General features: G+C 41.3%; 4 protein-coding genes and 1 long non-coding RNA gene across 13 annotated transcripts in view; 2 read left to right on the forward strand and 3 right to left on the reverse strand.

Moving 5' to 3' along the window:
• LOC115134603 (pituitary homeobox 1-like) overlaps positions 1–1,209 on the forward strand; it is a 15,528-nt gene extending 14,319 nt beyond the window's left edge. Inside the window, exon 4 of the mRNA XM_029668762.2 lies at positions 1–1,209. This exon is cut by the window's left edge and continues 997 nt beyond it. The gene's annotated coding sequence lies outside the window, so the exon portion shown is untranslated.
• Positions 1,210–40,051: 38,842 nt separating this feature from the next.
• Positions 40,052–50,119, reverse strand: LOC115134604 (guided entry of tail-anchored proteins factor CAMLG-like). The gene is made up of 4 exons (XM_029668763.2): positions 49,811–50,119; positions 43,913–44,376; positions 43,691–43,756; positions 40,052–41,449 (listed from the first exon to the last, which is right to left on the reverse strand). The coding sequence occupies exons 1-4, from the start codon at positions 49,971–49,973 to the stop codon at positions 41,249–41,251; spliced, it is 894 nt and encodes a 297-aa protein (XP_029524623.2). The 5' UTR covers positions 49,974–50,119; the 3' UTR covers positions 40,052–41,248.
• Positions 50,120–57,240: 7,121 nt separating this feature from the next.
• LOC115134605 (G protein pathway suppressor 2-like) lies at positions 57,241–72,932 on the reverse strand. 8 transcript variants are annotated; one of them, XM_029668767.2, is made up of 13 exons: positions 72,724–72,932; positions 71,038–71,155; positions 70,695–70,804; positions 70,489–70,601; positions 70,119–70,198; positions 69,896–69,975; positions 69,427–69,604; positions 69,047–69,130; positions 68,772–68,848; positions 68,459–68,554; positions 68,098–68,181; positions 64,019–64,089; positions 57,241–57,590 (listed from the first exon to the last, which is right to left on the reverse strand). In XM_029668767.2, the coding sequence occupies exons 1-12, from the start codon at positions 72,727–72,729 to the stop codon at positions 64,060–64,062; spliced, it is 1,056 nt and encodes a 351-aa protein (XP_029524627.1). In that variant the 5' UTR covers positions 72,730–72,932; the 3' UTR covers positions 57,241–57,590; positions 64,019–64,059. The 8 variants fall into 8 exon arrangements, with proteins under 8 accessions (XP_029524627.1, XP_029524625.1, XP_029524624.1 ...); XM_029668765.2 differs by lacking the exon at positions 64,019–64,089 and having other exon boundaries at positions 69,896–69,972; positions 72,724–72,931; XM_029668764.2 differs by lacking the exon at positions 64,019–64,089 and having other exon boundaries at positions 72,724–72,931.
• Positions 72,933–82,712: 9,780 nt separating this feature from the next.
• LOC115134606 (CTD nuclear envelope phosphatase 1A-like) lies at positions 82,713–91,217 on the reverse strand. Of its 2 annotated transcripts, XM_029668772.2 has the most exons (9): positions 90,457–91,217; positions 88,477–88,543; positions 87,410–87,528; positions 87,160–87,231; positions 86,550–86,666; positions 85,865–85,976; positions 84,452–84,560; positions 83,613–83,697; positions 82,713–83,496 (listed from the first exon to the last, which is right to left on the reverse strand). In XM_029668772.2, the coding sequence occupies exons 1-8, from the start codon at positions 90,559–90,561 to the stop codon at positions 83,640–83,642; spliced, it is 759 nt and encodes a 252-aa protein (XP_029524632.1). In that variant the 5' UTR covers positions 90,562–91,217; the 3' UTR covers positions 82,713–83,496; positions 83,613–83,639. The 2 variants fall into 2 exon arrangements, with proteins under 2 accessions (XP_029524632.1, XP_029524633.1); XM_029668773.2 differs by lacking the exon at positions 84,452–84,560 and having other exon boundaries at positions 90,457–91,209.
• A 15,045-nt stretch (positions 91,218–106,262) lies between these two features.
• LOC115134814 (uncharacterized) lies at positions 106,263–110,433 on the forward strand. The gene is made up of 6 exons (XR_003864388.2): positions 106,263–106,413; positions 106,492–106,628; positions 106,916–107,245; positions 107,420–107,599; positions 107,702–107,829; positions 107,913–110,433. It is a non-coding gene; the product is annotated as an uncharacterized LOC115134814 (long non-coding RNA).
• The last annotated feature ends 5,259 nt before the right edge of the window (positions 110,434–115,692 follow it).

Consider the following 115,692-nt stretch of genomic DNA (forward strand, 5'->3'; position numbering starts at 1 on the left):
CTGCACTCTTGGTCTTGGATTAGAAACAGTTTGGTAAATTTGGATTAGAAACCAAGAAGTGCAACACATATAACTAGACATATCCGGACTCTGTAGAATAACAATTTTATTGTACATAGCTCAGACTTTTATGTTGCTCATGTGTTTTACCGTTTATGCAGGGGGTGCCACTGGCCCACCCAATTGTGTCCTGTTTCTGTAGCATGACTTTACCTTTACATGCTCTGTCTGGAGTATTTTCGTTTTATTTGTTTGCTAAAAATAGAATTTCTGCATTTTTAATTTGGGTGCAAAGTGTTTTGTACGAGTTGATAGTAATGTAAGATAAAGCAAAATCCATTATACTGTATTCAAAAGGTGATTGAAAAGTAACTTCATGTGTTTATGGTAATATGTTTGAATAAACTACAGCAGAAAGAAGTGCACTTCAGATATTAAACGAGGGAAAAGGTATACATGACGAAACATAATATGTTCCACGTTTATGGAATAAAAGATAGGAGTGCAAAGTAAACAGCCTATAATTCATTATTTCAGGGATGACAACTCAAACCAATTTTCACCTGCACACATTTAAACCCCCCTAGAGCACCGCTTCCCAAACCTGACCATGTAAAAAAATGTTTTTTTTATATAATTACAAATGATAGGGCTATGAAACTTTTTTAATTAGGGCTATGAAAGTCTTTTACAAATCAGTCTGACAGGACCTTTGACAGTATTTCAATCTGAAGTATGGTGGTTTGAAGTGACTGACATATGAATCAGAAAGGTATTGGCAATCATTTTGTATGATATTCTGTGTAGAAAATAACATCCCCTCTGGGCACAGACATCAGTTCAACGTCTAGTTTTTGATTTACATTTGGTTGAGTTGTCAACTAACGTGAAATCAACGTGAAATTAACGAAACATTTCACCATGTCATTGAATTTATGCTAAAGGTTGGGTAAAACAAATACGTAATTCCCTTAGTTGATGGCTTTTTGAAAATCCAATCAGTTTTTCCAGGTTGATTGTACATCATTACATATATTTTTTGGTTGAAATGACGTGGAAACAATGCTGATTCAACCCGTTTTTGCCTAGTGGTCATCTTTAACCAGGTATCCATGCAAAGTAGGCTACATGTCAGATAATAAAATGTCACAGCATATTTTATCGGTAAACTTTCCATATGTTGACAAAACTAAATAAACCTACCTTTAACATCGACCTTTTTGTGTAGTTAAAGTGATTTATGTGAGAAATTGCGGTGGTAAGCCTTTATGCGGAAATATTGATATAATAACCATCATATCAAAGTAGACTTGGAGTCAGGAGATGATGTGTAATGTGATTCTCCCACTATGACTCGGGAAAGCATGCAGTTTATTAGACTACATATGAAATAAATGATGATACATTTCACAGGATGGTGAAAGTGCACGGTGATGAGCTTGTGGCACTTTTCCAATAAATATTGAGGTTTTTATTTTGGTGACATGATGGTAGATGGTTGCGTGTTTGTCATGTACAAATAATCTCACTCTTTTGTCCATAATAATCTCATAATGTGCTATAATATATTTGCGCAATGTATCGGCGAGCGTGCACATTCGCTATAAAACTAATTTGATATTATTTATAAAACAACCAGTAGAGTTGAAAATGCAATGGAAACCCATTTCAATTGTATTTTTTATTCGGTACATTTGAATTTAACCGCAAATGTTATTTATGTGTCCACAAATTCAGCACACACAGCCTTTTATCCACAACAAGTCGTTTTGATAGAAACACATCTCTAGTGAATAAATGCGCATATTGTTTCCATATAAAATGAACCCAAATATGTATATTTTCATTTAAAATTATATTTATCCATGAAATAAATAACAACAGCACATCCAATAATGTTATTGTAGACTAGGCTACTCCCATATCATTTAAACAGAGTAATTAATAGAAGGCGACTTTACCGTTAGGCTACTAACACAGTAAAAGAAGAACCGTTATCGACACGAGGCTAAGTATTAAATGTTTTCAAACAAACCAAATAGCCAATGCGTATCACACAGTAAATGTTCCCAAATAATATCACAATCATAAACTAGCCATACTTACGATTCCTCCACAATGACTTCCATCCAGCTCATCATAATAAGAAAACGGTCTGGACCAGATCATCTCCTTCATCCTCACTGCTCTTCAATGTGGCGTCTAACCCATGTGTCGTGGTAAACCATTTAGTTTCCATATTTCTTTATGCACAAATCGAACAAATAAACAATATTTCTGCCTCACGGACGCAGTGGCGTTCTAGCTTGTATGGCTCCCTGGGTGAACCCCCCTTCAGCCCCCCCCCCCCCCATAACATTTAAAACTATATAAATATAAAATATATATATATATACAACAACAAATATCAAAAAGAAGTAACAAAGACAAATAGAACCAAATTTGTGTTGATTTGGCACTCCAGCATCAATAAATTACCCATCCCCCAACACTGTCAACCAAGAGTCAAGACTAAACCAATTCACCTTGGTGGTGTGCAGACTGGTTTTATATTATTCTTAACGATTTCGCACAAACCAGAAAAAAAATAAACAATATGTCGGTGAAATATATATTCACAGTATTATGAATGAATTGTGGTTTATTTAGTAGCATTTTGTAGTGTGACTGATTTTACTAATTGCATTAGTACTGTACAAAGAGGTGCGCTATTTGATAGATTCCCCCGCTCCCCCTACCTCGGGCTTCCAGTGGGGAGACCTGAGGTCAACCTACTCCCGCCCCCCTCCCCATCTCGTACTTCTGAGTGGGAGACCTTCCCAGGCAGTAGCCCGCCTAGCTCACAAACTAGAATCAGGGAGCCCACTCCGACAAGGTTGATTAACCCACAGTCCCACGCGATGATATGATATCATTGACGTTACGTGCAAATGAGCGATAGAAAACCGATCGCGCTAATGTCACCATTCCAAATGTTTTTGTGCGGGCGCCTTGTGCCACCCTGGGCGGCTGCCCATGTCGCCAGGAAAGCCAATACACCATACAACACAACATCAAACAATACATTTATTGCACTTTAACAGTGACAAACGGTGCTCACAAACTGACAGCAGAGTCCCAACAGCAGTCACAACACCTTACCACTGCTACTAGCGGAGCCTTGTCTGGCAGCGAAACAGTTAATTCAGCCTAACTTCTGTCTTTAAAAAAACATAGCTGACATGGCTGACTTGCCTAAACACATGTGGTTTCTTCTGACAAGTGAGATGTACAAACTATAGCATAAGGGGACAGCTAGCGAGGTCAGATGTAGTCAATATAACTATTTGTTCAGCACTTTTGAAATGTAAAGCGACAGAATTCAGAACCAAAAGAAGAGATAATCCGTGCTTTGGTATACAAATGAGCAGTGGCGATTTTGGCATGTTCTTACAGTATTCTCCTTGTATACCAAGTCAGAACTGTAGGATAAACCGTAGAACAAATAAAGTGGGTATATGAGAAGACAATGAAAACTCTTACAATATTCAATTATTGCATTTCTCTAAAACAAGCAATAGGCTACATGTGCACCACCAAGTCAGAACAGTAGGCTAAATTAGGAGGGGGAAATGGACCAAATTATTAGGGTGAGGCGCATGGGCCACTAACAGCTTACTACACAACATACACTTAGTATTGCTTTCTTAGCTATAGTATACATATCTCCCTGGCATATTACATCATTTATGCAGTAGCATACAATACATTTATGGACTCAACTTGTTGTGCTGTGCTCACTTGAACAAGAAGGTGGCGCGGTAGTCCTTCATGGGCAAATTTTATCACCAAACTTTGCCGTCAAAGTCTGGCATTCTCTGGATTTATGGTGCTTTCAAGACAACTGGGAACGCGGAAATAAACAAGGTTGAATCATGAGGACATCAGTGATCTTCAGGTCATAGCTCCAGAAAGAGGCCCGAGTTCGTGACTTGCAATTCCGAGTTGGATGACCATTCATAACGTATTTTCCCAGTCCGAGCTCATTATTTTCTAAGTTCCCAGTGATCCTGAACTCACCGAAGTCTGACATTTCCCAGTTCTGAGTTATCAGTTGTTTTGAGCGTGGCAGAAGTCATGCTGGATGGAGAGCAAGGCCAACGTCGAATGTTTATCCTTTTAAGTGTAGAAAATACACCCTTATACCCAGAATTGAACCACACACTCCATTGAATAGCAGGCTAGTGATTGCTTTGCAATACCTGCAGTTAGTCACTGATTCCTTCCAAACCACTCATTGCTGAATTTACGATTTCCAACATGTTGTGTAATGTTTGTGTCCAATGGTCGATGAGCGCCGATATGTTTTGTCTATAATATCTCTTCATTATTTTGCTTCATGTGACAAGGGTTGAAAATGATTTGCCAGTGGATTGTCAACTTGATTCATGATGATGACCGATAGCTTCTTAGCTAAAATTTTGAAAGTATGATGTTGACATAATCAGTCCAATCAAAGCTACTGTAGATTTTTTTACATTGATTTATTTTTAATTTCACCTTTATTTAACCATTTAGGCTAGTTGAGAACAAGTTCTCATTTACAACTGCGACCTGGTCCAAGATAATGCAAAGTAGTGTGACAAAAACAACAACGCAGAGTTACACATAAACAAACATAGAGTCAATAACACAATAGAAAAATCTATGTACAGTGTGTGCAAAGATTGAGATTCTCATCACAAAATTGTCCAAGTTCAACTTTTCCCCTGATGCCTTGAGATGGATGAAATCATACTTTGAAGGCAGAACTCAGTGTGTCAGAGTGAGCAATGAGCTGTCGCCCACTCGTAGCTATGTTGTGGGCGTGCCCCAAGGGTCAATACTGGGGCCCCTCCTATTCAGCCTGTACATTAATGATCTGCCTTCTGTCTGTACTGGGTCTGAAGTTTACATTTACATTTAAGTCATTTAGCAGACGCTCTTATCCAGAGCGACTTACAAATTGGTGCATTCACCTTAAGACATCCAGTGGAACAGCCACTTTACAATAGTGCATCTAAATCTTTTAAGGGGGGGGTGAGAAGGATTACTTTATCCTATCCTAGGTATTCCTGAAAGAGGTGGGGTTTCAGGTGTCTCCGGAAGGTGGTGATTGACTCCGCTGTCCTGGCGTCGTGAGGGAGTTTGTTCCACCATTGGGGGGCCAGAGCAGCGAACAGTTTTGACTGGGCTGCGCGGGAACTGTACTTCCTCAGTGGTAGGGAGGCGAGCAGGCTAGAGGTGGATGAACGCAGTGCCCTTGTTTGGGTGTAGGGCCTGATCAGAGCCTGGAGGTACTGAGGTGCCGTTCCTCTCACAGCTCCGTAGGCAAGCACCATGGTCTTGTAGCGGATGCGAGCTTCAACTGGAAGCCAGTGGAGAGAGCGGAGGAGCGGGGTGACGTGAGAGAACTTGGGAAGGTTGAACACCAGACGGGCTGCGGCGTTCTGGATGAGTTGTAGGGGTTTAATGGCACAGGCAGGAGCCCAGCCAACAGCGAGTTGCAGTAATCCAGACGGGAGATGACAAGTGCCTGGATTAGGACCTGCGCCGTTTTTTCCTGTGTGAGGCAGGGTCTTACTCTGCGGATGTTGTAGAGCATGAACCTACAAGAACGGGCCACCGCCTTGATGTTAGTTGAGAACGACAGGGTGTTGTCCAGGATCACGCCAAGGTTCTTAGCGCTCTGGGAGGAGGACACAATGGAGTTGTCAACCGTGATGGCGAGATCATGGAACGGGCAGTCCTTCCCCGGGAGGAAGAGCAGCTCCGTCTTGCCGAGGTTCAGCTTGAGGTGGTGATCCGTCATCCACACTGATATGTCTGCCAGACATGCAGAGATGCGATTCGCCACCTGGTCATCAGAAGGGGGAAAGGAGAAGATTAATTGTGTGTCGTCTGCATAGCAATGATAGGAGAGACCATGTGAGGTTATGACAGAGCCAAGTGACTTGGTGTATAGCGAGAATAGGAGAGGGCCTAGAACAGAGCCCTGGGGAACGCCAGTGGTGAGAGCGTGGTGAGGAGACAGATTCTCGCCACGCCACCTGGTAGGAGCGACCTGTCAGGTAGGACGCAATCCAAGCGTGGGCCGCGCCGGGAGATGCCCAACTCGGAGAGGGTGGAGAGGAGGATCTGATGGTTCACAGTATCGAAGGCAGCCGATAGGTCTAGAAGGATGAGAGCAGAGGAGAGAGAGTTAGCTTTAGCAGTGCGGAGGGCCTCCGTGATACAGAGAAGAGCAGTCTCAGTTGAATGACTAGTCTTGAAACCTGACTGATTTGGATCAAGAAGGTCATTCTGAGAGAGATAGCGGGAGAGCTGGCCAAGGACGGCACGTTCAAGAGTTTTGGAGAGAAAAGAAAGAAGGGATACTGGTCTGTAGTTGTTGACATCGGAGGGATCGAGTGTAGGTTTTTTCAGAAGGGGTGCAACTCTCGCTCTCTTGAAGACAGAAGGGACGTAGCCAGCGGTCAGGGATGAGTTGATGAGCGAGGTGAGGTAAGGGAGAAAGTCTCCGGAAATGGTCTGGAGAAGAGAGGAGGGAATAGGGTCAAGCGGGCAGGTTGTTGGGCGGCCGGCCGTCACAAGACGCGAGATTTCATCTGGAGAGAGAGGGGAGAAAGAGGTCAGAGCACAGGGTAGGGCAGTGTGAGCAGAACCAGCGGTGTCGTTTGACTTAGCAAACGAGGATCGGATGTCGTCGACCTTCTTTTCAAAATGGTTGACGAAGTCATCTGCAGAGAGGGAGGAGGGGGGAGGGGGAGGAGGATTCAGGAGGGAGGAGAAGGTGGCAAAGAGCTTCCTAGGGTTAGAGGCAGATGCTTGGACTTTAGAGTGGTAGAAAGTGGCTTTAGCAGCAGAGACAGAAGAGGAAAATGTAGAGAGGAGGGAGTGAAAGGATGCCAGGTCCGCAGGGAGGCGAGTTTTCCTCCATTTCCGCTCGGCTGCCCGGAGCCCTGTTCTGTGAGCTCGCAATGAGTCGTCGAGCCACGGAGCAGGAGGGGAGGACCGAGCCGGCCTGGAGGATAGGGGACATAGAGAATCAAGGGATGCAGAAAGGGAGGAGAGGAGGGTTGAGGAGGCAGAATCAGGAGATAGGTTGGAGAAGGTTTGAGCAGAGGGAAGAGATGATAGGATGGAAGAGGAGAGATAGCGGGGGAGAGAGAGCGAAGATTGGGACGGCGCGATACCATCCGAGTAGGGGCAGTGTGGGAAGTGTTGGATGAGAGCAAGAGGGAAAAGGATACAAGGTAGTGGTCGGAGACTTGGAGGGGAGTTGCAGTGAGGTTAGTGGAAGAACAGCATCTAGTAAAGATGAGGTCGAGCGTATTGCCTGCCTTGTGAGTAGAGGGGGAAGGTGAGAGGGTGAGGTCAAAAGAGGAGAGGAGTGGAAAGAAGGAGGCAGAGAGGAATGAGTCGAAGGTAGACGTGGGGAGGTTAAAGTCGCCCAGAACTGTGAGAGGTGAGCCGTCCTCAGGAAAGGAGCTTATCAAGGCATCAAGCTCATTGATGAACTCTCCGAGGGAACCTGGAGGGCGATAAATGATAAGGATGTTAAGCTTGAAAGGGCTGGTAACTGTGACAGCATGGAATTCAAAGGAGGCGATAGACAGATGGGTAAGGGGAGAAAGAGAGAAAGTTCAAATGTATGCAGATGATACAGTGATATATGTGCATGCAAAGAGCAAACAACAAGCTGCACAAGAACTCACTACTGTAATGGTCCAGGTTACAAAGTGGCTCAGTGACTCGTGTTTGCATCTCAATGTGAAAAAAACTGTTTGCATGTTCTTCACAAAGAGGGCAACAGATGCTACTGAGCCAGATGTCTATGTGTCAGGTTAGAAGCTCCATGTGGTATCCGATTTTAAGTACCTTGGCATCATACTTGATTCCAACCTCTCTTTTAAAAAGCATGTGAAAAAGGTAATTCAAATAACCAAATTCAACCTAGCTAATTTCCGATTTATACGAAATTGTTTGACTACAGAGGTAGCAAAACTGTACATCAAATCTATGATACTCCCCCACTTAACATACTGCTTGACTAGTTGGGCCCAAGCTTGCTGTACAACATTAAAACCTATTCAGTCTGTCTACAAACAGGCTCTTAAAGTGCTTGATAGGAAGCCCAATAGCCATCATCATTGTCACATCCTTAGAAAGCATGAGCTCTTGAGTTGGGAAAATCTTGTGCAATACACCAACGCATGTCTTGTATTCAAGATCCTTAATGGCCTGGCTCCCCCTCCACTCAATATTTTTGTTAAACAGAAAACCCAGACATATGGCAGCAGATCCACAAGGTCTGCCATGAGAGGTGACTGTATAGTTCCCCTAAGGAAAAGCACCTTTAGTACATCTGCATTCTCTGTGAGAGCTTCCCATGTCTGGAATACACTGCCATCAGACACACATAACTGCACCACATATCACACTTTCACAAAATGCTTGAAGACATGGCTCAAGGTCAATCAGATTTGTGAACATGGTCCCTAACTATGTGTTGCCGCTCTCCATGTTGTCTGTTGTCTGTAGCTTGTGAGGTGTGGAAACACTTTGTTGCTTTTATGAATTTTGTCTTGCTGCTTTTTGTTCTATGTTGCTCTGTCTGTATGCTACGTCTTGCTTGTCCTATGTTGCTCTGTCTGTATGCTATGTCTTGCTTGTCCTATGTTGCTATGTCTTGCTTGTTCTATGTTGCTATTGTCTATATTGTAATTGTTTTTAATAACCTGCCCAGGGACTGCGGTTGAAAATTAGCCGGCTGGCTAAAACCGGCACTTTTACTGAAACGTTGATTAATGTGCACTGTCCCTGTAAAAATAAAATAAACTCAAACTCAAACTCAATGTAGAAGAGTAGGGAGATAAGGCAATAAATAGGCCATAGAGGTGAAATAATTACAATTTAGCATTAACACTGGAGTGATAGATGTGCAGATGATGTGCAAGTAGAGATACTGGGGTGCAAAAGAGAAAGAGGATAAATAACAATATGGGGATGAGGTAGTTGGGTGTGCTATTTACAGATTGGCTGTGTACAGGTACAGTGATCGGTAAGCTGCTCTGACAGCTGATGCTTAAAGTTAGAGAGGGAGATATAAGACGCCAGCTTCAGTGATTTTTGCTATTTGTTCCAGTCATTGGCAACAGGAAGGAAAAGCGGCCAAAGAAAGTGTTGGCGTTGGGGGTGACCAGTGAAATATACCTGCTGGAGCGCATGCTACATTAGGGTGTTGCTATGGTGACCAGTGAGCTGAGATAAGGCAGGGCTTTAGCTAGCAAAGACTTATAGATGACCTGGAGCCAGTGGGTTTGGCGACAAATTATGTAGCGAGGATCAGCCAACGAGAGCATACAGGTTGCTGTGGTGGGTAGTATATGGGGCTTTGGTGACAGTACACAATGCAATGCAGGTTCACCTTTCGACAATGCAAAAACACTTCAAAAGTTTGGGGTCACTTAGAAATGTTCTTGTTTTTTGAAAGAAAAGCAATTTTTTTGTCCATTAAAATTAAATAAAATTGATCAGAAATGCAGTGTAGACATTGTTAATGTTGTAAATGACTATTGTAGGTGGAAACGGCTGATTTAAAAAAAATGGAATATCTACGCAGGCGTACAGAGGCCCGTTATCAGCAACCATCACTCCTGTGTTCCAATGGCATGTTGTGTTAGCTAATCCAAGTTCATAATTTCAAAAGGCTAATTGATCATTGGAAAACCCTTTTGAAATGATGTTAGCGCAGCTGAAAACTGTTGTTCTGATGAAAGAAGCAATAAAACTGGCCTTCTTCAGACTAGTTGAGTATCTGGAGCATCAGCATTTGTGGGTTCAATTACAGGCTCAAAATGGCCAGAAACAAATAACTTTCTTCTGAAACTCGTAAATCTATTCTTGTTCTGAGAAATTAAGGATATTCCTTGCGTGAAGAAACTGAAGATCTGGTACAACGCTGTGTACTACTCCCTTCACAGAACAGCGCAAACGGTTTCTAACTAGAATAGAAAGAGGAGTGGGAGCACAACTGAGCAAGAGGACGAGTACATTACAGTGTCTAGTTTGAATAACAGAAGCCTCACAAGTCCTCAACTGGCAGCTTCATTAAATAGTGCCTGCAAAACACCAGTATCAACATCAACAGTGAAGAGGCAACTCCGGGATGCTGGCCTTTCTAAATGGAAATAACATAAGCCAATCATGTTTACCTGTAGAATGGAATAGGTTATAAGACCTCTATGATACATTTCACTTTGTTAGTTCTACTACCTCAACATTGCCCATTTTAAACAGGGAGCCAGTAGCTAACAAAATGGCTAGCCACTCGCTGAAAATAAACACTTTTCCTAATATCATGACTTATATCAACATCCTTAGCTTGCCCATTCACTAAATATACTCTTAAATAACTAAATATACTGTTAAAAAAACCAATAGCTTATGGATGCTGAGCACTAATGCTAGCTTATTAGCTTATTAGCATCAGCTAACCCTTAGTCTCCCTCAGCATATCTACATATCTACTGAAGCTAGTTAGCTACCACCAACCCTGCACAAACCTGTGGCTAACGTTTGGCCAACTCTGCTCCTGCTGCTGCTGCACTTTCACTTTCTGGATGCTTTTTTTAGTCTCTCTTTCAGAAGAAGTTCAGAATATCTATATTTGCTCTGTGCAATGCTGCACACTCTGACCGAGTGACAGGCGTTTTGCTGAGTAGTGACTTGACATCTAACCGGTGCTGTAGTAGTGGGGTCAAGGGACGTGAGCGGTCCACTGCATAGTGATCCTCGGTTATATAAACATTTTGGGGCTTAGGCCCCAGAAGCCGAGGCCTAATGATGCCACATATTGTTTAGACAAAAGCAATGTCCCCCCAAAAAACATTGCAATAGAAATGGCAGCCATAGTGGCAGCTAAAGATCGACAACATTTGTATTCGTTCGGCAGGGGTGGACTTTTCTTTTGGGGCAGTTTCTATGGATACTCACAGATGCAGAGGAGCACATGAGCCACCACAGGGAGCAAGGGACAGACAGAGATGGATCAGCTATGGATATTACTGGAGAAAGTTACTGTATTTCTAATTTTGGGTTGAGCAATCAGGCCCGGCCGGGGAGAGTAGGGCTTGGACGTCACCGGCATTGCTTTTCTGGTTGTCTGAATGCAAGTTTCACAATCCAATTATCTTAGATCTAGGCTACAGGAGTGCAAGTTTCACCATCCAATTATCTCAGATCTAGGCTACAGGAGTGCAAGTTTCTGGTGGCATGTCTTGTGGGGTATAATCGATTTCCATGATGTGTCGTTGCTCAATATATGTAATCAGTATCCTATAATGATTTTTATCATCAGCGCTGTTTGCCGCGTTGGCAACACATTTACCTTTAGATTAGAGGACCCGAGTTCCAATCGCAGACAGTATCATGATTCATTAAATCTCATTCTAACCAATAATGGGGGGTGCTCATTATAAATACATTGTGATTTAGTTTCGGTATCAAACTAACTTTTCTTATGATTTGGTTTGCAGAGCACACAGGCTGGCAGCTTATCGCCAGTTCAGCCTGTGGGCACAAGGGAGAATTAGACGAGGTGTACATCGTCTCATCCTTGCGTGTGTCGTCTTTTCCCTAAAGCGCGCATAGCCAGAAGCAAAGGCATTGAATAAAAGTGTGAATAAAACCAGTTAATTTCTTTAAATCTAGCCTAGCCTAAGACATAGACCTAATGCCTGCGCCTTATGTAAAAAATTGTTTTAGTTAGCTTGTCCACTATAACAACAGGTTCAAGCGCAACCAGATTAACTTGCTTTGAAGATAAAACTACTTTCAACGCCCACTAATCCTGCGTGCCTGTTGCTAGAGTAGTGACTTCAACTAGCTTTGGCTGCCATCTATTGGAAAGGAATGGTAACTACACTGGGCAGCTAGTTGGCAGAGTCAAAGTCGACTTTAATAATACATGCCATTTAGCAGACGTCTTTATCCAATGTGAACTGCGTACATGGTAGTGGAAACAGATCACAGAAACAGGATTATAGTTTTGATACCATGGATGGTCAGTCCTTGCATCTATAGCTCTGTCTATGCATTTGAGAGTGGTTACATTTCTCCAGCACCATCCCTCAGCTTTTTTACCAAAAGAGGAACAGGGAGTCACTGTGTTATTGTTTCTGCTGCTGATTGGCACTTTAAGAAGTTAAGATGCAGATTAAATACACACCAGAATATGTTAGATAGATACTATAAAATGTCCCATCACTCAGACAGTTAGTGAATACACAGCATCCAGCACAGCAAACAATCAATCAATCAAATATATTTTACAAAAGCCTTTTTTACATCAAAATTAATAATAACCACAGTGGTTATAGAGGGTGCAACAGTTCAACACCTCAGTGGCAAATGTCAAAGTGATTGATAGTATATCTTGGCTAGGACTGTGATGATTGTGATTCTGAGCTCTCAGGTTCATACCACGAGTTCTGATCTTCACTGATCTCACCCTCTGTCACCTCCATCTGTGGCGTATAAGGGCAGGACTCGGTTACATACTGATGGTCGTGAGCTCAATCGAGCTGAGCCCGAGCTCTTTAGTGATGGTCCCGGTGGACCTCTTCTCCACCACAGCACAGGAACACTCTGGAACCAAGGGGGTCAGTTTGGCATGCGGTACTAACCGTTCTTCCCTGTTGGTAGAAAACAATTAAGGCATCTATTAGACTATAGTTATATTCAAGAATCACTGCATATACTTGAAATAAACAATAGCCTTAGAAATAACATGGATTTGCATGTACCTCCTCTGCCTCCTGCACAGTCTCCTCCAGGATGAAAACCTTTTCAGGGATGAAGATCCTGAAAACAAACAAACGTTTTGTTAAGACAACTGAGCCCAAATATATCAGTTGGTATTAACAAGCTACCTGTTGTAGGCTTTGTCAACACACACAGCAAATGTTCAGAAAACATTAAATACGTCAACTTCAGTCTAGCTAAATGAGGTGGAGCTAACAAAACATTACAAAAGCAAATCTATCAACAAAATATATTGCAGTACTTGACTATCTGAGGTGGAAGCTAGCTACAGTAACTAACGTTACCTAATAACAGGGGTAATGTACACCAACCCCATTTCGTACAAATGTGCACAACCGCGACATTCAAACTAGACTGCAAAGAAACGAATGGGACTGTAGCGACTGTGTTGACATCCAACTCTGGGGTGTGAACTACGTTTCTGTTCAAGCATTGATTGACATGGTAATGGCTCTATAGTATTGGAGAAAAGTTGAAAGAACTGACCCCTCCGACGATGTACGTTACATCGTGACGTGTCATGGCGTAACGTACAGCATGCGTAAGGCAACTATTTCTGTCTTACAGCCTCTCTCCACCAGGTGTAGCACTTCTCTCACCATTTAAAAACAAGTAAGGGACAGGGTAAGGGGGGTGATACCTAGTCATTTTATGCATCATCACTGCAAGCGATCATGACTCTCAAAAGCCGCTGTTTACTTCTGAAAATCACTTTAGCACCGCCCTAAAAACCCGATTCAAATTCGACACAAAACTTCAAATAGGTATGTAATGACACATTACATAAACTCTTTGTAGTGTTTTATTTACATTTTAGAGGCGGTAAGGTGATAAGTTGGACAGATCGAGTGAAAAAAGCCATTTCCCCACACAACATCTCTCACTATCACGCAATAGGTTTAGCTTCCCCACCCGCCATTTTTAAAAAGACCCGACGGAGCTCATTGCCTTCTTGAATCATGCAGAAACGGGTGGGAAATGTCTCATCATTGATTTTGTTGGAAAGGGAAGAAATTGTGCTTTACATTGGTATTGATATTACAGTTGATCTGGAAGTATTACGTTTTTGGGGTGCTAAAATAAGGTCAATTGTACAGAGCAGCGTGATGTACGAAAGTGAGTTAGTTCACCTTACACAGATAAACTGTGTTGCAATTGTAGTTGCAGTTGAGTTGCTTGCTAATGTTATTTGCTGGAGGGTGTTACACAAAACACTTCAGACGCAATTAGCTAGTTACCTTCAACTTGTCCAGTGTCTAACGCTAGACTAGTCAACAACAGTCATGACTGGTTAACGTTACCTCAGGTTCCATTGCATGACTCGCATCATCTCCTCCGTTCAGTCGCTTCTGCTTGACTCCAAAGTCAGCAATGTTGGTCAGTCAGTAACCCCTACACCATAACCCTCGAAATGTCAAATTGAGGCGCAAGCAGAGGGCTTCAACATAGGCCTATGAATCCTTTCCATTTGGAAACTCCTGGTTGCCGCATGGAAAGTGCCCTTCATCACGAAGTCTGCCTCTGCAAAATGGTGTCTGCAGATCCTGCTAGCTTGAGCTGGCACGTCCTTAAAAAATTGGAGGTCCTTGGGCAGCCGATGGTAGTTTACCAAGGGATGTTTTGGAGCCAATTCATAAAGCCTGGCACAATACAGTTCGTGTTTGAATTAAATTACTACTTGCTGTTTCCATCTTCGTTGACCTCACTCTCTGCGATTCACTCTCCGCGCGAAAACTCAATACCACAGACAATTTGCTGATTCCCGCCAGTGACACACTGGCATCAGTCATTACTATGGCAACTTAAAATGGTGCTGACAATAGCTAAAATAAACCTTATCGGGGATCAAAATACTAAATATAGAAATGTTTTTACGTTAAATGCACATGTTTAGTATTAGTGGATTGAATACATCTCTTTGCTTAGATTTACTTCCTAAAGTGTTTCCTACCCCTTTAAGGAGTGTGAAACTGAGAAGATAACCCTGTATAAACAAGCAGTAACTGACCTAGGGTTAGGTGTTCAGGAGTCTTATGGCTTGGGGGTAGAAGCTGTTTAGAAGCCTCTTGGACCTAGACTTGGCACTCTGGTATCGCTTGCCATGCGGTAGCAGAGAGAACAGTCTATGACTAGGGTGGCTGGAGTCTTTGACAATTTTTAGGGCTTTCCTCTGACACTGCCTGGTACAGACGTCCTGGATGGCAGGAAGCTTGGCCCCAGTGATGTACTGGGCCATTCGCACTACACTCTGCAGTGCCTTGTGGCCTTGTGGTCAGAGGCCTTGCAGTTGCCATGCCAGGCAGTGATGGGGCAGCTGTAGAACCTTTTGAGGATCTGAGGACCCATGCCGAATCTCTTCAGTCTCCTGAGGGGTAATAGGTTTTGTCGTGCCTTTTCACGACTGTCTTGCTGTGTTTGGACCATGTTAGCTTGTTGGTGATGTGGACACCAAGGAACTTGAAGCTCTCAAAATGCTCCACTGCAGCCTTGCCGTTGATGAGAATGGGGGCGTGCTCGGTCCTCTTTTTCCTGTAGTCCACAATCATCTCCTTTGTCTTGATCACATTGAGAGAGAGGTTGTTGTCCTGGCACTACACGGCCAGGTCTCTGACCTCCTCCCTATAGGCTGTCTCGTCGTTGTCGGTGATCAGGCCTACCGCTGTTGTGTCATCAGCAAACTTAATGATGGTGTTGGAGTTGTGCCTGGCCGTGCAGTCATGAGTGAACAGGGAGTACAGGAGCGGACTGAGCAGGCACTCCTGAGGGCCCATGTGTTGAGGATAAGCGTGGCGGATGCGTTGTTACATACCCTTACCACCTGGGGGAGACCCGTCAGGAAGTCAATGATCCTGTTGCAGAGTGAGGTGTTTAGTCCCAGGGTCCTTAGCTTATTGATGAGCTTTGAGGGCACTATGGTGTTGAACGCTGAGCTTTAGTCAAAGAATAGAATTCTCACATAGGTGTTCCTTTTGTCCATATGGGAAAGGTCAGTGTAGAGCGCAATAGAGATTGCATCATCTGTTGATTTTTTTGTGGCGGTATGCAAATTGGGATGAATCTACGATTTCTGGGATAATGGTGTTGATGTGAGCTATGACCAGCGAAGCACTTCGAAGCACTTCATGGCTACAGACGTGAGTGCTATGGGTCGGTAGTCATTTAGGCAGGTTACAACAGTGTTCCTGGGCACAGGCGCTATGGTAGTCTACTTAAAACATGTTGGTATGACAGACTCGGACAGAGAGAGGTTGAAAATGTTAGTGAAGACACTTGCCAGTTGGTCAGTGCATACTCACAGCACAAGTTCTGGTAATCCGTCTTGCCCTGCGGCCTTGTGAATGTTGACCTGCTTAAAGGTCTTATTCACATCGGCTGCGGAGAGCGTGATCACACAGTCTTCCAGAATAGTTGGTGCTCTCTTGCATGTTTCAGTGTTATTCACCTTGAAGCGAGCATAGAAGTAGTTTAGATCGTCTTAGCCTCGTGTCACTGGGCAACTCTCGGCTGTGCTGCCCTTTGTAGTCTGTAATGGTTAGGGCTAGCCCTGAGTACTGCCCCTTCTGGAGGAATTGGGTACCCATATAAAACATGACAAATTTTTGTCAAAAGTTGCTAATATATGCATATAAAAAATATTATCGAATAGAAAACACTCTAAAGCTTCTAAAACCGTTTAAATTTTGTCTCTATGTAAAGCAGAAGTGTCAGGGCATGCATTCTCCCAAAGTCTCTCTTGTAATGGAAAAAGTTGGCACCACTTTGATGTCATCGTATACGCACTTACCAAGCACTTACAACCCTGGGAAGAGTCTGTATGTGTTCAGCGAGAAGCCTGCTTTCAATGAGGCATGTCACTGTGAGAATCGCACGCTCAGGAGACGTTCAAGGTCTCGGTCACGCCAAAAAAAAGTGTACCCTATGCGCGCTCTGCAGTTTTTCTCTCTTTTCCTCAGGATCGATTAAACAACTTGTGTGTGTCTGTTCGCCCTCACGATTGCTGTATACCTTTATAACATGTTAAAGCTTAATTATGAACATAGTTTGACAAGTTTACTCGACATATAATATATACTTTCGACGTTTTGGTGCGCATCCACTTGAAATTTGCCTACATTTCGACCGAAATGTGGCTAGTTTGAGACCGAAAGACACAGACTTGAAAACTGAACGCTAATTTGGTGAGTATAATCCCTTCCAGGTCTTCTGATGGAAGAACAGCAAAGGTAAGGGAATATTTATGTGTTAATTTTGGGTTTCTGTCGACTCCAAGATAGGGGAGTCATTATGCTAATATGGGAGCGCCGACTCCCTATTATAGCCTAGTGAACGCAAAATGTAACGTTAAAAATAACACAGCGATTGCATTTAGAAGAAGTGTATCTTGCTATACATATGTAAAACATGCATATTTAGTCAAAGTTTATGATGTGTATTCCTTGTTAGCTGACGTTATCTGCCGGAGCTATTTCATTTCTCCTGACATTGCAGTAGCATTTTTTGAACGATGCGTAATTGTAAACAAGAGATTTATGGATATATATAGCATATTATTGAAAAAAAAATTAATGTACTGTGTAACATGTTATATTACTGTCATCTGATGAAGATTTCAAAAGGTTAGTGAAATGATTTTTCTTTTAATCCTGCGTTTGTTGATTGCATATTTTTTCCTACTTGGCTATGCTAATGAGGTATGTCTGCAGTGGTGGTTGGACATAAATATGTGCTATGTTTTCGCCGTAAAACATTTTAGAAATCTGACTTGCTGGGTAGATAAACAACTTGTTTATCTTTCATTTGAGCTATTTTTCTTGTTAATGTGTGGAGGTTAAATATTTTTAGGATTATTTCTTGCGTTCCATGCGGCACCTTCCAGCTGAACGTGGGGGGGAAAGTTCCCAGTTGGGTCTCAAGATCCCTGTAAGGTTAAAAACCCTGTCAAATCCGACGAGCGTCAAAGCCATTGTAGTACAATTCGCTCAGTACAGATGTTGCCTGTAATCCATGGCTTCTGGTTGGGGTATGTATGTACGGTCACTGTGGGTACGACGTCATTGATGCACTTATTGATGAAGCCAATGACTGATACTCCTCAATGCCATATTCCAGTCTGTGCTAGCAAAACAGTCCTGTAGCGTAGCATCTGCTTCATCTGACCACTTCTTTATTGATCTAGTCACTGGTGCTTCCTGCTTTAATCTTTGCTTGTAAGCAGGAATCAGGAGGATAGAATTATGGTCAGATTCGCCTAATGGAGGGCGAGAGAGAGATGTGTATGTGTCGCTGAGTGTGGAGTAAAGGTGGTCCAGAGTTTTTCCCCCTCTAGTTACACATTTAACATGCTGATCGAAATTCTGATTGAAATTTGGTCAAATGGATTTAAGTTTCCCTGCATTAACAAGAGATTTGTGGAGTGGTTGAAAAACAAGTTTGACTCCAACCTAAGTTTATGTAAACTTCCGACTTCAACTGTAATGGTTTATTTCAGAAATTCTGATATAGATCAAGATGTAGTATTTTTAATTCAACTGCTAAGATGGCGCCGGAGAAGAATGCAGACGTTTTACCTGGTACCCCCAACCGATTGTGTTTTTTGGTTCGTTTATTTGCGTTGTTTGTAACTTATTTTTAAACTTATTTTGTCATAATGTTGCTGCTACCGTCTCTTATGACTGAAAATAACTTCTGGATATCAGGACTGCAATTACTCACCACGGACTGGCAGGCCGACACGAACGACATACTGCTTTCTCGGGAATAGGCCCAGATCCCTGTGATTTGAGGGAAGAGAAAGCGGAGAAAAGGGGGGCAGGCTACCTTTTGAAAATTCATAGGCGATCGAATAACCCCCCACTACCTTCCATTCTGCTAGCAAATGTGCAATCTTTGGACAATAAAATAGATTACCTAAGGTAAATATTAAACTACCAATGGGACATTCAAAACTGTAATCTTATGCTTCACGGAGACGTGGCTGAACAACAACACTATCAACATACAGCTGGCTTGTTATACGCTGTACTGGCAGGATAGAACAGTGGCGTCTGGTAAGACAAGGGGCGGCAGACAATGTATTTTTGTAAATAACAGCTGGTGTACAATATCTAAGGAAATCTCAAGCTATTGCTCGCCTGAGGTAGAGTATCTCATGATAAACTGTAGACCACACTACCTACCTAAAGAGTTTCCATCTGTATTTTTCATAGCTGTTGACATACCACCACAATCAGAGGCTGGAAGTAAGGCAGCATTGAATGAGCTGTATTTCGCCATAAGCAAACAAGAAAGTGTTCATCCAGAGGCGGCACTCCTAGTAGCCGGGGACTTTAAAACTTTTTGGGGATAGGGGGCAGCATTTTCACTTTTGGATGAATAGCGTGCCCAGAGTGAACTGCCTCCTACTCTGTCCCGGATGCTAATATATGCATTATTAGTATTGGATAGAAAACACTCTGAAGTTTCTAAAACGGTTTGAATGATGTCTGTGAGTATAACAGAACTCATATGGCAGGCGAAAACCTGAGAAAAATACAACCAGGAAGTGGGTCTTCTGAGGTTTGTAGTTTTTTTAAAGCTTGGCCTACCGAATACACATTGAGATATGGATAAAGTTGCACTTCCTACGGCTTCCACTAGATGTCAACCGTCTTTAGAAACTGGTTTGAGGATTCTACTATAAAGGAGGGGCTCATGAGAGCTCTTTGAGTCAGTGGTCTGGCAGAGTGCATTGGTCTCATGACGCGCGCTCCGGACAGAGTTACCTCTCGTTCCAGTGCTTTTCTTCTGACATAGGATCCTAAAGATTGATTGCATACCTCGTTTGACATGTTTCTAAAGGACTGTAACAGAACTTTGTGAGTTTTTGTCTGGACGAAGTTCCTGCGCCTCATGAAGATGGATTACTGGGCTGAACACGCTAACAACAAGTGGCTATTTGGACATAAATCATGGACTTTATGGAACTTTATGGAACAAATCAGTCATTTATTGTCGAACTGGGATTCCTGGGAGTGCCCTCCGATGAAGATCATCAAAGGTAAGTGAATATTTATGGTGTTATTTCCAGCTTCTGTTGACTCCAAAATGGCGGATATTCCTCTGGCTGTTTTGGGGTCTGAGCGCCGTTCTCAGATTATGCTTTTTCCGTAAAGTTTTTTTGAAATCTGACACAGCGGTTGCATTAAGGAGAAGTCTATCTTTAATTCTGTGAATAACAGTTGTATCTTTTATCAATGTTTATTATGAGTATTTCTGCAAAATCACCGGATGTTTTGGAATCAAAACATTACTGCACGTAACGCGCCAATGTAAACTGAGATTTTTGGATATAAATATGAACATTATCGAACAAAACATACATGTATTGTGTAACATGATGTCCTATGAGTGTCATCTGATGAAGATCATCAAAGGTTAGTGATTAATTTTATCTATATTTTTGCTTTTTTGTGACTCTTACCTTCGGCTGGAAAAATGGCTGTGTGTTTTTATGACTTGGCTCTGACCTAACATAATCATATCTTGTGCTTTAGCTATAAAGTATTTTTCAAATCGGACATGATGGGTAGATTCACCTCTTGCTTCTACTTGGGACGCTTGCGTCCCAACTAGAGCTCTGGAAATGCAAATGCGCTACGCTAAATGCTAATAGTATTAGTTAAAACTCAAAAGTTCATTAAAATACACATGCAGGGTATCAAATTAAAGCTACACTCGTTGTGAATCCAGGCAACAAGTCAGATTTTTAAAATGCTTTTCGGCGACAGCATGAGAAGCTATTATCTGATAGCATGCACCAATACACTACAACACAAAAGCACGCCTGCCCTAGAAAGGTTAACCTCTTCAGTCGACCCTCTACTTTTTTGAACATTTTGTTAAAAATCGCGCAACATTTCAGCGCCCTGCTACTCATGCCAGGAATATAGTACGTTCATATGGTTAGAATGTGTGTATAGGAAACCCTCGGACGTTTTTAAAACTGGTTAAATCACGACTGTGGCTATTACATAACGTGCGTTACATCGGAAAGCGCAGGAAAACCTGATCACAGAAAATGGAAATAAATATCCTTGCGCCACTTCCAGCAATTGTTAACAGTGAGCCGAATTAGATAAGACCGAGCATTCAACTCCCACAGCATCCCCATGTAGTCGAGTATCTTGTGAATTTAATCATCTTTAATTCTTGGTTGAACCGAAAGAGGGGCACCGCTTACCTCCGGTCTCCGCCCAGATCATTCCGGAAGAGCTCTCTCCTGAAATCGCGCAACATTTCAGCGCCCTGCTAATTTTTTCCAAGACGACAGCTAATGATATATACATCGCCTACGGATGATTTTTATCGCTTATTAACGTTTACTAATACCTAAAGTAGCATTACAAACGTATTTCGAAGTGTTTTGTGAAAGTTTATCGTCTACTTTTTGAATTTTAAAAAATGACGTTACGTTGTGAAATCGCTGTTTTTTCGTTTATCACACAGTCTACATATAACGATATCTTGGCTTTATATGGCCCGATTTAATCGAAATAAAGACCCAATAGTGTTTATGGGACATCTAGGAGTGCCAACAAAGAAGATGGTGAAAGGTAATGACTGTTTTCTATTTTATTGTGCGGTTTGTGTAACGCCGAAATGCTAATTATTTTGTTTACGTCCCCTGCTGTGCTTTTCTGTTGTAGTGTATTGGTGCATGCTATCAGATAATAGCTTCTCATGCTGTCGCCGAAAAGCATTTTAAAAATCTGACTTGTTGCCTGGATTCACAACGAGTGTAGCTTTAATTTGATACCCTGCATGTGTATTTTAATGAACTTTTGAGTTTTAACTAATACTATTAGCATTTAGCGTAGCGCATTTGCATTTCCAGAGCTCTAGTTGGGACGCAAGCGTCCCAGGTAGAGGTAAGAGGTTAACAAACTATAGATTTGGCAAGTCAGTTAGGACATCTACTTTGTGCATGACACAAGTAATTTTTCCAACAATTGTTTACAGAAAGGCTATCACAATTCCAGTGGGTCAGAAGTTTACATACACTAAGTTGACTGTGCATTTTAACAGCTTGGAAAATTCCCAGAAATTATGTCATGGCTTTAGAAGCTTCTGATAGGATAATTTACATAATTTGAGTCAATTGGAGGTGTACCTGTGGATGTATTTCAAGGCCTACCTTCAAACTCAGTGCCTATTTGCTTGACATCATGGGAAAATCAAAATAAATCAGACCTCAGAAAGAAAATTGTAGACCTCCACAAGTCTGATTCATCCTTGGGAGCAATTTACAAACGCCTGAAGGTACCACGTTCATCTCTACAAACAATAGTACGCAAGTATAAACACCATGGGACCATGCAGCCGCCATACCGCTCGGGAAGGAGACGCATTCTGTCTCCTAGAGATGAACGTACTTTGGTGCGAAAAGTGCAAATCATTCCCAGAACAACAGCAAAGGACCTTGTGAAGATGCTGGAGGAAACAGGTACAAAAGTATCTATATCCACAGTAAAACGAGTCCTATATCGACATCACCTGAAAGGCCGCTCAGCAAGGAAGAAGCCACTGCTCCAAAACCGCCATAAAAAAGCCAGACTACGGTTTGCAACTGCACATGGGGTCAAAGATGGTACTTTTTGGAGAAATGTCCTCTGGTCTGATCAAATTGATTTATATAGCCCTTCGTACATCAGCTGATGTCTCAATGTGCTGTACAGAAACCCAGCCTAAAACCCCAAACCTCAAGCAATGCAGGTGTAGAAGCACGGTGGCTAGGAAAAACTCCCTAGAAAGGCCAGAACATAGGAAGAAACCTAGAGAGGAACCAGGCTATGAGGGGTGGCCAGTCCACTTTTGGCTGTGGCGGGTGGAGATTATAACAGAACATGGCCAAGATGTTCAAAAATGACCAGCATGGTCAAGTAATATTAATCACAGTAGTTGTCGAGGGTGGAGCAAGTCAACACCTCAGGAGTAAATGTCAGTTGGCTTTTCATAGCTGGTCATTAAGAGTATCTCTACCACTCCTGCTGTCCCTAGAGAGTTGAAAACAGCAGGTCTGGGACAGGTAGCACGTCTGGGTTACAGGTCAGGATTCCATAGCCACAGGCAGAACAGTTGAAACTGGAGCAGCAGCACGGCCAGGTGGACTGGGGACAGCAAGTAGTCATCATGCCAGGTAGTCCTGAGGCATGGTCCTGGGGCTCAGGTCCTCAGAGAGAAAGAGAGAATTAGAGAGAGCATACTGAAATTCACACAGGACACCGGATAAGACAGTTGAAGTACTCCAGATATAACAAACTGACCCTAGCCCCCAGACACATAAACTACTGCAGCATAAATACTGGAGGCTGAGACAGGAGGGGTCAGGAGACACTGTGGCCCCATCCGATGATACCCCCGGACAGGGCCAAACAGGAAGGATATAATATAACCCTACCCATTTTGCCAAAGCAGAGCCCCCACACCACTAGAGGGAGATCTTCAACCAACATCTTACCATCCTGAGACAAGGCCGAGTATAGCCCACAAAGATCTTTTGCAATGTTACGTAGATGGAAAAAAGCTGTCCTTGAAACAATCTTTATATGTTCGTCAAAAGAGAGATCAGGGTCCAGAGTAACGGCGAGGTCCTTCAAAGTTTTATTTGAGACGACTGTACAACCATCAAGATTAATTGTCAGATTCAACAGAAGATCTCTTTGTTTCTTGGGACCTAGAACAAGCATCTCTGTTTTGTCCGAGTTTAAAAGTAGAACGTTTGCAGCCATCCACTTCCTTATGTCTGAAACACAGGCTTCTAGCGGAGGCAATTTTGGGCCTTCACCATGTTTCATTGAAATGTACAGCTGTGTGTCATCCGCATAGCAGTGAAAGTTAACATTATGTTTTCGAATGACATCCCCAAGAGGTAAAATATATAGTGAAAACAATAGTGGTCCTAAAACGGAACCTTGAGGAACACCGAAATGTACAGTTGATTTGTCATAGGACAAACCATCCACAGAGACAAACTGATATCTTTCCGACAGATAAGATCTAAACCAGGCCAGAACTTGTCCGTGTAGACCAATTTGGGTTTCCAATCTCTCCAAAAGAATGTGGTGATCGATGGTATCAAAAGCAGCACTAAGGTCTAGGAGCACGAGGACAGATGCAGAGCCTCGGGTCTGATGCCATTGAAAGGTAATTTACCACCTTCACAAGTGCAGTCTCAGTGCTATGATGGGGTCTAATACATTGTTTGTCTTCAGGAAGGCAGTGAGTTGCTGCGCAACAGCTTTTTCTACAATTTTTGAGAGGAATGGAAGATTCGATATAGGCTGATAGTTTTTTATATTTTCTTGGTCAAGGTTTGGCTTTTTCAAGAGAGGCTTTATTACTGCCAATTTTAGTGAGTTTGGTACACATCCGGTGGATAGAGAGCCGTTTATTATGTTCAACATAGGAGGGCCAAGCACAGGAAGCAGCTCTTTCAGTAGTTTAGTTGGAATAGGGTCCAGTATGCAGCTTGAAGGTTTAGAGGCCATGATTATTTTCATCATTGTGTCAAGAGATATAGAACTAAAACACTTGAGTGTCTCTCTTGATCCTAGGTCCTGGCAGACTCAGGACAACTGAGCTTTGAAGGAATACACAGATTTAAAGAGGAGTCCGTAATTTGCTTTCTAATGATCATGATCATTTCCTCAAAGAAGTTCATGAATTTATTACTGCTGAAGTGAAAGCCATCCTCAGTTGAGGAATGCTGATGAAACAATGACACTTAATATAATGTTTACATACCCTACATTACTCATCTCATATGTATATGTATATACTGTACTCTATATCATCTACTGCATTTTGCCATTTTTATGTAATACGTCTCACTAGCCACTTTAAACTATGCCACTTTATGTTTATATACCCTCATCTCATATGTATATACTGTACTCTATACCATCTACTGCATCTTGTCTATGCTGTTCTGTACCATCACTCATTCATATATCTTTATGTACATATTCTTTATCCCTTTACACTTGTGTGTATAAGGTAGTAGTTGTGGAATTGTTAGGTTAGATTACTCGTTGGTTATTACTGCATTGTCGGAACTAGAGGCACAAGCATTTCTCTACACTCACATTAACATCTGCTAACCATGTGTATGTGACAAATAAAATTTGATTTGATTTGAAACAAAAATAGAACTGTTTGGCCACATTGACCATCGTTATGTTTGGATGAAAAAAGGGGATTCTTGCAAGCCGAAGAACAACATCCCAACCGTCAAGAATGGGGGGTGGCAGCATCATGTTGTAAAGGTGCTTTGCTGCAGGAGGGACTGGTGCAATTCACAAAATAGATGGCTTCATGAGGCACGAAAAGTATGTGGATATATTGAAGCAACATCTCAAGACATCAGTCAGGAAGTTAAAGCTTGGTCGCAAATGAGTCTTCCAAATGGGCAATGACCCCAAGCATACTTCCAAAGTTGTGGCAAAATGGCTTAAGGACAACAAAGTCAAGGTATTGGAGTGGCCATCACAAAGTCCTGACCTCAATCCCATAGAACATTTGTGGGCAGAACTGAAAAAGCATGTGCGAGCAAGGAGGCCTACAAACCTGACTCAGTTACACCAGCTCTGACAGGAGGAATGGGCCAAAATTCACGCAACTTATTGTGGGAAGCTTGTGGAAGGCTACCTGAAACGTTTGACCAAAGTTCAACAATTTAAAGGCAATGCTACCAAATAAAAATGTAGTGTATGTACACTTCTGACCCACTGGGAATGTGATGAAAGAAACAAAAGCTGAAAAAAAACATTCTCTCTAATATTATTCTGACATTTCACATTTTTAAAATGAAAAAGTGGTGATTCTAACTGGCCTAAGACAGGGAATTTTTATTTTACTAGGATTAAATGTCAGGAATTGTGAACAACTGAGTTTAAATGTATTTGGCTAAGGTGTATGTAAACTTCCGACTTCAACTGTACATCAAAACCAGTACATTGTACACCCAGTCCCGTTTCTTTGTAACAAAGTTCTGTATGTCAATTAAAACATTCTGCTATAAATAAGGAAATGATACTGTAAATACAGGTAAAAAAAAAAAAATGCAAAATGGTCTCCTTCTACATTCCACAGAAATTACAGTTATATTCAATATTCAGATTGAATCTTTCCAAAATATGTTTCACAGGATAAATTCTATGTAACATTTTAAATGAAACGCCCGTTACCTCGTTACTGATACAATATTTATTAGCAATTGTCCGTGCCTTCCCCCATTGTAAATCACCATAGATATTTGACCAAAAAAACCATCACCATAAATATTCGACCATCTTGCTGATTGAAATGTAGTATCACAAACAATATTCCTAATCTGTTTATTACTACATGTATCTTTGAGGATGTTAATATATTTTAATCTAAATCTATGTTACTTACATCAACCACAGAATAAAAAATGTAAATACACCCCCCTTGGAATCGCATCAAAAACAATTGCATATTCTTTCTGTGTTATTGGAATTCTTAACTTAACAATAAATTCCCCATATGAGAGTAGATATACATCTTCATTCAGTAACTGACCAACCAAAATAATTATATTCTCAAACCAGTTACGAAAAAAAGACACTTTTTAAAAATCGTATATCTTTGTTGTTCCATAGAAATGATCTGTGAGGGGAAAATTCCTGTTTATGGAATTTGGCCAATTTTACTAGGATTTTATCAAAATCAAAATTGCACAGAAGCAGAAATTCTAAGCCACCAACAGAGTCAAATAAATAATTAGGGAAAAGACATTCCAAATACTGTTCTGGTTCTTATCATACTTCAGAACCCAATTTATTTTAAAAGTATTATTTAGAGTATTGAAATCTAAAACATTAAGACCTCCTTGTTCTTGGGTATTACTGAGAACATCTTTCCGCAGATAGTGAGGCTTATTCCTCCAAATAAAATGATAAAGAATCTTATCTAAGTGATGATGATACATAAACCGATCTGGATAACCCTTCAGCTTTGGACAATAAAACCCGACCGTATAATGAAATATCTCTCAGTAACCAGAGGTTCAATTTCGTCTTTGTTTTCTCAATAAGGGGGTTAAAGTTGAATTCACTCCTTTGTTTTTCGTCCTTGCATATACCAATTCCAAGATAAGTTACCTTCTCTTTAATTGGGATACCATATACTTCCTATAAAACACAGACCTGAAACTAAGGAAAGGTCTTCAATACAGGAAGCTGCTTTAGAAACCTCATTCCTGTCACTCAACAAATATGGTGGTATCATCAGCCAGTTGACATAGTTTAAATTCCTTGCCAAGTGCTGAAACACCTTGAAAATTCCCTTTTTTGAAATGATGAGCCATAATGTGAGTAACCAATAAAAAATAAAAATGGACTAATTGGGCAGCCCTGGCTAATGCCACGCCCAATATCAAATCTTTGGGATGTCCCATGAGCTAATTTCACAGAGCTAGTACAACCACTATATAAAGTTTGGACCGCTTTCAAAGAAAGTCACCAAACCCAAAAACTGTATTGCTTTGAATATAAACTCATGTTCTACAGTGTCAAAAGCTTTATAAAAATCAAGAAACATAAGAATATATATATATCTAAGATCAACCTGATGTCATTACTAATGTGTCGACCATGCACAAAACCAGATTGTTCTTGATCAATTATATGATGTAATCCTTGTTTCAAACTCTATTCAACAGGCTAATGGGCCTCCAGTTGTCTATATAAAGACTATCCTTATTAGGTATGGGAATCAAAGTAATTACACCTTGCTTTAAGGAAGTGGTAACTACCCTTTTTCTATTGATTCTTGGAACATAGCAAGAATGAAAGGAATCAAATGATCATTGAATTTTTTATAGAACTCGCGTATTAAACCATCATTTCCAGGGGACCTATTGTCCTTAAGGCTTTTAATACAATATTTGATCTCAATTTCGGATAACTCATCACAAAAATCCTGTAATCATTATCTATCTTCTTAGCAATGTTTACTACATTGTCTAAGAAAGGATCCATATTGGAAGTTGCATTTGCAGTAATTCCTGATTAGTTCGATCAGTTTTTTGTTGTTGTATAATCCATTATTCCATTTATGATGTCATATTCTTTCTCTCTCTTGGCACAAGAAATGTCTTTCCCCATTGAAATAGACAAAAGCCTTCTATCAAATTTCATTAGCTCCCAGTAACTTCCAGACGTATTCATAACACAGGCACGATTCCAATATTTATCAATAATTCCTGCTACTTCCTTCTTAAATACTTAATTCTCCAGTAAAAGTAACCTTAACTAACTTTTTTGTTGACAAATCATGCATATTTATCTTTATTGAAATCCCTTTGTGGTCTGTTAAAAATCGATGGTTCAATTGAGACTGTATCAAACTTGTCAGCCAAATCTTCAGATATCAGCCAGCAATCAATATGGGATTGTATAGATACATCTTTAGTACTCGATGTAAAAATAATCTTATCTGGGTTCTTATGTCTCCAAATGTCCAGAACACCTAACCTTAGACATATATTCCTTATCTCACAAACATAATTACTATCCTTAGGAGGCCATCTATCTAGATAATTATGTAATACTGTATTAAATCTCCACCCCATATTACTTTGGCCAATGGAAAATTAAGACATAATTTTACTTATTTTCCCCTCAATGTCTCTAAATAAAATACAGTTACTTGACTTGTTATCGGCAGCATAAGTATTCACAACAATTCATTGATTGTGGTTGACATCTACCAGTAGTATAATCCATCTCCCTGTATTATCTGCTTCATGACTCAATATATGACCCTTAAAGTTGCCTTTTAAAATAGCGACACCTGCTGACCGATTAGTACCAAATATCATTCCCCCATTGACACTCCCAAAACGCTGTATCTGTGGAACAGGCATGAGTTTCTTGAATTAAATAAAAGTCGGCACTCTTACCCTTCCAATACAAAAATAAAGATTTCCTTCTCAAAATATTACAGATTCCCCTGGCATTTATAGAAAAAACAGAAATTGACATTTACTATCACAGTGACTATATGAAGAATATTACATTTGTATACGTTCACATGAACCGAGTTCTCACAAAATGAAAGTGTCTTACTAGTTGCAAATAAAAACAGTCCTTTGCGCCACGCAGGTGGTAGACCTAAAGTATATTTTTCTACAATTGAAAATAACATTGCGCCATTGATTGGTAAAATGCATAGCCATCGACATTAAGTGTCATTGCGAATTTCCCTGCCATAAGAAACTTTAAAATAAAAAATAAATAAAGTTTGGCTCACACAAATAATGCTCTTTCCTCAAGAAATAAAATGTTTTAACAGTTGCAAATAAAAATCAGTCCAGCACCACTCACTTGGTAAATCCAGTAGTCATCAACCTAGGCGTCAGCGCAAATGTCTCTTCCATTAACAAAAGCCTTGACTCCCTCAAGTATGCACTTCTCCCCCTCCTTCTTTGCTCTCTCAATCATTTGCACAGATGATTCAGAGCTTCTTTATCAAATGCTGTCATGTCCTCCTTGAACCTCTCAGTTCTTTAAATAGTCATTTTTCTTTGCACTTTTCCATGTCAGATTCCTCTCTGTCCTGGAGATGAATCTCATGATCACTGGTCGAGGTGGCTGGTTGTTCTCCCCATCTCTCAGCCTACCCAGGTGGTGCACTACATCCAGAGAACCTGCAACAACATTCCGCTCCTCCTCCGGGACTATTGCCCTGCAAATGTCGTTCACTCTTGCTTTGATGTTCTCGTCAGATCTTTCCATAAATTCGAAGATTCCATCTCTGACAATACCGGTCATTCTCATTTACCTTTGACTCCATTTCAGTGAGTTTCTTCTCCTGCTTTGCAACCTGAATGTTCAATGTTGCGTTCTGCTTCAGAGTTTTTACTTCCTCAGCAATGAAATCAATCTCTTTCTTCAGGTTAACGATACTGATAGCGTTCTTTTTCAACAAAACCATGATGTCATCTGCGCTCTCTTTGATTTTGGCCGTGAGGATGCGGACAATGTTGTCCTGTAGCTGGCTCAGTGATGGTTCACTTCTCAGCTTCTTTGGATGTTGCTCCTTGGTTGGGGTATTCGGGTATGAATCACATTCACACCCTTTTTTACACTGCGAGCATATGAGTGAGTTTCAGTAATGCCTCTTTTCTCCTTGGAAGTTTCAATATCCATTAACTCAGCAACAGTTTGGTCATGTCCTGACTCCATGCTGCTATGAAGATGTTAGCTAGCTAATTTGAGCTAAACACGCTGAAACTTTTCGATAGCTAGTTTGGAAATCATCCACAAAAATATTTAAATGACTAATCAATTACAAAATTATTCAAATAGATTGTATGGCTTGATATCATCTTGTTGTTAAATTTTTTTTTAAACTGCAGCCTTAAATTATAAACATTTGTGAGAAAACCCTAAAATTGTTCCACAGCTAGAAATGTTATGTCCTCTCATGCCGCCATCTTGAGCGCCCCCCTTGAGATTGCTAAATTAACTTGTTACCCGGGGAAATATTAAGCGTTATTACATACAGCCGGGAAGAACTATTGGATATAAGAGCAACGTCAACGTACCAACATTCCGACCAGGAATATGACTGTCCCGAAGCAGATGCTCTCTTCGGACCTCCACCCAGGACAATGGATCTAATCCCAGCAGCTGACCGGGGTAACAACCTCAGGAGGATGAAGACATTTGGCTCGTCACCCAAAGTCCTGACAAACTTTTACAGATGCACGATCGAGAGCATCCTGTCAGGCTGTATCACCGCCTGGTATGGCAACTGCACCGCCCTCAACCGCAAGGCTCTCCAGAGGGTGGTGCGGTCTGCACAACACATCACCGGGGGCAAACAATCTGCCCTTCAGGACATCCACAGCACCCGATGTCAAAAAAGGCCAAACAGATCATCAAGGAGAACAAACACCGAGCCACTGCCTGTTCACCCCGCTATCATCCAGAAGGCGAGGTCAGGACAGGTGCATCAAAGCTGGGACCGAGAGATTGAGAAACAGCTTCTATCTCAAGGCCATCAGACTGCTAAACAGCAATCACTAACTCTATTGCCTACATTGAGACCCAATCACTGGACACTTTAATAAATGGATCACTAGAAACTTTAAACAATGGCACTTTAAATAATGCCACTTTAATAATGTTTATATATCTTACATTACTCATATCACATGTATATACTGTATTTTATACCACCTACTGCACCTTGCCTATGCCGCTCGGCCATCGCTCATCCATATACTTATATGTACATATTCTCATTCACCCCTTTAGATTTGTGTGTATTAGTTTTGTTGGGGATTGTTAGATAAGTCGCTCTGGATAAGAGCGTCTGCTAAATGACTTAAATGTAAATGTAAATGACTTGTTAGATATTACTGCACTGTCGGAACTAGAAGCACAAGCATTTCACTACACCCGCATTAACATCTGCTAAACATGTGTATGTGATCAATAACATTTTATTTTATTTGTCGACCCACATTGTTGACGTAGCTGAAAACGGAGCAGGGAGGGGGATATGAGTGTGTGTGGGTGTGTTAGCTTACCAAATGCTGTAGATCAATGACTCTCAACACAGTTACATGCTTAGTTCCACACTGAAGGAGAGAACGCATCAGTCACAAAAGATGAGTGTTTTTCCAAAGGTAGAAAGTAATATTAGCAAATTGTTTTGGTGAATTTGTGATTCTAAATGTTTGAATCGATTTTATGAACAATGCTACATTTGGATTGGTTTGGGGTCTGCAGACCTATGCAGTCTATTTTACACATTATACTTTTGGATTGATGTGTATTGTCGTTGTTGCATCCCTAAGGACATAGGAAGTCCATACCTCCTGAACATTGTTGACTACAACCTACCTGTCACTCACAGGCTGCAGATTAGTTCTGGTTAGCACAGGGTGGGAAATGTTTAGATAACAGGTGAAATAGCAGCAGGCCTATTTAATCATCTCTATTATTGCCAAGGAGAGTTGAGAAAAAAGCAGACTGACTGCAAACTCAAATTGGTGCCAAGGGTTCAAGTTTCAGGAATATGCCAATTACTTAAATTGATTATGACATGATTTCCTTGATAACCAACTTGATCAAGTTCGCCAATTGTGTTACATCACGTGAGGGAGAAAAAGTAGGTCTCCAAATTGGTTACAACACACTAAAGGCTAAACGCAATTTCCTCTCCTGAGTAATTCTGTTTCGTCCGGTCTGTCTCAAATGGTACCCTATTCCCTATAGTCCACTACTTTTGGCCAGGGCCCATAGGGTTCTGGTCAAATGTAGTGCACTATGTAGGGAATCTGGTGCCATTTGGGGGATACATCATGTCAGAAGGTGGATATAGCTGCAGCCAATAAATAATGGCATTTCAGTTGATTTTAATTAGCTGAGGAGGAAGTATTTATGGGCTTAATTGAGATTGCAGTGGGCAATTGCTCTGAAATAGCTGTTCCTGTTTTTTTTCACAGTGGGCTCCGGGGCGGAGCGGGGAATTTCACTCTTCTTTTTAGATAATTAGAATAACCATAATCACTCCCTGGATGCCTAGACTCTAATTTGAGTGCACACATTCCACCAGAAATATGGTGAGAGAAAGAGGGAGAGAGTGTGTGTGTGCTTGCGTGTCAGGTGGCAGCACACTTATTATAATACCTCTATGAGATAACCTCATTTCCTTTCTGCATAAATGCAGCTCAGCCAATCAGGCAGTCTACACAGACAGAACATTTCTGCCAAAATTGAATCATGAATAAATGTGTTTGCGTACCTAGGCCAGACCCTTTTGTGATGTGAAATGACACATTCATGACTAGCTGAGTTCATGTCGCATACACAGTTTGCCTAATTTGAAGAAAAAAAAAGAAAATACTCAGGAAGACTTTCTTAATCCCTGTCTGAGGAATGATTTAACCGCTAGTAAGGTTTTAGAGACACAGCTGTAGAGTCTATCTTGTAGCTATCATCATCTTAATTACTATCATTGTATGTGAAAGTTCTCCGTCCCTTACTTTAAAACAAAACTTTAAAGATGCCTTTAAACAATGCAAATAAACCTACCAACAGAAGAGGCAGGAGTTGGTCCTAGGGAGAGAGTCTGACCCCCTTGTCCTACATTCAGGCTAATGTCAGCCAACAGATGATTGGTTACAGTCATCATCAGTGACTGTCTGTGATATAAGCCACCTTGTCTTCTTTAATGACCAATTGGGTTGACTTGACAGCAATTATGTAGGCAAAAACTAAGACAGATATGGAAACAGACTACTGACATTAACTTACCATACAACTGGTTAAAAGTTTTGCGGAGGAAGTCCCGCTCTTCTTCCAAAGCCTCCATCTTGATCTTCATCTTCAGCATCGACATGTTCATCTGTTCAGTTGCACGGTCAGAGGGACTTGATACAGACACTGCAATTCAAACAAAGGGCATTCGTCATAACATTCTAAGATATTCTACAGAACAATTGTTTAAAGATGTCATTAAACAATGCAAACACACTGACCAACAGATGAGGCAGGACCTGGTTGTCCTAGGGAGGGAGTCTGACTACCTTGTCCTAAAGGGAGAAACAAAAAGAACCTTGGGGCTGTCAGCCAACAGATGATTGGTTTACAGCAAGGATTCCCAACCACTAGGCCGTGGACCGGCCTGCCCTTTTAATAGTTTAAAGCCTGGCTAATGCACAGATCTGTGATACACAAACAGGTCAGCTAAACACTCTTTCCTCCGCAATGTTCAAAACACAAGCAATCAAGATGGATTTAGGGCCTGCTTAGTAAACACATGTAAAACATGGGTCAGCCATTTGTCTGTATGGGTAGATCTGTGTTCACTGACCCATAGTCAGTCATGTCTAAACGCAACAGCCCTACTTTTAAATGTATTTATTTTAATTTTAAGCCCTGCATGCTTACTACCTGTGTCGTTGGTTTAGTATGAATGGGTCTGACGGGGTTAAACCAACTTCAAATATACAGGGTAAAACCATGGTTCTTGGTGTGAAAGGGGTACCAGTATATAATCTCTGATCAATTCATTGTTGCAGCACTTCTGAGCTGAAAAATGAACTGAAGCATACTTACAAAGGTTCTACCTACTAGCTAGCGCTTTGCAGTGTCAATATTATAGACTCGTCACATAAACAATATCAAAGAGCCAACAGAGTCTGGTTGAGAGAATGCCAAGAGCGTGCAAAGCTGTCATCAAGGCAGAAATATATTTTGATTTGTTTTAAGCTTTTTTGGTTACTAAATGATTTTGGCTACCGAGTGGCGCAGCGGTCTAAGGCACTGCATCTCAGTGCTAGAGACGTCACTACAGACACCCTGGTTCGAATCCAGGCTGTATCACAACCGGCTGTGATTGGGAGTCCCATAGGGTGGCGAACAATTTGACCCAGCATCGCCCGGGATTGGCCGGTGTAGGCCATCATTGTAAATAAGAATTTGTTCTTTACGAACTTGCCTAGTTAAATAAAGGTTAAATATAAAGATATATATTTTTTAATCCATTTGTTATTTCATAGTTTTGATGTCATAACTATTATTCTACAATGTAGAAAAAGTGAAAATAAAGAAAAATCCTGGAATGAGTAGGTGTGTCCAAACTTTTGACTGGTACTGTAGCTGTTATTGTCAGAGGTTTGGACTCGCTTTAATATTGGTATTTTAACTAATTTACCACTTGGTGATGTCACAGTCAGGCCAAAACTCCATCCTACCAAAACAGGCTGAAATATCAGGAAGTCTTTTCAAACAGCTCTTACACTAAAAAGGGCATTATCATAATTTTCACAATTTCACAGTATTATTCCAACTTCAGTGCCTTGCACATGTATTCAGACCCCTTGAATTTCTTTCAATTGCATTGTGTTACAAAGTGGTAATAAAATTTATTCAATTGTCATTGCCAACAATGACTGGCTAGCTTCACATAGGTGTGACCTCTGTCATTGCCAACAAAGGGTATAAAACAAAGTATTGAGATAAACTTTTGTTATTGACCAAATACTTATTTTCCACCATACTTTGCAAATACATTAATTAAAAATCCTACAATGTGATTTTCTGGATTTTTTTTCTCATTTTGTCTGTCATAGTTGAAGTGTACCTATGATGAAAATTACAGGCCTCTCTCATCTTTTTAAGTGGGAGAACTTGCACAATTGGTGGCTGACAATACTTTTTTGCCCCACTGTATATCAGCACTCCTATATCAGATTATTTGAGAGGTCTGTACCACCTACCACTTGTGGGACAAACTACTTGTATTGTATTTGTATTTATTATGCCAAAACAGCAGCTACTCGTTCTGAGGTACAGAAAAATAAAGGCAGTTTATACCATTTTAAAAATATTACAATATATTCACAGATTTCACAACACACTGTGTGCCCTCAGCCCCCTACTCCAACACTACCACATATCTACAGTACTAAATCCATGTGTATGTATAGTGTGTATGTTAACGTGTGTGTGTGTGAATAAATGTGTCAATGTTTGTGTTGCTTCACAGGGCACCCTCATAGATATCATCCTAACCAACTTGCCCTTTAAATACACCTCTGCTGTCTTCAACCAAGATCTCAGCGATCACTGCCTCATTGCCTGCATCCGTAATGGGTCAGCGGTCAAACAACCTCCACTCATCACTGTCAAACGCTCCCTGAAACACTTCAGCGAGCAAGCCTTTCTAATATACCTGGCCGGGGTATCCTGGAAGGATATTGATCTCATCCCGTCAGTAGAGGATGCCTGGTTATTCTTTAAAAATGCCTTCCTAACCATTTTAAATAAGCATGCCCCATTCAAGAAATTTAAAACCAGGGACAGATATAGCCCTTAGTTCTCCCCAGACCTGACTGCCCTTAACCAACAGAAAAACATCCTATGGCGTTCCGCATTAGCATCGAACAGCCCCCGTGATATGCAGCTTTTCAGGGAAGCTAGAAACTAATATACAGAGGCAGTTAGAAAAGCCAAGGCTAGCTTTTTCAAGCAGAAATTTGCTTCCTGCAACACTAACTCAAAAAAGGTCTGGGACACTGTAAAGTCCATGGAGAATAAGAACACCTCCTCCCAGCTGCCCACTGCACTGAAGATAGGAAACACTGTCACCACTGATAAATCCACTATAATTGAGAATTTCAATAAGCATTTTTCTACGGCTGGCCATGCTTTCCAGCTGGCTACCCCTACCCCGGTCAAGCAGCACTGCACCCCCCACAGCAATTCGCCCAAGCCTTCCCCATTTCTCCTTCTCCCAAATCCAGTCAGCTGATGTTCTGAAAGAGCTGCAAAATCTGGACCCCGACAAATCAGAAGGGCTAGACAATTTGGACCGTTTCTTTCTAAAATGATCTGCCGAAATTTTTGCCACCCCTATTACTAGTCTATTCAACCTCTCTTTCGTGTCATCTGAGATTCCCAAAGATTGGAAAGCAGCTGCGGTTATTATCTTCAAAGGGGGGGTCACTCTTGACCCAAACTGCTACAGACCTATATTTATCCTACCCTGCCTTTCTAAGATCTTCGAAAGCGAAGTCAACAAACAGATTACCGACCATTTCGAATCTCACCATACCCTCTCTGCTATGCAATCTGGTTTCAGAGCTGGTCATGGGTGCACCTCAGCCATGCTCAAGGTCCTAAACGATATCTCAACCGCCATCGATAAGAAACATTACTGTGCAGCCGTATTCATTGATCTGGCCAAGGCTTTTGACTCTGTCAATCACCACATCCTCATCGGCAGACTCGACAGCCTTGGTTTCTCAAATGATTGCCTGCCTGGTTCACCAACTACTTCTCTGATAGAGTTCAGTGTGTCAAATCGGAGGGTCTGTTGTCCGGACCTCTGGCAGTCTCTATGGGGGTGCCACAGGGTTCAATTCTTGGACCTACTCTCTTCTCTGTATACATCAATGATGTCGCTCTTGCTGCTGGTGAGTCTCTGATCCACCTCTATGCAGACGACACCATTCTGTATACTTCTGGCCCTTCTTTGGACACTGTGTTAACCCTCCAGGCAAGCTTCAATGCCATACAACTCTCCTTCCGTGGTCTCCAATTGCTCTTAAATACAAGTAAAACTAAATGCATGCTCTTCAACCGATCGCTGCCTGCACCTGCCCGCCTGTCCACCTGCCCGCCTGGACGGCTCTGACAACTACAAATACCTAGGTGTCTGGTTAGACTGTAAGCTCTCCTTCCAGACCCACATCAAACATCTCCAATCCAAAGTTAAATCTAGAATTGGCTACCTATTTCGCAAAAATGCATCCTTCACTCATGCTGCCAAACATACCCTTGTAAAACTGACCATCCTACCAATCCTCGACTTCGGCGATGTAATTTACAAAATAGCCTCCAATACCGTACTATACAAACTGGATGCAGTCTATCACAGTGCCATCCGTTTTGTCACCGAAGCCCCTTATACCACCCACCACTGCGACCTGTATGCTCTAGTCGGCTGGCCCTCGCTACATATTCGTCGCCAGACCCACTGGCTCCAGGTCATCTATAAGTCTATGCTAGGTAAAGCTCTGCCTTACCTCAGCTCACTGGTCACGATAACAACACCCACCCGTAGCACGTGCTCCAGCAGGTATATCTCACTGATCATCCCCAAAGCCAACACCTCCATTGGCCGCCTTTCCTTCCAGTTTTCTGCTGCCAATGACTGGAACGAATTGCAAAAATCGCTGAAGCTGGAGACTTATATTTCCCTGGCTAACTTTAAACATCAGCTATTTGAGCAGCTAACCGATCGCTGCAGCTGTACATAGCCCATCTGTAAATAGCCCACCCAATCTAACAACCTAATCCCCATATTGTTCTTATTTACTTTTCTGCTCTTTTGCACACCAGTATTTCTACTTGCACATCACCATCTATCACTCCAGTGTTCATTTGCTAAATTGTAACTACTTCGCTACTACGGCCTATTTATTGCCTTACCTCAATGCCATTTGCACACACGGTACATAGACTTTCTTTATTCCCTGTTGTGTTATTGACTGTATGCTTGTTTATTCCATGTGTAACTGTGTTGTTTGTGTCGCACTGCTTTGCTTTATCTTGGCCAGGTCGCAGTTGTAAATGAGAACTTGTTCTCAACTAGCCTACCTGGTTAAATAAAGGTGAAATAAAAACAAAATAAATAAATGCATGCCGCAGGCATATCTGTGTCAGATGGTTACAGCGTCTGCTATACAGATATAGACATAGAGGCTAATTCATACATTTTCAATAAGTATATTTTGTATAAAGAGATGCATTATGTTGGTAGATTATAGGAGTAACTTCTGGTAGGCCTGAAACAAACTTCTTCACCTCAAGTTCAACTGATGGAGTGAGTTGGAGTGCCGGGATGCAATGCCTTCATATCATAGGCCTGCAGTTGCTAAAGCTTAATAATAGACACCATACCAAACCTTCACAAACTATTCTAAACTTTATTAGGGTAATATCAAAAGTAAGTCAAGCAATTGTTTATAAGGAAAATAAGAGCAAAATAAAAAAGAGCAAATGTAAACCAGGGGGAAAAAACCACACTTACTCTCCCGTGCCCAATAAAAAAAACACACCCAATCCTCCACAAAGCAAAAAACATTGTTTTGGACCACCTCCACCCGGTAAATATCGATCTGTCCCTTAGACAGTGCTAGCTACGCAACTAGAGATCCTGATTTGAGTCCAGGCTCTGTCGCAGCCGGCCGCAACCGGGGGACCCATGGGGCGGCGCAAAATGGGTTAGGGGGAGGGTTTGGCCGGCAGGGATGTTCTTGTCCCATCGCGCTCTTTAGCGACTCCTGTGGAGGGCCGGGCACAATGCACACCGACATGGTCGCCTGGCGTATGGTGTTTCCTCTGACACATTGGTGCGGCTGGGTTAAGCGGGCGTTGTGTCAAGAAGCAGTGCGGCGTGGCTGCGTTTCGGAGGACGCATGGCTCTTGACCTTCGCCTCTCCCAAGTCCGTACGGGAGTTGCAGTGATGAGACAAGACTGTAAATACCAATTGGATACTATGAAATTGGGGATAAAAAAAGGATTCCAAAAAATAATTAAATGCAATGAATAAAATTAAATGCAGTGATTGCCGAAATGATTCAGCAATCAGGATTTGAAAAACACAGTTTCCATCGTAATTTGTCACAATAAAGGAAGTTCTACATATGAAAAATCCACCCGTCTAACAGATAAAAACTTGATATTTTGAAAATGTCTCCTATATTTGCTGTTTCAATACACGTCGCAATTTGTTGTTGTTGCATCATTGCTTTTGTCAAATAAACCTGGGTCAAGGGAAACCTGCCTACTGATATCAACCCAAATGAACAAGGTCACATACAGTGCCTTGCGAAAGTATTCGGCCCCCTTGAACTTTGCGACCGTTTGCCACATTTCAGGCTTCAAACATAAAGATATAAAACTGTATTTTTTTGTGAAGAATCAACAACAAGTGGGACACAATCATGAAGTGGAACGACATTTATTGGATATTTCAAAAAAATTTAACAAATCAACTGAAAAATTGGGCGTGCAAAATTATTCAGCCCCCTTAAGTTAATACTTTGTAGCGCCATCTTTTGCTGCGATTACAGCTGTAAGTCGCTTGGGGTATGTCTCTTATCAGTTTTGCACATCGAGAGACTGACATTTTTTCCCATTCCTCCTTGCAAAACAGCTCGAGCTCAGTGAGGTTGGATGGAGAGCATTTGTGAACAGCAGTTTTCAGTTCTTTCCACAGATTCTCGATTGGATTCAGGTCTGGACTTTGACTTGGCCATTCTAACACCTGGATATGTTTATTTTTGAACCATTCCATTGTAGATTTTGCTTTATGTTTTGGATCATTGTCTTGTTGGAAGACAAATCTCCGTCCCAGTCTCAGGTCTTTTGCAGACTCCATCAGGTTTTCTTCCAGAATGGTCCTGTATTTGGCTCCATCCATCTTCCCATCAATTTTAACCATCTTCCCTTTATGTTTGAAGCCTGAAATGTGGCAAAAGGTCGCAAAGTTCAAGGGGGCGAATACTTTCGCAAGGCACTGCATGTACACTTAGCCTACATCTCAGGTCGAATGAAGCAGCACCATTGAGATAGGAGTTTGATGACTGACTGATCTAAAATCAACCAGAGACAATTGTGAAATGCTCCAAGGTTTTATTGGTTTAATACAGCATATTAATTCCAGTATGTTATTACCAGAAGCAACATTAGCTTCTCTATATCTTTGTGTTGATATCGATTTCAATATTTCACATGAAATAAATTATGAATACAGCATTTACACAAAAAAATATAAATTACAAAACATTATGTAAAGCAAGCAAGTAAAATAAATGTAAATCTGACAAACAAGATATCACACCAATGAAGTTATAGAAAACCTGTCTCAAACTGAATACATTCATTTGGGTGCAATGAGGGATTAACAGATGTAACATGCCACAGAGAGTTTGAGTGAGGCTGGGATAGCAATACATGACATTTCCACAATTAGAGTTATCCAGCACAGATATACAAGCTTATAAGATCCCACTGCTCCCACATTGAATAGCAGTGACAACACACACCTTCCAAAAAGACACTCCTAAGCCATCCTTTTAATTTTTAAATTGAACCTTTATTTAACTAGGCAAGTCAGTTAAGAACAAATTCTTATTTAGAATGACGACCTACCCCGGCTAAACCCTAACCCGGACGACGCTGGGCCAATTGTGCGCCGCCCTTTGAGACTCCCAATCACAATCACGGCCGGTTGTGATACAGCCCAGGATCGAACCAGGGTTTGTAGTGACGCCTCGAACACTGAGATGCAGTGCCTTAGACTGCTGAGCCACTCGGGAGCCCTATCCTTTTCCTAGCCCAGATTAAAAAGGTAAATGTAATAAGAGTTTAGACTCTAAGCATATACAAGGGTGAAAAAAAAATCATAGGCAATATTCAGAAAACCCTGAATGACAAATGCATCTCCTGTCATCCAAATGAGATAAATCAATTCACCAGAAACAAAACAAAAATGGCAAAGTAACTGGACCCCTTATATAAACATTGTAGAAAGCTAAATAAAAGGGAACTTAAAGCAGCTCCTATCGACAAGATGTCGTAGAGGGTCAGAACCCAAATGAATGTTATGTTACCTTGTTCAACCTGTTATTTCGGTCTTCTTCCCTTATCTACCTGCGGACATTGCACCTCGACCCTCTCTCCCCTATGGGATCTACTGACTCAGGAAGGGAAATGGTATGGAGAAGGAGGTAGGGTAAAGGATCAGTATCAGGGGTCAGCATAATGTCCACCTCTGTGACACCGCCATAGCACAGGGACTTCCTGTCCATCAAGGAGTCTCAGCCTCCTCTGGACCAACCAACAGCAGGATCTCGTGACTGAGGATGAATGTAAAGAAGTAGATACAGAGGTCAGCGAAGACGTCGCCCATCTTCTTGTAGGTGTCCATGGAGCGGTTGATGACCTCAGCAGGGATACCAGACAACAGGAGCGCGGCAGTCAGCACTGTAGTTTGCATCTTCTTCTCAACCTGGTGGATGACGGAAAGTTTTTACACGTGTATGTATGCACAATACACAGGTTATGACCATATATGCCTGACCCATTTGGTATACACTATATATACAAAAGTATGTAAAAACCCCTTTCAAAATTAGTGAATTCTGCTATTTCAGCACACCCGTTGCTGACAGGTGTATAAATCGAGCACACAGCAATAGAATCTCCAAAGACAAACATTGGCAGTAGAATGGCCTTACTGAGGAGCTCAGTGACTTTCTATGTGGCACCGCCATAGGATGCCACCTTTCCAACAAGGCAGTTCGTCAAATTTCATCCCTACTATTGCTGCCCCGGTTAACTATAAGTGCTGTTATTGTGAAGTGGAAACGTCTAGGAGCAACAACGGCTCAGCCGCGAAGTGGTGGACCACAAGCTCACAGAAAGGAACTGCCGAGTGCTGAAGCTCGTAAAAATGTCTATCCTGGGTTGCAAAACTCACTACTGAGTTCCAAACTGCCTCTGGAAGCAACGTCAGCACACTAACTGTTCGTTGGGAGCGTCATGAGATGTGTTTCCATGGCCGAGCAGCCTACAAGCCTAAAATCACCATGCGCAATGCCAAGTATCGGCTGAAGTGGTGTAAAGCTTGCTGCCATTGGATTGATGAATCATGTTTCACCATCTGGCAGTCCAACGGATGAATCTGGGTTTGGCGGAGAACGCTACCTGCCCCAATGCATAGTAACAACTGTAAAGTTTGGTGGAGGAATAATGGTTTGGGGCTGTTTTTCATGGTTCGGACTAGGGAAGGCCTTTTCCTGTTTCAGCATGACAATGCCCCCATGCACGAAGCGAGGTCCACTGTCAAGATCAGTGTGGAAGAACTTGAACGGCCTGCACAGAGGTACGGGATGAATTTGGATGCCGATTGTGAGCCAGGCCTAATCGCCCAACATTAGTGCCGACCTCACTAATGCTCATGGCTGAATGGAAGCAAGTCCTTGCAGCAATGTCCCAACTAGAGGTTGACCGATTAATAGGCATGGCCGAGTATTAGGGACGATTTCAAGTTTTCATAACAAATCGGTATTCAGCATTTTTGGACGCCATTTATGGCCGACTACCTGTTATGCGAGTGCAGCAAGGAGCCAAGGTAAGTTGCTAGCTAGCATTAAACTTATCTTATAAAAAGACAATGAATCTTAACATAATCACTAGTTAACTACACATGGTTGATGATATTACTAGGCTAACTAGCTTGTCCTGTGTTGCATATAATCAATGCAGTGCCTGTTAATTTATCGAATCACAGCCTACTTCGCCAAACGGTGATGATTTAACAAAAGCGCATTCGCGTCAGGGTATATGCAGCAGTTTGGGCTGCCTAGCTCGTTGCGAACTGTATGAAGGCCATTTCTTCCTAACAAAGACCGTCATTCATTTGCAAGAATTTTACATAATTATGACATAACATTGAAGGTTGTGCAATGTAACAGCAATATTTAGACTTAGGGTTGCTACCCGTTCGATAAAATATGAAACGGTTCCGTATTTCACTGAAAGAATAAACGTTTTGTTTTCGAAATGATAGTTTCCGTATTTGACCATATTAATGACCTAAGGCTCATATTTCTGTGTGTTTATTATATTACAATTAAGTCTATGATGTGATATTTGATAGAGCAGTCTGACTGAGCGATGGTAGGCAGCAGCAGGCTCGTAAGCATTCATTCAAACAGCACTTTCCTGCATTTGCCAGCAGCTCTTCGCAATGCCTGAAGCACAGCGCTGTTTATGACTTCAAGCCTACCAACTCCCAAGATTAGGCTGGCAATCATATAGTGCCTATAAGAACATCCAAAAGTCAAAGGTATATGAAATAGGTCTGGGAGGAGATCCCTCAGGAGACCATCCGCCACCTCATCAGGAGCATGCCCAGGCGTTGTAGGGAGGTCATACAGGCACGTGGAGGCCACACACACTACTGAGCCTCATTTGGACTTAAGGACATTACATCATTTAACAAAGTTGGATCAGCCTGTAGTGTGGTTTTCCACTTTAATTTTGACTCCAAATCCAGACCTCCATGGGTTGATAAATTTGATTTCCATTGATCATTTTTGTGTGATTTTGTTGTCAGCACATTCAACTATGTAAAGAAAAAAGTATTTAAGAATATTTCATTCAGATCTAGGATGTGTTATTTTAGTATTCCCTTTATTTTTTTGAGCAGTGTATTAATGCCAAAAGATGAAGCGGTATCTCTTACCTTTGGAAAATATTTGTACAACCCCATGTATGCCAGTTCGAGGGTGAGGAATGGTGCGAATATGGACTGCAAAAGGGAAGAGTAGCCTAGTTAATGAACTGCTTCAACAAATCCTTACTCTCATATTACCATAGATAATGCATAATCTAAAACAGAGTAAGTCAGTGGTATTAAACTAAAAGCTCTCAAGGGAAGAGACAACACTTTTCTGATCAGACTCACCAGATACTTGCAGACAAAAACCCTGACAAAGATAGCAAGGAGGACACTGCCAACCAGCCTGAAGAGCCTGAAGGAGTCCAACTCATCTGGGTCAGAGCTAGCTACCTCCTGGGCTTGTTTCTCATTGGCCAGTTGGCCTCTGAGCTTCATGGCATCATCAAAGCGGGACAGGTACTTCTGCAACCCTCTGCGTGGGGATCCGGAGTGGCTGGGCTCATCAGCTGCTAGCTGGGCCTCTCCGCGTGGCCTCTGACGGACGCCCGGTGTCACATCCTTGTCCACACCGCCACCCAGCACCTCGCTGGTGTCTGGCAGGGGATATCCTGGGAGATCACTGTGGGGGTGGCTGCTGCCTACTGCCTCTGGGAGGAATGGAGACAGTCTGGGGGAGGGGTATGTTGACCACGAGTCGCTCCTGTCCAAGTCCAGATGGAACATGGGTGCCGTAACACTTCTGGATGATCCTGTTGGGACAAGGTCGGGATTGACATGACATTGTCAGTGTAACGGATTAGGCTAAGTTGATTTATATGTGATATCCATATATAGAATCTCTATGGTCATATATTGAATGCAAATCGGTAAGCTAGTTAGATAATACAGAAGAGCGCTGAATTGTCACGACTACAGCACATTTCACACTGATGTTTATTTTCTAGCGCACTGCATCATGGATGAATAGCAGTGTGTGGGTAAAATCAACGGGGAAGCCAAGCCAGGAAAAAAGCCTTAATACAACCTGGTTTGTGATAATTGCTCTAGAACAATAAGAAGAAAGTGGCAGAGAGCAACAGAGAGAAACACTGCCATATAAAAAGGCAGTAACTGCTCATAGCGTGGAATTGAGAAAAATTACTTTTATTTACCTTGGTTTCATAGTAACCTTGTGCAGTTCCTGCTAACATGACCCCCATTTTCTCCAAAACACAAGAGGCAGGAAACTTGTCCACATAATTAAGCATTTATTTAATGTAGCAAAAATGAGTTAATGTAATTTTTGACCAAATGAGCAGTTACTGCCTTTTTGCTTGGTAGGGCAGAACATGTTTCTGGCGAAGTCCACAAAACATATTGCATGTAACAAACAGTTACATGACCTACAGCATGGTCAAGCAAGCTTGGAGTTTTTGTTGTCCTAGGTTATCTGGCTAAAATGCTTGCTTGCTAGCCTAACTTCTTTTCATGGACAACGATGAGCCAGGCGAGCTAGTTAACATTAGCCTACTAAACCTAGCTACATATTGAACTTCCATCCTCTCAGGCCAAGGGCACAACAATGTATGAATTTATGGTTTGATCAGAATCTCCGTTATAACCATTGGCCAGTATGGAGAACTAAGTAAAACCCCAAGTCCAAATCTACATACATGGCTAATTTAGGAAAAATACAATAAAAGCTAGCTACCCACTGGAGGACAATAACACAACGAGATGCAACAATTCAAGTTCTGTCAATGAGGTTTGGCTTCTGATGTGATGTGATTGGTGTGAATCCAAATCCAATCTGGCTTCCCTTGACACGTGTTTTTGGTGCACCAGGAACATTCACAGTTGAGCTCATTGATTGGCTATTATTTTATAAATTATTTTTATAAATGCAATAAATTCCACAAATTAACAAGGCACACCTGTTAATTGAAATGCATTCCAAGTGACTACCTTATGAAGCTGGTTGAGAGAATGCCAAGAGTGTGCAAAGCTGTCATCAAGGCAAAGCGTGGCTACTTTGAAGAATCTCAAATATAAAATATATTTGGATTTGTTTCACACTTTTTTGGTTACTACATGATTCCATGTGTTATTTCATAGTTTTGATGTCTTCACTATTGTTCTACAATGTAGAAAATAGTACAAATAAAGAAAAACCCTTGAATGAGTAGGTGTGTCCAAACTTTTGACTGGTACTGTTCTGAGACGAGAGAGGTGCCGTTTCGTTCACTCGGATGCTTTCTCTGGTGAGATACATTCAGCCTCTTGTGAATTGAGAGACAAAAATATCAATAATTTAGTATATTTTTTTCTTAGTACATTGGGGGAAGCCTGGCTTCCCTTGGAATCCATGAATACATGCCACTGGTTCATAGTAGCTAGCAGACTGTAGAAGGGTAATGTGAATTTTTGACCAACCTTCTCAATGAGAAGATTTGAAATTGTCAAGATGGCAGCGTAAACATTGTTTGATTACTTCATGGAGCAAAACATTTTAATTTAATAACAGAGCATTTTCTAAATTCAAACGAATCCCCTGCAACTAAACATGGAAGTTTAGAAGATATTAGGCAGATTTCCATTGACCTACATTTAATTCTAAATGCCTACTGCTTGCAAAACCTATTTAAAAAAAACATCTAATAATGTTTCTATACAGGACAAGGATTGTCCTGATTTTCAAGAATGGCTGCTGAATTGCTTCGCCTTTTATGGCTGGCAAGTTTCACCATCCAATTATTTCAGATCTACAGGAGTGCAAGTTTCACCATATGACAGTTGTGGCAGCTACATCATGGCACAGACCGTGGCGATACTTTGGAACATGATCATTATTAGAATATGGCAAATATTGAAAGAGAATTGTGCCAAGGAGATGGCTGCCATTTTACGTTCCTGTAACCAATTGTAATATTGTGTATGTTTTTTTTGCAACTTATTTCGTACATAATGTTTCTGTCACTGTGATGAGCGATTACTCATCCCGTACTGGAGGGATACTTTTTCTTCAACGAGTTGGACGGGAAGGATTTACTTCAGATGCCCGACAAGGCCCTCATCCCTGTCATTCGCAGCAGAAAGAGATGGAGGTATCGAGAACGAAGGTCCGGGTGCCTTGTAAGGATCTGTTGCCAAAAGAGGGTAATCTACCTTTACCATCGGCCTTATTAGCCAACGTACAATCAATCGATAATAAAATAGCCAAACTACAATCACGTATATCCTACCAACGGGACATTAAAAACTGTAATATCTTATGTTTCACCGAGTAGTGGCTGAACGACGACACAAAAAACATACAGGGTTTTAAGCTTTTCGGCAGGATAGAACAGCAGCCTCTGGTAAGACAAGGGTTGGCGGTCTATGTATATTTGTAAACAACAGCTGGTGCACGAAATCTAAGGAAGTCTCGAGGTTTTGCTCGCCTGAGGTAAAGTATCTCATGACAAGCTGTAGACCACACTATTTATCAAGAGAGTTCTGTATTTTTTGTGGTTGTCTAAATACCACCACAAACCGGTGCTGGCACTAAGACTGCACTCAATGAGCTGTATACGGCCATAAGCAAACAGGAAAACACTTAGCCTGTGACGGCGCTCCTAGTGGCCGGGGACTTTAATGCAGGGAAACTCTAAATCCGTTTCACCTCATTTCTACCAGCATGTTAAATGTGCAACCAGAGGGAAAAATAAAACTCTAGACCTCACCCTCTTCTATACCAGGCGGTGTCAGATGAAGGCCCTAAGACTCCAGCCACCCTAGACGTGGACTGTCCCCAAGCCATACGACTCTTGAACAGCTTACCGGAACAGGTTACCCAGACCACTCTTTAATGCTGCTGCTACTCTGTTAATTATCTATGCATAGTCACTTGAATAACTTTACCGACATGTACATATTACCTCAATTGCCTGGACTAACCGGTGCCTCCACACTTTGACTCTGTTCCCGGTACCCCCTGTATATTGCTATTGTTATTTTACTGCTGCTGTTTAATTATGTTACTTTTATTTGGTATATTTTTACTTAACAATTTTTCTTAACTTCTTAAAGTATTGTGGGTTAAGGGCTTGTAAGCATTTCACTGTAAGGTCTACACCTGTTGTATTCGGCGCAAATAAAATATGATTTATTAGTCAGTTACTGCATTCTATCCATGCTGGCTTTGGCAGGCTACCAGAGACATGAAACAGATGTGGGAGGGTTGTCGTCAATTTACCTATATTGGTAATGGAAGCACTTCAACCACTACATTTTTATTAGACAACATATTACAAAAAAAAATGTAAAGGTGTGACTTCATTACGTCCAGGTGTTTTTATAGACACAAGATAGGGTGCATATCCATTTTAACTATCTATTTTCTATGCAAACTTTATAAATGGTCCAACTCAATGAGTTATTAAAACATTTAAATGCACCCCCCTCCCCAATGTAAAAAATATTTTCACACAAGCCTCTCCTTGTATTGTAAAATAAATTACATTAATTTCAATTAACAATACCTGCTGTATTGACCCTGTGTTAATAAACATGCCACTCCAGCATGCTTTTGTGACACAGTCGAAGGCACGCAGGGCTACAGGCAAGAAGGTGGAGGTTTCGCCCACCAACACAGACAAGTTCACTCTCCTGTTTCATTACACTACAATCAGAGCTGGCTGCAGACAATGATCAGCTTGGAGGAAATCCGATCTCGACAAACAGAAAACACATCCCTCCCTACCTTGTAGGCTTGCCCAGTATCGAAGGCTTGGTTTGACAATCTCCGAATGTCATTAAACGTTTGGTGTTTTGTCTCTTTCCATTCATCAATTGGCCACTGCACAGTTCAGATTGCTTTTATTTGTCAGTTTAAAAAAATACATATATTCACAAAAAAAATTCAAGTGACCGGGATTGAAGTTCAATACGGGATTGCACAATAAAAATCAGGGGACTAATTTGTGGTCCCCATTTTTTACGTAAATATATATACAATTACATAGATACAGACACATTGCAGACATAGACAAAAAAATGCCCAACCTCCAGATGAGTATGAGGGGGGGTTCAAGTACAATTCTTACAAGCTTGTTTGGCTGGTAGCTTATTCTTTAAATGTTTGGGGCTGCTGGTGAACCATGATGTGCAGACATAAGCAACGTGACACTGGCCTATAGGCTTAGGTGTCGATTGTATGATATGAATAGTTTAATACATATACTGCCTATGTAAAAGGAAGGGAAGCTTAGGCTTAACCCCAGATATATAGAGATATGTAAAGGAATAGAAGTTTAGGCTTAACCCCAGAGATAGAGATATGTAAAGGAATAGAAGTTTAGGCTTAACCCCAGAGATAGAGATATGTAAAGGAATAGAAGTTTAGGCTTAACCCCAGATATATAGAGATATGTAAAGGAATAGAAGTTTAGGCTTAACCCCAGAGATAGAGATATGTAAAGGAATAGAAGTTTAGGCTTAACCCCAGATATATAGAGATATGTAAAGGAATAGAAGTTTAGGCTTAACCCCAGATATATAGAGATATGTAAAGGAATAGAAGTTTAGGCTTAACCCCAGATATATAGAGATATGTAAAGGAATAGAAGTTTAGGCTTAACCCCAGAGATAGAGATATGTAAAGGAAGAGAAAGGGAAACAGAAAAGGAAGGGAAGTTTAGGCCTAACCCCAGAGATATAGAGATATGTAAAGGAATAGAAGTTTAGGCTTAACCCCAGATATATAGAGATATGTAAAGGAATAGAAGTTTAGGCTTAACCCCAGAGATAGAGATATGTAAAGGAAGAGAAAGGGAAACAGAAAAGGAAGAGAAGTTTAGGCCTAACCCCAGAGATATAGAGGTATGCTGGTGGCATGCTACGACACTCACAGTAAATTTCGATCTGTCCCTTAGGTTTCTGGCTTTCAAGGGGGTTTTCTAAGCCACTGTGCTTCTGCATTGCTTGTTCTTTTGGGTTTTAGGATGTGTTACTGTATAAGCACTTTGTGACAACTACCAATGTAAAAAAAGGCTTTATAAAAAAACGTGATTGATTGATCTAAAAACGCCTATCAGCCAGCTGGAAAAGAGTAACGATCTGACTGTCCATTGAAGCTAGCTGCAAGCTAATATAAGCCATCAAGCTAAACAATTCGCTGGTCTCATCAGCGAGTAAACCATTGACCACCACTTAGGTTTTCCTTACCGTCGTTTTCAGTTTCAGCTTTGGTGAAACCCACAATTCTGTTCATTCTGTCTTCAGAATTCATGAGCAATTTTCGTCTCCGAATTTCTGCTCTTCTTTGCGCAGAAGAAAGACAGGTTTTCTCTTCTGGTGTATTTAGACTAGTGTCATCTGGACACTGCATGGTTTCAGAAATATTACGATTATTTCATATACAAGACACAATATTCTGATCGTGTAGACAAATTCTTAGATTATTGCATTTTACTGCAGCCGGATACAACAGAATGGGGCCTGCCTGTATATTGTCTGTGTAGCGCGCACGTTGATGATCTCATCATCTACGTAAAGCCAAAAGGTTCAAATCGTTTTACACGTCTTAACATTTGTAATGATCTTTTTTTTTCACTTGCTTTTTTTCAAGTGTCAAAAGTCATTTTTACACCTGTTCTTTACACCTGTCCAGTGCGTATTTACAGGTGATTAAAACGCTTTTTATAGTCATTTTTACATATATTCATTACACCTGTCCAGTGTGTATTTACAGGTGATTAAAACGCTTTTTATAGTCATTTTTACATATATTCATTACACCTGTCCAGTGTGTATTTACAGGTGATTAGAACGCTCCTTATGGTCATTTTTACATATATTCATCACACCTGTCCAGTGTGTATTTACAGGTGATTAGAATGCTTGTTATAGTCATGTTTATATACTGTATATTCATTACACCTGTCCAGTGTGTATTTAAAGGTGATTAGAACGCTCCTTATGGTCATTTTTTACATATATTCATTACACCTGTCCAGTGTGTATTTAAAGGTGATTAGAACGCTCCTTATGGTCATTTTTACATATATTCATTACACCTGTCATGACACCTGGAGATGGGGGCTTAAACCCTGAAACCCTGAAGGGGTGGGGGCAACCCCCCCAGAGCTGACCAAGGCCACCAGGGGACCCCACTACATCCAGCCAGCTCCCTGTGGGGGGGGGCTAAATTCGACCGGGGGGCAGCCCCCATCTATGGCAACCGGGGGCTCCAACACATAAACCCAGCTCCCTTCCCCAGGGAGGTTACCTGACCCCTGCCAGTGCCCATTGGGGGCAACACTACATCCAGCCTGCTCCCTGCCCCAGGGGTATCGCGGGAGAGGGTCAGAGAGAGCAGAGGCCGACCCAGGGAGCTGGGCCGGAGATGGGCCACACCCATGACCAACAGGGGGCACCACTACATCCACCTAGCTCCCTGCACTAGTGAGATCGGAAGAGAAGGCCAGAGAGGGGGGCCAACACCTGGAGAGTGGGGCCAACACCAGGAGAGTGGGGCCGAACCCCACCCACGACCACCAGGGGGCACCAATACATCCACCCAGCTACAGAGAGAAATAGTAATGGCGTCTTTTTGTAGGGACTAACTCCACCATGGTTCGATAGCCTGGTGTAATGAATGCCGTTTTTGTAGGGTTTTTTGATTATGGCCAAAAACTACTTATTTGGTAAATACAGGCTTAGGAAATGTTATACATTTTGTTCTATGAGATCATCTTCATCAGTTAATTTTAAGCATTTATGTATTGAAAAAAGCACATAAAGGTCATGTTAAATGACTGATCTTATATCATGGAAGAAAACGTAAAAGATCTCCTAAGGCCATCTTAACCTCGTCTCAAGGCCGTCTTAACCTTTCTTTCTGCCTTTTTTTGTCATATGTCATATTTCCACCATTATTACATTTACATTTGAGTAATTTATCAGCTGCCTTGGTAATATTTTGCTAAATACATATAACTCACATCTCTGGGCCATCTTTTAGCATTTTCCTCATAGTGACACATGTTTTTTGCCTTTGTTGGTCTAATTACACCAATTTCTATTCCTTTATGGCATTGAAAAATATATTCAGTTCCTCCACAATAAAATAAATTGTGGCCAACTTGAAAATAGGCTGCTGTGACATTTTTTACACTAAATCTATAATGACTCTATTAAACGTTTCCAATGGGTATCCTTGTGGTGTAGTTATCATCTAAAGTACCATGTGATTATAAAGCACATCCTTATACTGACTGTTTTGTCTCTATATACCCATAAAATGCATACAGGTATGACCCCCCTCCCCTCCATGTCATTAACATTTCAATTATTTCATACCTTATTTTATGTTGTATTATCAAGTTAACATATTAATTGCCTTATTTTGGTACCGGTACTCCTTGTATATGCCTCGTTATTGATTTTATTGTGTTACTTTTTGTTTTTTATTGAGCAAATATTTGTATTTGTTTTTAACTTTGCCTTGGTGGGAAATGAGCTCGTAAGTAAGCATTTCACAGTAAAGTCTACACCTGTCATACTCTGTGTATTTGACCAATAATCTTTCATTTTGCAACGATTGTTCCCTGATATTACAAAATTACATTTCATTCCCTCTATCCTCTTGACCCAAACAACCAATGCCAGTGACCACATTCAGATATGTCACGTGCACAGGGTCTCAGAGGTGTAGTTGCAGGGTACAGTGAAATACTTCAGCACTGAGCTTCAACAGTGCATCTGAGTGAAACAATAAAACATTGAATAATAATCATTTAGCTACCTCCCATAAGTGGTTATCATACCAGAATATGACCCTCATAATGATTTTCACCAAGGTCCATGTATAAAACTTTGCAACCCCAAAGTGGACCAATAACTCAAACTAATTTGAGATGTTTACAGTGACTCAAATTAAGAAGAAAATGTTTAACCATGTTTGTCCTTGTCCTGCATTGTGTAGTCCATATTTCGCTTTAAGTGTGTTTTATATGCATTTTCTGCTGTTAATTCAGAATCCATTCCGTTTCTGTATAATGTGAGCAATACAATCAAAGTCTATTGCTATTGATATCGTAAAAGTGTCCTAGTGGTTAGCTGCCTAATTGAATGACTGACTGACTTAATAGACTCCCGGTGATGACAACAATACAATTCTAGTGCTCCATTCCAAGATTATAGTTTATCGTTTTTAATTAGCTATCCATCATTTCTCATTGTCTGAAGATTCAAGCTGCACGTGTGAAAACACATTTTAATGACACTTTCTATCCACCAGATGGGGTTGTTTGTGAAAAAAGTACCTACTTTTCCAAAAACCCCATCTGTTAGATAAATCAATTAAAGCAATTGTCACGACTTTCCAAACCACAAATGCTGGATTAAAATATGTATTCAAAAAAGGAATTTATAAACTGTGAAGGAGGCAGCGGAAGAAGGACCAGGGTTGCACAACATTTGAGAGAAATAAGCTTTTTGTGCGTATGGAAAATGTCTGGGATCTTTTATTTCAGCTCATGAAACATGAGACCAACACTTTTACATGTTGTATTTATATTTTTGTTCAGTGTATATACATCCATGTGAAAACGTGCTACCAACTGAGACGTCATCGCTCAAGTTGATAATCCAACGTTTTGCGAATAGCTGGCTAGCAAATATCTAATGTAATCTTAAAGCTCCCTCTGCACTGTTTCTTTTGTCACTGATAGGCTGTACATTTACCTGCTTATTCCCTGACATTGTCCAAGTTCTGATTTCTCATCATTCTCCCTTCCTCCTCTGATGTATTCCACATTTCCCACTTCCTCACCAGACAGTAGCAACAAACTATTCAAAATGGTGCTAATTTCATTCATCAACAACTTTTTTTAAAGGGTAGACATTTACAGTATATATTTACAGATCATAGTCTAGCCCAAAACTAATGAGACCGTTTCAGCATGTAAAAGGTAACAGTAAAAAAAACAAATATAATTTTAGCAAACAGTGAAAAAGACAACATAAAATAACAAGAGTTGTGACGGAATAGATATGTAATAAGCATTTCAAAACAATACATTATACTATAGACCTGCTAAATTACTCACATCTAGCATAAAAAAAACATTTGAAACATAATTAACTAAAATAGTTCAGTATTTATTTCAAAATATGTAACAATTGTTTTTGAAGCAACTACTGTATGACTTGGTGAAGGTGTGGTAGAAAGGAGCTGTCTGTTGTACTCCCCCTCCTTCATCCTTGGTGCTCGTTCAACATAGCATTTTGGAGATGCCTGTGAACATCAACAGTCAAACATGTCACTCTGAACAGCACCATCTTTCTAACAAGGATTTAGATCAGTTGACAATTCAAAAAAATTCAGTCTAGTCCATGTTGATAATCGGTACAACATGAGACAGACCGCAAGATGTGACTTGTTGTAACACACAGACTTCTAGTTTTTTCAAATATTTCCAACTCACTACAAGTACGGTACTACGCTGGGAAACATATAGGCAACACTAAGAAGTTCTGTGATTCTTCTCCTATATGGCATAACTAAAACCTGCTGGCAAACAGTAAGCCTTTTGTGTGCCCATTGTGGGAAGATAAGGGTGTGCATACCTTGCAAGTCATGTATAATGATAAGGGGCTAATACCTTTCGAAGGACCTCAAACAAATGTATTCACTTCCAGGCATTTCATGGTTCCTTTACCTACAGTTAAGACCTTTGATAAAAGCTTATGGTGTACCATGGGATGCCCCGTTAACATCCCACAAAATGCTTACATGGATAGACCCTTCATTAACATCTAAAATTGTCTCTGCCACTTATGATTGGCTGCTGTCTGTTAAATGCTCTCCATTGGGTGCCAGTCTAGTATGGAACTGTGAAATGCAGGGATTGGGGCACGACCTAAACTGGGATACCATTTGGGGAAATGTATTTGTTTAAAAACCCAGCACACCAGCTCATACATTATATATATTATAAGCTAATACATAGAAGTTATGCAACCCCATTTAGACGTTTTAAGATGAAGCTGATTCCAACTCCAAGATGTGATAGATGCCATATGTGTCACGTTCTGACCTTAGTTATTTTATTATGTCTTTGTTTTAGTATGATCAGGGCGTGAGTTGGGTGGGTTGTCCATGTTAGTTTTTCTATGATTTGCTATTTCTGTGTTTGGCCTGGTATGGTTCTCAATCAGAGGCAGCTGTCAATCGTTGTCCCTGATTGAGAACCATATTTAGGTAGCATCAAGGCGGTGGCCCGTTCCTGTAGGTTCATGCTCTACAACATCCGCAGAGTACGACCCTGCCTCACACAGGAAGCGGCGCAGGTCCTAATCCAGGCACTTGTCATCTCCCGTCTGGATTACTGCAACTCGCTGTTGGCTGGGCTCCCTGCCTGTGCCATTAAACCCCTACAACTCATCCAGAATGCCGCAGCCCGTCTGGTGTTCAACCTTCCCAAGTTCTCTCACGTCACCCCGCTCCTCCGCTCTCTCCACTGGCTTCCAGTTGAAGCTCGCATCCGCTACAAGACCATGGTGCTTGCCTACGGAGCTGTGAGGGGAACGGCACCTCAGTACCTCCAGGCTCTGATCAGGCCCTACACCCAAACAAGGGCACTGCGTTCATCCACCTCTGGCCTGCTCGCCTCCCTACCACTGAGGAAGTACAGTTCCCGCTCAGCCCAGTCAAAACTGTTCGCTGCTCTGGCCCCCCAATGGTGGAACAAACTCCCTCACGACGCCAGGACAGCGGAGTCAATCACCACATTCCGGAGACACCTGAAACCCCACCTCTTTAAGGAATACCTAGGATAGGATAAAGTAATCCTTCTCACCCCCCCCCCTTAAAAGACCTAGATGCACTATTGTAAAGTGGCTGTTCCACTGGATGTCTTAAGGTGAAAGCACCAATTTGTAAGTCGCTCTGGATAAGAGCGTCTGCTAAATGACTTAAATGTTAAATGTAGCCTGTTTTCTATTGTGTTGCGTGGGTGATTGTTTTTAGTCTTTGTGTGTCTGCACCAGAAATAACTGTTTCGGTTGTTTCTTTCTTGTTTTGTTATTCAGTGTTCAGTTTTGATTATTATTAAAAATCATGAACACTTACCATGCTGCACCTTGGTCCTCACCTTCTTCCACCGACGACAGCCGTTACAATATGAATGCAGTTGGAGTACTAATGCACATGTTTTGGGAATGTCCTGTGGTGTCCCAGTTCTGGTAACATGTTTTTGGAATGTCCTGTGGTGTCCCAGTTCTGGTAACATGTTTTGGGAATGTCCTGTGGTGTTCCAGTTCTGGTAACATGTTTTGGGAATGTCCTGTGGTGTCACAGTTCTGGTAACATGTTTTGGGAATATTTCACCGGTCACCTGTTCCTTCCAGTTCTTTGCTGCCAATGACTGGAACTAACTACAAAAATCACTGAAGCTGGAGACTCATATCTCCCTCACTAACTTTAAGCACCAGCTGTCAGAGCAGGTCACAGATCACTGCACCTGTACATAGCCCATCTGTAAATAGCCCATCCAACTACCTCATCCCCATACTGTTATTTATTTTGCTCCTTTGCACTCCATTATCTCTACTTGCATATTCATCTCTGCACATCTATCACTCGTGTTTAATTACTATACTGTAATTATTTCACCACTATGGCCTATTTATTGCCTTATACCTCCCTCATCCTACCTAATTTACACACACTGTATATAGACTTGTTGTATTATTGTATGTTTGTTTATTCCATGTGTAACTCTGTGTTGTTGTGTGTCGCAGTGCTTTGCTTTATCTTGGCCTGGTCGCAGTTGTAAATGAGAACTTGTTCTCAACTAGCCTACCTGGTTAAATAAAGGGGAAATAAAAATAAATACAAGTAGGCTTGGGTGGTATACCGTATACCGGGGTATTTGGAAAAAGCCATGGGATTGTTTTTCAATACTGTTGAAAATATCTTTGAAGTTTTTCATTATTATGAAGCTTATCATAGGTCCCATAAACGTGTCAGAGTGTTTGTTTACAAGCACACAACGAGAGACCGGATTCTTGAGTCACTCACTGTTGTGCAGTATGTGTCAGGTGATCTAATTACAGTATGGAATTCACAACTAAATGTTTGCCAGCTAGATATAACAATTAAGTTGACTGTCTAAAATGTGCATTTGGTTTGCTAATTTAGTAGCGTGGCACAAACTGACTAGCATTTTTGATTTACTGGTATAGTTTAGGTCAGAAACTGAACAACATTTTTGCAATGCGCTCGTTAGCATTTAGTTCGCATTCACTTCCCTCCCACAGGTATCTTGTCACATGTTCCCTTGTAACACATCATACGCTTCTGCATTAAAAAAGTAAAATTTAAATAAAAGCCATTCCATGTTTAGTTTTCAAGTACAATTTAATAAAATTCAGTTGTAAACTTTTTTAATTCAAAAAGTTTAGAAAATTATGGCTTCCACAAATATGTTTATGTGAATGGAAGAGGAATGTTCTTCCTTGCAAATTATCATTTTCTCCATGGACCTTGAGAAGGGTTTACATTTGAATCATTTAAAATTAGTTACATAAGATTAAAATAAGAGTATTTTAAGAGGCTTTTATTATCAGTAAAAAAGTGAGGAGCAACAGAGCTTTTAAGATTGGTTTAATTTGGTAATACATCAACAATGTAAACAGCACCATTGTTCTGAATATACAAATTCTCTCATGTGTTGTCATGATTGATTCTACTGAAATACTGATACAGGGGGAAAAAACATGCTTATATGTACTGACAGTACAGTCTTTTGGCAGAAGAATCTACATTGATGTACTATGTCAGCAGTTGAAGACAAACTGTGTGGAGAATGATGCCCTTCAGTAATTGCTGGTGGTGGGTGTGGCTAGTTTACTTGTTGTGGTAGAACCTCTGTCCTGATTGGCTGTGGGAGAGGTAGGCATGCCGAGGGGTAGGTTGAGGAGAGCTCTGAAACGTTGTCTGTAAAATTGAAACAAAAGAGCATGAACAGATAATTTGGAAACATCATACTATATAAGTAGAATCTAGTTTTCTAAGTATCACTTCCAACTAAACATGAGAATATATAATATGAGTATATACTTGAGTCAGTCAAATCAAAACTAGGGTGCCTCTAGCCCAGGGTTATTCAATTACTGCAGGGGGTCCATGAAAATATATAAAATAAGTGGAAAAATATGTTGTTTATTTCAATATTTTAATGAATATCGCTAGCAACAGTTGACTAAACCAATTTTGATTTACATACCATAGAGTGGAAAAGGGGAATATCTTCATTTTAATTTCTCAACTCCTAATATTGAACTAATTACAGTAATTGGAGCTAATTACATTCACTGGAGCTAATTACACTCCCTGGAGTATCTGACATAGGCTTTGAAAAAGCACCCGCGAGTACCAGTCGTGGCAAGTGACACTGGCTACTGGCAAGCTTTCTTGACTTGGACATTCATTTTTGCAAAACCATTGTTAACCTTTGTTTAACCAGCTGCTATTGGCAAACATGTTTGGAGTAGGGCTGGCACAATTATCGTATAATAGTCATCATAATCGCTTATTTGAGAAGGGGGGATTAAACTTTATATTCAAGTAGCTATAGTTTATGCAATATCAGTTTTGACATGAAGTGGGTAAAGTAATACTTAAACGAGCAGAATGGCAGTTTGGAGTGGAAGCTTCATTTCCAGAAGATCTAAGCGGTCAAAACCATCTGTTTTTAAGACAGGGGTGTGAATGCTGTGTTCGATTCAATAGGTATGTCGTAGTTCGTTGTGGGCGAAATTACAAGATTATGTTATAATACTGTTATTGCATCCAATGGTTGTTTTATGGAGTAGAATAGGGATTTTAGAACACTCCTCTGTGCGTGGTCTTCCAAGTTGGGCCTCTGGGGGCTTAATGCGGACAGTGGATTTACCATGCCTTCGGTGATAAAGCCTAAAAAACGCATTCCATAGCATGAGTTGGTGTTTGTGTGCCGGGCGGTACCAGGGTGGAGGTGGCTCGGGTATGGATATGCCATTTGCGGGCAACCAAAAGTCCAGATCCATGGTACTGGGTTTGATGACCGTAGGACTGGTGAGGTTAATGTATTGAACGAAGAACTAGAGTGCAGATGATGCCTTGCGAGGGCATCTGGCTTGGTGAAGTTCAAATTATAACATGTAATGTTTTGATTAAATGTTTTGATAAATGAGGTAAACAGGTATGCCCTAGGGTTACTATTGTTAGAGGCTATTGTGAGTGTTTTGTTTTGGAAACACTAATTAGGCAATATTTTGATAATGGTATGGGTTTCCCTGTTCACATAGGGATTGAAATCTAAAAAAACAGCGCTAACCGGTTTTCCTTGTCCGTCTCATTCACCTCTATCATTTATTTGTGTTCTGTGAATGTGATAGGAGAGTGTGTGAGGGTAGAAATAAGTGTTAATCTTACATTTGGATAATAAGATATAGAAATCTGCTAAATAAGATGATTGAAATTTGGATAATAAGTCTTGATATAACGTTATCTTGGGGTTCCGTCCATCACTGCCCATCATAGAATATCAAGAGTGGTATTGAGAGAGGGATGTCATTTTAGATAGTTGCAGCAAGTCTATAGTTTCTGGGAGGCTAGACTTTGCCATGATTTCTGGGAAGCTAGAGAACCATCTAGGATTCCATGACCGGGCAGGGCATTGTCCGGGAAACTTTTTTTTTTCCACTGGGAGAATGTTTGCTGAGCCAATGGATTGGTTGATGTGAGTACCTAAGAATTTCTAACGTTCCATATTGATTCTGTGAAGATGTGAAAATATGACAAATGGTATGCGTGCATAATGGATTACTAGAGATTTGATGAAGTAACGATGGAACTAAACGATAATAATATACTAACTTGCGCACCCAGACGTAGACGTAGGTCAGGGTTGGGAAAATAATAGATTTTTCTGAGATGGTCCCTTTTATGGATCATTTGATGAAGATGAGGTTTAAGCATTATTAAACTGTCTACAAAGTCAGGGCAATTGTCTCAGAAACTGGATTGGAGTGTGTCCACTTTTGGTTAACTCACCCTAACGATGTTGCTATGAAACGCTTATGGGATTGTCTCAGTCCAGGTACTACATTTAAAATAAAACTGCCCATATTGCCTGAAAATGTGTTTATTTTTTTTGTAGTCTAAGAGGAGTTAATTATCGTATAAACCCTTTTCACATAGAGTTAGAGCGAATTAATGTGGAAAATCAACGTAACTTACAACGTAGCACAAAGCCTAACTTAGGGTTTTCCGTCAAACTAATTATCATTACAGATCGAATGTGATGTAATGAAGTAATTTAAAAACGTCGCATGAGAAAATGTAATCCACTTTTATTACAAGGCGCAAGATCTGGTTTTACATCTGTGTCAGATGTCGATTTCATTTGTTTGACTGCTATGATGGTAAATAAATCCCTTTTGCGCATGTGAAAATCTCTGCGGAGAAACACTTGGAGGACCTTTCATGCCATTTCTGGTAATTGTCTTTATTGTGTGCCAAGATGTTAACTTCTTCGGGCTAGGGGGCAGTACTCGGAAGTGGAATGAGGTGCCTAAAGTAAACTGCCTGTTACTAAGGCCCAGAAGCTAGGATATGCATATAATTGGTAGTATTGGATAGAAAACGCTCTAACGTTTCCAAAACTGTTAAAAATAATGTCTGTGAGTATAACAGAACTGATATGGCAGGTGAAAACCCGAGGACAATCCATCCAGAAATTTGTTTTTTTCAGCTCACCCCTGATTACTATGGTTGTCAATGGGAATATAAAAGGAAGACCTCCCAGATTGCAGTTCCTAGGGCTTCCACTAAATGTCAACCGTCTTTAGAAAGAGTTTCAGGCTTGTTTTTTGAAAATTGAGCTAGAATTTGTAGTTTTAGAAAGCAGATCCCATTTTGGCTGTAGTGTTTGTAGGGCATTCCGGTGAGTGAGCGTACTTCGCTATTTATCTCCGGTAATGGTCTCCAGGATTCTCCATCTTAAATTTTATAGTTTATTTACATATTAGGGTACCTGAGGATTGATTAGAATTTATATGTTTGGAAGACGTTAATTGGTAACTTACAGGATTCATTTGTATGCATTTTGAACAAGGGAAACCGGTGGATTACTGAGTCAAGCGCGCCAATGACTTTTTTGGGATATAAAGGACGTTATAGAACAAAAGGATGAAGATCTTCAAAGGTAAGTGATTTATTTTATCGCTATTTCTGCCTCTGCTTGGTTGGAAATGTATGTAATGATTTTGTGTGCGGGGCGCTGTCCTTAGATAATCGCATGGTGTGCTTTCGCCGTAAAGCCTTTTTGAAATCTGACAAAGCGGCTGGATTAACAAGAAGTTAAACTTTAAAATTAAAATGATGTATGGTACTTGTATTTTTATGAATGTTTAATATTACAATTTTTGTCATTTGAATTTCGCGCTCTGAAATTTCACCGGATGTTGTCGAGGTGAGAAGCTAGCGTCCCAATGATCCGTAAGAAGTTAAGACTACTTTAATTGGATTATTTGCAGGATTTACTTCATCATTTCAATAGCATTAGGCTTACAATCCTGACTCAGTTACACCAGCTCTGTCAGGAGGAATGGGCCAAAATTCACCCAACTTATTGTGGGAAGCTTGTGGAAGGCTACCCAAAATGCTTGACCCAAGTTAACCTCTTATGCAAGGGGGCAGTATTTTCACGTCCGGATGAAAAGTGTGCCCAACGTAAACTGCCTGTTACTCAGGCCCAGAAGCTAGAATGTGCATATAATTAGGAGATTTCGATAGAAAACAATAAAGTTTCCAAAACTGTTAAAATAATCTCTGAGTATAACAGAACTCATATGGCAGGCAAAAACCTGAGAAAAATCCAACCAAGAAGTGGGAAATCAGAGGTTTGTAGTTTTTCAAGTGATTACCTATCCAATATCCAGTGTAAATAGGGTCAGATTGCAATTACTAAGGCTTCCAGTAGATGTCAACAGTCTTTAGAAAGTTGTTTCAGGCTTCTATTGTGAAAGGGGAGTGAATAAGAGCTGTTTCAACAATTGGTCAGGCTGAAAGACTTTAGTTTAGTCTTGCACGCGGCCGTGAGCGCGAGCTCCGTTCCCTTTCCTTTCTAATGACAACGGAATTGTCCGGTTGGAATATTATTGAAGATTCATGATAAAAACATCCTAAAGATTGATTAAATACATCGTTTGAGATGTTTCTACGAACTTTAATGGAACTTTTTTGACTTTTCGGCTGGACTTAGTGCCCACGCTTTGTGCATTTGGATTAGTGAACTAAACGCGCGAACAAAAAGGAGGTATTTGGACATAAATGATGGACTTTATTGAAAGAAAAAAAACATTTGTGGAACTGGGATTGCTGGGAGTGCATTCCAATGAAGATCAAAGGTAAGTGAATATTTATAACGCTATTTCTGACTTTTGTTGACTCCACAACTTGGCGGGTATCTGCATGGCTTGTTTTGGTGGCTGAGCGCTGTACTCAGATTATCGCATGGTGTGCTTTCGCCGTAAATCTTTTTTGAAATCTGACAGTGGTTGCATTAACTTCATATGGCTGCAGGGGCAGTATTGAGTAGCTTGGATGAAAAGGTGCCCATTGTAAATGGCCAGCTCCTCAGTCGCAGTTGCTAATATATGCATATTATCATTAGTATTGGATAGAAAACACTAAAGTTTCCAAAACTGTCAAAATATTGTCTGTGAGTATAACAGAACTGATATTGCAGGCGAAACCCTGAGGAAAATCAAAACAGAAAGTGGCTTCTATTTTGAAAACTCCATGTTCCATAGCCTCCCTTTGCTGGATTTAAAGGGATATGGACCAGATTCATTTTCCTATCGCTTCCTCAAGGTGTCAACAGTCTTCATACATAGTTTCAGGCTTTTATTTTGAAAAATGAGCCAGAACGATAACATCGTGTCAATTGGTCACATGAGTTTTGCTCGCGCAACAGAGTTTGGATAGGTATTGCTTTTCCCTCTCCTACTGTGAAAGACATTTGCAGTTGATATATTATCGATTATATATTTTAAAAACAACCTGAGGATTGATTATAAAAAAACGTTTTACATGATTCTGTGGATTTTATGGAAACTATTTGGAATTTTCGTCTGCGTTGTCGTGACCGCTCTTTCCTGTGGATTTCTGAACATAACGCGTCAAACAAACAGAGGTATTTTGGATATAAAAATAATCTTTATGGAACAAAAGGAACATTTGTTGTGTAACTGGGAGTCTCGTGAGTGAAAACATCCGAAGATCATCGAAGGTAAACTTGATTGCTTTTCTGATTTTCGTGACCAAGCTTCCTGATGCTAAGTGTACTTAATGTTTTGTTGTGCGATCGATAAACTTACACAAACGCTTGGATTGCTTTCGCTGTAAAGCATAATATCAAAATCTGACTCGACAGGTGGATTAACAAAAGGCTAAGCTGTACTATATTTGTAGTAATAATTATTGAATGTAGCGCTATGCTATTTAGCGGTTGTTGATTACACTTATCCCGATAGGGGGAATGCAGCCATAACAAGTTAAGGAGAAGTTTCTCTATTCCCATGTAGAACACTTGTATCTTTCATCAAAGTTTATGATGAGTATTTCTGTAAATTGACGTGGCTCTCTGCAAATTCACCAGATGTTTTGGAGGCAAAACATTACTGAACATAATGCGAGATTTTTGGATATAAATATGAACTTTACCGAACAAAACATATATATATTGTGTAACATGAAGTCCTATGAGTGCCATCTGATGAAGATCATCAAAGGTTAGTGATTAATTTTCTCTATTTCTGCTTTTTGTGACTCCTCTCTTTGGCTGGAAAATTTAGTTTTTTTGTGACTAGGAGCTGACCTAACATAATGGTATGCTTTCGCCGTAAAGCCTTTCTGAAATCGGGCACAGTGGTTGGATTAACAAGAAGTTTATCTTTAAAATGGTGTATAAGACTTGCATGTTTCAGGAATTTTAATTATGAGATTTCTGTTGTTTGAATTTGGCGCACTGCAATTTCACTGGTTGTTGTCAAAAGTAGTAACAAATGTAAAGGCAATGCTACCAAATACTAATTGAGTGAATGTATGTAAACTTCTGACCCAATGGGAATGTGATGAAAGAAATAAGCTGAAATAAATCATTCACTCTACTATTATTCTGACATTTCACATTCTTAAAATAAAGTGGTGATCCTAACTGACCTAAAACAGGGAATTGTTACTAGGATTAAATGTCAGGAATTGTTCAAATCTGAGTTTAAATGCATTTGACTATGGTGTATGTAAACGTCCGACTTCAACTGTATATGAAGGAGTGTATTGTCGTGTTGTTTGTTCTGTTTTGATACAAATCTCACCAGATTGGGTCTGCTGGATTGTTGGGATTTCTCCCGATGGGTTAGAGGTCTAACTTCCCGATCCTGTGGCTCTGCGATGAGGGGAGCATAAGCCAATTTGAAAAAATGGTTTCAACAGAATGTGTTATTCTCTGACAAGTTTTTAGAAATGTGTATTAAGAATAATTGGTGAAAGTAATAGTTTGTCATAATAATCAATGCTTGTCTGGATTTCCTGAATCAGAAATTAACTGAACTAAACTGTTGTTCTGATCTGTCCTCTCTTGATGCATGGCAGGGATCATTTGGCAGAGAACGGTGTGAACCCCCTCTAACTGGCTGAAGAAGAGCGACAAAGGTGTTCAATACGGCCCTGTCTACACCATTTCTACCGAGAGACCTGAGTCCGAGCCAGCAACCGGTGGACAGCATCCAATCGAAGCTATCAACTGTTTTTTTTCTCTCATGCCTTCTCTCGGGAGTGTGACAGGAGTCCACATGAAGTGAGTATGGGGAGAGATCTGTTCCGAAGCTTATCTTATGTTGCTGGTATACTGGTTGACAAATGGACAAGACATAATGGGTGGTGAAGGTGGTGGCGGCCCAGGTGAGATATTGAAATTGGGACATTATCATGGGCCATCCACTTTGAACTGTAAAGCTATCTGAAGAATGTGAAGAGATGCCGGAGGGAGGGGGGGGTTGGTCAACAGTGCCCATAATTGATTGACTTGTCTTAAAAGTTGTTTATTTTGGGGAATCAGGTTGATTAAGGTCAACACACTGCCAAATGTATAGTCATTTCGATTAACAATGCATTAAGATACTGATCTGTAATAATAATCATGATAACTTAATACTAGAATTATAGGGTAATTATACTGCATGTTAATATATGTACATTCTGCCAATGTTGATGTGTGTTAAATTGAGGGTTAAGTTTGAGTGATGTCAAATGTCAATCAATGAGCAATCTCATTCTAAAAATGGGTCGGATAATTGGGTTTTGATTACGATTTGGAAACTGAATGATTTTTAAAACTGACTGAGTTTAGCATGTTAATAACTATGAGTGAAGAAATGTATGTATTATGGATTGATTGTTGTTGTTGTTGTTGTTGTGTACTAGCATGCCCAGATCCTGAGACTGAACGTGTCCCTAATCTATTTGATCTATAGGTATTGCCTTATAAATAGTGGAATCATGTTGCTTGTCCTGGGTCATGTTCATTAGGCACCAACGCAATACATTTTACTTAAACCAGGATTCACTACCTGGATTTGTCCAACAAAATATGCTTATTTTAGTTTCTGGGATGGAAATAGTTATTTCCACTATGCTGACCAAGGTAAGTATGCTCAGTATCAACATGAAAAATGTACTCTGATTTAGATTGCTGATCATTTCTTAACAATATTAATGTTTATATAATTCCCAATGAAGGATCATTTTATGTCAAGGTTAAAAGGCTCAACGAATCAATTTACAATAGTAGTATTTTTTGTATTTATTTTATTTGACCTTTATTTAACTAGACAAGTCAGTTAAGAACAAATTCTTATTTTCAATGACGGCCTAGGAACAGTGGGTTAACTGCCTTGGTCAGGAGCAGTATACTAGCGCAAGGAGGTGTTTTTCTACACGTTTTGAGTTAAAGGTTGTTTGATGACCTATTTGTTTTCTACATGTGAATTAATGTTTTAAAAGCTTGTAATTTACTTTTAGGTTGAGAAATTACAAGATTATGTTATAATACTGTTATTGCATCAAATGGTTGTTTTATGGAGTAGAATAGGGATTTTAGAACACTCATCTGTGCGTGGTCTTCTGAGTTGGGCCTCTGGGGGATTAATGCTGACAGTGGATTTACCATGCCTTTGGTGATAAAAGCCCAAAACCGCATTCCATAACATGAGTTGGTGTTTGTGTGCCAGGAGGTACCAGGGTGAGGATGGCTCGGGTATGGATAATGATGAGGGGAACCTTCTTTTGGGGGCCAGACCCTGGTTTCCACACACTGAAAACGGTCTTTACAGCAGATACTGTCTGCTGTGAATTATTAGTATCTTTCATACAAATCCTAACCTTGTGACCCATTCCATGCATCTGCTGTTTGTCATGAACATTCAGAAGGATGTACTTTGCTATAAAATGCTGTGGCTCAAATCCGCTCGTTGGGCTCTCAACGAATCATCTAGGGTAGTTCGTTGACCAGCTTCATTATTTCAATAACGAATCGATGTTAAGAAGTTTTGAATAAAGTAATATCCTGATTGGTGATTGTGATCGTCTCTTCTCATTATTGATTATTATTTCCACGACAAGTTGTATTCATTAGGTATGTCTTTCAAAGATGCAATACAATTTAAACATTTTGTTTTACCAAAATGTCAATAGCGGTGTTCGAATACTCATACTAACCGCACTAACCATACTAATTATGACGTGACTTGAGTATAAGGTATGCTTATTGGTCATAGTATAGATATAGTTAGTAGGCCAAAAGTTCTAGGATGTCGTACTACATTTGCCAAAATATGAAGTACACACGCAGAAGACACTATTTCCGTACTTTCAGGCCCATAATGCAATTCTTCAGGAAATGGGCATGGCTTCACATCGTTTCCAGATTTGAAGAAAACATGCAGTCGAAGTACAACCACAGAGGATACAAATTCATTGCTTTAACTAATTATGACAAATGTTAAGAAACTGTGGAGCAATGTAATAAAGTAATGACTTTTCAAATAAGTTACCTTACACGTTATGTTGGCTGACAATTTGTTAGCTAAGCTGTCCATACAAACAACCTAGCATATCATTACAGTAGTATGTACTGGTATGTTCTTAGCGAGCTTCCTAACGTTAGTTGGCTACATCAAACTTGCCAGTATATTAACCATAGACTAACTAACCAACGTTTACTGACTTCATTATTCCTGTCATTCTTAGCTTAATAAATGGTATAGTGGTTGCGCGTGTCGTTGCGCGTTCACAATGGACATCCGGGTGCTTTCGTAAATTCGCTCTGGCCATCTACTCCAATTTCAGAGCACTCTCATCTGAGTGTACTAGACAGTGCAGAATAATGAATTTACGAACGCTCAACACCCCTTGAATATGGCCGGTGTCAGTAAACGTCGACAAAAAAGCACAATTAAATTGTTGACAGCAGCACAGTCACAGCCACAAACGCTCTGGATAACATGAAAACTGCCTAACCAACTCTGCTAGGGCGAGTGAAATTTTCAGAATGGTCTCACTTGTGTCTGGAAGTAGCTAGCCAACGTTAGCTTGGGTGCTTGACTGCCTTTGTAAGGTCAGAACAGTCAAATCAACCCGACTCCTCAGCCCGAGCGAACCGCTCTGAATTTACAAAAGGAGAACATTCTGAATTTACGAGCGCACTCTGGAACTCCAGATTGAATTTAAGAACACACCAGAAGTCGTAAAATGTCTAACTAGTCATTTGTTATGCTAACTAGCAACAGCATCAACTTCCAGGTAGACATGCAAAGAGCTAGTACGCTCAACTGAAAGCATACTGTTCGTTTACAGTATACTAAAATGAACTAATAGTACATAGTATGTAGTATATACTCATTAAGTATGTAGTATACAGTATGTTAGTATGGGTATTCGAACACAGCTAGCATCTGTGGTCATTTGCATGACAATCGTTACACTAAATTGCATAATCGTCCCAGCCCTAGCTTGGAGTTAACTTTCTAACTAATAGGCTATATTAGAGATCACACTTCTCCAATTATAATGTGGGGAGGTCAAAATAATGAAAAGCTATCGACCAAATCTATTCATTTTAACATGTTGATTACATGTCCTTGCCATTATTCACAAGACAAGCAATGGGTCACCGGTTTGCCTGGGCAAGAAAAGATTGAAGGCCCCTGCTTTAGTCTAAAATAGTGATGAATACGCTAAACCATGTCACTACACAACTGGTGTTGATTTTCATGACGTATTCATTGTATTTCGTCGAGGCCATTATCATTGGCCATTTGATCTATCCGGCAGCACCAAGGCTGTATATAAGGGGTTGTGCTGCTCAGATGTGGGTGATGTCTGATAGGATACTCACTGGGTGAGCCTGCTGTGGAGGTGTTCCATGGGTAAAGCTTCCCGGAGAGGCTGGACGGGGGGGATGGGCATACGGTAAGCCAGACTATTCACAAAGAACAGGAGGCGCAGGAAAAGATGAGGTTATGAATTTAACAAAGCTGACCGACTTCGTAACCCTGTGGTGTGTTTCATACCATAGAAGGAAGAGAGCAATGCATAAAGCAGGGTTGTGTTCATTAGGCACAAAACTGAAAAAAGTGGAGTGTAATGGAGAAGTACTAACTGAATGCTTCCAATAAGAAAGACTTGTTTTGGTTTTTCCTTGCAAAACGTTTTGCTGCGTGCCCTAACGAACATGACCCAGGGTAGGTGGGCTTTACCTTGGCAGCGGGGATCTGCACTGCGAGGGAGGGGGTAGGCAGCAGGCCTGCAGCACAGGCATGAAGTGTCTGAGAGTGCATGGGCCGTAGAGTACTCTGAAGCCACCACAAAAACACAGCAGAAAAAGATTAAGGGCCAGTTACGTGCAAGATAACCACAGATGACCCGCTCACAAACTGAAATACAGTACACTGCTTGTGATCAACCTCTTAAATGCATTGTTTAAACACTATGGTTTATAACACTGTTATATAACCATATCATCCCGTGTCATGCCATTTTGCCAGTCGATATGGGGCCCAATGAACTTACAGAGTCAGTGAAACCAGATTGTTGATTAGCATGTTCAAGCTGCTTCTGTAGAGGGATCCCAGCACTGGGGATTAATCCTGGGGACAAAAAAGATAAAATGGTGAACGGAGAAAAAATTGAGTGAAGCATGAGAGTAGTAAGTGAGTAGTAAAGTCAGCACACCCATCCCAGTGTCATTACGCATAAACCTTATATGAAATATGCCACAATCCCAAGTGTGAGGCCTACAACAACCTATAGACATTATTAGACACAGACACACAGGTGTAAGGTACCTGGCTGAGAGGTAAAGTGGCTGTGTACAGCGTAGCCCTGCTGCTGGTGAGGCAGGTACTGCATGGCCTGGAATGCTGAGGCACCTGGACGGGGACGGCATTAAGGAGCGGTTTATGAGTGAAGCACGCAAACAAACAGCATACACAATAAACTTCTCATTCTCATAATGACCACAACATGGTCACCTTGAAAAACAACACAAACCCGACTGCTCCCATATCTGTTTGTCAAACATGTGTGGCTTTAACAATGACCATAGGAATTGGCAAACCAGAACAAAAAGATCTGGGACCAAGCTACCAGATACACATTATATTAGGCTTTCAATGTCACATAGACAACACGTCTCTCAAATAACAATTAAACTGAAAGTGGTTACCTCTGAGCTGCGAGCTGCTGGCGTAGCTGACAGGGACATGCTGGCTGGTGGCGAAGGGAGAGGAGTGCTGTGCCTGGGTGAGCTGGCCGTAGGGGCCATGGGCTGCCTGGCTGGCTGAATACTGCCCATGCTCGGAGCCCACGGAGCTCATCCCTGGCTGGCTCTGGTAGTGACGCCCCTGTCAAGTAACATACAGGACACGTTTTCACACACATTCAATGTACTATAAGTCGCCTTGGATAAAAGGGTCTACTAAATTCCATATACTATTAGTAGATTACATTCAGGCCAGACCTAAATTAAGTATAGAACACTTTATAAAATCAGGGCATATTGGGTCCCCATTAGTCAGTCCTCAAGCCACTGAAGTCCTAATTATAATCAACAGGAACAAGTGCCTGCTACATACACGGAGGGGCTTGAGGCCAAATACTGGAAACCCTAGTATTTATGAAATCTGCTCACTCACAGGAAGGACAGGGGACTGGAAGAGCTGTTTACTGCGTTCTCCAAGCAGAGCAGCAGAGCGGCCATGACTCACTTGACCTGCTGATCATTGATATAGAGAGGAGGGTAACATGGAGAGAAAGATACACAGAGGGAGAGAGGGAGGCTGGTAATGTGCATAGTACAACTAACAGTATGTGTGTATAGACAATTACGCTTGTATTATATCAATCAGTGTGAATTACCTTGCATGCTGAGCAGATGTTGTCCTGAGTGGATAGCCATGCTGGGCTGGTACGTAGCAGATGTCAGGGTTGTCATGTCACTACAAGAAAACATTGGGGAAAGAAAGTAAGATCTTGTCCATAGTCACAATGTGTGAGTATAGTAACAATGTTAATGCTAGTTTATCAGCAAATAGGACTGACTTTCATATCAAACGCCAATAACATACGTAGGTTGCTGGGGAATGTGTTAGCCTGGTGGTGCCAGATCTGTATGTGCTGTATATATGTGCTTTCAACAACAACCATAGATGTTTGCAAAACAGCCCCTGCAGATCTGGGACCACCAGGCTAGGGATAAGTGATTTTTCAAGACCTCCAGAGCCTTTACCTCTGTTCTTTCCTCCGTCTCTTCTCCTCCTCATGGAGCACTTTCTTCAACTGGAGGAAGAGCTGGTGTTTCTCTTCTTGTAGCCCCTGTAGCTTCTCCCCCATCTTCATGATCTAAGGGAGAGAAAGAGGGACAAAAATAAAGAGGAGTTAAGTAAGAGGAACCCCGAAAGAGAGAGTGAGGCACTAAAGAGCTCAATAACTCACCTGCTCTTTCGTCTCATCTAAAGACATTCTCTCTTCCACCTCTTTCTTTCTCTTCCTTTCCTCCTCCTCCTTCTGCTTCTGCTCCATCATTTTGTCTACTTCTTCCTCCTCTGTGACACAATGTTGGGTGAGAGGGTTACAGAACAGGAAAGGGGGATACCTAGTCAGTTGTACAACAATGCATTCAACTGAAATGTGGATTCTGCATTTAACCCAACCCCTCTGAATACGGGGAACAGTGGGTTAACTGCCTTGCTCAGGAGCTGATATCAGCGTGTTACCTGCAACTTTGTTGGAGTTTGCAAACTACCAGTGTCATTGGGTAGAGAGGGTTCTTTCTTACCTTGTCTCTTGCGGTCTCGCTCTCGCATGATGTGTTTGTGCAGGGCGCGTGCCATGGAATTGGACAGTTTGGGCCTCTCGAGTAGAGCAGGCATGATGGTAGGAATTGGTGGGGCCAGCTAAGAACAGACAGATTGACACAGGATGAAAGTGAGCACAATAATCACCACTGACAAATTGTATGTTTACATCCATTTACCTACCACAGTCCGTCATTAATCAAACAACAATACAATGCTCAATCAGGCTGTTATGATAAAGTCCCTAATAATTAGATCACAACAGCAGAAATGGAGCGAGAGTTTAGGACTACAAGGTTCTATCTGGAAAATTGATTGGGATAACTGGCTTTAACGTTCCGACCCATCTTTGGTTTCAACAGTTTATGCAATTTTTTATACTGTATTAATTTGACCTTAACATTAATTAGGGGTATTTAGAGTACTATATAGGTTGAACATTGAACAGAACAAGGCATGTCAATAACTCAATTTAGACAAAAATGCTGATATAACTATAAAGTCCCGAACTCTCGAAACTTTAACCTACATTATAATAATATATTCAGTTAGCTAGCCATGTCCAGAGCCAGCTAAAATATGTCTGACTAGATTCAACTGTCAGTAGCTACACTTTGAAAAAGCGGTGATATGTGAACACTTCCATGCAGCAGTTACACAGTAGTATAAATAATAGTGCTGAGAATTTGAGACCAACCTTCACGTGACGATACGTCAATTCCCAACTTGGAAGACAACACTTCTTCTAGATTCTAATATCTTCTATATTTCAATGTCTAGTAACAGGGGGTTTGTTTGAATTTAGAAAGTGCTTGGTTATTATATTAAATAATTGTTTTGCTCCATTAAGTAATCCAACAATGCATACGCCACCATCTTGTCTATTTAAAATCATCTGTCATCGATTGAGACAGGTGGGTGTCCCACCCCAAAGTGCTGCATGTCATGACACTAACCTGTCTCGATCAACGATCAGATTTGGCATAGAAAATATGGCTGTGTACACATTGTTGGATTACGAAATGGAGCAACATATTTAATAATAGAGTATTTTCTCAATTCAAACGAACTCCCTGCAACTAGACATGGAAGTCTAGAAGACCTGTTGCGTCTTCCAAGTCAGGAATTTAAGCAGCTGAGAAACGCTCAACTGTGTTCTCTTATATCGACGCAGAGTTGAGAATTGATGACTGGACGTGTTTATTAAAAGTATTAATTTCATCACCCCACGGAAGGACTGCAGTTGTACCGGACAAACGGGAAACTCTTAGGCCTACCTGTACCGCTATCAAAAAATCATAATCACATCCTCGATCTACCCTATTTAAGTCTAATAATGACCAATTATAACGTTAGTCAATAATACATTCGTCTAAATTGTATCGCTAGTTAGCTGCCACTGGCTAACAACTCGTTAGAAATATTACGTGTTAGCTAGCTTGTATTACTTACAAGCTGGCTATGTTACCCTGTAGGTAATCTCACACTGGCAGTTTAGCATTAACTAGCTATATTGATTTGAAAAGTCAGTGATCTGTCTACTTTTAAATAACATACGCAAAGGCTGACTATAGTGAGCTAGCTAGCTAAACACATTTGCAAAGCAAATCCCGATTTAGCATCAATAATTCAACGACAGTTTAGCTAGCTAGCTAAACTGCACATACTCGCATATCTAGCAGTCTTGCAATACAATTGCGTGGAATCCTCTCAAAACGCACTTTTTCCTTGTCAGAAAATATGTCTTTGTTAGGCTGGTTTGCAGGTAAAATGTTAAAAAGCCCAATGTTGACACAAGTTGGGTGTATTCACTAGGAACCCAAACTGAACAAAACGGAAGAGGTCTTCTTCTATGGTGTTGTAGCGGTCCGCAAACACACGTTAAAGGTGCATGACCCCTTCTTCTTCTTCTTTGAGGTTTTAACGGCGGTTGGCATCCAAATTGTTGCATGACCGCCACCTACTAGACTGGAGTACCTTTATACTTTGCTATAAAAAATAAAAATAAACAAATACCCTATCATCTCTAACACCACTCTCACAAAAAAATAGAATAAATAAATACAGTTAAAATTGCACCACATTACTCTACTATTTTAATATATTTAGTCCTACCACATGCCAACAACTTGAAAGGATGGGACATCACCACAAAAGCTCGTACAGGACAACTTTATATATCCTAACATCACTTTGTCTGGCAAAGGCTCGACATCAAAACTCACCCTGCCACCCTGTCTGCGTCGCACCAAACAACGAGCATCACAAACACTGCGGGAATCTTTTACATTTACTGCTACCCCAGTTATCTCTCCTTTCAATGGCGCCCTATTTCTTGAGAGTGAAACAATTCACATTTCTTGCCCCCATTAGTTTATTGCGGAGCGCATTCTCCCTCTGACCAGCAGAAACACAAACAATTATCACAAGTCCACTTCTGGTTACCCTCAATGATTCCACAGCACTCAACTCTGTTTTTACCCACCCTGAAACCACAAATGGATCAGTCAAAAGGCAAGGGTCCACTTTTTCCTAAAACTTTACTCCTACTGTCAGACTCATCTTTATCCTGACCCTCGGTACAAGTCTCCACCACACCTAGAACCTCTGATAATTCACCCTCATTCACTTCCTCTTCAGCTCACTCTGCTTACACTTTCTACCATTCTTCAAACCAGCTCTATTTTTCCCGCCATTTTTACCCAACTCAAGCTCACCCTCTTCCTCCCTCTCTCTCTTAGACCTCCTCTGCCTCTCTTTTCCCCCTCCATTCCTCCTCCGTATTCCAAGTAAACGTCTCCTTATGATAATACTGTACTTCTCCTGACATACATCTTGTTCTTGCTTTCTCAAGGGACGCCATTTAAACGGCTGTCACAGTCTCCGTACAATCAGCACGAACACCTCGGGATGTAGCACTCAACAGTTCATCCCACATATAATGCAGCTGCTTCGTCTTGATGTTCTTCTTTATCAAAAAGCTACCTAGACGCTTTTCAATTTCAAACAAACGCTCTCTCCGTCTTTCTTCTCCAATGTGCTCCTTCAACGTCCAAAACACTCCTGACTTGGTGTATGACGCCAACTACTGTATGGGGTGAAAACTGTAACTTTAACGCAGAAAAAAAACATGCTCATATTATCCCCATCAAAATGAAGAAAAAACACTGTCAGTTTCAAATTTCTTATCAGAACCCTACACAGGCTCTGGGGCCTGAGACGGGGGGAGCATCTCCCGACAGTATTCCCTGTAATGTTTCAGACGTGAAGTCCTGAAGATCCAATAACCTTTTGGCCACTTTCACAATTCAGTTTCTCCAATGTTTTTATTAGTTTGTCCTTGTACAATTAATCACCTGTGTAATAAACGCAACAAAATCCACCTTCTTCACCATTAGTATTTCAGGATATTTTATCTGATGAACGATATCAATAGGCTGCTGGTCATCCACTGCCAGAGATTCATCATCTCTACTCTCTCCAACAATTTTCACTGCCTCCACATAGGAAACCTGCTCGACAGCCCTGGGTCCTCGCTACTTTGACCTCCTACACCCTGACAGGGCATTTAGGGAATTCTGGAACATGATTCCCATCACAGTTGAAGCATCCTCAGACTCTTCAACACCGAGGTCTCCCAAATCAACATCCTTACTCATGAATTGTACCAACCAGAAACTGCTATTTGTTTCCAGATTTCGCTTTTTTAGCTCCATTTTTCTTCATTACCGTCGTCCAGTCATTCTTACCAACTTCATTCGCACTAAACACAATCAAACATTGCATATGAATATTAAATATCACAATACCATAAAGCTCACAAAACCATAAAGCCCGCCAATATGGAGCCACCATGGAGGGACCTTCCTGAGATTATCCAATAGAAACTCTAGTTTTCTGTTTGGGAGTAAACGGCTTCCGTTATAAAACGTTTTGCAACTGTTGGCTGTGGTCGTCCTCTAATGAATACACCCCTGATACTGTTGGGTGTGAGGTTGGCGAGCTTATGAATGTTGCCAAATTTAACAAAAAAATCAGAGCAAATTTAACAATTCCAGAGCCAGAAATCAGCATGTTGTAATCCTTTGTAGCTAAGCCAGATATACTTTTGAGGAGATCGTATTAACGTCCATTGTGTACATTGCCCGTGCGTTAACAAGTTAACAATGGGCTATGCAGTGCATTCTCTGTAGAATCCCACAAGAAGTGAATGGGAGTCAATTGGGCGCTAGCTCAAAAACCCAGCATGAATTACATTAAACAAAACTCAACATGACAAATATTTTCAGATAATATAGATAATTAACTTGTTCTTAATATCGTACAGCTTTTAAATTGTGTCATTACAAAATAGGCATGTTTCTCAACTCATACCCAGGGGTGTAGTGCTGTTGGAGTGTGGAAGAACAGCGCTCCCTCACCCTTTTCAATTTGAGAATGCACAGAGCTGGTAAAACTATTTCTGGGAAAGGTATTATCAAAACTTTGAAATAAATGCTATTTAATTACCACAAAAATTCCATGAAAAACAATAGAATGACAGGCCAAATAAATATCTACATTTGCAATCTAGAGATAGTTAAATGGTTGCTTGTTTCCTGTCTTCTCTCTGGCTGTGGTGAGAATTATGAACTATAGGCTATGTGTGTGCACTGCGTAAACCCGTCGGAGGCTTGATCACTTTGGCCAATCAGAACGTGGAAAAAAGAAATCCTAATTCACTGTGTGTCTGCCTGGATGTTCATAAAACTCCACGGACCCTCTTGTACAGTGGAACCCAGAACTTGGAGCCTCTCTGAAAGTCGCTGTAGCCATGCTTGTTTAGTTTAGTTTAGTTTATTAATTCGACCATTTTAATAAATAAGCACACAAAACTTAAAAGCCATACATGCACATGAATAAAATCATGCAATACTGTGTTCGATCTTGTCTAGCCATCTTGTCTCAAGAGGACCACAATGGAAATAAGTCCCGGACTTTATTGTGTGCCCAAAAGCTGACGCTGGTCCAGGAGAACTCGGACGAAAACTTCAAAAAGATATCTTTGTCACGAACCGGCTCAAAGCCCGTAACAAAGGGAGACAACGTGGAGATAAGGAGTAGCAAAACATATATTTATTAACTAAATAACTAAGTAAAATATACAATGGTGTGTGTAATCAGTAATCAGTAGTGTAAGTGAGTGTTTTGCATGCATGAATGTGATAAAGCAGGGTGTTGAAAGGTGCCAAAGCAAACAAACAAAAGGCCACCAAGAACCACAACACAATCTACAAAGGTGTCTGCATGGAGAGAGTCTTCCTCCATGAATGTGGAAGAGGTCTATTTATCCTGGGAGTCACCTGGCCCAGGTGTTTCCCATGTAGCTGACGACCCTCTGCACTCCGCCCACCGGCATCCTAATAAGGAAACAAGAACAAAGACAGACTACGGCAGACAAGAGTGGGAGGGTCGTCACATCTTCCAGGTCGAATAAACTAAGTAGAGAATCAATCTTCAGGATGTTATTTTCATATATATCCAATAACGTTCCAACCGGATCATACGTTTTCATCTGCAGCCAAATGGAACGACGGTGACATCAACAGACAAATGCGCCACAAGGAAATTGCATTCTGCCAAGACAGTGACTATTTCCCCTCCCATTCGGTCAAAGCTCACACCAGAAGCTCCATTCCACGTTCTACTGAATGAGGACATCTAGTGGAAGGCGTAGGAAGTGCTACCAGATCCATATCTTATTTGGAAGTGAATAGGCGATGACTTGAAATTAGACATGTATTCAGAATTTCACTTCCTGTTTGGAAGATTGCCTGCCCTATGAGTTCTGTTATACTCACAGACACAATTCAAACAGAAACTTCAGAGTGTTTTCTATCCAATAGTAATAATAATATGCATAAATTAGTAATCTAGGACAGAGTAGGATGCAGTTCACTATGGGCACGCAATTCATCCAAAGTGAAAATACTGCCCCCTATCCCCAACAAGTTAAGACTGAAAATAGTCTGTTCATTACCGGAGATAAATAACGAAATGCGCGCTGTCATCCACGCGCGCCACTAGAGTCAAAATGAGAGCCACCTAGAAAAACTACAAATTCTAGCTATTTAAAAAAAAAACAAGCCTGAAACACTTTCGAAAGCCTGTTGACATCTAGTGGAAGCCCTAGGAGCTGCAATTAGGGAGGTATTCCTTTTTCCATAGACAGGCATTTTAAATGGTGGTCATCGGGTTTTCGCCTACCATATCAGTGCTGTTATACTCACAGACATTATGTTAACCGTTTTGGAAACTTCAGAGTGGTTTCTATCCAATACTACCAATTATATGCATATCCTAGCTTCTGGGCCTGAGTAACAGGCAGTTTACTTTGAACACGTCAGTCATCCGAATTTCCAAACACTGCCCCCGGCCCTCAAGAAGCTAACTGACCTAAGACAGGGAATTGTTACTAGGATTAAATGTCAGGAATTGTGAAAAAACGAGTTTGGCGAAGGTGTATGCAAACGTCCTACTTCAACTGTATCTCCCTGGCATATTACATAATATATGTAGCAGCATAGAAGACATTTTGGAATCACCCTGTTGTGCTGCGCTCCATTGAACAGGAAAGTGGCGTGGCGGTCCTTGTGGGCAAATTTTGTCATTTGGCATTTATGGTGCTTTCAAGACAACTGGGAACATGGTTGAATCATGAAGTCAGTGATTTTCTAGTCGGAGCTCTAGAAAGAGGCCCTAGTTCCCGACTTGGAATCCCTAGTTGTATGACCGTTCAAAACGTATTTTCCTAGTCGGAGCTAGTTTTTTTCAGAGTTCGCCGTTGTCTTGAATGCGTCAGAAGTCATGCTGTATTGACAACATGGCCAATGTATTCAACCTTTTCTTGCCCATGGTGTTGAATGTTTATCCTTTTAAGCTTGGAAAAGCAACCCTTAAACACAAACTTGGACCACACACCCACTCCATTGAATAGCAGGCCAAACCACTCATTGTTGAATTTGCGATTTCCAAATTGTTGTGTAATGTTTATGTCCAATGGCCGATGAGCACTGATACATTTTATCTTTAATGTATTGTCATATGACAAGGATTGAAAAGGATTTGCCAGTAGATTATCGACTTGATGCATGATGATGACTGCTTGTCTAGCTTGCTAGCTAAGATTTTGAAAGTATGATGTTGACATGATCAGTCCAATAAAAGCTACTGTAAATATAATGTGATTTGACATCATTTTATCTGTGGCCAATGACTGTAAGCCTTCTTGGATGTAACTCTATGGCAGCACCCAAAGGGCTTGAATTTTCGAGCTCTACCCATATATTTTGCGGTGATGTACAGTGGTGCCCCTATGAGTGACACGACACTGAGCCAATCACAGCACAGCTAGAGAACATTACCAACCCCTAGACCATGTTTGTATTCTGCATTATTAACTGTTTTTTTTCCTTTTTGTTTACATTGTTTGCAAACTGATATGTGACACGTATTAATGCCAAAATATCATGCAAAACAGGCAACCCCCCCCCCCCCCCACAGGTGCTCCAGATTTCCTCAAACATGATATGTGTACCTCTCGTGCTGGCTGCGCTGTGATCGTTGCTGGTGGTGTGGATGTAAATACCTAGATTGATGTATAATGTTTTGTAGGGATTCTGTGTGATGTGAAGATATGAAAGGAGAGAGTACTATTACCAAATATGCTGTATGAATAGTAGAGATTTGATCAAGTGACAATGGAAAGAAATATTTAATAATATACAACTTGTATACCCACACCACATAGTAAGTGGTGTAGAAAGTATTCTGAGAAATGTTCAGTCCCTTCATGGATCATTTGATAAAAGATAGTGTTAACGCATTGTATGAAAATGAATGAAAATCTAAATGGTCTGGGAAATAAAGTCTCAGACAAAGATTGGCACATATACACTTTTGGTAAAAGTACAGGACCTGACTTACCCCAAACCAATAACACCATAAATGCTTATGGGATTTCCTTCACCCCACCACATTTTGAAACAAAACCCATGCCCTGTTAATTAAATAGAACCAATGAATGTTGAACATGTAGAGACTTGTTAACTAAACTTAAAGATGGTGGTGGCTTAGGTGAGAGATAAAAAAAAACATTATCACTTTAACATAAGTATTCAGACCCTTTACTCAGTACTTTTTTGAAGCACCTTTGGCAGAAATTACAGCCTCGAGCTTGGCACACCTGTATTTGGAGAGTTTATCCCATTCTTCACTGCAGAACCTTTCGAGTTCTGTCAGCTTAGATGGGGAGCGTTGCTGCACAGCTATTTTCAGGTCCCTTCAGTGATGTTCGATCAGGTTCAAGTCTGGGCTCCGACTCAAGGACATTCAGAGACTTGTCCCGAAGCCACTCCTGGATTGTATTGGCTATGTGCTTAGGGTTGTTGTCCTGTTGGAAGGTGAACCGTCACCCCAGTCTGAGATCCTAAGCACTGGAGTTTTCATCAAGGATCTCTCTGTACTTTGCTCCATTCATCTTTGCCTCAATCCTGACTAGTCTCCCTGCCACTGAAAAACATCTCCAAAGCAGGATGCTGCCACCACCATGCTTCATCGTAGGAATGGTGCTAGGTTTCCTCCAGATGTGACGCTTGGCATTCAGGCCAAAGAGTTCAATTTTGGTTTCATCTGACCAGAGAATCTTGTTTCTCATGGTCTGAGAGTCTGGCCACTCCACCATAAAGGCCCGATTGGTGGAGTCCTGCAGAGATTGTGGTCCTTCTGGAAGATCCTCCCATCTCCACAGAGTAACTTTGGAGCTCTTTCAGAGTGACCATCGGGTTCTTGGTCACCTCCCTGACCAATGCCCTTCTCCCCAGATCTAGGAAGAGCCTTGGTGGTTCCAAACGTCTTCCATTTAAGAATGATAGAGGCCACTGTGTTCTTGGGGACCTTCAATACTGCAGAAATGTTTTGGTACCCTTCCTCAGATCCGTTCCTCAACACAATCCTGTCTCGGAGCTCTACGGACAATTCCTTCGACCACATAGCTTGGTTTTTGCTCAGACATGCACAGTCAAATGCGGGACCTTATATAGACAGGTGTTTGCCTTTCCAAATCATGTCCAATATTTGGAAAGGCACACACCTGAAACATCTCAAGAATGATCAATGATCAATGGAAGAATGATCAATGGAAACAGGATGCAGCTGAGCTCAATTTCGAGTCTCAATCAGTAATTTTTTCTTTATCTAAAAACTTGATTTCTCTTTGTCATTATGGGGTATTGTGTGTAGATTGCTGAATTATAATTTATTTAATCCATTTTAGAATAAGTGTAGAAAAGGCCCATGGAGTTGGTGGAATACTCCTTTAATTCATTGCCATTTACTCAGCTGGGCCAGGGGCGCTTTAATTAGGTCAGGTGGAAATGTCCGACAGATCTCAACTCCATAAAAGGAGGAAATTGCCATCGCCTCTCTTCCTTAACTCCATCTCACCCAGAAGTTCTGTGCGTCCATGAATCCACGTAAGTCCACCGACTCTGTTACCTTTCTGAATTATCTGTGGCGATCGGGAGAGTGGGCCATTCAGTTACTGTTAATAGTTATCACCGCAGAGCGCGGCTTGGAGCGCAAGTTTCAAACATATTGTGTAATGCGAATTGTCAATGATCACGGCCCTACAGATCCTCATAGGCCAATTACACAATCGATATGGTTCATGTGTATTGAAATTAATTATATGTACACATGAAGAGAATTGGAAGCGTGAAAGGAGAAACGTCATTGTTTGCTAACTGATTTGACTTTGATCATGGGGATTATAGATTGTATAACCATTCACTGTTTGTATTCTCATGATTTATGATAAATAGTTATGAGCCTAAATGACTCACGGATGATTACTATTGACTTCTTCATGAACTGGACTGTTGAATTCCCTAAATTATGTTAATAATGAATGATATGATTTGATCTTTGATTATGAATTTGATTGTATACATGTTATTTGTTTCCTTTGTGATGCAGCACAGACTACTCAGTAAATATACCACTTTATGGTTAAAAGAATTCCTGCCTCAGTCTCATCCATTTCTCTGTCACCTGACACGTGACCACCTGTTCACCTTCACTGTCAGTCATCCTACCTGTCCAGCTACCCACACCGATTCCAATAATCTTTCAATGGTCCTTCGAGCCGGATGATGACTGAACCAAAGACAGGTGAAAAGGAAATGGAGGCGGAGAGGGAAGAATTGTCTCCACTGGAAGGAAGAAGAGAGGAGGAGAGAGCAGCTGAGGGAAAGGCCTTGGAACAAAGGAAATATCCAGGAGCTAAGCCTAAAGCAACAAAGGCTTCATCCTCAACTACCAGAAGAACCAGGCAAGCACCTGGTTATCTTAAGGATTATGTGGTCGAGGTTCCGACATCAAAGGGCAAGCCCACCAGAGCTCAAAGAGTTGATGGATCAACTATATGTTTCAGCCATCAACCATCCCCTCTGAGCCAAGGACCGGAAACTGCTTTGGAGCAGGAAAGTGGTCTACGTGAAGAACCTATGGAGGAGGTAACTCCCACTGCACAGGTCGACCAGCTTCCAGAGGCAGGCTCCGCTCACCCCTTAACTAATGGGAAATCGTCGAAGCACTCTAGACGGAGTGGGAGTTCGACCAGTGGATACCCCTTTGGAAGTGGCCATGGCAGCCGCCATTCACTAGCCCTCACTAACATAACAAAATGTGGAAAAAGTCAAAGGGTCTGAATTCTTTCCGACAGCACTGTATGTGTAACTGTATGAAGCGAGGGTCTTAAGTAAAAAATTATACTGCAATGGTTTTATAGGTAAAAGCTATAGAAACAATGTGAGTCTACAGATCCCTTGTGTGTATTTTAGATTGTTGCAAATAAATTCATAATCCTACAATGTGATTTTCTGGATTTTTTTCCCCTCATTTTGTCTATCATAGTTGAAGTGTACCTATGATGAAAATTACAGGTCTCATCTTTTTAAGTGGGAGAACTTGCACAATTGGTGGCTGACTAAATACTTTTTTGGCCCACTGTATATTGTAATAACCTGCCCCTGGGACTGCGGTTGAAAATTAGCCGGCTGGCTAAAACCGGCACTTTTACTGGAACGTTGATTAATGTGCACTGTCCCTGTAAAATAAAAATACAACTCAAGTAAAAAAACAAGTTTCCTCAATTATAAACAGTTTGTGGACAGTGTGGGAACTGACCAATGGCGGCTCCAAATGGGCGTTGTTATCGAGAAACGCCCCAATTAACAGTCTGCAATTACACCTTATTGCAATATCATGGTCAATATCAGTTTTTGGCAAGTTCACAGGACTAAATGAGAAGGGGTCCCTTTTGAGGAAACACCCCCTGGACATTTGCCCCATTCAAACCCTTCTGTCCTGCTCCAAGGTTGGATGAAAGACATGTACGTCAGAAAATATATTTCCACTGACAGGAAGTCTATCAATTCAATAATTAATAAATGCAGAATAATCACAAGTCAAACACAGCTGTATGTGACAGCCAATTTTGTTTTTAAAATATTGCTCAGAAATGTATGTTTCAGAGATTCACCATGGAATGCAGCGAACAAAGATCACAAAATATAAGCAGTAACACTACAATCATGAATTAAGGTCAGTAAAATAGTATGTTGCCAAGCAATTTATTGGACACTGATCGATTTGATGTCTGACCGACAGAAACCCACCAAAGGCCTTAGCTTACATTTTTCAATGGGCCAGGATGTTGGAGTTACATTGAAGGAAATGGGATAATGTGTACATGGTACATGGTTTAAAGAGAACGGGAGTAAATCAGGCTTGAAAAAGTCCAAGGAAGAAAACATGCTCATGAATAGAAAGATTGATGAAAATAAAACTTAACTTTGCTCTGTGGATGGAGAAGAAGGGTCAAAATCTTACATCTGTATTAACTACACAACATTCAAGTCATTTTTCTGAAATAAGGACTGGTTTCTTCATCGTCTCATAATCAGTATTTCCATAGTCAATAGGTTTAAAAGATTTCATATTTCATCAACAACAAAAAAGTGACTAATGCAAGCATACTCTCACATGTTTACACAAACACACTCAACATGCACTCCCAGAATCCAAGGACTTTAAGGCAAGAGTTTCCATTCAGGAAAAATACAAATAAAAAGTTTGCCCTCTCCACTTTGTTTTCCTTCCTTATACATAGCTCCCTCCTTGGTATTTGTGGCCCCCAGTCTTTGTCCTCACCCTTCTTAAAAAGGCTCACACACACCACAGAGCGGGGGAGATGTGAGCTGAGCAGGGGGGGGCAACCAGCAGAGAAGGCATTCTAAAAAGAGGAAGTGGAGCTGCTGAGGCTGGAGCCGATGGCGAATCACCATAGCCGATGCTGATGGAGGTTTCGACTGAGGACGGACCGGACATCTGAGGTGAACCTGAGATTGAGATGAAGAGGGAAGAGAAACTGGAGAATTACTATGGAAAACAACAGACTAATGAGTTATCACTAGTCTTGGCCGCTCATCACAGGTGTAATATCTTTGAGACATACCTCAGGGCATCTAGCATGGGTAGCAGGTTAAGAAGAGCCGTGTCGCTTGGGTCGCTGAACCACGATTTGATGGGTATTGCGTTGTCTGTGAGGTGAACACACAGATGTTTGACAAGAGGATAAGGAGACAGGACAGATTCATGATGACAGAAGAAAAGCCCCTTTTGAAACTTAGTTTGGAATAATAGTGTGGTAGATAGGAATATATCTAAAGTGTATTTGGCTGTGTGAGTTGTAGCACAGAGCCTTGTATTCACACACCTTGACTTTTTACACATTGTTATGTTACAAAGTGGGATGTCAACTTATGTCAAAGTGAAAGAAAAATTCTAGGATTTAAAAAAAACATTTATTAAAAATAAAACACAAATATACAACACATATACAAAGGTATGTGGACACCCCTTCAAATTAGTGGATTTGGCTATTTCAGACATCCGTTTCTGACAGTTCTATAAAATCGAGCACACAGCCATACAATCTCCATAGACAAACATTGGCAGTAGAATGGCCTTACTGAAGAACTCAGTGCCTTTCAACTGGGCACCATGATGGATTCCAACAAGTCAGTTCATCAAATGTCAGCCCTTCTAGAGCTGCCCCGGTCAACTGTAAGTGGTAGGCAACACAAGCTCACAGAACAGGACTATTGAGTGCAGAAGCGTGTAGCGTGTAAAAATCGTCTGTCCTCGGTTGCAACACTCACTACAGAGTTCCAAACTGCTTCTGGAAGCAACGTCAGCACAATAACTGTTCATCAGGAGCTTCATGAAATGGGTTTCCATGGCCGAGCAGCCACACACAAGCCTAAGATCACCATGTGCAATGCCAAGTGTCACCTGGACTGGTGTAAAGCTCGTCGCCATTGGACTCTGGAGAAGTGGAAACACGTTCTCTGGAGTGATGAATCACGCTTCACCATCTGGCAGTCCGACAGGAGAACGCTACCTGCCAAGATACATAGTGCCAACTGTAAAGTTTGGTGGAGGAATAATGGTCTGGGGCTGTTTTTCATGGTTCGGGCTAGGCCCCTTACTTCCAGTGAAGGGAAATCTTAACGACACCACATACAATGATATTCTAGATGATTCTGTGCTTCCAACTTTGAGGCAACAGTTTGGGGAAACCCTTTCCTGTTTCAGCATGACAACATCTCTGTGCACAAAGCGAGGTCCATACAGAAATGGTTTGTCGAGATCGGTGTGGAAGAACTTGACTGGCCTGCACAGCGACCTGACCTCAATCATATCGAACACCTTTTTTGGGGATGAATTGGAATGCTGACTGAGAGCCAGACCTAATCACCCAAAATCACTTTTGGCAGCAATTACAGCTGTGATTGTTTTGGGGTAAGTTTCTAAGAGCTTTGCATACCTGGATTGTACAATATTTGCACATGATTATTTGTTAAATTCTTCAAGCTCTGTCAAGTTGGTTGTTAATCATTGCTAGACAGCCATTTTCAAGTCTTGCCATAGATTTTCAAGACGATTTAAGTCAAAACTGTAATTAGACCACTAAGGAACTTTGGATTTCGTCTTTTTGATCCATCTTCACTTTTCCCCGATCACAGCCATTAAACTCGGTTTTAAAATCACCATTGGTCTCATGGTGAAATCCCTGAGCGATTTCCTTCCTCTCTGTCAACTGAGTTAAGAAGGACGCCTGTATCTTTGTAGTGACTGGGTGTATTGATACACCATCCAAAGCGCAATTGATCACTTCACCATGCTCAAAGGGATATTTAATATTTTTTTAGTTTCACCCATCTACCAATAGGTGCCATTCTTTGTGAGGCATTGGAAACCCTCCCTGATCTTTGTGGTTGAATCTGTGCTTGAAATGTACTTCTTGACTGAGGGACCTTACAGATAATTGTATGTGTGGGATACCGAGTTGAGGTAGTCATTCAAAAATAATGTTAAACACTATTATTATACACAGAGTCCATGCAACTTGTTAATCAAATGTTTACTCCTGAACTTATTTAGGCTTGCCATAACAAATGGGTTGAATACTTACTGCCTCAAGACATTTCAGCTTTTCATTTGTTATTCATGTGTAAACATTAAAAAAAAACACAATTCCACTTTGAGATTAAGTGGTACTTTGTCTAGATCATTGACACAAAATCAAAATGTAATCTATTTCAAATTCAGGCTGTAACAACAATGTGGGAAAGGTCAAGGGGTTTGAATACTTTCTGAAGGCACTGTACATGTAGTAAATAGAACATCATAGCAGTTGCTTACCAGGGTGGCTGCGGTAGGCCCCAGGCGAGTTGTCCAGGATGACTACACTAGATAGATCGTTGTGCACCACAGAAAGATCTTTAATATAACTACCCAGATCCAATGTACAGTGCTAGACAGAGAAAAGAGGAATAAACGAGAGTTGTATATGTTGCAAATGAGTGACAAGTCTAACTGTACATCCTTTCTAGAGAGAACCTCTAAATCAGGTGTGTCAAACAAATGTTGAAATGTTGCCCCGCGGACCACATTCGGTCTTCATAGTCCTCTATCCATTGCTTTTGACATTTTCGATGCTGCCTGACTGATGACTGTTATCAAGCTGGACAGAGTGAAGAGACTATAAATGTAGGTCCAATATCATTTCTACAGTTTCGATTTGGTTTTTAGTCATTTCAATGTTGATTGACTGAGTTTTTTAATATCAAACCACCCGCAGGTCGGATTGAATGGGCTTGCCGGCCGGATCCGGCGCGGGCCGTATATTTGACATCCCTGCTCTAAATAATGACAAATAGACATTCAGGGCCAGTTCCCTGGACACAGAATTAAAAGTGAATTGAAAGTGCTTAGTCTAGGACTAAGCTTAACCTGTGTCCAGGAAACCAGCCTTTAGAGTAGAAGACTGAGCAGGGTGCATAACTGTACAGAGATGAAGTGAACCTGTGTCAGTAGGTTTGTTTACCTGTCTGTAGTATCTTCGTTTCAGGATGTCCCTGTCCTTGTCTAGCTTGTCAGACACAGCTGAGCCATAGATTTCCATACTGGCCGTGAAAACCACCAGCTCATACCACTGACTTACCTAAGAGAGAAACAAACAGGCACACAAACAAACAGGCAAGAGAGAACCACCAGACAAATGTGTTCAAAATAAGTACAAGTGATTAATCAATTGCAAATTAATGAACTGTAGTCTACAACCCCAGTTGATAATTGATGCTAGCTCAATGCACTTTTCACACATTTATCCTCATCCCCAAGAGCTACGGTAGAGAGAATAAACAACACAAGACTTAGAATTTCCTTAGCCTCTTGAAAAGCTACAAACACATGGAACTAATTTACATAGACAATTAATCCTCAATTAAAAATATATATATATATATATATATATATTAACTAGGCAAGTTGGTTAAGAACAAATTCTTATTTACAATGACGGCCTACACTGGCCAAACCCAGACGACGCTGGGCCAATTGTGCGTCGCCCTTTGAGACTCCCAATCACGGTCGATTGTGATACAGCATATAAGAATAATTATTTGGATATTGACACAAAAGGCACTATCACTCACCACTTCTAAGAAGAAGTCCACATGCGGTCTTTTATGTACAAAAAACCTGACAGGATGTTTGTCGATTACCACCTTCACAAGAGAGAGAAATAAATAAATAATGAGGGAGAAAGAGAATAAGAGCAGGAAAGGTTAGGAAACATATTCCTGGAGTTAATGAGTCAATGATGAGTATTAGTCAGTCTGGTGTGTGTGTGTTGACAAGGTGATGTTAATAAATCAGTCAGACAGTAAACGTATAGGCCATTACCTTTAGAGTGAAGTCTGGGGGAGTGCCTGGTCTCACTGTGGGTCTCATCACCCCGTCATGGTGGGAGTGAATTAGGGTCTCATCAAGGTCCAGCACCAGAATCTTCCTCTTAACGGCATCTGATGAGCAAGAGCGCAATCACATTCAACACCAGAGAGAAAAACTAAACAAGTAACCTCAAATGTATCAGTTTCTGCCTAAGCCATAAATCCCTGGTTTCATAGCCTGGTCCCAGATCTGTTTCTTCCCTCACACCAACTCTTACTGTCAATGTCATGACAATCACGATAGCGACATTAACAGTTGGCAAGACAGCACAAAAAGATCTGGGACAAGGCTAAGAACCTTTGACCTTCTTATGAGACATAATTAGTTTGTGTTTGCCATGGCACCATGAAGTAGACTAGGCAGAGAGCTCCTCTAAAGATGTTTTATATTTTATTGTTTGTGTTTTCTTTATTTGATCTTATATTGGATTTTGTTAGCCTAATAAGTTTTGATTATTTATATACCGATTCAACGGTGTTATGACACCGGCAAGAGTTCGTTTTGCCCAGAGGCTAACTAGCTTTCATTTGATTTGAAACTGGAGATAGCATAGGCTTGGACATCACAGAGGCTTGTTGTAGTGGATCTCTCACTCCAAGGAGGACTATCCCAATAATTGGCACCCTATCTAGAGGATGCCGGCTTCACACAGGTGGGTGCAACATGTTGTTTGAGGAGTATCTACCCACTGAGTCTGCAGAGAAGCTGGGGATTGCAAGGGCTGGCCTGATGATCCGGACCTTTCTTACTTACTTTTTTCATCCAAACTACATTAAAAAATATTTGTATTTCAACTTTATATAACTAGGCAAGTCGGTTAAGAACAAATTCATATTTACAATGACGGCCTACCCCGGACGACGCTGAGCCAATTGTGTGCCGCCCTATGGAACTCCCAGTCACAGCCGGATGTGACTTTTGTTTTTAAGCATCTTTGAGATGATCTGTATAATGAAAAGCTCTATATAAAATAAATATATTATTATTATAGCATTGTTGAAAATAAACAGGATACTTACTGAGTCGGTTTATGAACACAGGCGACAGAGGTAATGTGTCATAACGCACTGTTTGGTACTGGATTACCTGCACAGGAAGAGATGAGCAACTGTCAAAATTGAGAACCTGAAGAATGACAAAGTCCAAAAAGTTGTTCTTAATAAACACAATAAGGTTAGGCCATTTGTTAGATACATTGTAGAGCAATAGCAGTGTGCCGGAGTTGTCAAATATAGATTTTCTTTACTATGCACCTGGAATTACATAAGACTTCAATGGGTTCCAGACATATGTGAAATTACGTTCCAATGACACCAACACAGTTTGGCACTGCTCTATTTCTTTCAAATACTCCTCCAACATAGATACATACAGTGGTTCTCCTCCAGGAATCACACTTCAATTTGCCCTCTGCACCAGGGCTATATTTAACACACATACGCAAGCACACATGTACACACATCCTCAGCTGTCCAGGACTGTCAAACAGACGCAACAGGGTAGTTTCAAGGCAGGCAGCCTTGTGAGACCTTTGTGCACACACACACACAGATAGAGTATGATACTTTCGCTTTTACTATAGAGCTGATAAAAACAAAAAACCTGCTCAGTCACCACGCTTTATTGACAGAATGTCCATAAATGCTGTGTGAATACGGTGTGAAGTCAGTAGTATGCAAGCTATTGCCTTCTCCTTTTCCTACTACAGTGGATTGGTTCGGTTCTGCAGCAAAAAGTTGTTATAGGACCAGCTGAACAATGGAGTGAGTGGCTAATAGGGCTTACCACACTGATTATAGTTGGCTGGATGAAGAAAATACCCCACTTAGTCAAGTGGTTACATAAAACAGGGAAAGGTCATCCAAATGGGTTGTTTGTCTGAAGAGCCATTATCCCATCTGAACAGATGAGAAGCTCTAGGTTACACTACAGAGAGTCGACAGAGAGGGGTTGTTTGTCTGAAGAGCCATTATCCCATCTGAACAGATGGGAAGCTCTAGGTTACACTACAGAGAGTCGACAGAGAGGGGTTGTTTGTCTGAAGAGCCATTATCCCATCTGAACAGATGGGAAGCTCTAGGTTACACTACAGAGAGTCAACAGAGAGGGGTTGATTGTCTGAAGAGCCATTATCCCATCTGAACAGATGGGAAGCTCTAGGTTACACTACAGTGAGTCAACAGAGAGTAAATATACAACCATCTATCCAGCAAGGATTTCTACTAGGATTTTTTTATTTTATCTTTATTTAACTAGGCAAGTCAGTTAAGAACAAATTCTTATTTTCAATGACGGCCTAGGAACAGTGGGTTAAGTGCTTGTTCAGGGGCAGAACGACAGATTTGCACCATGTCAGCTCGGGGGTTTGAACTTGCAACCTTCCGGTTACTAGTCCAACGCTCTAACCACTAGGCTACCCTGCCACCCCCGAACCTGCAATACACTGTCAGCTAAACTGGTAATACAATATTTGAAGAAAAATGATAATCATATTTTATGAGAGAACTTGGTTTAGGTCTTGTAAAAGACAGCACTTGTACTTTTTTGTAAAAAGTGTAGTCAGACTCAGATGTTTTGGTTTAGCCACTGCTCTTCCCTTTCTTATTTTCAAGTATGAAGAAATGGTACTATTTCAGTGTGTATAGAGTTCCCAGCTCTGCTTAGTTACACCTGAAACATCTAATCCGTATCCAAAGTCCCGAGTCCAATCATCACCATGTTCATACAGTGTCATAAACACTGTCCACAACACTGTCCATGACAGGCGATAGAGGACAGCTTCTTCCTGTGCAATACATTCTCTCATATATATATGTATATGTGTGTGTGTGTGTGTGAGCTTCAGATGGACCGTCTCAAGAGCATTGGCAAGTCCAAATGGGCCAAGTGTGTGCTATTAGTTTATCCAACTATCATTATCCGAGTGATATTGATTAGGGAAATCCCATAGTAAGAGGCCAATGTATTACATATTACATAAACATTTCTAAAATACTCACCGTCCTTAAATGTTTCCTGAGTATGTACAGAATAAAACCCCATATTCTAGACGTCACTCCGAGGAAAGTGCGAATGCCAAGTAAACACTGACGGGTCTTCAGCATTTCGACAGTCACTCAAACAGTATTCTCGGCACAAATAGCGGTACAGCCCGAGAGACTCCGGTTGAGTCGGGTCCCCAGCCTCTTCCCTCCAGAACCTGCAGCTGCAGGTCAAGTAGACACCGGCCAATAGCAATCGTGTGCTCAGTTCAAATCCTACTTTCGCCACACTCGATTGAAAATGAATGAAGAAAAAAACCTTTTAAAAAGTAGCTAAACCGTCATTAAAAATGAAAGCGATGAATCCAGGCGAGTAGCAACTAGCATTCGCTGGTTCTCGGTCGCTAGTTTAGCTAGCCCTGGTAGGCTAGAAAAGTGTATAAAAGGAAACGTCCTTATAAAATACCAACGATACAATTCTAACTTTGCTTAGTTAGGTTGACAAATTGAAGTTGGTTGACGAAATATGCCAAAGTCCCAACTAGACGCCGTCAACACATACTTCAAACAAATCCGGAACTGGACAGCACGCCGCCATAACTACGTGGTTTCGACTAGGCGGTATACATGCCACGTTTACGTACTATTCAGAACTAGGAAACTAGAAAATGCCAACTTGCTAACTGAGTGAATGCGGCACGTGTATAACTATAAACTATTATCAAGTCGGACATTTCAGAGTTCCCTAGTTCCGACCAGAAAATGAATGCAGCAACAGTTACGACCGGAAGTGACCTTTTCGTAGCCGGTTGAGAGAAGCTCGTGAGGCATTTAAGCCCTGAACATTGCCTGACAGGCAGCCATGTATCCCAGGCTGCGTACAGCCCCAAGACCGGAGTCAATCGCATGCAACGAACAACGAGCCATATTCAAACAGAGACAGAAAGCTGAAGCCCAGGGGATGGATCGAAATGTACACAATGTGTACCTGGAGGAAAATGGGGTGGGTCATACTTTTTCAATTTCAGTTTAAGGGAGTTTTTACTTTTTATTAATCTAGTCCAGGGGAGGGTCATGCAGTTTGTAATTTATGAAACGTCAATATTTCTTAGTGTTTTAGAATTAGTTCTCATCTCTGATTCTCTGCTGGGCACACAATATCAAGTACAATTATAGGCTATTAATTAAGTGTGGTCTCAATCTAATGATCCATAGCCTAAAGTCTACAAAGCGCATGCTTAGTGAAGCAGAGAATAAACTTTTATATATATATATATATATATATATATATATATATATATATATTTTTAACTAGCTGCTGGGATGGTGTTAATTAAACTAGGCTGCATTAAACACTGCAATGGATATTCCAACCCTGAACCCCGGCCTGCTCTGCTCTTGCTGATCAAAATCTTAGATTTTTGATTAGGCCATAGTCTAATCTTGTGCATGGCCTAGCCTATAATCTATGTTGTGTTCAGTTTGAAAAGGAGAGTGTGAAGATGAGGAGGAGGACAGGCGGTCAAGTTTGATAACTTGCATCTACTATAATTGATTTGATTACAAACAATATGTTTCTTGCCCATGATGTCAGCTTATTTATCAGAGTTATTGACCTCAGAATAAGCCAGATTCGACTGATTTACATTGTGGTGCTGAAATTTGAAGCAGTAGCACAATCAATCGGAAATGGACAGCTCATGGTGCTGAAAGTATGCAAATTTGAGTAGGCATAATTAATTTAAACTGTATTCAATTTAATGAGACTTTACTAACAACAAGAGGGCTTTGTGTTGGAGCCTATTTCTTCCTATTTAAGAAATAAGAACTAGGCATACCTGGTTGACAGATGAAATTGGGCTATAGGCTGCTATATTCATAGATATGTCAGCCAATTCCTCCATCCACCATACACTCTTTAAATAGCCTACCGCCGTGTCAGTGAAGGGCTGTTAAGTTAAAACCAAGACTCGAATTGAGTAGGTATGAGAGGGTATGCCATAAGTCTAATTTTTATTAAAGAAAGTAGCAAAAAGCACAGGCCTACCCCTTGTTAGCTTAAGATTTAGAAGAAAATAAAACATATCTGATTATATAATGTGATCTATAACAGTGCTTTGGTCTGCAATGCTTTATGCTAGAAACAAGCTGTAAAATCCTCTAAAGGTTCTACAGCTGCACCATCGAGAGCACCCTGGCTGGTTGCATCACTGCGTGGTGTGGCAACTGCTCGGCCTCTGACCACAAGGCACTACAGAGGGTAGTGCGTACGGCCCAGTACATCACTGGGGCCAAGCTTCCTGCCATCCAGGACCTCTATACCAGGTGGTGTCAGAGGAAGGCCCTAAAAATTGTCAAAGATTCCAGCCACCCTAGTAATAGACGGTTCTCTCTGCTACCGCATGGCAAGCAGTACCAGAGCGCCAAGTCTAGGTTCAAGAGGCTTCTAAACAGATTCTACCCCCAAGCCATAAGACTCCTGAACATCTAATCAAATGGTTACCCAGACTATTTGCATTAAACCCCTCCCCCCTTTTACGCTGCTGCTACTCTCTGTTATCTATGCATATTCACTTTAATAACTGGCAGCTTCATTAAATAGTACCTGGGAAACACCAGTCTCAAGGTCAACAGTGAAGAGGCGACTCTGGGATGCTGGACTTGTGAGGCGTCTGTTTCTCAAACTAGACACTGTAATGTACTTGTTCTCTTGCTCACTTGTGCACTGGGGCCTCTCACTCCTCTTTCTATTCTGGTTAGAGCCAGTTTGCGCTGTTCTGTGAAGGGAGTAATACACAGCGTTGTACGAGATCTTCAGTTTCTTGGCAATTTCTCGCATGGAATAGCCTTCATTTCTCAGAACAAGAATAGACTGACGAGTTTCAGAAGAAAGGTCTTTGTTTCTAGCCATTTTGAGCCTGTAACCGAACCCATAAATGCTGATGCTCCAGACACTCAACTAGTCTAAAGAAGGCCAGTTGTATTGCTTCTTTAGTCAGAACAACAGTTTTAACATAATTGCAAAAGGGTTTTCTAATAATCAATTGGCCTTTTAAAATTATAAACTTGGATTAGCTAACACATTGTGCCATTGGAACACAGGAGAGATGGTTGCTGATAAAGGGCCTCTGTATGCCTAAGTAGATATTCCATAAAAAATCTGTCGCTTCCAGCTACAATAATCATTTACAACATGAACAATGTCTACACTGTATTTCTGACCAATTTGATGTTATTTTAATGGACAAAAGAAATAGACATTTCCATGTTTTTGAAAGAAAAGCTAAGTGACCACAAACCTTTGAACGGTAATGTGCATATTACCTCAATTACCTCGACTAACCGGTGCCCCCCCGCACATTGACTCTGTACCGGTACCCCCTGAATATAGCCTCGCTATTGTTATTTTACTGCTGCTCTTTAATTATTTGTTACTTTTATGTCTTATTATTGTTTTGGGATATTATTTTTTTTTCACTACATTGTTGGTTAAGGGCTTGTAAGGATTTCACTGTAAGGTCTACAACTGTTGTATTCGGCACATGTGACTAATAATATTTGATTTGATTTTTAAAAATACAGTGGGTAAGATGTGACTCTGACGTATATGAGGAGATCATTGTTTTGTTTCTTTGACATTCAGATGCTGAACTACAACCTGCTGTAGCCGAGAGGACAAAACATTTACTTTGTTTGGGAAGTAATCTAATTCTTTCACTACCAATTTATTAAGCTAGTCACTTTCTGTAGAATAAAATATGTTTAAACCCAGACAGCTTTTAGGGAAACACTTGTGGCCTTCTTTCGTTGGAGTAAGCCATGGAAGAAGAGTAGCCAGCAGTTAAAGCTTATATTTTTCTGAATCAGTAGGCCTACTCTGTTTGGTGTAGAAAGGTAGGCCTAGCTTCTTAAAGTACCATGCTCAGATTTCTAATGATGGCTCAGATTTCATTATTAGTAAAAATGGACAGTTTTGTTAGAAACAAAACACACTAATTTGGCATAAGAAAATATAAGAAAATGAACACAGGCCTATTTTTCTGTCCATTCTTAGCCTGTAATTTGTCATATTCTTTAATAAAAAGTAGACCTCTCATAACCCCTCAATTCGAGTGTTGGTTGTAATTTAACAGCCCTTCACTGACACGGCAGTAGGCTATTTAAAGAGTGGATGGAGGTGACATAGAATTGCATGAAATGTTTATAAAGGGCTTTTTTGTTCTTCTCAGACCTGCAAATACAATGATCGATTCATGCAATGCTTTTACTATATATGAGATCTTTCTACCCCTAAACTTGTCCATGGTGGTCTGCAACCCCACAACCTTCTGGCCCGCAACCCTGTGCGCTATCAAAATTCCTGCGTTGCCATGTAATACTTAGAGGATGAAGAACAGTTTCTAAAAATGGTCTGTCCAAGAAGTGAGGGTATAGATTAGAACTATAGACATGTTCTCTGCTATCCACTTTACATTTGAATGAATATTTTGGGTATAGGTAAAGGTTGCTTGTTTTTTTAAGCGTTCAGGGAGGGTTTAGGTAAATATATTTTGCTGAAGTGAGGGCCATCCATTTTCATTTCAGAGAGGTCTGATTTTCTCCATGTAAGACTTATTACATTCACTCTCTGAAGGAAAAAAATATATATATAGCTAGCATCTTTTAAAATTAAGGCAACTTAGCTAGCTAGTCTTGTGGGCTATATTGTGAGCTAACTAGCAAACTGGCTAGTTATTTATGCTGGTTGTTAGCTTGCAAAACTAATATTTATATAATTCTAACACTTAATGTTTTGTGGATAATATTTACATTTACAGAGCTCCATTCCTGACAGGCTGAATAGATTAGCTTTCAGATTCAATAGAAGCCTCAGAGGCTGATAAGGCAGTATGCTGCCTTGTAGGCTATTTAATGTGCAAAGCTCCTTGCAGGCATATTAGCCAGCAAAGTGCCTTATAGGCTGATGCATATGATCCAGTGGGTGAGCTCTATTCCAAACGGTTTATTGTCACACACTAAATAGGTACAGTGAAATATATTGTTTTAGAGGGTCAGCCAGAGTAGTACGGTGCCCCTCAAACAAATTAGAGTTGAAGGAGAATTTCACAATGGCTCTGCCACTTAGATAATCATATCTAATGTTAACAACATTACGTTTTAGTCATAAATAAATAAAAACTCCCCAGCGATCTCAAACGGGTCGTCTTTTAATTTCACTGTTAGAATCCGAAAGTTCCTACTTCCAGTCTATTTGTCTGCTCATAGTTTAGGCAAGTCACTTGGCTCCATAACCTCACATCTCTCGCTATGCAGGCGACACACAATTAACACCCAAGTGCATGTCTGGCAGACATATCCTAGACGGATCACCACCTCAACCACAAACTCCTGCATTCATAGCAAATGTACAGGGAAAGTACTCAGACTCCTTGACTTTTTTCACATTTTGTTACATTACAGCCTTATTCTAAAATCAATTTAAAAAAAAAATGTCCCTCATCAATCTACATACAATAACCAAAAATGACAAAGCGAAAACAGGTTTTTAGAAATGTTTGCAAATGTATTTAAAAAGAAAAACAGAAATACCTAAGTATTCTATGAGACACGAAATAAAACTCAGGTGCATCGGGTTTCCGTTCATCATCTTTGAGATGTTTCGACAACTTGATTGATTCTTCTAGAGAAGTTCTGAGGTCACAGACTTGCTTGCTACTAGCTACTTGGTGTGTTGTTCATTCAGTTTTTATAACTAGCCCAAGGTTTTGGAAAGCCCCATCTACCTAGGGGGCGGAATCTACTGTATATATATTTTTTTACAATACGAAACATACACATACAAATGACAGTATACAAACACACACAAACATCAACAACATTAGCCTGCCCAGACTCACCTGCTCACACCCCCATCTCCAGCACCTGCATCACTCTCTGCCACATGGCCTCAAACTGCATCATTTTGGTTCTCTCCGTCACCCACACTCTTTCAACATTTAGATAATAAAGCATTTGACCTTTCCATTGTGTTAACAATGGAGCATTGGTTGATTTCCAGTATTTAAGTATACATTTTTTCAGGATCATTGATGATCATTGATGAGAACCCATCTGGTATCTAACTGCACCCTCAATGGCCATGTCTTGAAATATGCAGACAGTCAAATTATTAGTAGATGTACATTGTAATACTTCTGACAGTCAACTTTATAACTCTGCCCATAACTTTTGGACTTCATAGCATTCCCAGAAGACATGGATTATTGCGTCATTGTTAGTTTTACATTTAAGACATGACTCTACCGTTATGCTATAGATTTAGGGAATTTTGTATAATACAGTTGAAGTCGGAAGTTTACATACACTTAGGTTGGAGTCATTAAAACTCGTTTTTCAACCACTCTACAAATTTCTTGTTAACAAACTATAGTTTTGGCAAGTTGGTTAGGACATCTACTTTGTGCATGGCACAAGTCATTTTTCCAACAATTGTTTACAGACAGATTATTTCACTTATAATTCACTGTATCACAATTCCAGTGGGTCAGAAGTTTACATACACTTTGCACATTGCATACAACTGCACATGGGGACAAAGATTGTACTTTTTGGAGAAATGTCCTCTGGTCTGATGAAACAAAAATAGAACTGTTTGGCCATAATGAAAATCGTTATGTTTGGAGGAAAAAGGGGGAAGCTTCCATGCCGAAAAACCCCATCCTAACCGTGAAGCACGAGGGTGGCAGCATCATGTTGTGGGGGTGTTTTGCTGCAGGAGGGACTGGTGCACTTCACAAAATAGATGGCATCATGAGGTAGGAAAATGATGTGGATATATTGAAGCAACATAAAGCTTGGTCGCAAATGGGTTCAAGCTTGGTCGCAAATGGGTCTTCCAAATGGACAATGACCCCAAGCATACTTCCAAAGTTGTGGCAAAACAGCTTAAAGATCACAAACTCAAGGTATTGGAGTGGCCATTACAAAGCCCTGATCTCAATCCTATAGAAAATATGTGGGCAGAACTGAAAAAGCTTGTGCGAGCAAGGAGGCCTACAAACCTGACTCAGTTACACCAGCTCTGTCAGGAGGAATGGGCCAAAATTCACCCAACCTATTGTGGGAGGTTACCCGAAACGTTTGATCCAAGTTAAACAATTTAAAGGCAATGCTACCAAATACTAATTGAGTGTATGTAAACTTCTGACCCACAGGGAATGTGATGAAAAAAATAAAAGCTGAAATAAATCATTCAACTCTTATTCTGACATTTCACATTCAAATAAAATAAAGTGGTGATCCTAACTGACCTAAGACAGGGAATTTACTCTGATTAAATTTCAGGAATTGTGAAAAACTGAGTTGAAATGTATTTGGCTAAGGTGTATCTAAACTTCCAACTTGAACTGAATATTCTGTACATTAGTTTATAATGGATTAAGCATACATTTTTGTTAACGGTAATGTCATTAGTTATGTTCCAACATTCCCTCCATCTTGTGCCGATATCAGTTCTTTTTATGTCTTGGTTACAGCAGCTCATTTTCTTTCTAAGAGATTGTCAGTTGGATAGGCTCACTGCAAGGTTTTGTATATCTTACCTATCATATGAATATAATTTTCAGACTCAAATAGGATTCCCTTAAGATTGCTATCATGTTCAAAAGATTTCAAAATACAATTTTGTGATATGAAACTCTTAACTTGCAAGGGTTTGAAAATAGCTACATTGGTCAGTCCAAAATGGTTTTTTAATTCTGTCAATGGAGATTTTTCTTTCTTTCTTATTACCAAGTCATTTAGAGTTTCTATGTCTTTAGTTTTCCATGTGGACCAATTTATCGGTGAATTCTAAAAAGCTTTCCATAGGGTTGTGTTTTTTGGGAGTGATATTGATTCTTGTAGAATATGTTTAATTTTCTTCCATATTGTTATACTGTTCTTAAAACTATGAAGTTGTTCATGTTCTTAACTTTATCATTTAAACATGTGAACAAGATTCTGGGTATGAGTATGCACCCATTGTTCTTCTTAAGTGCATTTAACTGTACGGTAACTTCGGAAAGTATTCAGACCCCTTTACTTTTTCCACATTGTTACGTTATAGCCTTACTCTAAAATATATATAAAAACATCTCAGCAATCTACAAACAATACCTCATAATGACAAAGGGAAAAAAACGTTTTTTCACATTTATTTTTGTAAATGTATTAAATATAAACAGAAATACCTTTTTTACATAAGTATTCAGGCCCATTGCTATGAGGCTTACAATTGAACTCCGGTGCATCCTGTTTTCATTCATCATCGTTAAAATGTTTCTACAACTTGATTGGAGTCCATCTGTGGTAAATTCAATTGATTGGACATGATTTGGAATGGCACACTCCTGTCTATATAAGCAAAAGCCAAGCCATGAGGTCGAAGAGATTGTCAGTAGAGCTCAGAGACAGGATTGTGTCATGGCACAGATCTGGGGAAGGGAACCAAAAACATTTCTGCAGCATTGAAGGTCCCCAAGAACACAGTGGCCTCCATCATTCTTAAGTGGAGGAAGTTTGGAACCACCAAGGGTCTTCCTAGAGCTTGCCACCCGGCCAAACTGATCAATCAGGGGAGAAGGGCCTTGATCAGGGAAGCAAGAACCTGATGGTCACTCTGAAAGAGCTCTAGAGTTCCTCTGTGGTGATGGGAGAAACTTCCAGAAGGACAACCATCTCTGCAGCACTCCACCAATCAGGCATTTATGGTAGAGGGGCCAGGTGGAAGCCACTCCTCAGTAAAAGGCACATGACAGCCTGCTTGGAGTTTGCCAACAGGCACCTAAAGACTCTCAGACCATGAGAAACAAGATTCACTGATCTAATGAAACCAAGATTGAACTCTTTGGCTTGATTGCCAAGCATCACATCTGGAGGAAACCTGGTGGCATCATCATGCTGTGGGGATGTTTTTCAGCGGCAGGGACTGGGAGACTAGTCAGGATCGAGGCAAAGATGAGCAGAGCAAAGTTTAGATAGATCCTTGATGAAAACCTGCACCAGAGTGCTCAGGACCTCAGACAGGGATGAAGGTTCACATTCCAACAGGACAACGACCCTAAAAATTCAGCCAAGACAATGCAGGAGTGGTTTTGGGACAGTCTCTGAAGGTCCTTGAGTGGCCCAGCCAAAGTCCGGACTTGAACCCGATCGAACATCTCTGGAGAGACGTGAAAATAGCTGTGCAGCAATGATCCCCATCCAACATGCCAGTTCTTCAAAGGATCTGCAGAGAACAATGGGAGAAACTCCCTATATACAGGTGTGCCAAGCTTACAGCGTCATATCCAAGAAGACTTGATGCTGTAATCGCTGCCAAAGTCTTTCAACAAAGTACTGAGTAAATGGCGACAGAGAGGATGGCTGACGCTTTACGTGCTCCTAACCAACTGTTACTTAGTTTGTTTTTTTAACGTTGTTTATAACTTATTTTTTTTGCCATCCGTTCTATTGGCAAACATGCAATCATTGTAAAATAAAAATTGGTGTCCTACGAGCAAGATTAAACTACCAACGGGACATTGAAAACTGTAATATCTTATGTTTCACCCATCTGGCGGGTTTTACACTGTATTGGCAGGATAGAACTGCAGCCTATGGTAAGACGGGTGGTGGTCTATGTGTATTTGTAAACAACAGCTGGTGCATGATATCTAAGGAAGTCGAGGTTTTGCTCACCTGAGGTAGAGTATCTCATGATAAGCTGTAGAGCACACTATCTACCTAAAGAGTTTCTGTATTTTTAGTAGCTGTCTACATACCACCACAGACCGATGCTGGCACTAAGACTGCACTCAATGAGCTTTATACTGCCATAAGCAAACAGGAAACCGCTAATCCAGAGGCGGTGCTCCTAGTGGCCAGGGACTTTAACGCAGGGAACTTAAATCCATTTTACCACATTTCCACCAGCATGTTAAATGTGCAACCATTCAGGTGACCAGTCAGTGATTCTCATCCTCGACCATGAGATGGTAGGGTTATGGCGTTGAAGCCAAGGTAGGCCGAGGATGATCTTCTGAACTGGTGCACTGGTGATGGAGAAGGGGATGTTTTCCTGGTGATTGGGCTCCACGGTGAGGGTGAGTGGTTGAGTCAGGTTCCAGATAATTATGGCCAATAGACAAGACCTTGAACCGGAAAAGGGGAGAGCAGGTTGATGGTAATGTTGAGAGAGGAGGCAAGGGTCTGATCCATAAAGTTCCCTGCGGCGCCGGAATCCACTAAAGCTGTAGACACAGGGCATGAGGGACAGTCAGCCACAGTGATGGGTACTAAAAAGAGTCTAACAGGAAGAGCAGTAGCTGGAATACTCCCTCCTGGCCCAGGGGATGGAACATCACGTGACGGTCCCTCTGCCCTAGTGGATCCCGGATTCTGAAGTACTGGACACCACTGGAGCTGGTGCCCTAATTGCCGCGTCGTTCCGCCGCGGGAAGGCGTGTGACCTCTACCTCCATGGGTTCAGGCTCTGATCCTGAACACTCGCCGAAGGAGGGAGAGAAGCAATGGAGATGCTGGGGCATTGAGTTTTCAATATTGGTCAGGTATATCAGGAGATCATTTTTAAATAAGTTCATTTTATATTCATGTTTACCAATACGAGTTACGTTACGTTTGGGTCCTGTCTATATTTTCCTACAAGCGGTTCAATTGCAAATGGGTGGAAAGTTGAAAGATTCAAAAGTTTTGAAGGGTAGCCCAGTGGTTAGAGCGTTGGGCTGGTAACCAAAAGGTTGCAAGTTCGAATCCCCGAGCAGACAAGGTACAAATATGTCGTTCTGTCTTTGAACTAGGCCGTCATTGAAAGTAAGAATTTGTTCTTAACTGACTTGCCTAGTTAAATAAAGGTAAAATAAAAAATCAACAGCCATTATTGATAAATCTTGTTTTTTAGCGTATTGTATTAAAACTCAATCTCCCCCAGTGTTTCAATAAATACCTTGGTTACCTCATCCCAGTTCCTTGTCTGAGTCTGCACTTGGGTTCACCTGTTTCGCTCCGTGTAACACATGACAGGGTTTTTCTTTATTTTTACTATTTTCTACAATGTAGACATCAAAACTATGAAATAATACACATGGAATCATGTAGTAACCCAAAAAGTGTTATTTTGCTGATATTATTTAGCTATTTTAATTTAAATACTTGACACTTTCAGTGTAACATAAAAAGCAACAGTTTTGATTGTGTGCAGCTAATGTTAGAGTTACTTGCGTTTCACTTTTTGCACGTCTTTGCTAGACGCAGTTAGTCTGTTCCACGTGGTGGTTCCACGCGTGTGTCATTTCAGCACCAAGCTTTTTTTTTAGCCTCACGCTAGTTTATTCTCTTTATTTCAGCTGCTTACTATATATTGAGGACTAATCTGATTAAGGTGAGTTGTTTATTTAGCCAAATTATAACTACATTTTTGACTTTAGGGTGATGCTTACAGATACATATTGTGACCATTGCATCGGCAGCTAGCTAGTCTAGCTAACTTCGTTTCCCACTCACGTTATCACCAGTTGATTTTGGCGGGCTTGTAAGACTGCTCCTCGAACATGACAATATAATATAGTGACTAGCTGGAATTACGAGTGTATTTTACTGGCCTAATTAGGCTGTCCATATTTCAGGACAGTGAATATGAATTGAATCGTCTGTTTGCTGTAGTTTGGGACCTGCTTCAAGTAATATCAGTTGTGGTCATGAATAGTATGTTGTGGTCATGATCCAATATTTTCAGAATATACATTGAAATGAGCTTTGCTAAGTAAAGGGTTATTGGTGAAAATGTTTGTAGTCGTCCTGATATAATGTTGTGATTGAAATACAAATGTAATGCCTTTTCATCCATTTTGGTCTTATTTCGGACCATTAACTGCTTTCAGACCTAGTCATGCTGATCAGGGTGAAATTCAATGGTGAACAAAAATGTCAAGATCATTGACCTGACACTTGAAAACCTTTTGATTGGAGGTAAACTTTTCATTTGTGATTGGAAATAAATGTATTGTGGTCATACATTTACAAGTCAGTATGATTACTCTTACCATTACGATTGTAATTGTAGGTTGTTTTAATGTTTGTCATTTGAGATCCCACTTACTAGTTTATCAGAGGCCAAGCTATATGATGGGTCCAGAACTGAAGTTGATGGGGATGTTTGAGGAGGTAGTGAAATGGCCAGATCTTGGTGTTCTCAAGCTCACACTGAACAACGATGCTAAAGGTATGTCTTGGTTACTTGTGGCATCACTTTCAATATAACCATACACGTGACATGCCTGTATTGTCATCTTTGTGTATTTCAGAATCTTCCCTGATGAGACATGTCTCTGCCAGTTCTGTGATGGGTGGTTCAGACCATTGCATCGGAATCCTACCGCAAGCTCTGAACCTTTTCCCCGGATCATCGCAGCTAGCTAGCTGTAATCCGAGTGGCTACTCCCGGTCCCAAAGCAAGCACCAGTTAGCCTGGAGCTAGACCCATCTCCCGGCTAGCCAAAGAGGTACACCAGCCAATTCTTGAGCTACAATACCTCTTTTGCCAATTGGCCTTGACCATTTACTGCCGACCCGGAGCCCCTCTGATCCATCACGACTGGTCTGCCGACGTAACCGTCTGAGGGGTTTCAACAGGCTCTTCCATTGCGATGTCGCCGGAGGCCCATCTGCTTGCCCCGGCCCGTTTGCTGTCTGAATCGCCGTGTCTCCAGCTCGCCTAGCGTATTAGCGACTACTCAATCAGGTCTATTGCCACTCATTGGACCCTATGATCACTCGGCTACACATGCTGCTCCCCAATGTCAATATGCCTTGTCTATTGCTTTTCTGGTTAGTGATTTTTTTTTCTTATTTCACTGTAGAGCCCCCAGCCCTGCCCAATATGCCTTAGATAGGCCTTTTGTTCCACCCTCCACACATGCGGTGACCTCACCTGGCTTAACTGGTGCCTCTAGAGACATAACCCCTCTCATCATCAATCAATGCCTAGGTTTACCTCCACTTTACTCACATGCTACCATAACCTTGTCTATACATTATGCCTTGAATCTATTCTTCCACGCCCAGAAATCTGCTCCTTTTACTCTCTGTTCCGAATGCACTAGACGACCAGTTCTTATAGCCTTTAGCTGTACCCTTATCCTACTCCTCCTCTGTTCCACTGGTGATGTAGAGGTTAACCCAGGCTCTGCAGCCCCCAGCACCACTCCCATTCCCCAGACACTCTCATTTGTTGACTTCTGTAACTGCAAAAACCTTGGTTTCATGCATGTTAACATTAGAAGCCTCCTCGCTTTGTTTTATTCACTGCTTTAGTACACTCCAACAACCCTGATGTCTTAGCTGTGTCTGAATCCTGGCTTAGGAAGGCCACCAAAAATCCAGAAATTTCCATCCCAACTACAACATGCAGAGTTCTGCAGAGTTCTGTCATACCCTCCAGGTCTGCCCAAACAGTTCGAGCTTCTACTTTAAAAAATCCACCTTCCCAGAAACAAGTCTCTCACCATTGCCGCTTGTTATAGACCCCCCTCGGCCCCCAGCTGTGCCATGGACACCATATGTGAATTGATTGCCCCCCATCTATCTTCAGAGTTCGTACTGTTAGGTGACCTAAACTTTGATATGCTTAAACCTAAATTCCGGACATCCTACAATCTAAGCTAGATGCCCTCAATCTCACAAATTATCAAGGAACCTACCAGGTACAACCCTAAATCCGTAACCATGGGCACCCTCTTAGATATCAACCTGACCAACTTCCCCTCTAAATACACCTCTGCTGTCTTCAACTAGGATCTCAGCGATCACTGCCTCATTGCCTGCGTCCGTAATGGGTGCGCGTTCAAACGACCACCCCTCATCACTGTCAAATGCTCCCTAAAACACTTCAGCCAGCTGGCCTTTCTAATCGACCTGGCCTGGGTGTCCTGGAAGGATATTGACCTCATCCTGTCATTAGAGGATGCCTGGTTGCGCTTTAAACACGCTTTCCTCGCCATCTTAAATAAGCATGCCCCATTCAAAAAATGTAGAACTAAGAACAGATACAACCCTTGGTTCACCCCAGACTTGACTGCCCTTGACCAGCATAAAAACATCCTTTGGTGCACTGTATTAGCATGGAATAGCCCCGCGATATGCAACTTTCAGTGAAGTCAGGAACCAACATACACAGTCCGTTAGGAAAGCTAAGGCTAGCTTTGTCAAACAGAAATTTGCATCCTTTAGCACTAATTCCAAAGGTTTTGGGACACTGTAAAGTCCATGGAGAATAAGAGCACCTCCTCCCAGCTGCCCACTGCACTGAGGATAGGAAACACTGTCACCACCAATAATTCTGCCATAATCGATCATTTCAAGAACCGTTTTTCTACGGCTGGCCATGCTTTCCACCTGGCTACCCCTACCCCGGCCAACAGCTCTGCACCCCCTGCAGAAACTTGCCCAAGCCCCCATCTCCCCGCTTCTCCTTCACCCAAATCCAGACAGCTGATGTTCTGAAACAGCTGCAAAATCTGGATCCCTACAAATCAGCTGGGTTAGACAACCTGGACCCTCTCTTTCTAAAACTATCCACCAAAATTGTTGCAACATGTATTACCAGCCTGTTCAACCTCTCTTTCGTATCATCTGAGATCCACAAAGATTGGAAAGCTGCCGCGGTCATCCCCCTGTTCAAAGGGGGAGAAACTCTAGACCCAAACTGTTATAGACCTATATCTATCCTACCCTGCCCTTCTAAAATCTTCGAAAGCCAAGTTAACAAACAGATCACCGACCATTTCAAATCCCACCATACCTTTTCCACAATATCGATATCATAACCGCCATCGATAAAATTCAGTACTGGGAAGCTGTATTCATCGACCTGGCCAAGCCTTTCGACTCTGCCGATAAGAATGCGGTGATTGACAGACTCAGTAGCCTTGGTTTCTCAAATGACTACCTCGCCTGGTTCACCAACTACTTCTCAGATAGAGTTCAGTGTGTCAAATCGGAGGGCCTGCTGTCCAGACCTATGGCAGTCTCTATGGGGGTGCTACAGGGCTCAATTCTCGGGCCGACTCTTTTCTCTGTATATATCAATGATGTCGCTCTTGCTGCTTGTGATTCTCTGATCCACCTCTACGCAGAAAACACCATTCTGTACACATCTGACCCTTCTTTGGACACTGTGTTAACAAACTTCCAAACGAGATTCAATGACATACAACACTCCTACCGTGGCCTCCAACTGCTTTTAAATGCTAGTAAAACTAAATGCATGCTCTTCAACAGATTGTTGCCCGCAGCAGCCTGCCCGACTAGCATCACTACTCTGGACGGTTCTGACTTAGAATATGTGGACAACTTCACAAACCTAGGTATCTGGTTAGATTGTAAACTCTCCTTCCAGAATCACATTAGGCATCTCCAATCCAAAATGTAATCTAGAATTGTCTTCCTATTTCGCAACAAAGCCTCCTTCACTCATGCTGCCAAACATACCCTTGTAAAACTGACTATCCTACCGATCCTTGACTTCGGCGATGTCATTTACAAAATTGCCCACAACACTCTACTCAGCTAACTGGATGTTGTCTATCACAGTACCATCTATCACTCCAGTGTTGATGCTAAATTGTAATTGTTTTGCCTCTATGGCCTATTTATTGCCTTACCTCCCTACTCTTCTACATTTGCACACACTGTACATAGATTTTTCTATTGTGTTATTGACTCTACGTTTGTTTGTAACTCTGTTGTTTTTGTCGCACTGCTTTGCTTTATCTTGGCCAGGTCGCAGTTGTAAATGAGAACTTGTTCTCAACTGGCCTACCTGGTTAAATAAAGGTGAAATAAAAAAATGAAGACCATGAGTTGGTTGATGCAGTCATTTTGAGCGAGGATGGAAGCCCCTCACGAAAGCATCAAAGATCTGATGACGAGGCAAACAATGTAAGTTTGTAATTCATTCTTCAATTCACCTGCCATCAAATGGATTTTTCACTGCTGTTTTTAAATTTTTTTTTACAGCTAATAGAGAGCATACTGAAGGAAAAGCCTGGTGGAGAGGTTGTCGTCAAGGAGTACTACAAAACTAAAAGCCTGATTGACTGCACCAGACGAAAGATGATCAATATTCTTGTTTCGGCGATGACAGACTCTCACGGGTAAGTTTAAAGTAAAGATGCATAATGAAAATTGTTGAGCATTACTAGCTCTCATATCTGCTGAATGTTAAAAATGACTTCTGTATCAGTATCTCAGTCACATAGTTGGTTAGCCTAATGCTTACCATCCACTGCTATTGGTAGAAGATTTCTCTTGTATCAATTCGATGAGCATGATACTGATTCAAAAATCACTCCTGATATTTAGCTTACTGGGGACCAAAGCAAATAGGATTTGGTTATTTGTTTTTTCTTTCAAGATTAGTAACCATGTTCCTTTTCTTAAGGAACAATATTACGACCCTAATATTAAAGGGTACCTCTCGTATAGAATGAAAACCGTTCAGAGGTATTTGGCTTCATCTGAGAAACGGCCCACTCAACTATACTATGGAGGGCCAGCTGCTGAGAGGGAGTCCAGTTCATCCACTTTGGCTACCCTGAGTGAAGACCGGTGCAGAGATGCCATTCCTCTTATGAAGCATTGTTCTGATGAAGAAACAGTCAAACAGAAGATGAGATTGACCTTTGAGTACAGGAAGAAGATGACCCACGACCCGAGTAAATGCTCCACCATCCTAACCGAATTTCCACGCTTTCTGGATGTGAAGGGCTTGGTAAGACTTTTATTGTGTTTAATCTCTAGATGCCAATTCAGGTTGGCCAGTAAATTTAAACAAAAACAACACTTCCGTAATAGTAGTTAAATTAATGTGTAGGCTGGTGATTTACTCAAACTCTGTTTTGGAGGTTAAAATTGAACGTTTTGTTCTTTGTCTTATTTGTTTCAGATTGAACAGTGTTTTGTGCTGCTGTTTGAAGAGGGAACATCACGTTTTTGGAGAGGTGACCAACTATATTCAAGCAAAAGATCATCATGATAAGCAAGTCCACTCAGGGAGCTGAACTCCAGGAGCTGATCCAGATGGCAGATTCTGCAGTTAATGAGGGAGCTGACATGAATGCTGACGGTTAGATTATCATAATTTATCATTTATATTTCAAATAACTCTGAAATGTTAATGTCACTGATGGAATTGACCATTTTAAATCAGGATCTTTAATTTGTTTAGGATGGGACGATAACTTTTCCTTCATCCTTCTCCTGCTCCATTTGATTCCTCCTTCATCACAAGGCCGCAAAAGACCAGGCAAGATGTCTGCATCCCAAGCTGAACAGCATCTTGGGATATTGCAAAAGGTTTGTATTGACATTCTTATTCTTGGACAGTGCTGCAGCCGTTATGATGAACTAATGAAGGTGTTTGTTTTTTTTCGAACCAGTATCCAAGAGCACCTTGATGCGATTGACCAGAGCCGCCAACCATATCTTCTTGCTGTCGGCACCAGGAAGAGCAGCATCCATACATACTTCATCATCCTGGACAAGCAAACCTTGCCGTGCAAGTCAATGAGCTCTCTTGGTGCCTTCAATGACCTTTTCATGGTACTGCTTAAAATACAATTCTGCGCAACATGTACACCTTCATACAGACAACTGTGTACAACATAGACATTGGGAAGGTTAAGGAGGCTCCAAGGGTTGCTGAGCTCAGAGCTAGACTCCTGCTCTAATGCTGATTAAATTATGATGATATGTTTTGTTTGCCATGCTAGTCATGGAAGTACCAACTTGCTTGTGAAGCATCTCAAGTTGATGCATGGAATGTGCCCTGGTAGAACTCTTAGACTAAAATGTGGTCAAGTAGATTTGTGTATTTGGTACATTTTCAGGCTTTAAGGAAGCATTTAAACTGGGCACATTCCGGAGACTGACAAATTTTGTTAAACGCTAACTTGGATGCTAATACAGCAGTTGATATCAGCCAAGTAATCCGAATTCTAGTTGCAACCATGTTGTACCAATATCTAACAAGAACACACTTGATATGTGTGAGTCTGCTATTGCACAACTCCAGGCTGCAGGTGTAGGTCAGACGACTGTAAATAGTTGTGTATCTTCCATGGAAGAAGCGGTTCAAGAGATACAGGGTCAAGTTAAAACAACCACTCTTACATGTATATCTTCAAAAGACACAAACTATCAGAAAAATTCAACATTCTTTTCAGAATATTGAAAATCCTTTCACATTGTTGAATTCGGTATCATAACAAAGTGCTTATATCATAAAATTAAGAACAGTTCAACCAGTTGAGAAAGTCATTGGTGTTAGATTTGACAATAGAATAAACAAAACTACTGGAACTTATGATCAAATAGTCAGAACTGATACATTGTCTTACATTCTAATTCTCCAGGCATTGCAGTCAATTTTGAAGAACCCAAACACAAGTGACATGTTTAACTCAGGGCACAATTTTAAAGATGGGAGTTTACTTTGATTTGTAAGCTGGACTATACAGTGGGGCAAAAAAGTATTTAGTCAGCCACCAATTGTGCAAGTTCTCCCACTTAAAAAGATGAGAGGCCTGTAATTTTCATCATAGGTACACTTCAACTATGACAGACAAAATGAGAAAAAGAAATCCAGAAAATGTTAATACATTTATTTTGCCCCACTGTATATGAAGAGACATCTTCTCTTTTCTAAAAAGAGAAATGCATAGCAAATTCAACTGTTTTATGATGGGGTGTCAGGTAGCCTAGTGGTTAGAGCTTTGGGCCAGTAACCAAATGTTTGCTAGATTGAATCCCTGAGCTGACATTCTTGAGCCAATAGTAAGCCATTTGAAAGTGCTTGAGACAGAGGGTATTGAAGTTCCCTTCTTCAGTGGTCGTATACATGGCAGTAACTGGAGATAATCTTGGTATACATTGCCTGTTTGGTTTTGTGGAATCATTTAGTGCTCGTTATTGTTGCCGTTTTTGCCTCACTGAGAAAGTGGATTTTCAAACTGTGTTCTCTGAGGATAACCCAAGAGTGACTTTATGAAAAAAACACATGCACTCAGACCCTTGTCAAACCCAACACTACCTCATGTGTGCGGTGTGAAGCATGCTTGCTTATTGAACTCTCTGCAGTACTTAGTTACTACAGACAATTATTCTGTTGATATAATGCATGACATTTTATGAATTGCACAATGTTCGGTAACTTGTGTTACAGCATATACAAGCCAACTTTGTGACTGCTAAAGATGTGTACGGTAGAGTTCATTCATTTAACTATGGCTACACAGAGAGGAGGAATTGTCCACCTGTAGTCAAATTGGATGATGGGAGCAATGATTTGGGTCTAAATGCTATTCAGTCTTGGTGTCTTCTCTGTAATTTGCCATTGATATTTGGTGATGTGGTACAGAAACATGAAAAATACTGGCAGCTGCTTCTGTTACTACTAAAAATGGTAAATATTGTGTTTTCTCCTATACTAACAGAGGGCATAACTATCTATCTGAAGCAATTAATTGCTGAACATCCTAGGCTTTTCAAGTATTTGTTTCCTGATAGAAATCTGTTACCTGTAATGGTTTTCCGTTGAAGGAGAGGAGGACCAAAGCGCAGCGTGGTTAGTGTTCAACATGTTTAATAAAGACATTAAACATGAACACTACAAAAATACCAAAACAATACATGTGAAAAACCGAAACAGTCCTATCTGGTGCATCGACACAAAGGCAGAAGACAACCACCCCAAAAAAACACAACACAAAACAAGCTACCTAAATATGGTTCCCAATCAGAGACAATGACTAACACCTGTCTCTCATTGAGAACCATATCAGGCCAAATATAGAAATGGGAAAACTAGACACACAGCATAGAATGCCCACTCTGCTCACGTCCTGACCAACACTAAAACAAAGAAAACACAAAAGAACTATGGTCAGAACGTGACAGTACTCCCCCTGAAGGTGCGGACTCCGGCCGCAAAACCTGAACCTATAGGGGAGGGTCTGTGTGGGCATCTGTCCGCGGTGGCGGCTCTGGCGCAGGACGTGGACCCCAATCCACCATAGTCTTTGCCCGCTTTAGTCTCCTCCTAGGAACGGCAACCCTCACCGCCAACCTAGGACTGGCAACCCTACTAAAGGGCCCCACTGAACTAAACAAACTCCTCAGGACTGAGGGGTAGCTCAGGACTGAGGGGTAGCTCAGGCTGGTTGACGGCTCTGGCAGCTTCTGGCTGACTGGCGGCTCCTGGCTGACTGACGGCTCTGGCGGCTCCTGGCTGACTGACGGCTCTGGCGGCTCCTGGCTGGCTGACGGCTCCATGCTGACTGGCGGCTACATGCTGACTGGCGGCTCCTGGCTGGCTGACGGCTCTGGTGGCTCCTGCCTGGCTGGCGGCTCCTGGCTGGCTGACGGCTCTGGCAGCTCCTGGCTGGCTGACGGCTCCATGCTGACTGGCGGCTCTGGCGGCTCCATGCTGACAGGCGGCTCTGGCGGCTCCATGCAGACTGGCAGCTCATGACAGACTGGCGGCTCTGGCGGCTCCATGCAGACTGGCAGCTCATGACAGACTGGCGGCTCTGGCGGCTTGATGCAGACTGGCGGGAGACTCTGGCGGCTCCATGCGGACTGGCGGGAGACTCTGGCGGCTCAGGACGGACAGGCGGGAGACTCTGGCGGCTCAGGACAGGTGGGAGACTGGCGGCTCAGGACAGGCGGGAGACTCTGGCGGCTCTGGACAGATGAGGCGCACTGTAGGCCTGGTGCGTGGTGCCGGCACTGGTGGTACTGGGCCGAGGACACGCACCTCAGGGTGAGTGCGGGGAGGAGGAACAGGGAGTACTGGGCTCTGGACACGCACAGGAAGCCTGGAGCGGGGGGCTGCCACCGGAAGGCTGGTGCGTGTAGGTGGCACTGGATAGACCGGACCATGCAGGTGCACTGGAGCTCTTGAGCACCGAGCCTGCCCAACCTTACCTGGTTGAATGCTCCCGGTCGCCCGGAGCACTGGGCTGTGCAGTCGAACCGCAAACACCATGCGTAAGGCTGGTGCCATGTACCAAGGAGACTCACTGGAGACCAGATGCGTAGAGCCAGCTTCATGGCACCTGGCTCGATGCCCACTCTAGCCCGGCCGATACGAGGAGCTGGTATGTACCGCACCGGGCTATGCACCTGCACTGGGGACACCGTGCGCTCCACAGCATAACACGGTGCCTGCCCGGTCCCTCTCGCTCTCCGGTAAGCACAGGAAGGTGGCGCAGGTCTCCTACCTGGCTTCGCCATACTCCCTGTGTGCCCCCGCCCAAGAAATGTTTGGGGCTGACTCTCGGGCTTCCATCCGCGACGTCGTGCTGCCTCCTCATACCAGCGCCTCTCCGCCTTCGCTGCCTCCAGCTCTGCCTTGGGGCGGCGATATTCCCCTGGCTGTGCCCAGGGTCCTCTCCCGTCTAGGATTTCATCCCAAGTCCATTCCTCTAAATATTTCTGCCTCTCCTGCTGCTGAATTTATTTGCAAATTATGGTGGAAAATAAGTATTTTGTCACCTACAAACAAGCAAGATGTCTGGCTCTCACAGACCTGTAAATTCTTCTTTAAGAGGCACCTCTGTCCTCCACTCGTTACCTGTATTAATGGCACCTGTTTGAACTTGTTATCAGTATAAAAGACACCTGTCCACAACCTCAAACAGTCACACTCCAAACTCCACTATGGCCAAGACCAAAGAGCTGTCAAAGGACACCAGAAACAAAATTGTAGACCTGCACCAGGCTGGGAAGACTGAATCTGCAATAGGTAAGCAGCTTGGTTTGAAGAAATCAATTGTGGGAGCAATTATTAGGAAATGGAAGACATACAAGACCACTGATAATCTCCCTCGATCTGGGGCTCCACACAAGATCTCACCCCGTGGGGTCAAAATGATCACAAGAACGGTGAGCAAAAATCCCAGAACCACACGGGGGGACCTAGTGAATGACCTGCAGAGAGCTGGGACCAAAGTAACAAAGCCTATCATCAGAAACACACTACGCCGCCAGGGACTCAAATCCTGCAGTGCCAGACGTGTCCCCCTGCTTAAGCCAGTACATGTCCAGGCCCGTCTGAAGTTTGCTAGAGAGCATTTGGATGATCCAGAAGAAGATTGGAAGAATGTCATATGGTCAGATGAAACCAAAATATAACTTTTTGGTAAAAACTCAACTCGTCGTGTTTGGAGGACAAAGAATGCTGAGTTGCATCCAAAGAACACCATACCTACTGTGAAGCATGGGGGTGGAAACATCATGCTTTGGGGATGTTTTTCTGCAAAGGGACGAGGACGACTGATCCGTGTAAAGGAAAGAATGAATGGGGCCATGTATCGTGAGATTTTGAGTGAAAACCTCCTTCCATCAGCAAGGGCATTGAAGATGAAACGTGGCTGGGTCTTTCAGCATGACAATGATCCCAAACACACCGCCCGGGCAACAAAGGAGTGGCTTCGTAAGAAGCATTTCAAGGTCCTGGAGTGGCCTAGCCAGTCTCCAGATCTCAACCCCATAGAAAATCTTTGGAGGGAGTTGAAAGTCCATGTTGCCCAGCAACAGCCCCAAAACATCACTGCTCTAGGGGAGATCTGCATGGAGGAATGGGCCAAAATACCAGCAACAGTGTGTGAAAACCTTGTGAAGACTTACAGAAAACGTTTGACCTCTGTCATTGCCAACAAAGGGTATATAACAAAGTATTGAGATAAACTTTTGTTATTGACCAAATACTTATTTTCCATCATAATTTGCAAATAAATTCATTAAAAATCCTACAATGTGATTTTCTGGATTTTTTTTCTTCTCATTTTGTCTGTCATAGTTGAAGTGTACCAATGATGAAAATTACAGGCCTCTCTCTTCTTTTTAAGTGGGAGAACTTGCACAATTGGTGGCTGACTAAATACTTTTTTGCCCCACTGTATGTTTTGTTTGATAAAGTTCATATTTATCAAAATATGAGTTTACATTGGCGCGTTAAATTCACTAATTCTGAAAACATCCAGTGATTTTGCATAGCCACATCATTCAACAGAAATACTCATCATAAATGTAGATGATAATACAAGTTATACACATGGAATTATAGATATACCTCTGCTTAATGACACCGCTGTGTCTGATTTCAAAAAAACTTTACAGAATAAACCAGCCATGCAATAATCTGAGACGGCGCTCAGAAAAATTTGTCACAATAGCCGCCATGTTGACATCAACATAAACAAGAAATGACATGATAAATATTCCCTTACCTTTGATGATCTACATCAGAAAGTACTCCAGGAATCCCAGGTCCACAATAAATGTGTAGTTTTTTTCGATAATGTCCGTTATTTATGTCCAAATACCTTCTTTTGTTAGCACGTTTGGTATACATATCCAAACGCTCATTATGGTCAGCGTTACGTCGGACCAACTTAAAAAGTTATATTACAGGTCGAAGAAACATTTCAAACTAAGTACAGAATCAATCATTGGGATGTTTTTAACATATAGCTTCAATAAAGTTCCAACCGGAGTATTCTTTTGAGTCTTCATGAGCAATGGAACGCAAGTGGATACCATGAAGAATGCGCATGATCAAAAAATGGCTGACTGCCAGACATGATTGATTCTGCTCTCATTCACTCCCACAACACAGCAGAGGTCTCATTCAAATGTATATAGAGATCAACTGGAACCCCTAGGCAGTGCAACATCATTAATATCTCAAGGGGATTTTATTGGGGACTGCAGTGGGGACTGCAGTGAATACATACAAAGCTCAGATTTCTCACTTCCTGTTTTGATTTCTCCTCAGGATTTTGCCTGCCATATGAGTTCTGTTATACTCACAGACATCATTCAAACAGTTTTAGAAACTTTACATTATTTTCTATCCAATACCAATAATACTATGCATATAGTAGCAACTGAGACTGAGGAGCAGGCCATTTACTTTGGGCAACTTATTCATCCAAGCTACTCAATACGGCCCCCCAGCCATAATAAGTTAAATGTTTACTCCCCGTACCCGCTTTGTCCCTCCAGCGTCAGTCCGCGTGACAGAAACGTTTCCAAAAATTAAACATTTTATAACTCATAAACCAAATGTCCAAAATACTATACTTGATGACTTCCTGAAAGACTGGCCCCTGGGGGATGACCCAAGGCCGTCGGCCTGTTTTAATAACACCAGTGGACATCTAGTAAGGGACCGTACATTGCAATATGGAGATCCTCATCGATCATACAGGAAATGCCGAAGAGTGCCCTTAAAGGTATGAAGTGACCCGCGACATATGCCTAGTTTCCTGAAACGGGTCACCTAGTGTGTGGGAACTCCTTCAAGACTGTTGGAAAAGCATTCCTCGTGAAGCTGGTTGAGAGAATGCCAAGAGTGTGCAAAGCTATCATCAAGGCGAAGGGTCGCTACTTTGAAGAATCTCAAATGTAAAATATATTTTGATTTGTTTAACACTTTTTTGGTTACTACATGATTCCATATGTGTTATTTCATAATGTTCTTCACTATTATTTAAAAAATTAAGAAAAACCCTTGAATGAGTAGGTGTGTCCAAACTTTTGACTGGTAATGTATGTGTTATAAAAGCCAATTTAACGACTTGTTACGCTGTATTGCAAGTAGCCTAGTGTCTAAACGTTTCCCCGAAGCCCCATCTCTAATTAGCCTACTATTTAATTCAATTTAAAACCAAAATGTTAGGCGGAACTGGCAGCAGTAGGCTATATGATCTGTGTCAGTTTGGGTGAGTATCATTCTCTGTTTTCTTCCTACCTCGACTGCACTTCTGTCCTCTACTGCAGCGGTAGCAGCCGCTGACCTGTCAATTCTCACAGACATAGCACTCGGACCAGCAGAACCAGAACTTTTAGCAAATAAGGTGGTTAATATTTTCATACATTTAGCAGCGTCGGTCTAAGTTGGTCTCTAAGTATCGGTACTGTCTTTCCGTTTTTTTTAGATATTTTATTCTGACTGAGTGACTTGGGCAAATCTGCCCATGGAGTGCAACCAGTATGAGATATAGGTACACCTCTCCTCCGCAAATATTAAGAAGTCAAACGTGCCAGACATATTCTGTCATAAGTGCATGGACTGTCGACATGACCGAGGATTTGAACAAAAGAAAGACACCTGAGGATAGTTCCTGGGTTTAAGACTGTATCCTTTTGCCC

The sequence above is a fragment of the Oncorhynchus nerka genome, linkage group LG9a (assembly GCF_034236695.1).
Source record: "Oncorhynchus nerka isolate Pitt River linkage group LG9a, Oner_Uvic_2.0, whole genome shotgun sequence".
NCBI classification, from domain to species: domain Eukaryota; kingdom Metazoa; phylum Chordata; class Actinopteri; order Salmoniformes; family Salmonidae; genus Oncorhynchus; species Oncorhynchus nerka.

What these genes read in the sequence shown, in the direction of transcription:
- LOC115134604 (XM_029668763.2), bottom strand. Translation starts at nt 49,973, where the DNA reads ATGCAGTGTCCAGATGACACTAGTCTAAATACACCAGAAGAGAAAACC. An exon ending in AGCTGAAACTGAAAACGACG is followed by an intron (nt 44,377 to 49,810) that starts GTAAGGAAAACC and finishes TTGTCCCAACAG; the next exon opens with GATCATCCAGAAGTGTTACG. An exon ending in TGTACAAATATTTTCCAAAG is followed by an intron (nt 41,450 to 43,690) that starts GTAAGAGATACC and finishes GTCATCCACCAG; the next exon opens with GTTGAGAAGAAGATGCAAAC.
- LOC115134605 (XM_029668764.2), bottom strand. An exon ending in CCACTTTACCTCTCAGCCAG is followed by an intron (nt 68,849 to 69,046) that starts GTACCTTACACC and finishes TTTTGTCCCCAG; the next exon opens with GATTAATCCCCAGTGCTGGG. An exon ending in AATCTGGTTTCACTGACTCT is followed by an intron (nt 68,555 to 68,771) that starts GTAAGTTCATTG and finishes TGGTGGCTTCAG; the next exon opens with AGTACTCTACGGCCCATGCA.
- LOC115134606 (XM_029668772.2), bottom strand. Translation starts at nt 90,561, where the DNA reads ATGCTGAAGACCCGTCAGTGTTTACTTGGCATTCGCACTTTCCTCGGA. An exon ending in TCAGGAAACATTTAAGGACG is followed by an intron (nt 88,544 to 90,456) that starts GTGAGTATTTTA and finishes CTTCCTGTGCAG; the next exon opens with GTAATCCAGTACCAAACAGT. An exon ending in GGCCTACCGCAGCCACCCTG is followed by an intron (nt 84,561 to 85,864) that starts GTAAGCAACTGC and finishes GTATCTTGGCAG; the next exon opens with GTAGCGTTCTCCTGTCGGAC.